The 138,101-nt window shown below is 39.1% G+C and overlaps 3 protein-coding genes across 5 annotated transcripts in view; 2 read left to right on the top strand and 1 right to left on the bottom strand.

Annotated features, from left to right (window-relative positions):
* The first annotated feature begins 37,298 nt into the window (after positions 1 to 37,298).
* Nurf-38 (Inorganic pyrophosphatase Nurf-38) lies at positions 37,299 to 57,673 on the top strand. Of its 2 annotated transcripts, XR_011700556.1 has the most exons (10): positions 37,299 to 37,471; positions 37,554 to 37,669; positions 37,745 to 37,864; positions 39,845 to 39,931; positions 41,100 to 41,163; positions 41,245 to 41,307; positions 42,268 to 42,481; positions 44,753 to 44,862; positions 48,566 to 48,724; positions 57,441 to 57,673. XR_011700556.1 is itself a non-coding variant. In XM_071583770.1 (9 exons), exons 1-9 carry the CDS (start codon positions 37,300 to 37,302, stop codon positions 57,470 to 57,472), a joined length of 978 nt encoding a protein of 325 aa, XP_071439871.1. In that variant the 5' UTR covers position 37,299; the 3' UTR covers positions 57,473 to 57,673. The 2 variants fall into 2 exon arrangements, 1 of the variants encoding a protein (XP_071439871.1); XM_071583770.1 differs by lacking the exon at positions 48,566 to 48,724.
* Positions 57,674 to 57,714: 41 nt separating this feature from the next.
* Positions 57,715 to 69,331, bottom strand: LOC139686739 (uncharacterized). The gene is made up of 5 exons (XM_071583769.1): positions 69,250 to 69,331; positions 68,200 to 69,127; positions 67,310 to 67,533; positions 63,671 to 63,808; positions 57,715 to 59,798 (listed from the first exon to the last, which is right to left on the bottom strand). The coding sequence occupies exons 1-5, from the start codon at positions 69,253 to 69,255 to the stop codon at positions 58,050 to 58,052; spliced, it is 3,045 nt and encodes a 1,014-aa protein (XP_071439870.1). The 5' UTR covers positions 69,256 to 69,331; the 3' UTR covers positions 57,715 to 58,049.
* Positions 69,332 to 86,243: 16,912 nt separating this feature from the next.
* Cow (Proteoglycan Cow) overlaps positions 86,244 to 138,101 on the top strand; it is a 316,076-nt gene continuing 264,218 nt past the window's right edge. The window contains exon 1 of one of the 2 annotated variants that reach the window (XM_071583767.1): positions 86,244 to 86,973. In XM_071583767.1, coding sequence (XP_071439868.1) covers positions 86,872 to 86,973 — 102 coding nt within the window. In that variant the 5' untranslated portion in view covers positions 86,244 to 86,871. The remainder of the gene's footprint in view (positions 86,974 to 138,101) is intronic. The other variant, XM_071583768.1, reaches the window with a different exon arrangement.

Raw genomic sequence — 138,101 nt, 5'->3', positions numbered from 1 at the left:
TGTAATCGCGGCGCCGATAAATATGGAAGATGGGGGGAAGAGGGTTCAGTTCTTACGGAACCTCACAAAAAGGGGGAGGGGTAAAAGAAAGGCGGAAAAGGGCCTTACGTAATTTAAGGATGGCCCGCTTCCTTTTTAGTGCCGATCAGAGGTAGATCACACTTTTTTTCTCTTTGGGCGGACATAGTCGTTCATTTCATGTTCATGTCATTTCAGTTCATTCGGTAGTGCAGTGTACAGTAATCTTGGATTGCTTGTGTATTCCGCCGTCTAGCTTTTTATCTTCCCGTGGGTCGTAACAGTATTCCCTTATCTTTGATGAATATTTATCTTTTGATATAACCGTTCGCTCAGTCTTTCACTCTCCTCCTCGAGTTTCCTTCTCTGGAGTCTCTTTTGCTCCAGTGCAAAAATCGATGGAGGAGTTCTCGGAAATTCCAAGCACACACGCGCTTCTTTTTTCTTTACTAGTTTCCATATTTATTTCCATCGGAAAAAAGGAAAGGAATCGAGCTCTTCTTGGCCCACTCACTTGGCCAATAACATTCAAGATTCCTTTCTTTTGTCCGGTGTTCTTTTCACGGAAAATCAATACGTCGACGTAGTTAATATCTGATGCGTGTGATATCACGTCCTTCATTGGCTCAAGTGATAATCTTCAGGCGTTTTTATCACGCCTGACAATGTTCAGGTGAGAGAAAATTATTTTTGCGCAATTACTATGGCTTTTTCGAGATTTCTTGCGGTGCATCTGAAGTTTATTGATATGTTCACTTTTTTCCTGGAAGTGTGAGATACGCTCCTGGACTTACGCCGACCGCAAAGAATTAACTTTTACAGACAAAAGGGATTACTAGTCTCTGTAAAATTCAATTCTTTGTGACCGGTGTATTTAAGTCCAGCAACTTATCTCACAATTAAGATGGAACGTAAAATTGCTGGTAAATTTTAGATGTATCGAAGTAGATTTCGAATCATCACAGAAACTTGGGGTGGAAACATGGAAAATGTATAGACTGAGAAAACTTTGCAAACAATCTCTCGAATCATTAAATAACACTTTGATAAAAATGTCTTACAACTTTATTTCGCTGGTCCTATCGTTCCAATTGTACGTATTAAAAAACTCAACTCTATGACAGAAGCCATCATTTTTTAAAGTGTACAATAGTGATTTTCACATTTCCATGCTTAAGTTTTAATGGTAACATTTTATTTATAATACTTTTAGTACTGAATTTCTGTTATTTTAATGCTGCGTCAGTGTCGGTGTAGATAAAAGTTTTCCTGAACTCACTGGAGAATGATAATTACTTTTTATTCATTTGCCCGGTTTTGTCCATTAATACAAATTCCATGCATGCATAGAGCATATTGACACGGTAGTCAGTGCACTACGATACAGATGATATTAAAATCTACAGATTGACAATTCGTCTGCATTCACAATTTAATTTCCCAAAATCCCCGCTGACATCAACTACCTATATTTTTTCTCTCAAGTGAATGCAATTTCCCGCGAAGAACTCCAATTTTGGCTCGCCCTTTCGAAATGGATTGTGCCTAATTCATGTGCCTTTCAAGACTATTCGTTTCATCCCTTTTCTGGCAGGTTAAAGCACTATTGATCACCAGTATACAAACTTTGTAAAAAAAATAATTACTCATGGATTGGCGAAAATCCATCCATCAAAATATTCTATCATTGTAATTATACTAATGGGCCTCCGTGGCGCAATCGGCTTGCGCGTTCGGCGTTAACCGAAAGGTTGGTGGTTCGAGCCCACCCGGGGGCGAAATTTTTGCCGACCCCGGTGGCGGCGGGGTAACGTCTGCCATTCCAAGGGTTCGGGTTCGATTCCTGCCTGGGTGAGTTTCCCTCCATCTAGGGCTTGGGTGTTTGGAAATGTGACCATTGTTATCGTTGTTAATAGTTCGATGTATAGGCCAAAATGTGCTGTTTTCGGACTAATGCTGAATAAATAAATAACCCAGCCCGTTCGTTACTAAGTCGTCCATTTTGTTATTTAACGGAGCGAGGAACCGGTCGTAACAAGTAAAATAATCTAAATGAAATTTTAAATTTAAAATAAATAATGGAAATTTTAAAAATATTGAAATTCCTATGAATCCCATTCGCCAAATCTCTTGTAGGGCGGAGATATTTGCCATCCCATTTTGACATTCCACCTTCTTTCCACTTTCATTTCTCAATTTATCTCTAATTTTTTAACAAAAGTTTTCATTATAACCCCTTTCACACATTTCATTAACATATGACGCATAGGCAGCGGTCTGGTGGTCCATATATTATGGTATATTTGAGATATTATTATGAGGAACTCCTCAAAGTCGGGTTGCTGGAGAGTGCAGTCCAAAGTCGGTAAAAACTCAACCAAAGACTAAATTCGGCCACGAGACCGATAGCGAGCAAGTAGCGTGAGGGAAAGTTGAAAAGCACTTTAAAGAGAGAGTTACAGAGTAGTTGTAACCGTTTGGGAGTAAACGGATGGTATCCGAAATTTTTGTAAGCATAAGTAAGTATAAGCGTACATTGGGCCATAAGATCAGTTGTTCATCACTGTATGTACAGTAGCGCTTCCTACGGTGGAAACAGAGGAAATAAACCTGACCAGCAAAGTCTCGAACATTATAAAAATATTTTTTCAAGTTGATGCACGTATCGAATCCATCACTTTTATTTATATGCGGAGGAAATTTCAAAAATGCTATTCATGAATAGGGTAAATACGAAAGAAGTTTTTTGACGCAAGAGACTTCTTTCGCGAAATTTTGTCTCGAAATGATAGGGCTAATAGTACACTTTTATTAGTAATAGTAATAAGAGGTAAAGAAAATGTTGTTTAATTTTGGCCATAGTGGACGTATTGGTAACAACCACTACAAATCCTCGATGGCTTTGGCGTCCTGGACATAAAACATATGGCCATAATTGATTACCTTTGGCTTTCCGCGATATTAATTTTCTTCACTTATGGGCCTTTTTACTGAGTTTGATTATCTCCCACAGTATTTTCTTCCACAGTAAAAGTGGAAACTTTTGCTTGTCTTAAAGTAACATTCCCTTCTTATGCTGAATTTTGAAATGCATTATGGGAACCGCCGACGTTTATTTCCCATTTTTTCGTTGCTCAGATCTAATTTAAATAATTACCTCTTCGGTATGGTATTATGGCTTAGAAAGTGCTTTAAGTTTCGCGACACATCCACCAAAATTATTATTTCTTGCCTATTTTAGGTTACTGGGTATTTCATTGTAGTCACTTTGCCCACCTCTCTCATTTCATTCACTTATCTCAACTTTAGGCTGCTTATCGTATCCCCGCTGGTTTCGCGTAAGCAGTCTTACCTTCGATTGCTTAAAACTGGAATACGTGCATGATTCTCAATTGTTACTCAGACATTTTTCCCTGTCTTTCCATTCCATCTGCAGTATAAGCATGATCGGAGAACGAACGTCACATTGTGTTTATTCATTTTAATAACTCTTCCCATTCCCGGATATATTTATTTTCCGTGCACTACTCCTTTCCAAAATATCGACCGGTTTTACGGAGCTGTATTCCTATTTCCATTTTTACCTCAAGTTACATCATCATTTGCTACTATTGATTAAGAGCGTCTTCGTTTTTGCCTTCAGGCTGTTTGTGTCTTAATTCTAAAAATGAATGGTTTGACTTCGAGGAGTCCAATGCATTTGGAGCACTGTCAACTTTTCTAGAATAATTATCGGTTAGTGGTTAATTTGCTAGAATGATTATTCTTTATTGAATTTTTGGAATTAATCAGGTGGGCGTAGCTGAAATGTCTTCATGTTTTCCCCATAAACCTTTTTGCCAATTCAAATGTATTTTTAACTTCCACAGGTTTTAATTTGATTTATTGTAATTTACTCATTATAATTTTAACTATTTTCCCAATCATTAATCAGTTGTCATTCATTATATTTACTTCCTACTCGTATTTAATTTTTTTGATTAATCCAGAGAGCCAACATTCAATTATTGAATGTTGACAGAGTTTCGCCGTGTTAGAAAAAACCTTGCCAACGTATGGAATTTCACATCTGTTACTTCTCAAAACTTCAATTGTCTGTCAATGCTGCATTAGTAAATAAAGTTAAAACTCAGCGTAATAATTTACAAAAATACAGAAATAATTCCGGTATTGTGTTGAAAATACAACCCGTTTAAACTACGAGTACTCGTATGCATTCGATACTCGTATGTACTAGAGAATGTGAGCAATTCAGATAAAAATTAAGTTAACGTCAACACATAACGGTCAAAAAGGTGAAATGGTCGCCCAGTGAACCGGAGTTTAACCAATACTGACAGGGATCTACCGTATTCAAATTATATGTGATGCGCTTGGATACTTCGGCCTAAAATTCGAAAGGTTCGATAATTTGGGAACAGGAACCTCGTGGAAAACCGGGTGCTATTACAGATTAGGGGCTCCCTATACCTCATGTCTGGATTCCCTAGGGTTTAGCACATCAACTCACCAACCTTCGAGTTGATTACTGTGTTTGGAATACGGTTAGGCAATGTGTAAATGGAGTAAAATATTTTATTTATTTATTCACCGACTTTATTGGGGCCAGGTCACAGTAGTCCAGGGGTAGAGCTTTGGACTACTGACCGGAGGGCCCGGGTTCGATTCCCGGGCTCTCTGGTCAGTAGCCTCTCCGATCAAAGCCTCTCTGGGAACCCTCAGCTCCACCAAAGCTTTGCAATTTTTCGTGTAGCAAATCTTCCTGGGAAACCATAACCGACGCAGGGAAAGGAACTGGCTCCCCTACCATGATTTGTAAATTTCACAAGCCGTCGGGCTTAGTACTGGGTGAACTCATCATCCCGTCATCCCCCATCACATCTCATCATGTTCCCTTCATCATCATGGGGTCCAAAATAAGAAGTCTAGAAGGAAAATTTACTTATTTAAAGAAGGGGACTGGGATCACTTCCTTTAGATCACGCGCTCAGCAGTTAGGAAGTTCATTCCCAGTAAATTTTGAAAAGATAACGCGGAACCTAGATGTTACTACGCGGTTGTTAAAAAGGCGTTACGACGTCAAAAGCTATGTCACGCCAAAATGAAAAATATTAGGGATGATGTGTCTAACGACAAAAAGAATGAGATCACTTTTGATCATAGGATATCTAGGGCGAATGCCAAGAATGAATTGAGGAAAGCGTTGAGTTAAGAGGAATAGGTTAGCGTGTATTTGGAAGGAGAAATCAAAAGCATTTATTAGTAAATCAGAAAAGTTCAGGGAAACGAGTCAACTATCAATTCACCCAAAAATGATAAATACGAAAGAGTAACCAGCATTTTGGAAAAGGCTAACTTATTAAATTCCTTCATTCAAAGCGTCTTCCCTAATACGTCACAGAAAACCCCCGATACCTTATCAAATCGTGCCGGTCAACCGATGCCCAAAATTGGAATATCATATAATGGAATAGAGCGTTTGCTGAAAAATATTAAGCCTAATATATCCACTAGGCCCGATCAAACGCCAGCTCGTATATTTAAGGATATAGCTTCGAAAATTGCGCCTTATCTAGATATAATATTTAAGAAGTCGCTGGTAGATCAAAAGGCTCCCAAAGATTGTAAAACGGCTAACGTAACACCAATATTTGAAAACGGAGACAAGGAGGAACTGAGTAATTAAAGACCTATTTCCCCTCACATCCATTTCATACAAGGCTACGGTAAATATAGTTGCTAGTTTGATCGTGAGGCACCTCGAAAATCAGAAATCATTAATTAAAATCAGTATGGTTTCCGAAAAGGTAGATTCTGCGAGACACAACTTGCGCTTTTTGTTGATATTCTCATGGCGGGAGAGAGCAATGTTCCAGTGGACGCGATTTTTCTAGATATGGCACAGAGAAAACTATCCGGGGTTGGATTAAAGACTTAATGAATGGTTTGGTTCAAAGTGAGTACGCCGTCCGTCGGATTGGACGTTTAACTGCGGACTCCTTGGCGCCTTTCGTTAAGAGTTGGCTAATGCCGACGCCCTGTTTCTCTCCACCATTCATCCTTTCCTGTCCATCCCTAATGGCGCACATAACCTCAGCTATCGGTCGCCTCCCGTAAAACTATCACTACTACTCTTTTCTTTTCCTCTGAAAACATGCGTATGAGGGCACAAATTAACACACAAGTCAGTTAAGTCAGGCTTATACATCATTTCTGTTGGAGAAGTCACTTTCCAAACCACCTTTTAATCTAAAAATATGCAATTTCATCTCTCCAGCCATTCTCCTTTTCCAACTATCTCTAACGGTGCAAATGACCTCAGCTGTCGGTCGCCTCCCGTAAATCTACTGCTTGAAAGAGTAGTTAAAGAGGGGTTAGAAGGTTAAAAATTTTTTGCTGCTGGGAAGATGTCAATTAGCTAATTTTTATCGTTCAAGACGATAATCTTGTTCCAAAAAATCAGCCAGCAGATTAGTAACCACTGAACGGCGTATTATATAAACAAAAAGATGCACACGGATGAACACAATCCACGCAATCGCTGCCGAAATTATTGCGCGCGTCACAGTCGGAGATATAGCTCAGGAAGTGTCCACAATATTGCCCTTGCATCCTTACGAATCGAAGGGGAGAACTTCGTTAATCGTTTTTCTTATCACTGGAAAAAGTGAGAAGGTGAGTAACGCCACACTCGTCCATAATCAGCCCGAAAGGTGCAGGGATTAATGCTGGGGTTGGGAACGTACCCACCACTGTGGGTATATCTCGAGAAATATCCATATGATAAATGTGGAATTCGTTCACATCGATATCGTCCAGATAATATCTGCCGTCCAAAGGGCGGCACACATTTACATACCTGCAACGTTCAGATGACTTTTATTTACCTAATTGTATCACAATACCAACATTAATCGACAGTTTGCGGTATTCAAAATACACTGCGTTTAGATGCCAAAAGTATAATATCGCAGAATACATTTTAGGACCTAGCCCGAAAGAACTTTTTCGAAAGAACGGAGTTTGCCTCATCCGACGTCCGAATTCCCCCCCTCCTTTCTCTCCCTCCACCCAAATAATTCCCTCGCTTCTTTAAGCATTTCGATGTACCTTCAAAGATATTCGAAAGAGATGTTTCTTAATTCAATAAGGAACCAATGGAACTCTTTCTTCGATTATTTCCGTCGGAGCGCATCGGCTTGTTGCAGATTATGGCAATCTCTCTTCGGCCATGATACCGCTGGACATTTCTGATAATTACTCATCAGAGAGAGAGAGAGAGGAAATTTCCTTCACAAGTACTTAATCAAATGCTTATGATGACACGCAAAAGATTTACGATGTGCTATCAGCTGATTTGCTTTTTGATCTTACCAGAGGTGATAATAGGTGAGTGGGATAATAGGTGATCAAGTCAGCAGCTTGGCGGATGACCATGCTTCACTTGCGGTTGACTAGTCGGCCAAGGGATTATAAACACTTTGAGCGCATTGCAGATCCAGTGTGGTAGGTACGACATGAGGAGTAATCTCTAGAATACGAAGGTAATGAGGGGATCGAGATGGTGCGGGGGCTAACGTACTGGCTTCCCACCCTGAGGGCGCGGGTTCAAATCCCGGCGGTGTTGAATATTTTTCAGAGGTATCTCGATCCCTACTTGAGGTGCTTTGTGGAGGGCACTTTGAGTGAGTACGCCGTCCGTCGGATGGGACGTTAAGCCGCGGACCCCTTGGCGCCTTTCGTAAAGAGTAGGCTAATGCCGACGCCGGGTTTCTCTCCACCCTTCATCCTTTCCTGTCCTTCCCCTATGGCGCAAATGACCTTAGCTGTCGGTCGCCTCCCCTCAAAACTACTACTACTACGAAGGTAATGAGGCTGAAAGAGAATGGGAAGGCTAAATAAAACATTAAAGTTGAAGGGAATACACTATAGCAGGTAGAAAATTTCACGTATTTTGGAAGCCCTTCTGACGAAAATGTGCTCTGAAGTAAAGATAATAATGGAGGAATTGCATTTGGTATGTAACTGTTTGCCAAGAGTAGTGAGTAGATGAAAATGATCTCCATCAAAGATATAAATAAAGATTGTAGTTAGGTTCCGAAACTTGGCCGTTATTGGTAGACGATAAGCGTTCGTTGATGACTTTCAGGATATAGGTTTGAAGAACAACCGAAAAAAGAAAACAGGTAGTAGATGCTGTAGTTCGAAAATATAGGTTGCTGGGAAAAGTCAAAAATGGTAGGGAAGGGGATGCAGGAAATAATGAGTGGCAGAGAGGGTAGGGTGTTGGGTAAGGGAGACAGATGTTAGAAAAGTTCGGTCATGTTTGACGGAATGAAGTTGGAAGTATGTGAAGTTAAAAATTGCTTTATTGTAATGTAAGTGCAAAAATACATAATTCCATGGGTCCACCATAAAACGGACTTCACCGTTACATTACTATTACTTATAATTATGCATCAGGAGGCAACAAAAACACTTTCCCAGGGTATCAGAAAGCTCTCTATAAGTAATCATGTAAAAGTAGTTGTTTTCCGTGGTGAGTACCTTAAAAAGAGAGGGTGTAACACTCTGTCCCAACAAAAAAGTAAATGAATAGTTTGATATTACTATTAGTGGTTTTATTTTACATTTTAATTTAAAGGTACTCTATCTAAACGTATTTAAAGGTCGGTTACGGATGATCTCTGACGACCATTCACTCCTAACAATAATTATTGCGTTAACTTCCTCTTTCTTCGTTTCATCCTGACTGCCCCTGCCTTCATACGGTCTAAAAAGCCTAATTTCTTCCTTCCTCTACCTCACTTACCCAAAAGTCTCCCTTTTATCTCGACCTTCAACGCCCTTCAACCTTTCAATATTTCCTTCACCCACATGCTCTGCCTTTTTCGGATTACTCCCGGGACATCCTCTCCTCTTCGCTCATCTTATTTAAAACTTCGGCGTTTATATTCCTCTCTGTGCAACTTATTGTTTCCATTTTCCGTCCCATCTGCATCTCCAAAAGTCTCCGTTCATCCTTTTGCCTCAAAGATCAGATCTCATATCCATTAAGTACTTCGTTTCATATTATAAGTCTATAAGTTAAGTCTAATAAGTCTATAATAACATCATCCTTTTCTCATCTGTACTCGGTGTACCTGTCGTCAAATTTCTTCTTGTAAATGCTTCTTTCGCTGACGGATTTATTCTCCCTATTATGCCCACTACTAGGTCCCCTTTCCTCTAAAGCACTGGTTAAGTACATGACCTGCTTTAGCCCCTCCTAATTTAATGTTTAACTTAGCTTTTCTACTTCTCGAGAGTATCATTACTTTTTCTTTCTTGTGACCAATCCTCATTTTCATTATTCCTTATCGGGTGGTTACTCCTCATTCCTTTGCAGTTAATCCTAAGTTTACATTACTTAATATAAAATCTATAAATAATAAAATCTTTCTCAAAGCATGTATCTCCTCTCACGGAAAGTCACGTGAAAAATGAGAGCAATATCGATTGTGATGGCGGTTTACGCGTGTGTCAGACGTCACGTAGATACGCAATCAGGAAAACTATACGGTGATTTTAATACGTTCTTATCGCGTGTATCCCCCTTTGATCTGATTAATTAATATTTTAGCATGGGAAAAAACCGAATTTTTACCTTTCTTCAATTTCCACTCTATACTATTTCTGCTGATCAATTTAATCGTTGTTAACGTTGCGTCAGTATCCTTCTTGGATTACATTCATTAAATATTGCTCGTTTATGTGCCATTGGCGAAAGGTTGATTTTAATAATAAACTTAGTGGGCTCTCTATTTCATCACGTCTACTTTTCTGATTCTCTTCCCTGAGTCACCTTTCTCTTCTTCATATGGCAGGTTCGTTTCCACAAATAAGTACTCATTTGAGTGTAAGATGAAGAAATACCATATATGGAATATTTTGTATCGGTGTGCTGAGTATTCTGGGACTATACTACCTTGATCAAAAATTTCCCGGAATTTATTCAGAAAATTAAAAATACAAGTTTATTCATCTAAATCTATATTGTCCCCTTCAAAGTAATCCCCATCGACTGCAACACACTTATGCCAGCGCTTGATCCAATCCTCGAAACATTTTTTATATTCGGTTTTCGGTATGTCCATCAGTGCTTCCTGCGATTTTTCCATTACTTCCTCTCGGCTGCTAAAACGCGTTCCCCGTAATGGTTTTTTAACTCGATTGAACAGAAAGAAGTCACAGGGAGCCAAATCAGGTGAATTCGGTGGCTGTTGGATGGTATTTGTTGCATTTTTCGTCAAAAAATTACGAATAATGATAGCACTGTGCGACGGTGCGTTATCATGGTGCAAAATCCACGAGTTTTCTGCCCACATTTCTGGTCTCTTTCGGCGAATTGCTTCACGCAAACGTCTCATAACGCCCAAATAATACTCTTTGTTTACTGTCTGGCCTTCTGGCAAAAATTTATGATGCACTACACCGTTGTAATCCATGAAAACCGTCAGCATTGCCTTCTTTTTTGACTGAAAACGACGTGGTTTTTTTGGTCTCGGCTCATTTGGTGAACGCCATTCACTTGCCTGATGTCTGGATTGCGTGTCGTACTCATAAACCCACGTCTCGTCTCCAGTAATGATCCTTTTGATGAATGTGGGATCGGATTCAGCCTCGCAAATCATGTCTTTTGCGACGTCAACACGGTCTCTTTTTTGCATGAAATTGAGGTCTTTTGGCACCAACTTTGCTGCTACACGACGGAAACCCAAATCATTAACCACAATGTCTTGGGCGGATCCATAGGCAATGTTCAAGTCCTCCGCTATTTCTCTGATGGTTAATTTGCGGTTATTGACCAACATTTCTTTTACTTTATCAATTTTTTCACCGACTTTCGATGTCGATGGTCTGCCACTGCGTTCATCATCTTCGATTGACTCACGACCACTTCTGAACCGCTCGTGCCACTGGTAAACGACCGTTTTTTTTAGAGAATCGTTGCCGAAACACTTTTCCAACATTTCCAACGTCCGTGCGCCACTAAATCCGTTTTTTACGCAAAATTTAATACAAGTTCGTTGTTGCAAATTTAAATCCATTTCTGAAATTGTAAAAAATCGCCAACACACACAGAGATAGATGTACTCTTGGCTACGTAACTTTTGCAAATGTCAAGTTATGACACTAAGATTTAAAGGGAATATCAACAACAGATGTACCAATTTAACAAAAAAAACAGAACTCAAATCGGAACGATGGGAGCGCCACACGGTGGTTATTCCGGGAACTTTTTGATCAAGGTAGTATTCAAGCTTTCGATTTCTTTGATCAGGGAAATAATTTGTGGAAAAGACTGATGGACTGATTTAAAGTGGGAAATAAAGGTATTTGATAGTTTGATCACATTTTTTTCTAAAAGGAGGGATGAGAATCAATTGGAGAATGGAAGCGATTAAATATTGTTACCATAAATATGACTCTACGAGGAGAACAAGTCGGTGGTACTTAAACTTAAAAAGTATTTATGATATTCTCAATAACGGTTAAGAGGTACAATTGTGGGACCTTGCATTTGAACTGTCTCCAAAATGTGTGAATTTGTTAATTCATTACCAATTTTTTTCTTGCTTTGTTAAAATATGTATATTTCGTGAGATCCACGAAGATAAACACGTACCTAGTATCAAAACTGAGTACATTTCTGCCATTATTGTAGCCTATGGCGAAGATTATTTCGTACCGAAAGAACATATTGGTGAATGTACTTGCAAACACACATTTTTCATGTGAAAAATTGGCTTAAAAGCGGTGGAGGAAACCTAAAAATGTACATGAGTTCAATTTAATTACAGGTGCTCTGATATCGAACTATTGATTCTAGTGGCTCCGGCAATAATTATACATGAACGAATATTAATTCATAGTATATAAAGATAATTAGTTGTATACGACGAAACTTCTTCATTCCAAATTTGTCACTGATGGCAATTTTTAATTGATTAAAAAAGGAAATATATTTAAGCTGCACATATAAGGAAATTTTAAGTTCATAAACGGTTAATCATTGTTCGCATTTCAATCTTTCTGGCCACAGATGAGAAAGAAATTCATTATTTTAAATTTTAAAGTTTTGCATTTAAGCGATAACGAGACTTATATAATAACTGTAACACTACAAAAATTTTCAAATTAAAATTTTGCTGTATCCTTCTTAAAAAAATCCCACTTGAATGTATTACCTGCCTCGTGCAGAGGCGCACTCTTCCATGTTGTGTTTCATTGTTATCCCCTAGCGTACTATAATGAAAGAATCCCTACATTGAACTTTTCTTTGGAATGAGTTAGTGACTATGATTTTTTATTTATTTTTAAAATGTATGTATATACCCTGCAAGCCACCGCTAGCTGTGTGGCAGGGGGTGAATACACCCCAGAATATTTTTACCCCAACATGACCCTACCGCAGTCGAACAATGTTATAATGATCCCCTATCGTTCGTAGAAAAAATGAAATCTTAAATCTATCTGTTCTACATTTATTCTCTCTAATTTTATTGACATTAGCTCTCCTACCGTAATATAATGGAGGTGATAATACATTTTCAACATCACTACTAAAGACACCTCCTTCCAATTTATGCAACAGATTTAATTTGGAACATGACCTTCGCTCCGTGAGTGATTACCAGCCTAGCTGCTCTATTATTTTGTACAGGTACCTGTATATGCCGCTAAGTTTATCATAGACGCTTTTTAGAAATCTAGCTCCTCTACGCTGCACGCGATCCAATTCGGCAATTAATCCAACTTCATGAGGATCACATATACTTACAGCATATACTAAATGAGGCCTAACCAACGACAGATAACATTTCTCTTTGACCTTTTCATCACATTTCCCAAGTACTCTTCTAATAAATCCTAATTTTTTGTTAGCTTGTCCGCATATTCCCCGTATGTAATTCATTGAGGAGTGATGGTGAGTGAGGGTAACGCCTAGATATTCGTCGACGTGCGCATATTGAGTAGAAATCTTAACGCGCTCACTGATAAAATAGTAGTCATTAGTTGAATTGAATATTTGCTTATTAAATTGTTACTACATTTTTTGTGATCATAGTGAAATTTTATCAAATTTAGTGCAAAATATATTTAAATTGTGCCTTCTCTCTGGAAATTAAAGCTTAGTTAAGGTCAACTCATTTCTTTCATCCATAATTAAAAATCTTAAGAGAAGATTTAATGAAGAGAGAGATTCTGTCTAAAGGGAGATAAGGGGCAAATGGGCAGACCAATTAGGAAGGGTGAGAGAAAAAAGGGCCTTGAAATAGACTGGGAAGGCTGTTGAAACCTGGATCAATGAATTAATAATTTTCTGTGAGGTCTAAAAAGTGTTAGGCCATTCAAAGATGACAAAAGTAATTGAAAATACATCCGATATTGATATGTTAATATATGTGTATCGGTCGAGAAGTTTCGTGCTTCTTTTCGACTTGCATAGAGTAGCGTGGCAAATTAAGCGGACTAAGCAGTCATTCAATATAAGGTTTTTGGTCTAAGCCTTTCTAGAAAATCGCGGTATCTTTGTTTTATTAATATTGATTCTCATCCCATATCTATCGCACTGAGTTTCCAATTCAGGCAGCAATGCTTGCAATCCCTTGGCTGATTGACAGACTAGAACTTGGTCATCAGCAAACCTAACTGATTTTACGAATTCCCCTCCGACTTTCATTCCTTCCTTCAGTTCTTCCCATGCCTCTTTAATCATTTCCTCCACATATACGTTGAACACCACCGGTGATAGCAGGCAACTCTGTATTACTCCTCTTCCTAACACTGCCCATCCGGACTCTCCATTCCCAACTCGCACCTGAGCAGTCTGAGACATGTACAGGTTGCGGATTAGCCTCCTTTCCCTCCAATCTATTCCTATTTTCTTCAATATACTCATTAGTTTTCCCCAATTCACTCTATCAAACGCTTTTTCGAAATCTACGAAACAGGCAAATACCTCCTGCTTGTGTTCTATATTCCTCTCGATTAATAATCTCATTGCTGCAATGGCATCACGCGTACCTCTCCCCTTCCTAAACCCAAACTGACCATCCCCTAAGCAATCATTTGCCCTACTCTCTATCCTTTTGTTTATGATCCTGAGAACAACTTTAGCTGCGTGGGATATCAAACGTGTTGTCCTGTAGTCGTCACATGATGTAGCCTTTACCTTTTTCAGAATAGGAACTAAAACTGATCTCGCAAAGTCTTCCGGCCAGATTCCTTCCTCATAGATACTACGAACCAGGCCATATAACCTCTTCCCAACACATTTTCCTAAATCTTTTACTAGTTCCGCAGGAATGTTGCCTAACCCCTCGGCCTTATTTGATTCCATCTCCCTTAATGCCCTTTCTATCTCATATTCTAGTTTGCCTGGACCTAAGCTATCTTCCTCTACCTCATGTACCTTTTCTATATCTAACCTCGTTGGCCTAAGTTCTTTACCATACAGTTCTTCTATATATTCCTTCCATCTCTCTTGGATCTTTTCAGTTTCAACTGTTATTTTACCCGACTTATCTCTAACTGTTAGCACAGATCTTCCCTTCTTACTTCCCGATAGTGATTTAACCTTGCTGTATGGTACCCTAATTTCACCCCTCCTCTGCCAACTTTCCATATCCTTGCACTTTGTCTTCCACCATGCTTCTTTTGCTTTATTTGCTGCCCATCTCAATTTAATATTTCACTCTTTGTACTTCCTTTTGCCTAACACTGTGTTTACATTCTTCCAGTTTCTTCTCTCGTTTATCTTTCAAATCATCTCAACCGTGATTCGTGGTTTCCTTGTCCTTTTCCCATTAACAGTTCCTAGAGTTTCTTTTGCGGCTTTCGATATGCCGTTCTTGATACATTCCCATTTTTCTTCGATAGTGCTCAGCTCTTTACCACCATCCATGATTTTGAAGCCTGCTGATACTCCTTCCTTGTCAATCCATTTAATGCTTCTACATTCCATTTCCTAACTCGCCGCCTTACCTTTTTGAAACGGACGTTACACTTCATAACAACTAAATTCTGGTCAGAGTCCGCATCCGTTCCCGGGAAGCTTTGCGAATTAATCACACTCTTCCTAAATATGTGACTAACCAGATATAATCCAGCTGATACCTTTCTGAGTCAACTGGCATTTTCCATGTATACCTACGTCTTTCGTGGTGTCTAAACCAAGTGTTGATGATGACTAACCCCGGTCTCCTACAGAACTCAAATTCTTTCTCCCCGCGGCCATTCCTCGTATGTAGACCGCAGTCCCCCACCTCATCACCATCTATCTCTTCCTTCGCCAACCAACCGTCACATTCCACTCCCCACATGACTATCAAATGTTTCCCTGCAGGAACACACGTGATTATATCCTCTAACTGATTGTATATCGTATCCACTTCTTCCTCCTTATGATTACTTGGTGGCATGTATACCAGAACAATGACCAAGTTCGTCGGCTCTACTTTTATCTCTACTATTAATATTTTATCCGTTGCTTGTTCTATGTTTGCTGCGCTTCTTGTTGCCTATTTATTTCATACTATGACAACCCCTGGTTGGCACTCGTCGCCGCCGCTATATATTATTCTATAATTATCAATCCAGTAATCCCCGCTATCCTTCCATCTCACCTCGTAATAACCTAAAATATCTACATTTCCTCTTTTCATGTCTAGCTTTATATTTTCTAATTTCCCTGTCCTCATCATTGTCCTAACATTCCACGTTCCTATTCTAACTAATTCGGTCTTCTTCTTCTACGTCTTCTGTCCTGCTACTGTCGGTTTTCCTTTGCTAGGTTTTCGTGAGATGCCAACCGCGGAAGCCTTGCCTCCCCCGCTTCCGGGCAAAACACACGGCCGATTGGGCCGAGTCTCGTAGTTGCCAGGACTCATACAATGCTCTATACTGTCCATAATTATATTCTTGGGAATGATAATTGAGGTGGTTTCCCGTTACCTTCCTCAATAGTGTTTTTAACGTGACACTATCATCCAATGGCCACCCCACTGGAGTCAGACACCTTTGTAGCCGTCTCACTGAGGAACAGACGCTGCGTGGACTACCTTTCGTCTGACTCCTAACCTTCAACCTATCTGGCATGGGTGACCATACCAGGAGCAAATATCATTGCTCTTGCCAGCACAGATCTAGGGGTCATCGGAACGGGCAAGCCCTACCACTACGTCTAGGTTGTAGTCCATGGGAGGGATATATATGTATGTGTATATATATATATATATATATATATATATATATATATATATATATATATATATATATATATATATATATATATATATATATATAATATATTATATATATGTATATGTATACACACACACGCGGATGATCAAGCCTTGCTTAGCCAATCAGCTAAGGGGTTACAAGCATTGCTGAGCTCACTGAAAAGCCAGTGCGATAGGGATGTATTAGAATCCATATAAACAAATCAAAGAGTATGCAGTTTGCATGAAGGAGAAAAGATAGGCTAAAATATTAGGTTATGTTATGAATACGACTTCATAGTTAGAGGAAATGGAACAGTTTGCCTATCTCTAAAATGTTTTGAACCAAAATGGTTGAAGTAGTATGGGTATAGGAAGAGGGATTGCGTTGGTCAAAGAAGTTTACACAATGAGGAGGGAATTGATGACATGGATGCCGAGTAAGGATTACCTGTATATAAGTGATAACGTTATGGGTATGGTTATGGTAAAGTAAGCTTTGGATAATATGAATATATGAAGGGTAATAGAGGGGAGTACGATAGCCAAGCAAGGAAGGGGAAGGAACAGGGTAGGTGTCTTGGAGGAAATGAAGGGAGGTGGAAATATGCGGAATTGAAGAAAGGCTTATTTTAGTGTCGGGTGTTAGCTTTTGTTTTGTTTGAAGAGGAAATGTATATTTGTACCGTTGTATAGTCTGTGTCCATCCAAAATCTGCGTTAACAGGTAGAGTACCAATAATAAAAATATATATCCACGGTTGGCACATGTAGCGCTCGAGTCCTCAGAGAAGACGCACGTATGTAGTTCGTGAGGTCATTCAGACTGATTATGAGTTGAAAAGAAGATTCAATGACGGATATTCTCAGCCGTTGATTCCGGGAATGTTCCCGTTAATGTGTCCGCGTTGACCTGCAATCGATTCCCTCCTCGCAAGCCGAATGTCGTACCGCAGCTTGTCGACCCCTCCCTATATTTTATGACCGTCGAAATGGCAGGTCACGAGCTCAATTCCCACCTTTCCTGGTTTCCTCAATGGTGTCTTATTGTCCAACACGAGACGCCGATCCCCTTATTACTAAAACGTGCGTCCGTCGTCAATTCAGGAGATCATGTTACCCACCTAGTTCGTACCAACGCTAAAGGTGTCACGAGATCAGAAGCGACTTGCTGCAATTCATTGAAAATGTACCCTTCACTTGCAAGATTGTGTTTTTACTAGTTAAATTTTAGTTTTATGTAGAACATAGAGTGATATCTTTATCTCAAGACAATATTTTACTGTTGAATATCATTTTGGGGTGTTGGTTTTGTTTTGCAATGTACATGAAACAAAATTCTCGTGTATATATATTGGCAAGTATTAATTTTTCTTGGCATTGCGGCGGTACTGAATTATGAATTAACTGAGAACAACATCAACCACTGACTAGACTAAATTCTTGGAAGATAATGCCAATAATAAACACCAAAAATAGTTTTGATTACATTTTGAAAGAATATGATTTGGGGTAAAATCAAAAAATCGGTCAAAACTTTATGATATCCTGGGGTAGCAATAAAAATAATCATTAATTGTAAATTCTAAAACAGTATTAGAAGGCAAAATAAAAATATTTAAAATCCAACACTTAATATGCCCCATGATTGTTAAAACATTTTTTTCATGCTTTCCGAGTCTCTTGAACTGAACTAGTCTAAGGAATTTCAGCCAAGTGTCAAAAATAAACTAGTAGTTGTAAATTTTTTATGCGTTAATTGCAGTCTGCCGTTTAAGAGGTGGAATGGATAGTAAATTGAATTGTAGACTGGATGTTGATGGAGGCTTTTTCGTTTGTTGTCTGAGTAATGGACAAATTTTCAGATGTACATTATTTTCTTTCCATGAGTGTGGTAATATAGTGATTAGAGCGTTTGGCTGCTGACCCGAGGGGTCCTGAGATCGATTTTCCGGGGATTTTAGATCGACCCCAGGTTTATTCAAGCTGTGTGGTTTTTCCGGTACCAGATTCTCTTGGCCAAGGAACTCCCCCCTCCTTTACCTCTAATAGTGAATTTCACGCGCTCCATGGCTTAGTACGAAGTTAAGTCTACCCTACCTACCTATCAGGCCAATCTCCACGTTGACTGCTGTGGTTGGTTATTATCCTCACGCTAAAAACAATAAAATCGCTGGGTTATAAAAATTATCCGCATATTCATTTAGTTCTATCCCATCACAGTCATAGACTGTGTTAAACTGATTTTTGCTTGCTCCTTCGAAACAAGACATAACAATATTATTATATGCCATTATGTAAAAAAACTTCACAGTATGCTAAAATCCCTTGGAATGGATTGTAACGGCAGAAGAATAATCCATCGCTTCTGAAATAATCAGGTAACAAACATTCAAATGAAAAACGAAAGGAAAATAAAAGCCAAAATAAAGAAATGAGATAAAGAAGGATGCAACCTGTCGCGGGTACTATTCAGCGTATATCTGGGACAATAGAAGTACAATAATTGTACATCAAAGGGATCAAGTTAATGGAGAAGAAATTAATATGCTTCGGTTCGCAGATGACATATCAGTAGTACACGCAGCAGAAACGCGGGAGGACCTGCGAGCAACTCTAAACGCTATGAACCAAACACTATATATATTTTGAGCATCAATAAGAAGGAATCTAAAATCCTTGCGTGTGGATAGGACGAGCCAAAAGCAGATATCATAAATCGTGGAGTGACACTAGAGCAAGTGAAATCCTTCATCTACCTGGGAAGCAGTATAACTTGGGACGGAAGAAGATGGGACGACATCAAGCGAAGAGTTGCTCAGCTAAGGTGTTCACGAGGAAGAGATCATTTGCGTTCAAAGAACCTGAAGTTGCTACCAGTTCATAAAAATGTTCGTATAGAGCAGGACAATTTACAAATCAGAGACATGGACATTTAGAAAAGTAGAGCAGCGGAGGGGGGAATAGAAGCCTTTGAAACAATAATGCTGAAGATTAAGTGGACAGACAAGTAAGGAATGAGGAAGTTTTTAGAAGTGCCGAAGAGGAAAGGACCACATCGAGAACTCCAATAGCTAGATGGATCAGACACGCCTTGAGTCAGACGGATTAGTTGGGAATTTAAAAATAGGGAGCATTGGAGGGAAGATGCCATGAGGAAAACTGAGAGACAAGTGCGTAGAACATATTAAGGAGGTGAAAGATAAATTCATCACGAGGTAAGGGGGAATCAACCCTGAATAAAGAAGAATGGGCTGCGGCACACCAATCTTCGGCCAATCTTCACCAATCAATTGAAATACAGGGTCGCACCCAAAAGTGGTAGGACTGATTTTCTCTGGCGCGAACGGAGCGGTGGAGGGGGCTCTGTCTGGCAGGGTAAGGTGGAGGGGGCTCTTAGCAACAGACCGACACCAATCTCAGTCGCCTGCGGGCTGTCGTTGAGTGAGGACACCGTTTTTAGTGAAGCAAGTTTTTTATCCGCGTCGAAAAACAAAATAAATCTGAATTTAGAGCAACGTTATTCCGTGAAGTTTTGTGCAAAACTCGGGAAGACGGCAACTGAGACCCTCGATATGATCAAGCAGGCTTATGGGGACACTGCCTTAAGCCGTTCCACAGTATTTGAGTGGCACAAGTTGTTTAAAGAGGGTAGGGAGCTCGTGTAAGACGACCATCGCTCCGGACGGCCGTCGACGGCAAGAACCGACACGAATGTGGACAGAGTGAGGGCACTGCTGAACACAGACCGACGCTTAACCAGTGAAGAAATTGCAGACCAGTTGGGTCTGTCTGCATCCAACGTCCAACGCATTATTTCACAGGATTTGGCCATGCGCAAGGTGTGCGCCAAGATGGTGCCGAAAATTCTGAGTGTCGACCGACAGCTCGTGGCCAAATACGGCTTTGCCACGTTGCCGCACCCGCCCTATTCTCCCGATCTGGCACCACCGGACTTCTTCTTCTTCCCCCTGATGAAAAGACAGCTCAAGGGACGACGTTTTGACTCGATAAAGGCCGTTCAAGAGGCTTCGACGAGGGTCATCAACGGCACTCCCAAAGAAAATTTCCAGCGGGCGTACGGGGAATGGGAGCAACGTTATACTAAGTGTGTAGCAGCTCAAGGAGCATACTTTGAAAATTATTAAGTCGATGTAAGTATATCGTAAATAAAATTCTTGTAAAAAAATCAGTCCTTTCACTTTTGGGTGCGACCCTGTACGACTAATGATGATGATTACAGGATTGCCTAAAAAAACTGCCTACTGTAAGCAGGTGCATCAAGATTAAAATGCATATCATTAGATGGTGCATAGAATCGAAGGCACGAGTAAAAAAATCTTAGGATTTAAATACTGATAATAATGGCAATTCTTTGCCTATGTACTTAAGTGTCAATGGTTAGCGGAAGGATGTCTCAAGGGTACTGAAGATGATGTGTCATGACTCCGTGATGGGAACACCTAGTGCGTTTACGGGTGTTCATTTTGCACAGTCTATTATCCTCTTTTGCGGCCGAATAAGATTTCTCATTGTTGGCATAGTTTTAATCGCCAAAGCCTTTTCGTGTGACCATATGCAATGAACTGCGAGTGAAAGTGTCGCCGATTTGTGAAACAATTCGAGTGAAAATTTCTTCTTTTTCTGCTCATATTGACAAATATTCTCTCGGGATGGTGATTCGTCAAAATTTCATCGATTAATAAATATCAATGATTATGATAATATTAATATGTGTCGGAGTATGTAAATTCGAAAATTTTATATCCAGCTGGAATTTTTTTCTCGGCACTATACTTAAACAACATAGATGATGAATGATCTAGTCACTGTATCTAGGGTACCCAGAAGAACTTAACGGAAGCGGAACATTTCAACTAAAGCAACATTTTTTTCTGAGGAAAATTCGCTGAAAATGAAAAGTCACCTGCTTTTGTTTAAAATTGGGATTCCTGCTGAACGAATACTAGTGCTAGTGTTTTCTAATTTTATTGGAAAGTTGGTATGTATCCTAATTAAAACATTTGTTTAAACAGTATGAAAAACCTGAAACGTTTTGTCATTATACAAGGACATAATGACATTGTATAAAGAATAAACACAACGCCTAGCATTGTGATTATTTTGAAGGTCATGCCGTAGGTTGTGATTTTTCGTTATACTTCTTGATGGCTCATCGACCATGATCGGGTATGTGATATTTCAAGGCACTTCCTAAGTTTTTAATTGATATAATTTCCGCAAAGAATTAGAAAAGTTCAAATTAATCGCACGATTGGAGATTGATGGTCGACTATATGAGGTAGAGGGCCAATTTTAAGTAGAGCAATTCGTGCCGCGCCTCAACTGCGTCATTCTATGTCCTACCGAGGTACGCGAGGCCCGCCTTAGAAATCGTTTGTACGTGTATGTGTGTATATATGGATATGTATGTGTATATGGAAACATTGACACATTTTTAAAACACAGAAACACAAAGTAAGGACACTAACATACGTAGTTTTGACGTTTCGATGGCTTTTATTTATGACGACGTATATATATATATGTATATATATGTATATATATATATATATATGTATATATATATATATATATATGTATATATATATATATATATGTATATATATATATATACATATATATATATATATATATATATATATATATATATATATATATATATATATATATATATATACACATTCAAACACGAAATCCCGCCAAACGGCGAATAAATACTCATATATACAGAAACAGATATAAGGAAAAGGGATAGGAACACATATAAAGGACGAACACAATAAAGGTGGGGAAGGCGGAATCGAACGGATCACAAGAGTAAAAATATTTCCTCAACCGGGACTCGAACACCGGATCTTTCCACTTGCCGGGCGGATGCTCTTAACCACTTGAGCTATCGAGGATAGTCAATTTACCCTGAGATCCGTGGGTCTAATATGTCGCCAAGCGCCCCGATTCTTTCAGCCAAGAGATGGCGTCAGGGGGCTGTTTCACCCACCAAAGGAGAAATAGACAATACACAAGGAAAGGAAAGGACAGTGGGTTAGAATTCATACAACATCATACAGGAAAGGAACAGTGCACAAAAGAATCTGTTTCTGTATATATGAGTATTTATTCGCCGTTTGGCGGGATTTCGTGTTTGAATGTGTATTTGGCCAATGTGGCTCATCTCTTTCTTCTGGCTATGCGTGCCACGAAACGCACTGTTCCTTTCCTGTATGATGTTGTATGAATTCTAACCCACTGTCCTTTCCTTTCCTTGTGTATTGTCTATTTCTCCTTTGGTGGGTGAAACAGCCCCCTGACGCCATCTCTTGGCTGAAAGAATCGGGGCGCTTGGCGACATATTAGACCCACGGATCTCAGGGTAAATTGACTATCCTCGTACTCTTGTGATCCGTTCGATTCCGCCTTCCCCACCTTTATTGTGTTCGTCCTTTATATGTGTTCCTATCCCTTTTCCTTATATCTGTTTCTATATATATATATAAATATATATATATATATATATATATATATATATATATATATATATATATATATATATATATATATATATATATATATACATTCAAACACGAAATCCCGTGTGTTCGTCCTTTATACTACCTTGATCAAAAAGTTCCCGGAATAACCACCGTGTGGCGCTCCCATCGTTCCGATTTGAGTTCTGTTTTTTTGTTAAATTGGTACATCTGTTGTTGATATTCCCTTTAAATCTTAGTGTCATAACTTGACATTTGCAAAAGTTACGTAGCCAAGAGTACATCTATCTCTGTGTGTGTTGGCGATTTTTTACAATTTCAGAAATGGATTTAAATTTGCAACAACGAACTTGTATTAAATTTTGCGTAAAAAACGGATTTAGTGGCGCACGGACGTTGGAAATGTTGGAAAAGTGTTTCGGCAACGATTCTCTAAAAAAAACGGTCGTTTACCAGTGGCACGAGCGGTTCAGAAGTGGTCGTGAGTCAATCGAAGATGATGAACGCAGTGGCAGACCATCGACATCGAAAGTCGGTGAAAAAATTGATAAAGTAAAAGAAATGTTGGTCAATAACCGCAAATTAACCATCAGAGAAATAGCGGAGGACTTGAACATTGCCTATGGATCCGCCCAAGACATTGTGGTTAATGATTTGGGTTTCCGTCGTGTAGCAGCAAAGTTGGTGCCAAAAGACCTCAATTTCATGCAAAAAAGAGACCGTGTTGACGTCGCAAAAGACATGATTTGCGAGGCTGAATCCGATCCCACATTCATCAAAAGGATCATTACTGGAGACGAGACGTGGGTTTATGAGTACGACACGCAATCCAGACATCAGGCAAGTGAATGGCGTTCACCAAATGAGCCGAGACCAAAAAAACCACGTCGTTTTCAGTCAAAAAAGAAGGCAATGCTGACGGTTTTCATGGATTACAACGGTGTAGTGCATCATAAATTTTTGCCAGAAGGCCAGACAGTAAACAAAGAGTATTATTTGGGCGTTATGAGACGTTTGCGTGAAGCAATTCGCCGAAAGAGACCAGAAATGTGGGCAGAAAACTCGTGGATTTTGCACCATGATAACGCACCGTCGCACAGTGCTATCATTATTCGTAATTTTTTGACGAAAAATGCAACAAATACCATCCAACAGCCACCGAATTCACCTGATTTGGCTCCCTGTGACTTCTTTCTGTTCAATCGAGTTAAAAAACCATTACGGGGAACGCGTTTTAGCAGCCGAGAGGAAGTAATGGAAAAATCGCAGGAAGCACTGATGGACATACCGAAAACCGAATATAAAAAATGTTTCGAGGATTGGATCAAGCGCTGGCATAAGTGTGTTGCAGTCGATGGGGATTACTTTGAAGGGGACAATATAGATTTAGATGAATAAACTTGTATTTTTAATTTTCTGAATAAATTCCGGGAAATTTTTGATCAAGGTAGTATGTGTTCCTATCCCTTTTCATTATATCTGTTTCTGTATGTATGAGTATATATATATATATATATATACAAAAAATGTCCGTCAGTGTAAATTACGTTTCCTGGATAGCTCAAGTGGTTAAGAGCATCCTCCCGGCAAGGGGAAAGATCCGGAGTTCAAGTCCCGGTCTAGGAAATATTTTTACACTCTTGATCTGCCTGATTCCGCCTTCCCCACATCTACTGTGTTCGTCCTTTATATGTGTTCCTATCCCTTTTCCTTGGATCTATTTCTATGAGAATGAGTATTTGTTCGCCGTTTGGCGGGATTTCGTGTTTGAATGTATGTGTATGTGTATGTATATATACATAGATTCATGCATAGATGAAATAAATACATATATACACAATCACACACAAACACACACACACACATGGGCAGTTCGATGGAACTTCAAAAGCGATTGAGACCTGAGGACCTGCCTTATTGCGATCTCTCAAGACCCTCGAACGTTAAGAGAAGGAGCGTAATAAGGATCAATATCCCTCCTTAATGCTCTTCAGGGCTGAAATAGCCGCGGATCGGTTTCGAGTGAGGATGCGATGCTTGGAGGATGCTTTTCGTCACCGCTTCTCGGGTTTCTGCTTCAAGCCATACGCCTGTGTAACTATGCGTACAAGCGAATTGAGTCAACCGCCTACTCTCCCCGGAGCTTTCTCCTGCAAACCTACCCTTCTCCAACTGTAGGTGGAGTCTCTTTTTTCCCTCCCTTGTGTATCCGAATCAATTCTTATTCTACAGTCTATCTCTCTAATCTTCAATGAAGGATCATGTCTTCCATAGGGATTCGGTATTTATGCTCATTTTTAATTTGATGTATATGTAGAACATGTCGCTTAGAAATTCGTATCCCTTAAACTAACCGATCACACTTGTTCGGTTGTATATTTATCCGTTCAGTAATTATATATGTATATGTATATATATGTATATATATATGTATATGTATGTGTGTGTATATATATATATATATATATATATATATATATATATTTATATTTATATAAAGCGTGCGCATGCCCATATTCGGGAGCAACTATTATGGAAAAATGAAAGTCATTTTATTACAAAAGTTATATCAATCATATAAATGTCGTATTTGTGTTTCCTGTCGTTAGCTAGCTGACCCCCCAGCACCGAATTTCGTTGTAATGAGAATAAATGTAGATTTTCCATCCATGTTCAGCGGTAACATTCAAGGCGACAGCAGGGCTGGGAGTAACTATTCATTCTATAAGTAATATTGTAACATATCGCTACGCAGGGGTTGTTTGATTGAAAATTGTGTCAGATAAAATAAATTACAAATCAAAAAATACGAAAACATTCTAAACGTTTGGACGCTGTAAGGAAAAAAGGCAGGTTCGTCAATCCCAAGTAACGCGCAATGTCAAGATGGTCCCGGGATAACCAATGCCAAACTTTTTCCGTATATCTTACTCTTTTCTTTAAATCTAAGAACCATTTTAATGTCTCTCTATTGTACACGCAAATTTAAGCTTGATATAAGTACATTTTAAACGTAGCCTTGCGAATAAGTGAACGTAACCGAGAAAGTGACAGGTAAAAAATTACCTATCATGAAATTACCAGTCGTGTGAATACAAGTGAGTATGTGATAGTTAGCGAATCAGAATGCAGCTAACGAGTCTTTTAAAATAAATTTCAATAGACAATGCTTTCGACGATTAAAACAGCAATAGCAATGAGAAATCAGAGCCTTCTCCACAAATCCGAATCTCAAATATTTCAGAGAGAATTGGTAAATTGTTGAATACGTTTGGTATATGGCATGAATTTTCTCTAGGACAAAATATGGCAAGGGAAACCACATCCAGTATTAGCCAAATAAAAACGCAAATAATTAACTTAATTCGTCGATTTAGATCCGTTACAGTTCCTAAAATTGAACGAAAAAGACCTCAACTAAAAATATTTTCTTTGATCGTGGAACTATAGGCTTGAAACACTTTTCTTTCTTCATTTTTCCTAAATTCAGCTTTATCTTTATGACTCACTGCCCTTCTGACCTCAGTCTATCACATTCGTCATATTTTTTCAGCGCACTTCTCGGTCCACGAAGTTTTCGGTGCCCGGGTAAGCAACACTTCTGCCATCGCATGCTGGAAAAATTACTTTTACATAGAGGTGGAGTTGATGATAGGAACCTTAAGTATAAATGTTAAGAACATTAAGTAAAAATTTGATATAGATCGTCAGTTTATTATATACCCGATATTTGGTCGTTGAGGAAAGAGGATAAGTGTAGATTGTAATATTTTTTGAGAAGTGCATAGTTCTGGAGGACGGTAAAAGTGAGATGAATGGAACGCAAGTGGACATAGCAGATACTGAGAGGTAATATTATTATTTGATAGTCTACGTCTCGTACGGTTTGAGAGAAGTTTAGGAAGTACATAAATGTAACACCCTTACATTTTTAGCCTCGACATAAATGACATAAACTGACACCCCACCGTATAATAAAGTTTCAATTACGCGTAGATTCTATCTGCTTTCATTTATCCAACATGCCTCTCATAACCTCCCCTTCCTCGCTTGCCTAACGTCCATCCCTCCATCACAGTCTTTAGTATTCCATCCCAAATCAAAATGCTCAGCATCCATCTTTCTTGCCTCCTTTGGATTTCTCCCTACAACGCTCTCTCCTCCTCCACCATGCCTAGTATTTCCTCGTTAATTGTGAGGCCATATATGTAGTATTAAAACTAATAGAGACGTTTATGTTAGATAAACAAGGTAGGGGAAAGTCAAAATAGTTATCTTGGACGAATGAAGATAGAAATATAAAAAATAAACACAGTGATCAACCGTAAGGTTGGTTTGGTAGGTGATGGTAGAGTTCACTAAGTACTAAGCCCTGTGCCGGCTATGGTTTTCCAGAAATGGTACCCGAAAAATCACAAAGCTTGGGTGGAGCTGAGGGTGCCCCGAGAGGCTTGCGAGAACCCGGGCCCTCCGGTCAGCAGTCCAACGCTCTACCCCTGAACTACCTTGGCCCCCGTAAAAATACGAGAAAAACTGGTTAATGGTAATGTTGGTTGTTACGGTGTGCGTATTATTTAGTTCCGTGTTAGCGAAGCTTGGAAGTGTAGCAGTCCTTTGTCTTCAAATTTAAAACCTTGCATAGACCGACAGACACTAACAACAATAAAGCCATGGCTGAGATAATTTAATGATATTTTGCTCTGTATTTTTTGGAGTAACACCAAGGGTTTATTCGGAACCAACCCAGAACGCGTCTGGCACTTCGGCTCTTCGCCTGGCACTGCTACCTCCATGTCTTTTTTTATGAAAGGACAATTGTCCTCATCTCATTCTCATTAGATAATCAGACTGTAGACTCTTGGGAATATGAGCCTATCGTTTCTTAAGCGTCGCCTTGAACTCATTAAAATGTAAATGGTTCATTGCTTTCACACGTAGAAAACAATGATTGCCGAGGGAATCACAATTATTTTGCCGTTATCTTTCGTGACAAATAAGTTATGGATATGACAGCTGGGGAAGCTTTCACTGTAATTAGTCATGGGGAAATTTGAAGAGGCGGGACAGGGTACTTAGCAGGTGAAGGCAAGCAAGATATCAAGGGATTTGGGCTCATGGTGTGTGCGGGACGAAATAATTTTCGGGACTCGTTGCCCTGATTATTTTAGATTCAATAGTAAATAATTGTATTCCATTAGAATTTTCAACTTGCTCACTAGCTTAACTACAAACATTGTAATCCACTACTTCCCCTATCTAAACGGTACTGACCAGTGGCTCAAATGTTCTGAAGTTGTCTTGGAGTACGTGTATAAGGAACAGAGGACTTACAAATACGCGATTAATTGAAATGAAATTAAATTATTGACTTTGAAATTCCACGCACTTTATTTAAAAACACGATCGAGGTTTCGACGCTGAACGTCATCACCACCTGATGTTGACGTTGGAAGTCGAAACCCGGTACGTTTTTTTAAATAAATTGTGAAATTACCAAGTCAATAATTTCATTTCAATATTGTATGCAAATTCCATAAAGTTACGCTGGAGGCAACACATCGAATACGTGATTATCGTTAAAAACCTTTGTAAGGAAAATAAAAAGCTTAATAAAAAAGTTCAAACTCGAGGGACTTCATGAAAAATAAAGTTTTTCGGTTATATTGCATTTATTTCATCGCGAAAAAGTGAAGTAAAAGTTATATTTTCCATATTTTTCGACTATTCGTCATGTCCTCCGTTGTTCTCCGCCTGTGCATTGGCGGGTTTATTGTAATAACACACAGCTCTACTGTCTGAACATCTCATATATTCAAAGCACACAGAATCGAGCTAAAACACCGAAATTCAACATGAGCAAGGTCAAAATCGAATGAAAAAGCAAAATTTCGAAGCCCTGTTTTATGAGATCATATTAATTTTGGATCCCTTTCCATTTGAACTCAATTTCACAAGAGTTGTGTAGAATTTACTGCCGACGTTGACTTTTTTGACTCACTTCAAAACTGAAATTGAATTATAACTCAGGTCTCTCGCCAAAACTTGCTCAAATATTTTAAGTGGTACTTTACTGCTGATAACCTATCGTAATGTTTAAATTGATTTCTTCTATTCAAGAATAAAAATAGTTCTTTACCATTTACTATTTATGAATCTAAATTTTGCTCATTTTCTCATCGATGTGTATCTGTAGCCCGTGCCTTATTTGAGTTCATGCTTCAGGGAAGTCTAAATGTATATTATAGTATAAAAAGTTGATTGCATGTACTATTTCTTTTGTTTGCAAGCAACTAGAATCGGAGTAGGTCAATATAATTACACAGTGGAAGCAATAACCGGGTTTCAAACGTGCAAACTCTGAAATAAGATTGCGTTTGGCGGGATGAAATGTGTCTTACCTATTTGAGAGACATCATTTCTAGAGATTTCAACAATTTAACACTGTCAACAATGTCAAAATTTCTAAGATTAAATGAATTTCAGATACCATTAAGATTTTTTATGTGATTGCATTTTTTCTTCAACATAGGTAACCCGCTTCAACCGTGTTCCAAATTCTTGCATCGATTTGGCGTTGCGCACGTCACATAGTTTCTAATGAACGTATGCTCTTTTTACGGAATTCACGCTGCGAAATTTGCATAAGGGACCTCTCTCGGAGTTTGGTAACAACTATGAGATTGGAAAATCATCAAATCGAAGAGGAAACGTGCAAAATGGGGAATTTTCGACGAAAATCTGTGAAGGAAGAGGCAATGTGGCAGTAAAGAGTGTCAGAGAAAAGGCTCTATGGATCCAATAATGGGAGGAAACAGGAACTAAGTTTGTCGTTCCGTAGAATTACCTGATTTATAGCATGGTTAGAAATTTTTTACTGCTGTACTAATTGGTTCCATAAAGTTTTCATTCAAATTATTATCTAGCTATATTTTAGAAATATTACTGGGCCATTGGTTTACGAATTCATGAAGTCCGTAATGACACTGGGAGAAGTTTCTAAAAGCCAAATAAATATGTAATGCGAATGACGAGATAATGCACTTCAAATTACGAAATTAGTTGTTGAATAAGTATTTTATTACTAAAATACTATGACGACCACATGTGATTTTAATAGTTAATACTATTGCTAGGCATTTCTCCTTTAAGTTTTCGTGGCGCAGGGAAGTTAAGTTAAATATTAATGAGAGAGAATAAACTAGCGGAGGTGGAGCAGTTCATGTGTATAGACAGTATTTTAGAGGAAAAGCAGCCTTGTAATTAGGGCATTGGGAGAAGAATTGCGTTACGAGAGAGGCATTTGCAAATGAAGAGAGAATTGAAGACGGGAACATTGGGTAAAAATGTGAAGAAAAGGATATTGAAGACTTAAATATTGAGCGTAGTGCTTTATGGATATGAGACGTAGTCTTTGAGGCAATGAGATGAGGGTAAATAAAGTGGCTTTTGAGTTGTGGGTGTGGCGGTTATTGGAGAAGAAAATGAGGACGAATCGGGAAATTCAGACAAAAACTGAAGTTTTAAACAGCGAGGGCGAAGATAAGTTACTAGGGGAAATCAGGAAAATAAGAATGGAGGAAATATTGAAAGGTAGTGATGTGTTGAAGGGAACTCTGGGAAAGTGGAGTAGAAGACGGGAATGGAAATGTTTAGACAACTTGAAAGTAGGTAGAAGTTACGAAGAAAGGAAGAGGAAGTATTTGCAATGCTCATTGTTAGAAAATAATAGTCTTTTAAGAACCGTCCAAAACGTACCTTTAAGAAGGCAAAAAAACTTGGTTGATTGATTTCACCTTTGGTATTCCTGAATGCCTTACTTCTGTTTCCTTCCTTTACTCTCCTCACGGGACATGGCTATTGAAGCAGGATGATAGGCTTTGATAGGATTGGAGACTTTTGTGATGTGAATGTGGAAAGGATGGAAAAGATAAAGTGGACTGAAAAGAAAATAAACGGGGAAGTGCTAGACTAGCTAGTGAGAAAGGAGAGAGGGTTGTTAGGAGAAACCAAAAAGAGGTAGGAAAGATGGATGGTGTGATTGTAATTTGATTAGCAATGAGATGTTGAAGACTGTAAATGAGGGGAGAGTGTAAAAGACTTTAAAAGAGGGCAAACGAGGAAGGGGTAGAAATGGGATAGGGTTGTTGGACGGAATGACGGAAGGAAGTTTGCTGAATTGAAGAAAGGCTTGCTGTATTGTTGGATTTGGGTTGTGTTTTATTGGGAGACAAGAAAGTTGTCACTGTACCATTTGATAGCTTGGTTAGTTGTGTCCGTCCAAAGCCTGCCTTAACCAGTAGATTATCGATAATATTGATACACTCTTAGCACGTTTTTTATGCCTCGTTGTGAGTCTAGCCTATGCTTTCTCTTTAACGTAGCGTGTTTCCTATCGCCTTATCGTCAATTACTCTACTGCCTTCTGTCTCAACCCTCGTTTTACTATCACATTGGTTTTATTAAGACAACTGCTACACCGTTTAGAAGGCTTCCAGCGATATTGGATCAACTCTCTCAAATGTCCACGCTTCTGATTCTTGAACTGTATAAAGTTTATTATTTTCCTGCGATCAGACGATTTATTTGATACCGTTGATGATATCTCCATCACAAAAGTCTTCTTTAAGTAGGCTATTCTGCAATTGATGTTCTCTGTGCTTCTCCTATTCCTCGTGATATCTTATATAAGGTAAGCGAAGGAAATCACCAATTCCAGCGTTTTCCTCTTATATCAGTACAACACCTTCATGTTCGTAGCTTCCATTAATTCCCGCTGAACTTCATTTGCATATTCATTTAGTTTGTAGAAATTCCTTCGACAAAACGGAGAATTCTTCACCTTTAAGCATATTTTGAATTCCAGTGAATTAAATTATTACCGGTTCTCTCCTTATTGGAATTTTATTGTCAGGACCAGAGCAGATATGCCTCTTTACGATCTAATAAACGTTGTTACTGGGATCTCGGTAAGACTCGGCACACATTCGGGTTTCCGACAGACGCAAACGACTGATGCTTATCTCGAAATGGCGACGAGCCAGAATTACTTGATTGACATTTATTTATTTTTTTGATCATACATTCCCATATTGTGGACACTTTTGGCTGGCGATTGCAGTTTATCGAGCTGAAACTCCTTTTATAGGGAAGAAAATTTGAAACTCAGGGTCCGTGAAACTAACCCTTATTTTCGAAGCCTCCGAACCGATTTTATTGCATCCTAAGTGTCCCCATTCTGTCGTGCTTCTTTAAGGAAAGAGTATATAAATATTTATTACGAAAGCATTTTGCTACGGAAAAATTTTGCAGCGCTTCGTATATTATTATGATGTTGCGGTGGATTAGCGTCAATGTTATGTTATTAGTCCGTATGCTATTGGGTACATTTTAGAATTATGATTTTATTTTCACGAGTGCAATAAAATATTCTTTATGCCACCGTCTTGATTGAATAAGAATATCATTCTCTTTTCAGTATGCTGACTGGAGATTATTTTAAATTACGTGGTCCTTCGCCCTTATAAAAGTTGCATCAACATAGAACCTCGAAGGTAAACATCGAACACGATTATTCCAACATTTAGCATTTCATTGATTTATTCATACTAACATGTACGTATACTACGTTTTTCATACAAACGTTGCAGCGTTGGCGTTCCTATGGCGACATGTTTTATTCATCATGAGGTCATTCTAAATGGTAAGGTAAGCGAGCTCCTTGCCGTGTTCTGTCGTTGGCAAACATTTTCACGACCTGTCGTCTTCTCCCTCCCTTTTTACTCTCCCCCTCTGATACTGTGAATTCCTGGGGCAGGTATGAAGATTCGAAAATATTTCTTACACCCTTCTTGTTTTAATTATTATGTATGAGATATCTTGAAAAATTTGTAAAATACTTTCGCCACTCCCACTACCCCCAACGGATGTTATATAGTATATTCCCGGGATAGGTATACAGAAGACTAGAAGTAAGGTTTCTTACAAAGTTATCCTTTTAATTGTGAAAATTTAAAGTGTGTCGCGCTGAATCATTAAAAAAAAACAAGGGATATAATACTATACTGTTTAATATGATTATCAAATACTTCAACGAAGTGAATCTTGAAACCGTAGTGAGTATACATATATTGTTTTGTACTTTACACCTTCAGACTTCACTTCGTGGATTTGTTCGATGTGGAAAATTACAAACTCTTTTAATATGGATATATTGTTTTACTCATTAACTCCATTATCCATTAGGAGTAGTAAAGGAATACCTTTACGTGATGTGAAGGCCTATGGAGTGCGGTGATTTGGTTGGATCTAGCAAGAGACGGCCCCGGCGCTGTTCTATACTCGTGTAAATTCGAAAGTTTGGACGTGCTCGGGGAGGCAAGAGGGAGTCGCGCCCGAGGGTCACCTCATCATTGGCACCTTCTATGCAGTTCCACCTCTCCGCCACCCTTTAGACATGATCCATCCTCTCCTGTGCATAATCCCGTCGCGAAATAGCCCCGAACTCCGTCCATTTTCTCCTTGGACAGTTCTCGTCGTACGTACGACGCCTGTTGCGTAACCCTTTTCTCTCTTTTTTTCCATTATTCCCTCCCTCATAACCCCCTCTCTCATCCCCCCCTCTAACTTCCCCTCCTCTGCCAGATTCCCATACCCCTCCCCATCTTCCCCATGAATGTCGAGATCAATGTTGGGCGCGATGGTTGCGCAACCACTTCCTCTAATCATTGTTTCTCCCTCCCCCCCCCCGCCCCGATTCCCCCCTCTCCTTCGGCCGATTTTATATGGACTTTGTCCGTTTTTTTACGTTAAGTGGAGGGAAGGATACATTGGCCGTGAAATAAGGAAGGGTGGGGACGTTTGGGTTAGGTAACCCCAATCACTTAAAAAGGGAGCGGAGATATGCCTAAGAGGAACGGCTGTCGGACGTACAGATTTGACGGGACGGAAAATAAATATTATATGTACGTGGAGGAGCGGGTAATAAATAAATTTTCGACGTCTTCGGTGTCAGCCCGTTAGAGTGTTTTCCGACGAGAGTGTCTGCTCGTCCTCCGGGGGGAATTGAAGAGCTTATTGGTCCTCTCATTCCAGCAATTCCGTCGGGACATCATTAGGTACGGCGACCGGAATTCCAAGAGAAGTCTCGGTGATGAAGATGTGTCGTGGCTCGGTGATTTCTTCCCTATGCTTGAATTCACATATGTGGGGAGCTCCACAAGAATGTGTGTGCCAGCATTGCTTTTCGATGTAAATTTGCGCACGGCGCAGTGTATAATGGTTTAGTTAAGGTTGGAAAACTCACATTGAAAATATCTATTTTCAAACTACAAATATGCTTTAACTGATTCATAAGCTACAACAAGGGTAAATGAACGAGCCCTCATACCCTAATTTTGGAATATTTCCACTACGTTGTGCTTAAAGATAATTTTTGCCCTCGTATATCAAACCAATCATTGGATTGATTACTATGGTGGTATTCAACCCAAATAAGCCGTGATTTATAGAAGATAAAATGCATTGAAAATCGCATTGCATTATTTTGCCTGAGTCAACTATTTCACTTTTTTATACTTGAATGCAGATAGAATGTAATTTACGCCTGAAACAATAGAAAACATGACGTATGACAATTCGAGTTTGTCGGAAATAAAATGCTGCTTAATGCTGAATTCCGTCGAAATTTTCGACTAGTGTCATTTTGTAACTCGGCAATTATTCAATCATTTACAAATCGGTTCACTCGTGTACATAGCTGAAACTTTCTCGGACTATTGGGGGCGCATGCATTGTTACGGGAATACTTTTCATACCAGCATGACGCTATATCTTACAGCGGAAAAAACCATGACATGTTCAAACTAATTTTCATGTAAGCTAGCTTTCATATTCGAAGCTAAGGACCCTCGCATTAAGGTGAAGATCAGAGTGTTAGCATTCTGCACGTGCAGCCAAAGGTGCGTCTTGAAGATTTATCAGATAGCAAACTTATTTACGACCTTATAGACTACATAATAAAGAATTACCCCCGCTCCCGTCTCATTGCATGTGATTTCACAAGCTTCTACTAGCGAGGCCAGCTTTTATTCGCTACATTGCAATTTTCAAAAGTTTAATGACAAATATTGTTAGCTAACCTTCTGGTGGCTGATGTGTGTGATTTGAATGTACACTATTTAAAGAGGAAATTTCTGATATCAATTATTTTTTGAAACAGTGCAAGACTGTGTACATGTAATCAAACAGTTGTATTCTAGTTGTTCGTATTTCGTCAAATATGATTTTCGAATAGAGACGTTTATTTCGAAGGTTTTCTCTGCCTTTATGATAAGGGATGGATGGCTTAAAGGAATATGCTACGACATGTGGTAAAGTACCAAACAAAATGACTAAAAATGGTAAATGTGATGCTATAAATGCTTTTTGATTGTGATTCTAATTGACATCACAGTTGCGAGTTGGCATTCTTATCAGCAAGTAAAACAACTTGATAGAATTGTTTCAACACTTTATTCTGAGTACGTGTAATTCCCGTGAAATTTTGTTGGTGAATCATGCTGCTCGTGAATCTTCTTCATGTGTCACTAGTCTTAAAACAACTGATTACGAATTCTCTAGCGAAAATAATAAGTTTTGAAACCGTTGATGTCTAATTCTTTCAGGGGAAATTTATCGTTGAACCGTACTCGTAATCACGTTGATAAAGTCGAAAGAGGCGTTACTACGCTCACAATTAATGCTTATTTTAGAAATACAAATGATGAGATTTTTCATTGGGTGGGATGGGATATCTGTTACATAATTATAATTCACATGTAACATTGTAGCATAGAAATGGAACTTTATCCATTTTTTAACGACAGTAAAAACGGTAGTTATCTTTGAACGCGGGTTGATTTTTTTAGAACAAATCTGCTTGCAAGCGGCACGAGCAATGTTCCTAAATATTGCGTCATACCAATGAACGGCAGAGTTAGCATTGTGTGTGCGTAATCTGTCATGGTGAAGGGTGGGGTTAAACGTAGTGTGGCGCCTAATAGACAACGCCCGAATGTTCAACAACAGAAGAGCCCTGCGTGGGTGTCCACTATATTATCCACATGTACTCAGTATGTCCCCATAACCGCGGAATTCTCACTGTATAAACGTCCACGGGTGTAACAGAAAGCATATGACACTTTGCCAAACTACATACGCGTAAATGACCTTAGCTGTCGATCGAACCTTCTTTTAACTACTACTACAATATTTAATTCCTCTCTTGAAGCAACGCCATTGATTTTTATAACCATTATTATCAACGTGAAGGTTGGTTTGATAGGTAAGAGTTTGGTTTAGCTAGAGGACCCAGTGCGATACTAAATCCAACGGCATGTGAAATTCACACATCAGGGTAGGGGCCGTCCATAGTTTCCCAGGAAGAACTGGCACCCGACAATTCACACAGCTTGGAATAAGCTGAGGGTGTTCAGAGGCGTCCCCGGGAATCCAAACCAAACTCTGTTTAGTAATCCAATTATCTATCCACGTCCCTCTCATTTCCATAATAATGACAGTACCGTTTGGTAGCTTGTATCCCTTCAAAACCTACCTTAACCGGTAAATTACGTATAGCAATAATTTTTTAACAAAAAAGTAACCGCTAAATTTCATTCGAACTTATCAACGGAGTGAAAAATAATCTTAGTGTACGAAGATTCTAAATAAGTTTTCATTTATTCAAAGATTTCAACTATTAAAAGGCTTGTAAATGTTTCCTTTTCGTAGTCAGATTATTCATGTTCCAAATAGTTTTCTTAAAATTTAAATGAACTAAAAATGCATAAAAAGTAGTGAATCATAATGGCTAAAGTTCCACTATTTATCAGGTTCTCGGAAATTGGAAAATGACTTGTGAAGCATTAAAGAATATTTATGAAAAAAATTCTTTAACTTCAGCATGTAAATATGTAGAAACAGACAACATCAATAAACGTGAAAGTGAAGCAAGAGTTCGGGATCTCTTTCGTGCCGACGGGCGGGGGAAAATCGAAAATCACTTTAATATTCACGCAACTTGCCTCAGCTGTGACAGTATTGGACTCGATTGATGCCGAAGCTATCCTCTTGGTGTCGGAAGAAGTAAGTAGAATAACAATATCTATATTTGCATTTGTATTTTATGCCGATAGTTATTTGCACACATTTTGTGCTTATTTATAAACGCAATAATTTTCCCTCTTTGAAAATTTGCTGCCGACTCAAAATGACACTGAGGACCAGTGAAATTCAAATAAAATTAAAAATTAAATGTGAAAAGGATTCTTATCAAGTTTGAAGTAAAAATATTGCTTGTAAATAATTACTTAGTTTAATTATGTTTTATTCATAAATGAACCTGATTTCACAGAGTGAGAGATCGCGAAGATCAAGAAGTCTAGTGTTTATCAAGATTTCATAATTTAAAAGATTTCTAATATGCGCTCCGCGAGACGCATTTGTTCTACAGCTGCAGATGGCGACATGATCGCTTGTGTTCCACGCTCTCTTCTCGTCTCGCGTTCGCTCAAACTCTATCGCGAGCATATCAAGCGGCCTTATTTACAATTTTGTAGTTCACTCTTGAGGTCATCAAAAATGTTTTCAACCGTCGAGCGAGGCGCACCTAACTCCACTGACTACCGGCTATATTTTAGTAAGCAACGTCCTTAGGATCTTTTAATACTTGAATTTATAAGTCTTTCTGTGCGTGACAACTGCGGTTTTTTTCTTTTTAGGGAATGAAACTGGTCCAATATCGCCCCTTCATGACATTCCGTTGTGGAATGATCTTTCTAAAGGTATATTGAACATGGTTGTAGAAGTTCCGCGATGGACTAATGCGAAGATGGAGGTAACTGTCTAAATTATAATATGTCATGAATTGTAACATATGTTTGTTGCTACATTTGTTTCTTTCGACTTGTAGATCAGCTTAACGGAAACCCTGAATCCGATCAAACAAGACGTCAAAAAAGGTAAACTTCGCTTTGTTGCAAATTGCTTTCCTCACCATGGATATATCTGGAATTACGGTGCATTTCCGCAGGTATGTACTTTTTATGATATCTCATTTTAAATTGTTGCATATTTTTTGCGGTAAATGTTGACATGAAGTTAGGAGATTAAATTTTCCGTGTTGCGCGGTTTCTAAGTACTTATGCTACCTTGGTGACGGTAATAATCGATTTTACTGTTAAGGACTCATTTAACAGCTGTTGCTTTTCCCACATTGGCGATCGTACGGGAATATATTCTTTTTGTTTCCAAAACTTTCTCTCGTGCTACTTTACATTTTATTCTGACAATCGTTGTGTTTTCCTGTTTTGCAGTCTTGACTTTCTTGAATGTTGTATGAGGAATCTAATAGTTTCAGACGTAAGGATGCGCGAGGCTTGTAATTTGGGCACCCCGTCCAGTATCTCTGATTTCATTTTCGGAGGTAGGCGGAATTTTTGTTTAGTCCTGGAATACCACGTTGACAATTTGTGGCACTCATGATCAGTGCTTCTCAGACTTAGTCGTTTGAATTGCGAAAAAGTGACAGCGGTGAGCTTCCAGATAAGTTACTTCGAGAATTCTATTGACATACGAGATTTCCACCTGCACTACTATGTCATCCCGGACTGACTATTATTAAATGGATTATGAAATTTTCTGCCATTCATTCCGTTAGTTTTTCCATCAAAATAGGTGATGTCAAGACTGCAGGGGAACAAAATTAAAATCTTATACATTTTTCTTCACTTAGTTCTTTAAGATAAGTTTGTATGCATGAAAACTCTTCATACAATGTTTAGAAACCGTGATATGGTCATCTATCCAATTCCTTATTCATGCATCAAAATTTGCATACAAGCTTTGAACAAGATAGCTAATTAGTACTCTACCTCTTCAACCGTTCTTTTTAGTAGAATATTTTGAAATCCTCAGAGCAACAGAAGTAGTCCCACTCCGTATTCCTTGTTATTGAAGTTCTCATTTCAACTGTGCCATCTTCTCCAGCATTATGTGGCTAATTTTCGTTTTACCCTTGTTTGATTTTTAGTATGGGATTAAAATGTACCATAAAAATCTTTCGATATAATTGCTTCCCCATAAATTTCAATGCTACGGCCCACAAAACTGTGCCTTCCTCTGTAATTTTAACCCTTTCTGTTGTAATATTATCTATTCCACTGCTTTTTTCACCTCCGTATTGGTGGATTTTACGGATTGCTCCTTCTAATTCTTTATGAATACTCATTATAAAATCCCTTTGTAATAAGTGTATAAAAATATTTCAGGATTAAAGTTTATATGGAGCAGGAAAATATATATTAAATGCGACAGCTTTCCAGCCTTAAGGGAGGTGGATGAAGCAAGTTATGCTCTGTGAGTTAGATTTGTGACTAGAGCAAATATAGTAAATATAAAGAGAAGAGTATTATTTGGGAGAGGATTTGAGTGAAGAAATTAGTAACCTGTTTAGTGTTTGGAATGAAATAGGATGGAGATGTGGACCCTTAAGAAATGAGTAAGAAAATAAATATATGTAATTTGAAACAAGGGCATGTAAGAGAATGAGAGGGACTACATGAGTATAAAGAGTGAAGAATGAGGACCTACAGAATAATCTTGGTGAATGAGGAAGCATACTAAAGTTGATGTAGCTCACTTGCTATCATTAAATAACAAGCAGATTTTCCTTTCAGAAAAGGTATATTCTGAGAAACTATTTAATGTAGGTATTTTTCACTTGGCTTAACGAAAGCAGTATAAACTGCATGAATTTACTTATTATTCTGTATGTCTTGGATGAATACACAATGGAACATATAGGTGCATATCAGTTTTCATTGTTATGATATGTGTAATATGTCGTGAAAATATAATTTACTTCCACCTATAACTGAACTGGTTAATGATTTGGAAGCCCTTATCTATTTCTGCATACATATGGATGGGATTAAAAGAGCATTGTGTTAATAATCTGAAATAATTATGTGTGTGCATAGTTTGGTAAATATAATTTTGAATTCCATTTCAGACTTGGGAAAATCCAGATGTAACAGATGAGTCAACCAACTGCAAAGGAGATAATGACCCGATTGATGTATTGGAAATTGGCTATCGTGTAAGTGTCATTGACTTTTGAAAATATGGTGCCTGAAAACAACCCTTGATTCTAGGAGAAGGCTCTGGATTGAGTACTCCTAGATAAGTAGGCTGTAACAATTTGGAAGCCAATAGGATTCAGTTTAAATACAATAGGCTTAGAGTATGCTTGCGTTAATTGATTTTTGTTTAGGAAGTAAGCAGTTGGTAGATATTATAAAATTGTATAGGTAAACAGAAGGTTTGTCCTCATTATTGCTCTATTCCATACCCAATAATTGGCTGTGAACAAGTTGACAACAGAACATCCTCTTACTGGCTAAATGGTTGAGCAACTCACCAGTATTTTGATTCTTAATAATGGAGTTAATTTTGAAAAGAGTAATGGAGTTATTTTAAAGTGTTTTACAAAGAAATCCTACAAAGGTGAATAAAAACTGACTAGAATTTATTAATATGGATTTTGCATGGGATAAAAGTGATTTTACAGTTCAATGGAATCATAATGGAAGAGTAAAAGCTTAATATCCTATCTGACGGACTGCGTTCTCACTCTAAGTGCCCTCCACAAAGCACATCCAGTAGGGATTGAGATACCACTGAAAAGTATTCGATGCCGCCAGGATTCAGGCCCTCTGGGTGGGAATCCAGTACAATGGCCACTGCACTTTCTCAATCCCCTAGGTAGTCCAAGGGTAGAGCTTTCGACTAATGACTGGAGGACCTGGCTTTGATTCCCGGGCAAGTCCCTCTGGGCACCCTCAGCTTCATCCAAGCTATGTGATTAATTTTTCGGGTACCAGATCTTTCTGGGAAACCATAACCAGCAACAGGGAAAGGCCCTCCTACCCTGATGTCTAAATTTCACATGCCATCAGGCTTAGAGCTGGGTGAACTCTACCATGAAATACCAAACGGACCTTCAGGTTGATTACTGTGTTAATGGTTTTTTAAATAATAATTCATAGGTTAAAATTCCATAATATTTAATGATGAATGAATTTGAAAACTGGTATTTTTCACAATGTACAAGCTTTGTAAATAGTTATACTTAGTGCATCATATTTATTCATTGTTATTGATAGTTATTGGATTTGATATGTGATACCTGGTAGTGTTATCATCAAATTCATATGCACTAGGTGCAACTCTGCTTTATTTTGACTATTTCTCTTTTGATTTTCTAGGTTGCCAATAGAGGTGATGTAGTGCAAGTAAAAGTACTCGGAGCCTTAGCTCTCATTGATGAAGGTGATTTATGGTGTCTTTATCTTTTGTGGTTAGTAATTTAGATTTGTTTTTTATTCTGCTTACCTATTTCCAACTTTCTAGGTGAGACTGACTGGAAGATAATTACAATTGATGTGAATGATCCCTTGGCAGAATATTTAAATGGTATGTTTTTCCATATTTTTTAAATGAGTAAATCTTTTTCTGATTTTGTTGGCTTGCATATTTTTCCTGTTACTTTAAAACTTACAACAGTATTACGCTAATTTTAACGGGCCACGGGGAGTTTAGATCATACCTCAAGAAAATAGGGAAAAAAAAGGAGGGGACGTGTGAATGCATGATGGAGGAGGACACGGCAATACACAGAGTCCTTTATTGCCCAATTTATGCCGAGGAAAGACGCGAACTGGAAGCTATCCTTGGATATTTGCATAACGTCCAACAAATTGGGCAATACCTACATGAGGAACCGATTAGGAAAATATTGGAAAGATTTATCAACAAAAGATAAAGTAAGAACGGGGAGAGTAACGGAAAGGAATGGCATGTAACTCATATTTTGTATTTTGTAAAATTAACGAAATTGTATTGGGGGTTTAAACATAAGGCACCCCAAAAAAAACTGAAATTGAAACAATAAATTGCCCGATCCTGCTCGAACGGGGGGAAAAAAAAAGTTACAACCTATATCAACATGGCCTTATTTATAAAGTTATTATTGATGAAGGCTGAAAGATATTTGCTACTTATTTATGACTTCTCATATTCATTGAAGGTTGTTCAGTTATAGACGGTCAAAATTGATGGTCATTCAATTTAGTTTCAGGTAAATGCTATGTATACCAATTAGGATTTCAGTGTTTCATTTGTTTTAGTTATTCCCATAATGAAACAACTCAAGTTTTCATTTATAGTATGAAAGTGTATATGCATCAGATGCCAAGAATTATACCGTCTACATTAATCTCTGAATTCATATGTTACCCAATATATTAATTTTACTTAGTAATTTTTATAAGGAAGATGAATTTATGAAACAAATTCAAAAGGAGAAAAAAGTATGTTAATTTTTCCTAAGAAATTATTGTAAATATCTTTTATAATTTCTGTTTTAATTTCCAGATGTTGAGGATATTGAGAAGAAGCTTCCTGGTCTCCTTAAAGCAACTGTGGAGTGGTTTAAAATCTACAAAGTTCCAGATGGGAAGCCTGAGAACCAGTTTGCTTTCAATGGAGAAGCTAAAGGAAAGAAATTTGCTTTAAATATAATTGAAGAAGTTCATAAACACTGGGTTTCCCTTGTCAAAAATGAAGTAAATACTCATGAAATATCATGGTGAGTTCAATTTTTCAATTGTGAGAAATGGGAGAAAAAAATAAACTGTGGTTACAAGGGTCGAAAGTATAAAATAACCATGGTTTTGGCACTGTGCCGTATCATAAGTTGAAAAAAGTTACAAGCAGCACAATATATACATATGATAGTGGGGAAGGAGTGGAAGGGATGGTGAGGGTATTCTAAATAGATATATAGAGGTCCTTATTTGGGTAAAATCTAGGGGAGGGAATGTATGAAAGAATTGTTGTTTTGGCCGGTGTAACTCCCATACGGGGTTAAGTTTAGACAAAAATAGAAGATGGCTGGAAAGGAATGTGGGAGAGGAGAGGTAGTGTATGCATGGGGGAGAAGAAGAGGTGTAGTCATCTGTGAAGCAGAACTGCATGGGGGATTTTTAAGTTTGGAAGGAGAATTGGGTGAGGGGAACATCAGAGTATTTGGGAGGTGCAAAAGGGGGAGCGGGTGACTCCAACATTAATTTAAAAGATGACGCTATCAAGAATCCACACAGCATAATATTTTGAGCTCTTCTAATGAGTCTAGCCATCATCCTTTTTCCTTCATATGTAAGATTTTGGAACATATGTTTTTTTTGTTTTCTTTTAAATGTCATACAAATTTAGATGTTTGTTTTTACGAGACAATTGTGATGCTCCTTTATTTTGGTGTTGAAAGTTCTCCCAGTCAGCCCAATGTAGATGACATTGCAATCATTGCTGCAGGGTCATAAACCCTACTTTGCTCCACTATTCCTATTTTGTCTTGGCTAAACCCCATTATAGTTTTTCACCACATGGGTCTTTTTTTCTCCTGTATTGTAGCCATGTACTTTTCTTGCTATCTGTGCTGTCTTCCTCCTGTGTATGGTATCAATTAATTTTTTGTGACCACTCAATTTTTGCTGCTTTTTCATTTTATTGAATTCTTTGTGTTGAAACTGGAATGGGTAATCTTCCATATTTTCTGTAAGTTGGTGAAAAGGTTGTCCATAGGCTGGGATAGAGAATTCTTTTGAAGCCCTCATTTTCGTGAACAAAGAAGTAGAATGAGGAATTTCCATTCCTTTCAGTTGCATCCATTAGGAATTTGCTGCCGATTGTGACATTTTCCTTCGGTCTGTAGTGAATATTTCAAAGGAGGGTGATGAAGTGGCCAGGGAGTTGTAAAGTACTTCAGTTATTTTCTCAATTATATGACACATAATTTGTCTTTCATATATTTTAATAATAAAAATTTTATTAAAAACTTGGGTTCATGCGGTAGCTTTCTTATTCCTGTGGATAGATGGGACATGCAAATTTTGCTCATCATTTAGTATTATCATTAATCAAAACTGCAGAAACTAAGCTCCATTTCATAGGTATAAGAGCAGATGTGTGGATGAGAGGAAACTTGCCTCTTTTCTTTTTTTGTTTACTCTTTCTCCTTGGCATTACTGTTCAAATGTACTCTGAGTAAGCATTACCCTCCTATATCATCCAATATGGGCTTGACCCACCTAAAATGCAGACTACCCTGTGTCAGTCAAGCTAGTGCAATTAGACTGTACCAGTAAACATTGCTGAGCATGAGTGGTACTCCTTCCTGTATCATGAATTAATATGTGCTATTTTCTGCCATTGGAGGACTTAAATACCTAGTTTGAGGAGGACATTTCCTAGTGTGTGTAGGTGATTGAATGGTTATTTTTCTGCCACTTAATGCCACTTAAATAATACTGTCTAACTCTAATGTTGGTGTTTATTCAATCATTGTGTACGTGAATTAGTGTACGAGGTGGTCTGAATAGTGTCAGACCTCAAAAATTTGAGAAAAAATGTCTTGTATCTTTGTTAGGTCAAGAACTTTTCAGACCACCCATGTATTTTCACTAAACTGTTGTCATGATCTCAGAGAAAATTATGCTTACATTTGCTCCTATATTTTATAAAAGTATATGGGGAAGCCATTCATACTTAAGTGAATGATTTCATTAAGATTAGGTCATAACTCTGGTTACAGAATGCTATTACAGAATCTATGGGTGAATCTTCTGTTATGGAATGGATAGATTAGTATAAAATATGATCTTGATCAATATTATTGGCCCAATTTGGAAAACAGCAATGAAAAATCATTTAGGTTCAAGGGGTAGGACAAAAAAAGATAATGCTTGGTGTCCAAATTGACAAATGAAAAAAAATTGGGCTTGTTTAATTACTGCCATTAAAGATAAGCCATTGCTACCTGTGGGTGTAGTTTTATGGAAAAAACTCCCTTTTCTTTCAGTGCCAATGTTAGTGTGGATGATAGTGCTTTCAAAATAAGTGTGAGGGATGCTGAGGAAGTTATCAATAAGGCCCCTCCCCCTGCCGATGCTGAACCATTGGACCCAACTGGTAAGAAATATTTTTCTGCAATAGAACATTTATTTCTAAACAGCCAGTTCTGGCCAATTTCAGGAAGAACTTTATATTTTACAGTTTCTTATTAATCTTCCATAAAGTACTGTTAAAACTGTGCACCTCATTACTTCAAAATTAAACAAACTTACCTAGTAATGCCTGATACATTTTTAAATACCAAAAATTTCTTGGCACAATTATTTATTTTAAACAGCTCATTTTTTAAATGTCTTAATGCAAAGTTAATTGTAATATATTTCAGTTAGAATGAACTGTAAAGAGTTTGACATAAGTCGAGGATTGGAACCTGAAAATTTAATCTAACTTAGTAGTAGTAGTATTTAGGGAAAGTGACTGATAGCTAAGGTTATTTGCGCCATTAGGGATGAACAGGAAAGGTTGAAGGGTGGAGAGAAACCCGACGTTGGCATTAGCCTACCCTTAACAAAAGGTGCCAAGGCAGCTTAACGTCCCATCCAATGAATGGCTACTCTGGATGGGAAGTCAGTACCACCACACCATCTCGATCCCCCCTTACTTAGTGTCTGATAAAGAGCTAAGGAGTGAAAATAAGAAGGCTGTGATGGATATCTTGATTTGAGGAAACCCTCAAAATAAGGAAGTGAATTTACAGAATAATTTCCATTCTAAATAGCACTACACAGCTGTACTACAATCTCTCTGTACATACATTTATTATTAAGCAATGGGCCCATTATGAAAGTAATGCTCATGATTTGATTTATTTCTCCTAGAAAAAAAGATTTATTCATCGTACTTGGACAAATGCTTAAAATTCTTCAAAATAATCTCCCTCTGCATCAGTACACTTGTGGAGACATGTCTGCCATGCCTGGAAGGCACCCTGTTACTCCTGGACAGGAATGTCTTTCAGGAATGTTGTAAAATGCTTTTGGATGTTTTCCACGGTCTCTCAATGCTTTTCTTTCAGCTCTCTCCTCAGTCGGGGAAACAAAAAAAATCACATGGAGCCAAGTCAGGACTGTAAGGGGGCTGGGGGATTCATGGGGTGCTCCGGGCCTTGAAGTTGGTAATGATGAAGGACGTATGGAAGCACTTAAGGCACAAGCTTCGAGCAGACCTTGCGCATTTCCAGATCCTTGGTCATTATCCCATGTACTGCAGATGTGGTCTTGTGTGGGGTGTCAGCCATTTGCTAGATGCTCAATCGATGGTCGAAGCACAAAACTTTGTGAACTAGATTCACATTTTCGTTGGTTCTGGCTGCTTTTGGGCATCTAGAATGGGGTTCGTTGGCGACCTATTCCTGGCCCTCATCGTATGCCTTGTACCATCTCCCAGACTGTGGCCTTGAAATGCAGTCACCCTTGAAGGACTCTTGAAGCATATGGAATGTTTTGGTTGCATTCTTCTCCAAGTTGCTTGCAAAACTTGATGGTGTATCACTGCTCAAGCGAGCACACCATCGCATCGTGTTATAAAGTTGAAAAATACACTTCACCTGGTGGCACGTCTTTTTGCTCAGACTATTCGGAGCAAACTGGCAACTGGCTGCATTGGAAGGAGAGACCCCCCACCACATTTCCCAACCGGTTTTACCACACTGCTATGGATAGTTGCGACACTATAAACTCATGAGCATTACTTTCATAATGGTCCATGTACATTATCACATCAAGTTGCTCTTTCAGTCTCCAGAATAAATATGTAAAAACTATTTTTCAATCTCAAATCAAGATGGTTTGGCTAGTAATTTCAAGGATTTAGGTAATTTTATTTCCAAAACACAGGTTTTTAACTGTTTTATTCCTGAATTTTATTAGAAATGGAGCATGTACATAAGAATAACTTCCAGATTTATGTAAGATACTACTTGGCATACAGTATAAATCTTTCAGTTACGTTTAGAAAAACTTTCAAGGAGTTCAGGCATAATAACTTCATGAAGATAAACTGCTAGAACTTACTCTTGACTATCATAATAAGTTGGGAGTTCCTGCAAAATTAAGCATGTGATACCAGACAGGCACATAAATCTAAATAAAAGCAGTAGGCAAATAGTCATTGATGACAGTAAAAATCAATCATCCTCATAAATATAATTGCACATGGTTCAAATTTTTGTACATAATATAAGAAGTTATGAAATTGTAGTCATATTATGAGCACAATATTGATCATTTCATGCTTTAGTTTTCAAATTCAATGCCTTTCAAAAAAGATCAAATAAAAGTTGACAATATTTTGGGTGTGTGTGAGATGGATAGCCATGGCAAATAACTGGAGTGGTGATAACTAGTAATTTGAAGCAGGCAGGAGGTGGTCAATATCTTTTAGCCGTGGTATTGAGTAATTAAGTGGGTAGAAGTGTAGTGGATGGTAAGTGGGTGAATGATAGATTTTGGTGGTAGAAGTCTGATCAGACCCAATAAATGTAGTGATGATCTAAATGTACATGCCTCCAGGAGGAAGTAGTAAACTGTGTATAACCAATTAGAAGGAATTATTGGGAACATGCCAGGAAGGTAACGTCTGCTAGTGATGAGGGATCAGAACACTTGTGATTGACCAAGGAAGAGGTAGGTAGGAGGTAGCTGTCTAGAAATAACAAGTGACAGCCATGAGTGTTTTGTAGGAGAAATAGCTTGATAATAACTGAAATCAAGTTCAAACAACATCTCAAGCAAGTAAGCATGAAAAATACTGGGAGAAACAGATAGGTTTCATTGGAATAGTGATTAGATATAGATTTAGAAATATTGTCATTAATTTACACAGCTTCCTAATATTGGATATAGATTTGAGCATAAATTAAGGTGTTGTGAAATGCAATTTATAATTCAAAAGGTGTAGGAGAGTGCAAAAGTAAAATTTTGAAACTTTCAAATTAATAAAAATGAAGGAATACCTAGGAACATGCAGTAAAAATCTTAGAATAAAGGGATGGGCATGATTACAGGTATGATGTGGCTACAGAGGGAATGCACATGGTCATTGGTTATCCACCCAAAGATTGGTTTTTAGCAGAGCTCAAGTCCCTTGTAACTCCTTGCACTGAAATCTTTCATCATTTGCTTGTCATAATTTGTCCTTTGCCTTTAAATTTAATTTTTTCCTTCTTTTTTACCTTAAATTATGTTCTGCTGTAAACTAGCTCATTCAGGATGTGTTAAATAAGTTTCTCTCTCCTCCTCTTTTAAGTTTCATTAATAGGTTAATTAAAAATAGTAATTTTCCTCAAAAATAAAGTTTAATGTGACCGGTTTCAATGTTACTACATCATCATCAGGTGACAGTTCATTCAGGTGATGTAGTAACATTGAAACCGGTCGCATTTAACTTTATTTTTGTGGAAAATTGCTATATTTAATTAATCATGATATTCCACCATATCACGCCTGAAACGTGATTAATAGATAATAGATGTCTCTCTTGACCCATTCACCCAAATACTTTATTTGCCACTCAGTCTATTTTATTTTCATTGTTAGAATCTTATTATTGCAAATATGTATTGTTCTCATTGCTGTTAATGTTGAATGCTAGTGTAATTATGTGCAATTGTACCATAATCCTTCCTTATTTTAACTTAATTTCTGCTTTCAACATGCTTAATTACTAACTGTGTGAAGAAGTATTTTGCGTAAAACACTGATGTTTCTGCATTTTTACACTAAAGGCTAATATTTATAATATTTTATGTACTTGCCTTCAGGTAAAATTAGAATGCTTGCAGCAAAAATATGAGAATTAGGGTGAAGAATTAATGGAATGTGAAAGACTGGATTGAAGCAATTTAAATAGACAAGTATGAAATGTGCATTGCTGGTTTGATCATGTTGAGAAAATGGATGAGAGGCAAATCATCAAACAGGTACACTCCCAAATTTTCTGGAATTATTTGTTCTGGGACTGTGCCAGATTGTTTCAATAAAGTAACTGAGATCGTGTAATAATAATTCAGTAATGCATACATGAGCAAACTATTATAGAGCTCTAATATCTCTAAAGCTTAATAGATTTTTAGAGATATAAACAATTAGTAATAGCATATTAAATTCAATGATTCATACCCTGAAATCCATTCCTAGATCCAAGTTGGTAGGTTATGGAAATTCAAAATGTTCACTAAGTGTGTCCAAATTAAAATGTGCCAGACTATAAGCTACCAGAAAATTCAGTGGTGTATCTGTATACTAGACAACCATTCAGTTGCAAACATTGGGAAATACTCACTACCTTGAAAAATTTGGGAAAACATGGTAGCCCCTCATTTCTAAATTATGATTCCTGATTATTATGCCATATTTTTCTCCAGTGCTTGGAACTGATTTAGTATTTTGTCATTTGCAATATCCTTAATTCCTCCTAATGTCTTTGGTATCAACGAAATATGTCCTACTATAGTATTGGTTTGTGCCATGACCAGCAGTCACTTTGGACTTCAGCAAACTCGAATATTTTGCAACCAAAAGGGGGATTGTTACAAGCTGGGAATTGCCCAGTGCTTTGTCATATTCTCATTTTGAATATCAAATAACTGACTGCAAATTAATTGGCTCTTTTTTCCACGCATTCCCAATTATTTTAAGAGATTGAACTGGTCCATACTTTTCCCAGCTGAGTGGCCATCATGGCAAAGGGCTGAATTTTTTTAAGTTAAAAATGTAAAATTATATTCGTGGATGTCTCCATTTTCCGGGTTCCCGCCGCGTTGGTTGTCATGGTTGACGACAGTTTCGCCTGGATTCCACCAGGCGTCTTCAGGTCGAAGTGCCGATATCATTTTGGCTGCGCTTATATAGCCCTCGCTCTCTCGCTGCTGCGTTGTGATTGGTTGGTTTCTGGAACACTCTCTTCCAGGCGTTCGTCAGGTGGTAACCGTCTTCCCGGTTGAAATTTCTCGGCGTTTTTGTGATCTCAATTGATTCTCTAATCAGCCGAGGATAGTATCTTTTTTCCTTGGTGATTATCTCGGCTTCGTCAAATTTGATGTCGTGTCCGGGTTCGCTCCAGGCATGCTCGGCGACTGCTGATAGGCTGAATTTCTTATTCTTCGTTGCCCTCTTGTGTTCTTGCAGGCGGGTCTTCATGGACCTGCATGTCTCGCCGATATACGATTTGCCGCAAGAGCAAGGCACGCGGTACACACCTTCGAGAAGACCTTTCGGGATCTTGTCCTTGGGCCTTGGAATTATCTGGCTTATTTTGGACACGCAGTTAAATCTTGTGACAATGTCTTTCTTCTTCAGGACCCTCGAGATCTTTTCGCTTGTGCCGGCGACGTAGGGGATGATGGCATAGGTTCCTGGCTTGTCAGTTTGATGTTTCTCCTTGTCGGGTGTCTGGTGGCGTTTTTCCACTTTAGCGGTCCTTTTCAGGACCAATTCTTCTTTGTATCCATTTATCTTCAGTGCCGTCATCAAATGTTCCTTTTCCTTGGCCAATGATTCTGCATCCGAAAGTTTGTATGCGCGATGCAGGAGTGTTGCCACGAGTGATGCCTTCTGGGACGGGTGATGATGTGAGTGGGCGTTCAGGTAGCGGTCAGTATGGGTGGCCTTCCTGTATACTGAGTGGCCGATACTCCCGTTGGTCCTCCTCTTCACCATTATGTCCAAAAACGGGATTTGGTTGTCTTTTTCGGTCTCCATAGTGAATTGTATTGCCGGATGCTGAGAGTTGAGGTGCTCCAGGAATCTCTGCAGTTCTTCAGGTCCATGTGGCCAAATTACGAACGTGTCATCCACGTATCTTAGCCATAACTTTGGTTTTTTATCATGGGATTTGATCGCCGTTTGTTCGAATTTTTCCATATAGATGTCTGCTATCACCGGGGATAGGGGTGAGCCCATTGCCGCTCCTTCGCGTTGTTCGAAGAAACTCCCGCTCCAAAGGAAGTAGGAGTTCCGTAGGCAGTACTCTATCAGCTGCGGATGATCCTCTGGAATGCCGGATTTTGTGAGCTCTTTGATGATGTCCACCGATTCTTGAATTGGGACGTTTGTGAAGAGTGATGCAACGTCGAAGCTGACTAAGATGTCGTTGGGGCTGATAGTAATCTTCTTCAATATTTCGATGAAATGAGTGGAGTCTCTCACGAAAGATGAGGTTTGTCCGACGTAAGGTTGAAGTGACTGTGCTAAGTATTTGGACAGTCTATAGGTTGGTCCGTCTATTTGGCTGACTATTGGCCTGAGGGGCACCCCTTCTTTGTGGACTTTGGGTAATCCATATAGTCTTGGTGGCTTGGCCGCAGATGGGAACAGACGTGTTTGATGTTCCCGTGGAATGGTAGAATTCTTTATCAGCGCCCTGGTGTCTCGCTCCGCTTTTGCAGTGGGATCCGAACGAAGTTTTCTGTAAGTGGAGTCTTCCAGCATACGGGAAATCTTCATTTCGTAGTCACCTCTCTTCATGAGGACCGTGGAGTTTCCCTTGTCCGCTGGGAGTATGAGAATGTTTTCGTTCCCGCGGAGATCGGATAAGGCTCGTCGTTCGGCTCCCGTGATGTTCATTTTGGGTGGTCTTGCGTTCCGGAGAATGCGGGCAACATCTTCTCTAATTTCATCGGCGTCTCCCTTCGGAAGCTTCCGGATGGCATATTCCACTTCTGTGACGATTTCTTCCTTTGGTATTTTCGTTGGAGCAATAGCGAAATTCAGTCCTTTCGATAAAATCGAGATGTGAGCATTGGTCAGTTGGTAGTCCGTAAAGTTGATGACTGAACGGTCCTTTTCGGGGCCATGACCCAAACTGCTGGGATGTTGTCGGTCGGATAGTTTTTCGAATTTCCTGATCTGCGTCTCCCGCACTGCAGTTTCAGTATTCCGGGATGAGTCGTGGGTTATTGTCTCTATTGTGTCCCAATCAGTGGCGTTGAGTTTGGCGCCCAATTCCAGATGAATTCGTAGAAGTTCTTCCGAGCACAGGTGGAGGGAGTGGCGTGTGTGCCGTACCCGTTCCCTGAGTAGTGCCTCGCTGGTCCGGCGGAGAATTCTTCTGGCGGCCTTGGTGTTGAGGTGATGCTTTACTTCCACACAGCACGGTAGAGTGTTGGTGTCTTGGCAGCGTTGGAAAGGACCGCTAAAGTGGAAAAACGCCACCAGACACCCGACAAGGAGAAACATCAAACTGACAAGCCAGGAACCTATGCCATCATCCCCTACGTCGCCGGCACAAGCGAAAAGATCTCGAGGGTCCTGAAGAAGAAAGACATTGTCACAAGATTTAACTGCGTGTCCAAAATAAGCCAGATAATTCCAAGGCCCAAGGACAAGATCCCGAAAGGTCTTCTCGAAGGTGTGTACCGCGTGCCTTGCTCTTGCGGCAAATCGTATATCGGCGAGACATGCAGGTCCATGAAGACCCGCCTGCAAGAACACAAGAGGGCAACGAAGAATAAGAAATTCAGCCTATCAGCAGTCGCCGAGCATGCCTGGAGCGAACCCGGACACGACATCAAATTTGACGAAGCCGAGATAATCACCAAGGAAAAAAGATACTATCCTCGGCTGATTAGAGAATCAATTGAGATCACAAAAACGCCGAGAAATTTCAACCGGGAAGACGGTTACCACCTGACGAACGCCTGGAAGAGAGTGTTCCAGAAACCAACCAATCACAACGCAGCAGCGAGAGAGCGAGGGCTATATAAGCGCAGCCAAAATGATATCGGCACTTCGACCTGAAGACGCCTGGTGGAATCCAGGCGAAACTGTCGTCAACCATGACAACCAACGCGGCGGGAACCCGGAAAATGGAGACATCCACGAATCCTGAACGCCACGGAAGACTACGATCCAACATGTAAAATTATAATTTTAAATTAAGATGATCTTCTTATTAGTAGTTTGTGTGTGGTGTAGGCTTAACTGTTTGCAGGTTCTAGCAATTAACAAAAATAGTGGAAACAATGTCAGTATGTGACTGAGGGGAGAATGTTAGGCAAACGAGGAAAGGGAAGGAACAGGATAAGGATATTGGATGGGATGAAGGGAGGAAGAAAGTACTCAGAGATGAAGAGGGACCTGATATAGAGTAGGATGATGGATTTTGCTGGGGGTCACAAATTGTTGAATTAGTAATTTTGTCCATCCAAAAACCTACCTTAGCTGGTAGATTACCTAATCATTGTCATCAATACCATTGGAATGCATGTTAGGTTTATAATCAGATTCCGGACAAATCAGGCAAAAGATGTTATGCTTGTCACGAAAATTTCGATTAGGGATTTAGAAAACGAGTGCTGTGCATACGAAATGATTAACAGTTTAAAAGGCATGGCAGAGAAAATCATGAGTGAGTGCGGTCGAAGAGACTCTAAAAGATGATGAATGCTGTCTCCGGGACTATGTAAATTTAGAAATAATGTGCAAATGTGACAGATGAAAGATGTAGGCAAGGATAGGGCAGTATGAAGTTAATTAGTAAAAAGGTAGTAAGAAAAGGAAATGTGAAGAGTATGTTTTTTTTATCAGTTGTAATTTTGTCCATTTTTATGAAAACTCAACTATCATCATGGATTGGCATCAATAGTCTTAATGTAAACCTAGTTCCTGCGGTTTTAAAATAATTCCTTTATGCTACTAGGAAATGATTTTTAAACAACTTAGAATATTTTTCCTAGGTCCATGATAAATGTCATTAATGCCCCAAAGCATGTTCTGTTATTATGGAAGAGGAAGGCAATAGAATGTCCTTGGGAGAAGTATTGCTTTGAGCATTTCATTCCTGAAAGTGAGTAGCTGGTCTGTATTGGGTGTAGCATAGGGAGCCAAACCTAATAATACATTAAAGAAAAGTAAAACATTTTTTAAAATTTGCCCTCACGTTGTACTTCTGAAACTAGTCTATGTTGGGTTATATATGGGATGATACACTGAGTAGGTAGTATTAAATGCTCACATCTTAATTTGTTCAAAGAAAGGAGGCATAGTACTAATTATTTTATCCATTGCAAACTACAGTAACCACTGATTATCCATTCTAATGGATGAATGTTGAAGCATGGATAGTTGAAAAAGACTGATACCAAAATGTGTAGATATTATGGCCGTGATATAAGTGGATATGTACAGGAGTATGTCTCCTGTATGGAGACTCTCCATTTTCATTGCATATGGTTAATTTTCACTTTTAGCAATGGAAAGTATTTTTTTCCCTTTTTCAGCCATTTTACAAGGATGGAATTTTAGTTTTACGAGGACTCATAAGTATCACAAAGTGAATAGCAGAATGTATAATTCTCAGAAAGTTAAACTCATCTCGTAGCCAGGAAGTAAACAAATTACTAGCAAAGCATAAATTTCAGAAAAGGATCATTAGTATGGTGATATAATACTGATTAAAATAATGCAGCATAGATAGTTAATCCCTTATTTGTTGTATAGTAAGATTGTATTTCCTTGTCTTAAAAGAGAATATGGAATTCTCAGGGTTAATCAATGTGAGGGATATGGTAATGGAAAAGTATGGATAGTATAAAAATGTTAAATTAAAACATTTAACACTATTGGTAACCTTTTATTTTGTGAAATTAAAACTAATAATAAAGCCCAGGTATTTCAAACTAGTATTTTTTTTTTTAATTTTCAAAGCATTTTATTATTTTTACAATTGTAATTTTACTAAATTTGAGTGAGTAGCACAGGGAATTGAGAGTTAATTTTAAATATTTTTTAACCACAAGTGCATGCATACGAAAAGCAAGATAGAAGACCCTTTGCGAATATTAGTTCATTGAATTGCATATTTTTGTTTGCGTGTCATATTCTAGACTTATTTGTTAGTGTACTTATGTACCATGGGGATGTGTGTTTAAGCTTTGTTTGATTGAAGAAAAGGGCTATCTTGGTCAATTTCTAGTCAAGAATATTTAGCTCTCTTGAAATATCTATGTACCATACTTGCCTATTTCACCATGGCAGTACTTTTTTGTATTTCTAGCCCTTTTCAATAGGATTTATTAGTTTAGCAGCCAAATTATATACTACATAAGGTCGTATTGGCATCACATGTAATTACAGTGAAATGAGAAGATATGCATTCATGCATATATTGCTTAGGTCTGGATTGTGATAAAAATACCAAGCAATGGATAGGATTGAATTGATATGTTTCTAATTTGTTCACATTAGTCTGTTAGTTCAGTGGTTCTTTTCCATAACCTATGTAATGGTCATCACATTAGCAATGTAAAGAGTAGGCAGAATTTTTGCTGGTACTAGAATTCATAAGTATGGCATTACCTGTTGCAAAATGAGTTTTGCATGTGTAATCACTAAGTTTAAAATTTTTGCATTAATGAATTACATTAACAACCTTTGCAAATCATAATGCATACTTTTAGAAAACCATGTGCTATGTTTGTGGTATCAAACAATCAAATTTGAATGCAATCATTAAAATTTTTATGAAATTAAAATGATGTATAGGAATAAAAATGCATGAAATTGATTATTAATAGTTTGCCAGAATGTGATGTGAAATACCCCAGTAACCACTGCTTTATCCTGAAGTCATAGGAATTAGCTACAGTGGAACTTCACATAATTTGCAAAAATATTTTTACCAAATATGACTTGCATTACGAGTGACTTTTCACATTGTTAGTGATGAGAAGAGGGAGATTCCTAGAAGTATTGCACACCTGCTGCTCCAGTTTGTGCTATGCACTTATTCTGCTAGCATTTAAGTGTTGCTAGTAATTGCACATTTTTTCAAACTTGTCACCAAACACATCATTTGTGATTTTTTTTGCTAAGTTTAATATTTTTTGTGTAGTTAAAAAAATGTTCCAAAGAAAAGCCACAAGTAGGCAGCCATAAGAAAATAAATATAATCCTAGAAATGGAAAGTAAAAGCAATGAAAACAAGGTGTGAGCATGGCTGATATATCATGCGTATATAATTGGTCTCCATCAACGATTTGCAATATCTTTAAGAACAAGAACAAAATTAAGGAGATAGATGCTTTAAAGGTGACTATTATATGTATGAAACGGTTATGTATTCTTAGCAAATTTTGAAATGTTGCTTCTCATTTGGATAAATGTAAAGCAATTAGATATTAAATATTAATGAGAACATAATTAGTGAGAAAGCAAAAGTGATTTCCGCTGACTTTGTTAAAAAGACCCAAGGATCATCAATGGCCAAAGAAATATGCTAGGGAAGTGGGTGGTTTGAGAAGTTTAAGAGAAGAATTCAGAGTTGTGAGGCATGGTGAAGGAGTGAGCTCAGACGCTAAAGCAGCAGAGGACTAGGAAAAGGTGCAAAAGCAAATCTCTTTAATAGCAGAGGAGAATTCATGGCATGCTCACAAGCCAATTAAAGGCCATGTCACACTTCTATTTTGTGCCAATGCAAGTGATGATTTGAAAAGTAAACCCCTGCTTGTTTATCAATCAGAACCTCCATGAGCTTTCAAGAAGTATGAAGTTCTGAAGAGCAGGCTAAATGCAATGTAAAGGTCATGGAGCATGGGAAACTGCGGCATTATATATACATCGAGAAGGATCACCTTAATAAGTAATAAGGTAGTGGATATGCACACTACAAATTTATTTAATGAATATGCTGTGCCACAGTTTTACAAATTTTGTCTCTAGATAGCTTTCTAGGAAAAAGGCATTTGCATTACATTATAAATAATAAACATTATTTCAATTCTTTTTTTTACAAATCAAATTTGCATTCTAAGTTGGTTAATTCTTTAAAAAAAGAATAAATGAAGATGATTCAAGATCCTTAACATTTTTATAATTTTATTTGAGTTGAACTTTTATATAATTGATTTTGATGGCTTTTAATGCATTATCTTATTTTAAATTGATTTATTTGGGAAAAAAATTTGTTTAACTAGCGTTTCACTTTACATGGAGGATGCTGGAACAAATTATGATCATCACAAGGTTCCACTATATAAGTTAATATGAAATTGCCATCATTAAGAATAACTCTGTATATTATGATTGATAATTTATATATTGTGTGCTCATTATATTGAGAATCCACAGAACGTCCTTAAAAATTTCATGTTAAAGTGGGATAAGAACTCATTTTTGAAACTTTGCATAGCCGGCATAAAACTTAAGAGAAAGCACCGAAAAGTTTGTTTAGTCAGTTGGGCCATAACATTTAAGAAAAAAGTATCAATACATGTAGCAGTGAAAAGGGCATTCCTTAAGGTAGAAACTTACCTGCATAAAGTGCTCAATACTTTTGAGCAGTTTTATACAGCCTTCAAGTGACATCTCTTCCATTGAGCATATCCTAAGGAATTCCACTATTTGGAAAGTAATTTGTAGTGTCTGTTCATTAAAAACCTGAGGTAAAATGCATTAGCTTAAATTGTAACTTATTCATCTGTAGTGGATTGCGATTAATCTCTGACAAAATACCTTGGTCAGCGGATCTTTAAAGACATTTTCATGTTTAAAGAGCTAATAAAATGTGGCCATTAATTTATAATTATATTAACGTCATTTCAATTCTTATGCATTATATATAACTTTGGCAATGAATAATATCAAATGATGAATAACTTGCAAAAATTTCTAATTCATGTCATTAATTTTACTTTTCAGTGAACAAGTGGCACCATATCGTGCTGAAGTGAATGTGAAAGCTGTCAGCATTTATGAAAATCTATGAGAAATGGGATGCACATATGTTAATAAGTTTAACCAATACTCAGTTATGTTCCCATGGAATATATATAAAAAGTTCCAATGGAATAAGTAAAGGAAATGTGAAGAATTTAAACAGCGTTAAGGCATAAAAACTATCTGGTTCAACTGTAAACATCCCTTGTCCAAAATTTGTCTTGAAAGGAAATAAATGCATAAGTATATGAAAAATTTTCCACATGAGAAGTTTTAATTTAAAAAAAAAATAGGAATTGCTAACAACTGCATGGACATATCTAACAGTTAATGAACAACATTCATTTTCATCTATATATAACAAATGGGCACATATAACCTTTCCCCAAACTTGCTCCCTAAACAAATGTGCAGCTTCATTGCAGGTGAAGATACCCTGCTAAAACACAAGTGAGTTGCTCATCCCTAAGGATTTGGGTAACAATTTCATAGTTTTACATCCTTGTAATAAAATCTTGCTTCCCAGGCAAACTGAAGAAAACAGCCTTAAAAATTTAAGTGCATTACAATACACACTATAATGTTCCTGCACTATGAAACCTTTGGGAAAAATTCCTTGCTTGTCGATTCCGGGGTTCGTAAATGTCTTGTACTGAAACCATTATTTGAACACTGTTGATTCTTAGAAATCCTGGAATGGTCATAGTTGCTTTCACCCACCAAAGTAACTTTTCTGCTTTGACCAATTTCTACAGTGATGAGCCCCAGCTTATCCAGCCCACTGGCTATATTTTTCTTAAGTTTCTTAGGCTGTTTGCCAATTTGCTGCAGTCCATTTTTTCTCCCCTCTGTCCTACAAAACCTTAATTTATCCTTGGTCATTTCTTTATATCCCTTGTTATTCCTCTTATGGTAGCCATTTTTGTTACCATTAAACGGAACCAGTGAATGTCCAATTTTTGGGACAGCAGTTCCAAAGTGGGTCACTTCTTCCTTCATTTTTTGGTTGTTTTGAAAGATTTCACTGTTGCCCTTTAATTTACTTGATGTACTCATTTCACCAAAGGACCAATATTTGGATTCATTTGAATGATTAACAACTGGGTCACAATTTGGGTTGTATCTATCATTACCTAGAGTACTTTCTCTATATTGTTGTTCTCCCTTATAATTCAATTTATTTCCTTTTCCATTTTTAAAAGAATTTTTCTGGCTATTAACCACATCTATTTTCTTTTTGACTTTAGTCCTATTACCTTTAACCTTCATCTGGAGATTTCCTGACTTTCTGACTGCAACATTGGTTTGGTCCTGTGATCTCATTTCAAGTTGGTTATTTTGGTAAGCTTCATTTTGGAATTTCTTCTTTAGATTTTTTGATCTAACTGCCACAGCGTGTTTTCTCTTATTTACTTTTTTCACCCTAATGTCATTACTAGTTAGGTTTACGGGCTGTTTCAGCTGGCCCAACTCACATTTGTTATTCAACAAATCAAAAAGATTAGACTTGAAATGATCAATGTTTCCGGACCCATTTAGCCTTAAAACACCTGATGGACCACTGATTACTTTTGCTGTCACTCCTTTGACTTGGTCTGTTATACATTTGAGGATCTGTTTGCCCTCCTCAGACTGAATTCGTTTGAGGTGCTCGGGGGATAATATTATTACTCGCTCTGTGGGATCAGTTTGTGGATTGATGGTTTTGGTTTTTTTTCCCTTTATTCCATTTTCTGTGGCAGGGCCCTTCATATTAGGAGTGCCCTTGTGCTCATTGTCTTTTTCCAACTCTGAATTCTGATTTTGGTGCTTTCCATCATCAACAGACAGACTTTTGTCTTGTTTCCGTAAACTTTTAGCTGTCTTCAAACCTTTTTTGATTTTAAAGCCGATTGGTTTTTTTGTTTCTTCACTGTTTACTGACTTGACTTGTTTCTTACTACTCTTCTGTGGAACTGCCTTGTTGCTCGCAGACGTCAGTGAAGTATGATCACTCAACTTCCTACGTTTTGAATTCTGTTGATTAGCTGTACTTTTATAACGCTTAGTCCCTCTTTCCATGCTGCTAGGCTTTACTCTATCTCCATTCTGGTACATGGGTGCAATACAACCAGCATTTTCCCAGTTCGTTGGAGTACGGCTGCATGTATTTTGGAACTTAAGCAGGTCCTCAGGGTCTACGTAACTAGCTACTTTAGGATTCATTGGGGGGTAATCACTGAAGTTATCCTTCTTGCACTGGAACACATGATGGCCTCGAGATGCACAATTACAGCAATATGTATTTTTTGGATCTTTATATGAAACTTTCTGCGGTGTAACAATTTCCCCAGGAGCAATCTGTAAGATCAAACAGATAAACATCATATGTTAGCTAAATTTACTACTTTTATGCATTTTCAAGGATAGAAATGTAATGGGGACAATTAATGTGCTCTTGGTAAACAGAGGGGGCTTAGAGATGCTCTCAAGCTCTGGTGGAGGATAAAGCCATCATATTACTTCCTTTCCCCTTCCCCAGTAAAAAAGAAGAAATAGTAGCAGTAGTTTACGATGGGAGGCGACCGACAGCTAAGGTCATTTGCGCCATAGGGGATGGACAGAAAAGGATGAAGGGTGGAGAGAAACCCGGCGTCGGCATTAGCCTACTCTTTACGAAAGGCGCCAAGGGGTCCACAGTTTAACATCCCATCCAACGGACGGCGTACTCACTCAAAGTGCCCTCCACAAAGCACCTCAAGTAGGAATCGAGATACCTCTGAAAAATATTCAACACCACCGGGATTCGAACCTGCGCCCTCAGGGTGGGAAGCCAGTAGGTTAGCCCCCGCACCATCTTGATCCCCAAAAGAAGAAATAATACTAATATTTTCACAAATGGCAGTTTAACAGATTGGAAATGAAAAATAGTAACTTGGTGATTCCACCGAAAAATTTTTTATTATGAGACGACCTGGGTTTCGATGTTCAACGTCATCTTCAGATGTTGACGTTGAACGTCGAAACCCGGGTCGTCTCGTGATAAAACATTTTTCAGTGGAATCGCAAAATTACTATTTTTCATTTCCAATATGAATCGATTCCATAAAGTTATGCCGGAAACCATCAATTATAGCAGTTTAACCGAATCAAAGTTATCACAATATAACCCAAATAAAAAAAGAATGTACTTATGAATCATATGATAAAAAAAGGTTACCCTGAATGTTATAATCTTGGTTGGCATAATTGAAGGGGAAATAAAATATTGTTACAAAAAAAATTTAACTGAAAATTATCACGAGGAAAAAATAACTTAATGCAGAACATAAGTTCAAACACACAAGGGCTTGTGACTCTCAGGTGTAACACACATCCACTTGGGATTTTAATACCACAGCAGGGGTCCATCAATCACACCACAATGGAAAAGCAAGCAAGTACGTACAGGCCCTTTTCCACTAGGATTTGTGCTTATTTTAGTACAACCTTGTTAAAGTTAAAGAGATCAAAACTATTATCACTAAAACATAAGTGCAAAATTAATGCATTTTTATATTCAATCACACTCCCATTTTTCAATGGTGAAAAAATTATGGCATCTTAATCATATATCAGTCTTAAGTCTAAAAAATGTTCACTTTGTGCCACAAAATTTTATCATCACAAGAGTATGGTTTAAGAGAAAAAAAACTTCACAGAAAAAATAATACTGCTTCAGTTAATGCCACTGAATTTTTATTTTCATGACCTAAGTTTTGCTGCTGTGTCATCTTCAGATGCCTGAAGTTGACACTTAGGCCTTCAGGGAACTGAAGATAACACTGTGTGTCAAAATCAAGGCCCTGAGAATAAAATCCAGTTGAACTAGCCAAAGCTGTATTATTTCTTGGGGGACAGATAGCTTCCCCAAGTGCAACCTGAAACAGTTTCATCAGAAAAAAAATATTTTCGAGGTTCAAAAGTGCTTTTTAAATGATTTCATGAGATATGCATGGGCACAAGGGCACTATGAAATGTCGGGAGACCTACCACAGTTATGTGAAGCCATGGATCCATCTGAATTCTCTATATTAAGTGGCAGCCATCAACACAGAAATTGCACTAGCCTAATCGCTGAATTATGGAGAATAAAACACTAAATTAAATGAAGTAGTAATAAAGTGTACCAGAATTCATTGCACATTTCCAGTGTGCTTGCTGTTTCACACACATTCAAGTAAATAATTCTGATGTTTTAAATCAATTTTACATTCAGGGTGTACTTTCTCTTGTGCACATAATAAATATTGATTCTGATATTATAACTTAATCCTCAAGAGATGATGCAGCATTGAAAAAATACAAATATTGTACAAGCAGAATAACTAGTATACTTAGAGGAAGTGACCAACAGCTGAGGTCATTTGCACCATTAGGGAAGGATGGAGAGAAATCCGGTGTCAGCATTAGCCTACTCTTAATGAAAGGCACCTAGGGGTTGGCAGCTTGATGTCCCATCTGATGGATGGCATACTCACTTAAAGAGCTCAAAACAAAGCACCTTAAGGAAGGCTTGGGATACCACTGAAAAAGATCTGCTGACTCCAGGATTTGAACCTGGGCCCTGTAATACTGGTCTCAGCAGACCAAAATCGTCATGGTTTTGACAGGAGAAACTTTTTTGCTTGGAGCTTCCTTAGTGATTGTGAGTCCAGTTTTACAATATGCTACAAATTGGATTATTCCAGTTAAGGTAGGTTTTGGATGGACACAAATACTGAATAAATATCTTGTCTCTCCAAACAAAACATAATCCAATATCCTACTCTACAAGAAGCCCATCTTTATCTCCATATACCACCTCCCTACCTTACGCAATGCCCTCTCATCCCCCACCATACCTAACACCACCTCATTTGTTTTCCTTTCTGCCCATTTGACCACCTCCATCCTTCTCCACACCCACCTTCCACATGCCTCCAATTTAAGCCTATCATCCTATTTCAAAGGCCATGTTTCCCCATCCCACAACTACCTTCCATATAAAAGTTTTAAAAAGCCTTTTCTTAACATCCACAATAAATGTCCCTGTCATCACTGTGAAAGCTTCTATGCCCAATGCAATTCTTCTCCTTATGTCTCAACTACTTTGACCATTTCGGTCTTAACACTTCAGAAATTGTAAACTGTTCCACCTGCTCTAGTTTTTGCCCTCCTATTTTAATGTTTAATTTACCTTTCTTCTTTCTGGAGAACCAGATTACCTTAGTTTAATTTATATCGATTCTCATTCCATATCTATTGCACTGAATTACCAATTCAATCAGCAATGCTCAAAACTACTTGGCTGACTGTCAAACTTAAGCTTGGTCATCAGCAAACCTAACTGATTTTAAAAATTTCCCTCTGACCTTCATTCCTACCTCCAGTTCTTCCCATGCCTCTTTAATCATTTCCTCCACATATATACGTTGAACAGCGGCAGCAATACTGGACAACCATGCCTTACACCTCTTCCTAACACTGTCCATCCGGATTATCTGTCCCCCAGTTACACCTGAGCAGTTGAGTAATGAACAGGTTGCAGATTAGCCTCCTGTCCCTCCAATCTATTCCTATTTTCTGCAATATTTTCATTACTTTTTCTCAATTCACTCCATTAAATGCCTTTTGGAAATCTACGAAACAGGCAAATATGTCCTGAATATAATCTATATCCCTCTCACTTACTGATCTGACTGCTGCAATGGCATCATGTGTACCTCTCCCCTTCCTGAACCCAAACTGCGTATCTCCTAAGCAGACATTTGCCCTGCTCTCCATCCTTTCGTTGATGACAATAAGAACCACTTACTATTGTGCGAAATCATTTGATTATACATATTTTGAAACTATACTTTCCTGGCTATAAGTATCATATCATTATAAGTATACTACAGATCTTTAAGTAATGATAACTCAATTTAGTTTTGATTTGCACCATGTCAGTGAAAATATTTGTACCACTACATCTTTATGCAGTCAAGCCCTTAACCACCTACAAGAAACCTCATCATGCTAATTCATAGTCTTATTCTAGTCACCAAGAGCACATTAATAGAATAACATTGAATGCATTAACAAATACACAATATATAGCACGGTCAATTAAATTGAAGGCCCATTGTCCTCTCTGATCAGAGTTTTGGCCATATCTGAGTGATTATATCAGTATGTAAAACAAAAAATCAGGTAATATTAGAGACACATACTGTTGCATGAAATCTTCTCCATAAATCAGGACAGCAACCAGGGGGATGACCAGGCTGTTGGCAAATGTGACATTTCTTCCCGTAACATTGACGACACTGCTGACAGGCAACAACCAGGGCAGGACGATCTCTTCCACACTATTTTAATGAAGAGAAATATGAACTTGAATGAAAGGAAGTAAAATATCACAGTTTTTAAACAGAGCTGGAATAGCATATTCATTAAAAACTAAAATAAATAAATGCAAAGATTAATTTCTCACTAGTGCCAATTTTGACAAAAAAACGATTTTGAATTTGGCATGGATTCATTGTGCATGTATTACATGTTATAATGCATAAAGCAGAGTCAGGCTGATACTTCAATCACTTTTGCATTCAGAGCAAATCTCTCCATTTTGATACTGACTTCCCAGAGGAAGAGGTTAGAATGTTGTGTGGGTATAAATTTAAATGGGAAAGTTCAGCATAAGGGTGAGGCTTTGAAGATTCTGCTGGCTAACCCAGAAAGGGATAAACGGTAGTATCATCATGGTATATCTCTAGAATTGAAAAAAATCATACTCTAAATTGCCATTTCATCTGCTGATCTTTGCTCACTTCTGTTGCTATGGGTAGAGTGGATTGGTTTGTTTCTCTACCTGAGACCCTCCTTGATCATTGCTGAAAGTAGTGGACCATGTGCTGGACTCAGCATATATGTATATATACTCATATATATATACGCATATAGCCAAACACTTGAATTCATAGAAGTAACTTTACCCTTTGCCTTTTAGATTTAAAGCTCGATCACTTAATTTTTAAACTTTTTAAGTACATACGTAAGTATATTTAAAAGCACATTGCCCCTGAAGGATATAAAGTAAGAGTCTTTAGTGAGGATTTCTATGTAGATAACTATTCAGCATAGGTAAATATTTCCTTTAAGGTTTTCTGTTATACAGGTTGCTACTCCCTATGGACTACAAACTTGACGTGGTGGAAGAGCTTATGTGTTCTGATGATCCCAAGAGATGTACAATGATGACTGCTCCAGAGAGCAGTGATAACAGCTTCAGGTAAAGTCACCAATGCCAGATAGATGGAAAGGTAGGAACTGGATGAACGAGATCTAACGAGAATATGGTGACCATTCTAGGGATGGTGTGACATTAAAAGCAATACTGAGTAAGGTAATGGGAAACTACCTCAATTATTTATCCCAGGCGATCATGATGGGTAAATACACAAAGAATTAAATCTGGCAACTACTTCACTTGGCCCATTGAGCAGGGTGTTGTCCCCAGCAATGAGGGAAAAAAGGCTTCTGTGGTCATCATTACATGAAATCCTTGCTAAATGGAAAAATACAGTAGCAGCACTTAAAAGTAGATGCAGAAGAGAACTGAATAGAAATAAAAGCAGGCTAGCTCAATTTAGAGGTCATTCAGGTGTACTTATAACAAGAAATTATAGGCAGGAAGAAGTAGATAGCATACGTATATATGGTCAAATAAAGAAAATAATTATGGGTTCTTTGGGAAGGAAACATTTGATAGTGACATGGGACTGGAATGCATAGGTGGGCATAAGTAGAAATGATGGTGAAGTAGGCCGGTACGGTCTAAGAACAATGAATGACTGTGGGAGGAAAACAATACTTTAGCAGAAGATGTGGTTAAACCATAACTAAAACTTGTTAGACCTTTACTAAGTTCTTGTAGTCTAGCCAAAATTAATTTTACAACTTTTGGTTCAATGTTTTTCTTAGCCATTTAATCTTTTGTTACATACAAATAACAATAAATGTTTTGCATTTTGAGATTTTTCATTTCTTAGTGCCATTTGAAGCAGTTGCCAACATGTGATCCCAGTTTTCTTTTACATTTTCCATACGTGGTTTTCCTTCTTCCTCCTGGTGCATTTAGTTTTGAAAAAATATGGCAATTTTTGTTTTCCCTCTGGATGTGAATAATTTGCCATTTTTTTTAAGTAGTTTGCCATTTGGTCTTTCACAGTGGTCAAGGAGCAAGTACCGATTCATATCAAATTTGGTGCTGATGAAATGGGTAAGATTTAAGAAGATAAAACACAGAAGGATGAAGAAATAGAATGCAGAAGCATTGACGAGGACAAAGAGGAAGGAATAGAGGGGCCAATTGAAATTTTTGAGCCAGGATAGGGAATGGTATAGGATAAGGATGGAGAGGTACAGGATAAGAAAAATGGGAAAATATCAAGAAAGAGATATCAAAAGCAGTCAATGAAGACTGAAGCAGTCAATGAAGACTGAAACAGTCAATAAAAAAGAATAAGGAAACCATGGAGTAGAGATGATTAATACGAAGAGAAATATGAAAAGTAAATGGAACACGGTATATACAGAATTAGAAAGAAAAAGTGGAAAAAACAGATGGATGAAAACAGATGAAAAATTGAATATGCTGGACATGCTAGGGAAACCACAGTCAGGAAGTAAGGAGGATAAAATCTATGCACATTATTAGTCAACCCAGGAAAGAATATACAGAGAAGTCAAATGGAAAAGACATTTTGCCAGCTAGTTTAGACATATAAAGAGAACTTATTGTGCATAGCTAATGTCCAGGCATACAAGGATGGTCCCAGAAGTACCCGACCCAACAAAGAAAACGGAAAATTATTGGAAAAAATATATTTATTTTTCAACATAATCTCCTTTCAGCTCTATACACTTTTCCCAGCGATGTTCAATAAGTTTGATACCCTTGTTATAATAAGAACTATCTTGCTCCTCAAAATTGACATTAACCACCTACATCACTTCTTCGTGGTTGGAAAATCTTTGACCAGCGAGCCATTTTTTCAAGTTTGCAAACAAAAAATAATCCGAGGGCGCTTAATCTGGCGAATAGCGTACATGAGGCAGCAATTCAAACAAATTCGTGAATTTTGCCCATTGCAGTAATGAGTTTGTGAGCTGATGCATTGTCTTGATGAAACAACAGTTTCTTCTGAGCCAAATGCAGCCACTTTTGCTTGATTCCTTCATTAAAACGTGGCAATAAGTTCGCATAAAACTCGCCATCGATAATTAATTCTTCTTTCAAGATAGTCAATGAAAATTATCCCACGCATCCCAAAAGAGCGTGAAATAGGGGAGACTATTAGAAAAGCGATGGAAGGGTAAGAAGGGCATAGGCATATTCAAAGGAATAACAGATGGTAAAAAGTATGCAGATTTGAAAGGAGTCTAGATAGTTTGTGATTGAATACTGTAGTGCAGGCAGATTGCCTTGTTATTTGAGACTAATAAAAGCAGTGGTAGTTAAGTCAGCATCCATCCATTCAAGGTCCACTACATCCGATTGATAAGTTATATCATGACTATCATCTCCTAAATATTTAGCCCTCTGAAGAGGCAAAGTAATGTTCCAAAGCTAATCATAGAATAATGGAGTACATTCATTTGGTGGTCAAACAAATTACAGATGTATCCAAGCTTACTGCAGTAAGTGCCTGGTGTCCTGTTTCCAGAAAGCTTTCAAATGGTACTATGGGTTACCATTGGACTTACATATGTTAAGGTAATAAGCTTGATTTACGGACAAAATGTTATCTCCCCACTAAAAAGTAATGCTCATAAGAAGAAATATTGATAACAGAAACCAAACTTACTGTAAGACAAATCTTCTGGTTGCAAGAATACTCTTGATGCCTTGATGATCCACACCTATAGCATCTTGGTGGACTAATTTTCTCAGTGCACTCATTTCTGTAATGACCTTTAGTGCTGCATTTTGTACACCATGCTTTGGACTTGACACCAAAATAACGGCGATTTTGAAACTTCGAAGTCAGGGAGTAGAATTCATCAGACATATCAACCTTCCAGCCATCATCTGGTCATGTAAAAGATAAAAAAATTGGATGACTTAATGAAGGCCGAGATAAATTCAATGAGTAAAAGCAAACTGGTATAAAAAACTCGCCCTCTTATTTATATTGCCAACATTCAAAAATCAAGAATATTTTATACATTTTTTGACCCATAAATAGCAACCAATATGTGCTCTATTTCCTATATTTATCATGTTCCGAGGTTCAGCTAAACCACTGGAAAATGTGAATTGCATTTATCCATATAAAAAATGGATCGCACAAAATGAGTTAAGGCTACACTAGAACCAAAAGGTGATGATATTAGAGAATGTAAATAAAAATATCCTCCTCATATGTTAGATACTAGTTCCAACACCAACAGAAATGAATACCATCAAAAGACAAAATGGGCGAGAGTAAACATTATAACACATCACTAACATACAAGTATCAGCGAATTAAAGCCCCTTATGAAATTCAACCAAAATGAACCTTGTGGGCAGTGAAAACAGAGATAAAGATAGACACGTAGGCGCACAAACGTTAAAATTATTGCCTGAATTCAACATACGATTATAACTTTTAAAACCCTTTGTAATATATGCATCGAATGATTAATTTCAAGTTTCCTTCTAATGCGGAGATATTAACAGCTGTAACAAAAACAATGTCCTTTGCATATTTACCTGACATAGTTCTCTGAAGTTCACTTATATTGATGCACTCTCCACCCCACGGCTCATCATAGAATTGAACCATCTGTGGAGTCCAGCTCTTACATAAGGGTTCCACATTTAGTGAATCTTCATAACTTTGACCACAATGAAGAGAATCGACGTTTTCTTTCTCTGAAAATGTGAATTCTTCATCCAAATCTAAGGTTACTAATTCGGAGCTAATTCGCGTATTCAATCTTATATCTGTTTTTATCTCTGATTTCTTTCTTTTCTTCTTCTTTTTCGACTTGACTTTTACCCTTTCAAATTCAATTTGGACTTCTTCATCGGAATCATCGATTACCACAAACTCTTTGACCAACCCTTTTGGGGTAGAAGCTACGGGCATTCTGTACTTTGAAGCATTTTTCTCAGAGGGATCAAGTTCATCTGATGAACTTATTTCCAAAACAGATGGTGAACTATCCCGATTCTTTCGGAACATTGCATCAGTAGAATTCGCCTTCTTGTCTGATGACTGAATAGCAGCAACATCACCAGAAGATTGAACAGAACAGCTGCTGCTATCATTCTGGCTGCGTGTCACTAAACAAGCTGAATCAACAAATTCCCCTTGCTGATTAACTTCGCTGCTTTCCGAATGGTTCTCTTTACCTTCTAATGATTTCAAATCTGCATATGTATTATTCAATGAATTCTGCCCAACATTTACATTCTCAAATAAAATTTCCATTTGTTGACATACTCCAGTTTCCTCTTGATGACAAACTCCTTCCAAACTTGACACGTTGAACCCCATCGAATGCTCTTCCGTGAAGTTAGAATTTCTTTCATGGTGCACATAGCTGTAGAGGTTAGCTTCCAATTCATCTAAATCACTAATAACAGACGATCTGCAACTCTCATATTCATCAACTTCTTCCAATGTCTCCATCTTCTGCAATAGCCCAAACAGTTTCAAATTGTTTGATAAGTAACAACAAGAATAACTTAAATAATATGAGCAACAACGATAGCGGGTTGACTTCGTGTGCTTGAGAATAAAAATTAAATGCATACCTTCATGGGGAACTTTCATATCGATTTCTTTTGCTTACAAGCATCATTCCACGTGCTATTGTCAGAGTCATTTCGATAATCGAGGTCAATTGATGCATTATCGTTATTCTTTTCCTCCTCAAGTATTTTATTTAATTTTTACCGATTGAATTTTTAACGCCTAATTTTAGGCATACTCTGAGTTTGTAATATCTTAAGATTAATTATAATTATTGCTTATGGAAACTCTTTAAGTATACTTTTTCTAATGTTGTGTCTATCTCGCGTAGTATTTGGAGGCCTTTGAATTCTGTAATTGGTCAACCAATCCTAACCGAAGCATCTTTTTTAACATACTCTGGTTTGCGCCGCTTCCGAACATTTACCATAATATAAAAATAACTTTAGGAAAAGGTTACCCTTAGTCCTGATACTTTTTCCTCCATTAGGAGATGCTAGGATTCTGAGCTTGACCGAGTTAAATAATGGAGAATCTGACGTAAATTCAAGATTAAGGAGGAAATAACTTGGTAAGAACATTTTCGCATTTAATGTAATCATCAATAGTAACATGAGGTTGCAAAGCTTATCATTTTCATCCCTCTTTCAAGCTATTGTTGACCAGGCTGAGATTTTTTAACTTTTGTTGCCCAAGAGGAAGGACCCACAAAGCCTGTGTGGGTAGCTAAAAACTGAGCACCTAATTTTCACATCTTAGCAGTAACTTCCTCAATGGGGTAGTCGCTATTGAAATTCATGCTTAAAAAAATAACGAGTTTTGTTCGTGTCAAGTTTAATATAGGATAACGTGTAAGAAGTACTTGTGAAAATGCATCTTTACTTTTCGCCGTAAGTGTTGCGTTTGATTTTGTGTTTATTGTTTTCATTGGTGAAGTCAAAATGTTTTTAAATTTTCATCATTTTGAATCAAATTATAGTACTCATGAAATCATTGAATGATTATTAGAAAGATAGTTGAGAGAAGGAAATGGAAGAATGCAAATAGAGTTAGGTTGAAGGGAGTACAAAAAGTTAAGAGACTCGTAAAAAATAGAGCAAAAGAATCATGGTGGAAGATAAAGTGTGAGGATATGGAAAATTTGCTGAGGAAGGGTGGAATAGGTGCGCTATACAAGAAAGTTAAGACATCAGGGATTAAGAAGGGAAATCTGTGATAAAAATTAGAGATAAGTTGGGGAAAATACTATTTAAACCATAAAATATCCATGAGAGATGGAATGAATATATAAAAGAACTGTATGGCAAAGAATTTGGAGAAGAATTGCATCAGGCAAAGAAGCTTTCACAATGAGGGGAGCATTGATGACGGGTACATTTAGTTAGGGTGTTCAGAAAAGATTTCTTAAAACTTTGATATGGAGGGTAGTTGTGGAACGTGGAAACATGGTTATTGAAATAGGATGATAGGTATAGATTGGAGGCTTTTGAAAGGTAGGCGTGGAGAAGAATGGAGAAGGTTAAATGGACAGAAAGGAAAACAAATGACTTGGTGCTAGGTATGGTAGGTGAGGAGAGTGAATCATTGAAAGAAATCATAAGGAGATAGGTAAAATTGATGCAAAGTATATTGATTGGGGATGGGATGCTGAAGACTGTGGTAGAGGGGAGAATATTGGGCAAATGAGGAAAGAGCAGGAATAGGATGGTGATGTTGGATGGTTTGAAGGGAGGAAGAAAGTATATAGGGATAAAGAGGGGGTTATTGTTACATAGGGTGTTTGATTTTGTTTTGTTAGGAGAGGAGAAATATTTTGTACCTGTGTCCATCGAAAACCTACCTTAATGGATGGATTACCTGTAATGATAATTTAACAATTGGACTGGTTCCACCTATGAATGCTCATCTCTCTTCTGCCTTTGAGATGGGCAGAATATCCAATTATGAATGTGTTGTAAACCCTGAGCATGCGAGTAAGTGTGAGTCATAAAATTCAAACAAACCTGAGTAATTGAGTGACTGAGCGTGAATGTGTTTCCATTCTTTTTCTTATTTTTGTATTTTCTGTGTAAGTGATGGGTCAATGGCATACAAGAAATCCTCATAAATCCCAAAAAAATCGAGCAAGTGTGATTCACAAAGGTCACTTTTTTCTGAACACACCCATGTGATTGAGTAACTGCCGGGGTGAACTTGTGTCCTTTCTTTTTGAATTTTTGATGCCTGTGTGAGATTTGAGGGTCTCTGGGATAGGGGAATTCCTTGCAAACCCTGAGTGTGTGTGAATGCGATTCAATGAGATCACTGTTATTCCTTAACACATCCTAGTGATCGAGTGGTTGTGTGTCTGTTTCCAGTTGTTCATTTTTGAATTGTTTGCATATGATTGAGGCACATGAGAGTCACTGTTTCCTAAGCCTACCCAAGTGATCGAGTGAGTGATTTTCGATTTTCCTCTTACTTGTCACCTTGTTTTAATTTACCCCCTAAAACAAACCCAGTGTCAATCAAGTTTGTTTTGGCTATTTTTTTCTCATTGTTTCCTGGCAATAGGTATGTTTGTTTTATGTCCAAAGCAGAAGAAATTCAAGCAAGATAGAAATGATAGAAAAGCTACATATATTGTAAAGTTATTGGGCCAGTAAATTTAGTGTTAGAAAGAGAATATTGTGCTAATATGGGTAACTTGACCCCAGACTTACTCAATCGATCGAATATAGAAGTTAAAATTAGTTGATAATTTTAAAATATAACAAGCAACGCTGTGGAGATATATCACATCCCTGGAGAACTACTTCAGGCTTAAGAAAGAGACGAAAAGTTTGAATGGATTTATTTCTAGCATTTATAAGAGAAATTTTGCATGTTTATGGGAGAAAGTTTGCCTAGATAACTTAATTTGATCAATATTAATTTCCATCCTAAGAAAGGCAAAAGCAGGTCAGAAATAGAACCTAGAGCATGTTTGAAAGATGAGTTGTATTTTGTATTTTGCAAAGCTATTACTTAGGATTACCGGGAAAAGGATTGCAAAGAGTTAATGAATATCAATTTTGGTTGAGAAAGGTTTAGGGTTAAGCGTGATGCCATTAAAGTAGCCAGTTCACTGGAGTGTCCACCATCACTTGGAAGTTGCACATAATCAAGCTTCAGTTTACCAGTCTGAAATGGTACCCTATTGTAATTATTGTTGATCACATCACAGAGTCAGTGTCATAGGGTTGAGAATCAATATCAATAAAATGAAGGTCATGAGGCTCTCATGGAAGAGAAAGGGTTGGGTAAACATTAAAGATTGAAAGTGTGAACTGGAACCAGTAGAGAATATCACCTATTTATGCAGTGTTTTTTATGAAGGTTGGCAGAGTAGTTTAAACATCGAAAGAATACTTCCAATCAATAAGAATTTTTTATGAAGAGCAAGGAGTTGATGACAGCATATTCAGCAAAGATATTAAGAATAGGATTGTGAATATTTTGACGCGAAGATGGTTTTGTATGGCTTGGTCCTTGAGGTTATAGTAGAAAAGATTAAAATGTATGATTTGGAGATGTGAGTATAGAGAAAAACATAGCAAAAGTGAAATGGATGGTGAGGAAAACAAAGAAACGTAGGGCATGTTAGGGGAAGAGATAAGGTTGTTGTGAGGAAGGGCAGGAAAGGAAGGGAAAATGGATTCATTAAGGGACAATAGAATGCTGAAAACTGTGCTAGGGGATAGACTGCTGGGTGAGCGAGGAAGATAATAAGAATGTTGGATGGAATGAAGGGGGTCAGAGAGTGAACCGTACAATATTGAATGATGTGTGTTTAATGATTAGTTACTATGTTTTAAGATGCTAATTTAGATTAAATGTTTATTTGACCATGTTGAATCTGACAGTAATATTGAATCTGTGACCAAGAAAGTAGGCTGGCTTCTTTACCTTCAGGTTTATGCAGTTATATTTTTACTCAATAGTTCTAATCCCTCTGTGTGTAAGGGAATCATCTGGCATCTTAATTATTTCTAATATACATAGGAATACCCTTGTGGTTGAGCTTAAAGCCATTCCTTGTGTCCCATGGGTTTCTGTTGGTGGGTCTACTTCCAGATGCAGTTTTACCCTGGCTTTTACTTGATGCCCTCCCTATGAGTCACCCATCCCAGGGATTACAACCCTGATGAGATAGAAAAGCTTGTGATTCCTGATAACCCCATGATTGTGCTGGTGGGGGCAATGATAATTTCCCCTGATAGGGTCATCCACGCCAGATAGGGGAATGTGTAGGAATCAGACAAAAGGTAATATTTCAATCGACATCAGTCTCTCAGTAAGGTGCCCACCAAGGTATCTTTCCTCAGGAGGGGCCATTTTAGTGATGATGTCATGTTTAAAAGATTATTGGGGCAGGCAATGAAATACCTTAATTTTTTATCCCACAAAAAATAATGGACACATATTTGATTATGATTCCTAGAAACTACCGGACTCTGCCTACCGGGGTGGATGTCAATCCCTGTCAAGAATGGTGAGGGGGGCAAGACTGCTGTGGTCATTATCATATGATATACATATTTTAACATTAAAATTGAAAGCAGCAGTAGGAAGGAAGGCATAGAGGGGAACTAAAATTGTTAGAATAGGGACTTGGAAATGTGGAATTGAAGAAGGGTTTAATGTAGTGTATCTCATTTTATCATGTTATATGAGGATTAGATATTTATCGGGGGTTAGTCTGTGTGCCCATGCAAAACGTATCTCAATATGTACCATTAATAATGGTGACTTATTTACTCAATACCACCCTTTAAATACATTCTCTATGTGCAGCTGAAAACCTGGCAATACAAAAATTACTGCATTAAGGTCTCATTACTGAGAAATTGTTGGCATGAAACCACTCGGAGATGTACAAAAACTGTCCCTCTGGAAGACTTCCAAAAGAATATCTATTGAGATTTTCAGTTAACCAAGTTTTTCTACTGTTAGAATGTGACATGCTGATCTCTTCCATCTTATTAAGGCAGATTAAAAGTTGTGGCATCCAATTTTGACATCCAATTGTGACGATCCATGTTGAGGGCCCAAATATTATGCTGTTCTCAATGAGATTTTAAGATATTTGGTGTCAGGAATTGATAAAAAACCATTCCTTGACACAAAGAAAAAAATAAGGATTCTAAATTTCACACAAACTCATGCTTTGACTTTTTGGAAATAGACCTCATGCATGATTGAATCTGTGATGTAAAAGTTTGAATTAATGTTGAAAGACAATATCAAATGATATCTCTCCCATTGGGAGAGGATATAGACTCCTGAACTTGGAAAAATGCCCCTTTCCCGTCCCATCTCCTCAACCTGCCTTCTTTGCTCTCATGTTGTCCTTAAATTGAAAAAAAAATTATTTCTGAGGTCCATAATGGCATCTCTCTGAAAATTGTACATAAATGGTGTTACTAAAAGTCTAGTTGGTAGCTCTTCAGAAAGCTACTCAAAGTTTCAGCATTTAAGTATGATCTGGAAATCACCTGCAACCATCAATTTTATAGTTTGGATTAGTATACTCAACTGCAAAGCTGAATTTTGGAGCCATTGTTTATACTATAGAAACACTGTTTCATGAGTTCCAGAAACCTGGATCTATAGGTGCATAATAATATTAATTTTATTGATACAAAAGTCTTTTTCAAGAGAAGCTGTTTATTTAAATTCATGTGTTGATACTATATGCAACGTTGAGAGAGGAAATTTTCTAATTATCAAAATATTTTGATTAATTATGTGTTAAAAACGGAGAGGATTGGATAGGGGGTCAAGTGTGTGCAGTAGCTTGATTCAGACCTTAGGGGTTAGGTTTGATTCTGAGTGATGCCTCTGGGCATCCTCATCTTCAGCCAAATTGTTTGACTTTGGGTAATAAATCTTCATGAAAAACCACAGGTGGCACTGGGAAAGGAACCCCCCCCCCCATTCTGATGTGTGAATTTCACTTGCCCTACTGATAGGGCTTAGTATTAGGTGGGCTCTAAACTCACCAATCAAACCAACACTTATATTATTGGTATTCTCTTGGATAAGGTAGGTTTTGGACGGACACAGTCTATGCAGTTAAACAAAAATACATAAAACTGCCTCTGCTAACAAAAAACAGCCCAAGATTGGACACAACAGTAAGGCGACCGCTGACCCCGGTGGTGGCGGGGTAACATCCTCGTCTGCCATTCCAAGGGTCGCGGGTTCGATTCCCGCCTGGGTGAGTTTTCCTCCACCTAGGGCTTGGGTGTTTGTAAATGTGACCATTGTTTTCTGACTAAAACTGAATAAATAAATAATTAAAGTCCCTCTTCAATTCTGTACACTGCTTTCCTCCCTTCATTCTCTCCAACATGACTATAATATTCCTTTCCCTTCCTTGTTTGCCTAGTATTCTCCCCTCTTTCACCGTCTCCAATATCTCATTGCCAATCAAAATGCTCTGCATCCATCTTTATTGATTCCTATGGATTTCTCCCAACAATCCTCTCTCCTCTCCCACCATTCCTAGCTCATCCGCATTTGTTTTCTTTTTGTCCATGTCATCATTTCCATCCTCTAAACCCACATTTCAAAAGCCTCCAAGTGTATACCTGTAAAAATTTTTAGGTGCCTGTAAAATTACGCACGTTCAGGTCAGCCGTAAATGTTTCCTTTTTTTTAAAAAACATAGGACCTTTGTGGGCGACGAGAGCTCGAGTATGATAGCTTCAGAATAAGCATCTGAATATCACTAGAAAATATCGAATGAAAGAAGTACATTGAGCAGCGTGACGGACTGTTCTAAGTATTTCTGCTCGGACAATTAATACTATCGAGTCAGCATAGCCCAGGAGCCTTTTCGCCTCAGTTTCTTGACACATCTGGCTTCCCCGAATTCTCGCCAGCCCTCGAGGATATACGTAGTCCAATGGGCCTTTAATTTATGTCTGCCCATGTTACGGCTTAATGACTACACGTACCCAAGACTTCATGGGAATTGATTCCAAAATTGATTTCGGAATATAATAATTATACAAATTAGATTAATATTATTGTAAACTTTTACAAAACCCCAATAATACACAAATAAGTCACGTGTCGGGTTACAGTGAGTTTGCGTTATTGTTATTTCGTCATGAACTGTCATGAATTGTTTGGTATCGTCAAATGGATTATGGTTTTTAAACTTTGCAGTATTGAAAATCTGAAATGGAACATCACCAAGTTCGTGAACACTAGCTTCTGGCACTTATAGTATGATGCATATTACTCTAAGCGGGGTCCATGCGCTTATTCCTGCGATGCACCTTTGAACATATAGTATTTACCCGCAGGAGATTTCGGACGGGGCTTTTTTGATGGTTCCATTAACTTTAAATTCAATCGAATGAGAGAACCAGGTTCGTTGATGATTACGATAGGGGTTATTTAGAGTAGGGGTTATACGGGATAGAAATAACGCGCCTTTGAATTATTTGTTCCTTATTGTTTGGTGATTCATCAATCATTACTAATAAATAAATTTTACGAGTTTATTTTTTCTTTTTATTTCAGATATTCTATTTTTTTCGTAAGCGGACACTTCTCCTTGGGTTACGGGATTTCCCAGGACGTCTCTCGAAATCGATTCATTTCGAAATAGGTTGTTGGCGTCGCAAGATAGACTAGGAAGGCTGCAAAACTCAGGGTAAATAGACTTAAGTTTTCCTGCAATGAAAGACAGAATCTTTATGAAAAGAATTGCAAATGTACCAGAATGAAAGGGTAATAGTTAGTAATTCCACTGTAAATGTATTAAAACACGTACCGGGTATCGAAGCTCCACGTCGGAATTACTGTTTTTCATTCTATAATGAATCAATGTTATAAAGGTATGCCAAAAAATATGAAGTGAATATGCCAGATTTGATCAATTTATTGCTACGCATACCTTACCAAGGAGTATGTACCTGTGTGGGCTCTATTTTAAGGTCCATCACATGGCAGAAGACTTTTTAAGATACTCAAGCATGCTGCAATTGTTGTTTCGGGTGCTTTATTTTTCATAGAAATAAGGTGTGTTTTCCTCAAATGGTCTGAACTAATCGCTGGGTCAATCATGGAAATTTGATCCCAATTTTGCGTCGGTTATTTTCTTATTTAGCTTCTCATCTTTTAAGCAGCTAAAGATATCGAATATGATTTTCTAGAAATGTATCTCACGTTAGTTTGAATAATTTTCCGCATGTTTTGAGAATAGGAAGTAAGCGGGACGGCCTTAATATGATCGGAGGGCGTGGCGGCTTTGTGTGCCATTTCCGCTTCGTGTGGAGTCGGATTTACAATTGAACTCAATGAGTTGCTGCTTAAGACTTCAAAATATCAGGGGTATTATTTCCCCCAATCTAGAAAGCGCCTTGTAAAACTTAAAACAGTTCAGGATCTCCGAATGTTTAATTTATCCTTGGCTTTGAATCGGGTTAACATTGTTTAATTAAGCCCTGCCGTAGGATCTATCTCTAAAGAATATAATGCAATAGGAAATTCTCTTCGATGAAGACATCGACTCCCTTCATATGTATCGTAAAGATGAAATATATGACGGGAGTACGGGATTCAAGCGGCTCGGGGTATCGAGGCCAGTGCCTAGTTCTCAGAGGTCAGTGCACTCGGTGACGTATCTAGAATATTTTTTCGGGGGAGGTATATTTCCATCCTTACCACGACCCACCTGATGCCGGAGAACCGTATGGAGCCGTTTTCTCGGAAGATGACTGTTGCCGAGCGTATGTTCGGGGGTGGTACTCATCAGGCTCTTGAGCCGGTCAAACGTAGAAGTGCGATGTGATTAGAGGGGAAGGGAATAGGCGAATATCGAGGAAAGAAAGAGGAAGTGGGTTGAATAATACGGGGAAAAATTTGCTTGGTTTTACGTCGGCATGGCATTCCTTAACCACAGAGATGACAATTTCTATTTTGAGGGGTATTGTTTGTCAAATGCTGCTGTTTGAAATTGATAGCCAACGATAGGAATGAACTGAACCGATATTACTGCCGAAGTTTTTCAGTTATAGAATGGAACGGAATTTATTTGAAGAAAGGTACCAACAAAGGAAATATAAGTAACAGATTAATCGGAACTAAGACAATCCCGAGTACAGAATTCCATGATACTGATGAGAATGGCTGTGGAAACTTATACCTAAGTGAAAACAGTTTCCTATAAGAATTCCCAGTAATATTGGGATGCCTCACTTTTGGTTGCCTCGTGCTCCGGTAAGATAATAACGCCATTCTCATGCTACTGATTTTGCCTTGCTTTATTTACGTGATGAAGGAGTTATTGAGAGAGCGGAATACTGAAGGCATTGAATGGAAGGGTAGAGCGGTAGGAGGAGGAAAAGAATGGGTATTTTGAACAGCACGAAGGGGGTGGGAACAATGCGGAGTTGAATAAAGGAATAGGATTGGAGTGAAAGTGTGTATATTTTTCAGAAAATTTCGAGGTTCAGAAATGTATGAAGTATTTTTCAGTGAATGTAAAAATCTTAACTATTCACGGTAGACTCTCTGTAATAATGTGTGCCCGCTAACACTTCATCTATGGATGTCCACGAACTGACTCCTATTCTTTGATGGTCCTGTGTTCTTAGTTCTATTATTTCCCATCAGCTCGTCGAAGATTTTGTGTTGGCGGTAGAGATTCAGTGACATGAGGGAGAGATTGGAAGTGGGAGCTTTAGCTTGAGAGTCAATGGAGGCAGATCTCAACCCTTAGCGTTAACAATACCTAAACGCTGTCTCTCCCGGGAAAGAGACTCGGGTGTCAAAATTTATGGACCTTAATGCTCCCTACAGCATTTCTGTGCGGTGGCTCTTCATTTAAGGTTGCCGAACCCGTTTCTCCGAGGATAAAAAAAATCTTTTGGTGGACCGTGGACTCTCATGGCCACCTCGAATCCCTGTATTTCTGGCCTGGACTTCCATTTATCTCCGTAAATCACTTATCTGTCGGATGAATTGGGCTGGATCAAAAGGTGCTTTCATCATAACTGTATGGAATTTGCTTCGAACTTCACCTTGGGTGTCTGCTTTCGGGATTGGATGGTGGAGAAGTTGGATGGTGGATATTGGTGGGATTGGATGGTGGAGAATACCACACCATTGGGTGTGATCTGCGGGAGCATAGCGCTCCCGAAGACCACAACGGATGTGTTGTGAGAATTTGGAACCAGCAAAAAATATTATGCATGCATAATTACTTATATCATTTAATAACTTGAACACATTAAAGATAAAAGCTCTCTGGTACGTGAAAAGCTGATTCGGCAGAGTGAGAAATCTTCACACAATTGCCATGTGTGGGAGAAGATGATTGAAAGCTAGATTTCAACCTATTACAAAGGTTGACTTATTATATAACCTGTTATTATCTAACGTGAAACTATAATTGATAAACCGAGGAAATAGTCTAATTTCTGCACTGCATTCACAAGTCAGACAATGGTAACTAAATTACAGAGATAATTGTCGAATAGATGTATTCAAGGTTTCATTTTCCCTCGCAGAGTTTACGATCAACGCACAGAAGGAGGAAAACACTAGCATAGTAAAACATAGTTCCTATTAAGAGGCCTCTTCATCGTACGGTATCTTCATGGCGTTTGTTTGGTTCTAATACCTTCTGCCACATGCCCTTGCAGCGACTTGCTGGCTACCTATTGTGCAAATGCATTTGTGATACGTGAGCGCTGAATGATGAGCTAAGTAAGTTGATTCTTGCTACCTAATGATGAGTAAAAAATGAGATTGCATCAAATATCCAATCCCTCATTTCTTCACAGGCTCAAGGAAAACGCACGCGATTTCCTGCTAAGGGTTGCACCATTACGATAGGAGGTGATTCTCGTCCGTCCTGTAATCTGGGTTAAATGGTTTCCAGTATAATGTAATGGAACATGGGACTTGATTTTGATGTATAATGACTGAATTTGAAGCTATTTTGATTCGATATATAAAATATCAAACCTAATAAATCTTACGGCCCGATCAAATACCCGCTCGTATATTTAAGGATCTAGCTTCGGAAATTGCAGGGTATCTCGAAATCACATTTAAGAAATCGCTAGGAATTAACATGATTGGAACACGGCTAATGTCACGCCTATATTTAAAATATAGACAATGAGGAACCGAGCAATTACAGTCCTATTTCCCTCAAATCTTTATCATGCAAGGTCATTGAACATATAGTTGCTAGTTCGATCTTGAGACATCTGGATACTAGGGAGCTGTTGGGGAAAAGTCAGCAAGGTTTCTGTGAGGGTGAAACCTAAAAGAGACAACTTGCGCTTTTTTTCATGATATCCATAGTTTGGGAGAGAGCAATGTTCCAGTGGATCCGATTTTCTTGTTCGATAAAGCTTTCGATGACACCTCACAATACCTTGAAATACCGCATAATAAACTACACGGAAAGCTAGATGCTATGGCATAGATACAAATATCCTGGGCTGGATTAAAGATTTTTTGAATCTTCGGGCACAAAGAGTAGTGATAGATGGAGTTAGCTCAAATGCAGTAGAAGTTACTTCATTTGTTCCCCAGAGAAGTGATATCGGACCTCTTCTAATCCTACTTTACGTTAACGACAGTGACTCTGTAGTAACTTGTAAGGTACGTTTATTTGGCGACGATGCGGATGTTTACAGAGATATCCGTAATCTTGAGGGCAAAGCAGCTTTAGAAGATGACCGTAATGCTATACAACACTGGTGCGACACTTTGCAATAAGAATTAAACTAAAAAAAGTGCGTAGTGATGGATTTTTAGAAAAAGAGCAATTCCTTCTCGAACGCCTATTGCATCAGGAACACCGAAATGGAAAGTGTAGACTTGATTAAATACTTAGGCGTTTCCTTCACTCAAGACCTCTCCTGGGGGAAACATATATGGGGAATATGTGGACAAGCTAAGAATATATTAGGATTTATTAGACGAGTATTGGGTAAATGTAATGAAATGGTTAAAGAGAAATGTTATTCTTCGCTGGTTAGGCCTCATTATGAATGTGCTGCTAGTACAAGGGGAAGTCAAATGAAAACCGAACATCCGCCATAGTACACAGTGCACTAAAATCAAGAAGTTAGCTTTTTACGTATCGATACTGCCATCGTCGTGCTAGAAGAACTGCGTAGTGACAACTCACTGGCGCACGCGGTTGTTGGGTCATGTTCTTGTTGGTGCGCGGGCTGGTTGTTGTAGTGGTTGTTCAGTTTTCATTTGACTACCCCTCATACATGGGCTCCTCGTGAAGTTACATTGATTACAGATTAAATCTCTTTCATGAATTGGAAGAATGTCTCTTTAGCAATGATGTGGAAAATGTATTATTAGCCCTATCTTACTACTGTAGGCGAGATCGTATATATAAAATTAGAGAGATTAAGTGTACAACAGATAGATTTAAGATGTCATTTTTCCCACGAACGATGAGGGATCAGAATAATGTTTCCAACCGCGATAGAGGTAAAACTTTTCGTGTCAGAATTAGTCGAGTGCGTGTTCGCCCACCGCCATGCACCCTAGCGGTGGCTTGCAGAGTATTAATTTTATTTTCTTTTTTCCCTTGAAATGGTGAATTGCTGTATATTTTCAATTAAATCAGCAACCAGCCTATTTGATACCATCCAACATTAAAGTGATGCGTTTGAATATCTCCAGTTATGAAGGATTTTTATTGCCATTTGGAATCAGGGTTGGCTAAGAGTTGCATTTATCTCAAACCTTCAGGAAAGTTTCCGCCTCTTTCGAATTATTGTTAATAGAGCAGCTTCGGTCATGAATCTGATACTATCAAACAATATTATGCGAAAAATGTTTTGGAATATGTTGTTATTGCTTTTCACATTATAATGATAATCCGCAAACTGTACACGTCTCAGACTGCACAGGTGCGAGTGGGGAACGGGGAGTCCGAATGGGCAGTGTTAGGAAGAGGTGTAGGGCAGGGTTGTCCAGTATTGCCGCCACTGTTCAATGTATATGTGGAGGAAATGATTAAAGAGACATGGGAAAAACTGAAGGTAGGAATGAAAGTTGGAGGGGAATCCGTAAAATCAGTTATTTTCGCTGATTAGCAAGCTTTGGTTTGTCAGTCAGCCAAGGGGCTGCAAGCATTGCTTAGTGACTTGGAAATTCAGTGCGACAGGTATGGGATGAGAATCAATATTAATAAAACAAAGGTTATGCGATTCTCTAGAAAGAAAAAGGCTAAGCTAAACATTAAAATAGGGGGGCAAAAACTAGAACAGGTAGAACAATTTACGTATCTCGGTAGTGTTTTGGACCAACACGGTCAAAGTAGGAGGGACGTAAGGAGAAGAATTGCACTGGGCAAAGAAGCTTTCACAAAGAGGAGGGAGTTGATGACAGGGACGTTTAGTAAGTAAGTTAAGAAAAGACTCGTAAAAACTTTGATATGGAGCGTAGCTATGTACGGCGCGGAAACGTGGTCATTGAAGCAGGATGATAGACGTAGACTGGAGGCTTTTGAAATGTGGGTGTGGAGAAGAATGGAGAATGTGAAATGGACAGAGAAGAAAACAAATGAGGAAGTACTTGGTATGGTGGGCGAAGAGAGGGGTTTGTTGGGAGCAATCCTATGGAGGCAGGAAAAGTGGATGAAGGGGGTGTTGACCGGCAGTGGGATGTTGAAGACTGTGATAGAGGGTAGAATGTTGGGCAAAAGAGGAAAGGGAAGGAACAGGATAGGGATGTTGGACGAGATGAAGGGAGGAAGAAAGTACTCAGAGATGAAGAGGGACCTGATATAGAGTAGGATGATGGATTTTGTGTTTTTTTAGGAGTAATAAAATATTTATATGATAGTCGTGTCCATCCAAAAACCTACCTTAACCGGTAATGACTTTTAAAAATGACGAGTGATTTGGGCTGTAGTGCCTACGGAAGTAGTTAGAAAAATGCTAATCAAGTAGAACGCATGGCTTTTGAAACTTCTGCTGCGGCTTTATTGTTGATGATTCATATATTATAAATTAGTAGGGAAAATAAAATAGATTTATAATGTAGGATTTACAAAAATATGAGAAAAGTATTGGTGGAAATAGGGTTAAAACCCTTGTTATTATTAAGCTCCACCGTCCAGAAAAACTATAACTAGACACTATTCGATGTTCCAATGCTAATATCTTCTTCCGGCTTCTCAAGTCGAAGGAACAAAAATCCATTTTAAAACTCCATTTGACAAGCAACACTCATTCAATCGCCGATTGCCTGTAATTGAATGGATAAATTAATTAAGATAGATGGGAGATTTCCTTCTTATTAGGCTGTGATGTGCATAGGTCGCAAATGTCGCAGAGGTGGAAATATAATATCGCAAAACAAGATTTTCTGCATTCATTGTCATCTCCTAGTCGTCTATTGTTGCGTTGTTTTGCATTACTACGTGTGTTAAGTGTGATTACCTCATTCACATTTTTAATTACCTCATCATTTTTTTAACGAACGATAAGGGATCAGCATAACGTTGTCCGACGTTGGGAGGGGAAAAATATTCGGGTCAAAATTAGTCTGGTGTGTATTCACCCCCTGCCACATACCCTAGCGGGAGATGGGAGATTTCCTTCTTATTAGGCTGTGATGTGCATAGGTCGCAAATGTCGCAGAGGTGGAAATATAATATCGCAAAACAAGATTTTCTGCATTCATTGTCATCTCCTAGTCGTCTATTGTTGCGTTGTTTTGCATTACTACGTGTGTTAAGTGTGATTACCTCATTCACATTTTTAATTACCTCATCATTTTTTTAACGAACGATAAGGGATCAGCATAACGTTGTCCGACGTTGGGAGGGGAAAAATATTCGGGTCAAAATTAGTCTGGTGTGTATTCACCCCCTGCCACATACCCTAGCGGTGGCTTGCAGGATATTTATAATACTAATACGTGCTCCGAGAGCCGAGTCCATACCGCACCAAAACTTCTCCTGGATACAAGGAAAGTCACCAAGTTGATGCAAAATTTATATTCTTAAATCGAAACTCAGTCTCATAGAGTATATGTTTAGATCACTACTTCAAATAAATCTTTCTTTCTGGGGCCTAAACTGCATTGAACTCCACCCGCCACACGCTCTCGAGATGGCTCGAAGTATGTAACTTCATGTAGATGTTCTGACACTCGTTTTTTGGCTTTCTCTTGCGCTCTAGGTATATTCATTTCCATAGTCCCTGTAGTCGTTATTAGTGGAGGTGACCGTTAGATGAAGTCATTTTGGGGAGATGGGTGGGCAATTTGGAAGAGGTAGGATTTTTCAGAGAATAAAGAAATGGGGGATAGAAACCCGGTGTCAGTATTAGACAACTCTCAATGAACGAATCCACTTGAAGTGCTCTCAATACATCCGCAAGCAGGGATTGGGGACACCGCTGAAAACGTTCTGCAACCGCTGGCATACGAATCGCTGGGGACAAGTACAAAGCTGTGTTCGCACGGTCAGGTATTAGCTAAAGTTGTAAGGAAGGACCAACCATAACCTGAAATTGAATTTGATTATGCGACACTATCAATTTTCATACTTGAGAAAATACCATTCAAGTGTGATATATCCACAGTATGAAACTAGTTCTTGAAACTAGTAGTTCAATGAAATTTTGATGATAATAGTATTTGACAATTAACCTCTTGTCCACATGAACGGAGAGTAAATAAAATATCGGCAGGTAGCTGACAATTTGATTCTGTAAGAATTAATTTTTAGGTAAAACTTCTACGGAGAATTTATGGACAAGTTACAAAAAATTGGGATTTATCAGAAGAGTGTTGGGTATATGTGACGAGAAGGTTAAGGAGCGATGTTATCTTTCGCTAATTGGGCCTCATTCAGAATATGCTGCCAGTGGATGGGACCCTCATGAAGTTGGATCGAATGCCGCATTAGATCACGTAAAGCGTAAAGAAGATATAGTTGTAAAACGTTATGATAAACTGAGTAGCGTGTCAACATTATGAGAGGAGCTAGGTTGGGAATCACTAACGGAGCGAAGGTTAAATTACAGATTGAAGATCTTGTATAAATTGGAAGTAGGTCTCTTTAGCAGTGATGCCGAAAATGTATTATTACTCTTATCGCACTTCGACAGGAGAGATCATGTCAATAAAATTAGACATATTAAGTGTTTAACTGGTGGATTTAAGATGTCATTTTTCCCACAAACGATGATGGATCATAATAACGTTATCCGACTGCGCTCGGGGAGAAAAGTTTTTTTGTCTGATGTGTATTCACCCCCAGCCACACACCCTAGGGGTAACTTGCAGGGTACCATGTATGCATTATATTTTTCATTTCGACCCAGACACGCCGATATAATCACGTGTTGGAAGATCTTCGGTTTACAAGTCACAACAAGTAAACGTATTTGGAGCGGCATTTTTCGGAGAGTGAAGTGTGGAGAAAAAAAATATGGTATCTTCTCTACCCCACCCCACTCGCCTCGCGGGATTTAAAATCCCAGTGCGTTGTCAATCAGTATCAGTCAATCAGTTGCCCCCTGTGGATAGGGGGCGAGGAGTGAACTCACGTTCACGAGGGTGACAACCTCGGAAGCAATGCCAGACACCTGATCCTTTCAGCCAGGTAATTTCCTCCGAAATTTCACTCTCATTTGCTCCGATTTGACTACTCTGAAAATAAGAAAATAAGACACGCTCCCCATTATTTACGCGGTCTATCGCACTTCTTACCTTCGGGTCCAGTACACGGTGGAGAAGGAACTTGGAGAAGAGGGAGGAGGAAGGAAAAATAAAAAAAATCATCGAATTCCCCCTCTCTCGGGGACCTAGGCCATGCTGCTGCCAGCGGTCGATTCCCGAACTATCTGGACCATGCCGGCGAGCTTTGCGCGAAGGGGGGAAGGGGGAGAGGAGGAGATGGATGTGGTTTTGGAGGGGTGTGGAAGGAGAGAGGGAGGGAGAGAGAGAGAGAAAGAGAGAAGCTTGCGCAGTGGATCCGTTCCCAACCGCGTGTGCGCATGTTAACGTCCGTCAGCTGCCACTATCGAGCTCTTTTTCAATCCGCCGAGTAGCAGCGCTAGCACAGTTTAAAAGGCGCCTTCCCCTAGGTGGCAGCAGGATTGAATCCTCCTCGACTCCCTCCGAAGACGAAGTTTCTTTCCCCTTGTCACACTGACGTTGTACCCTGATTCATTTTCTCGGGACCCTAAGCTGAAGATCCAGCACCCAAAAACCCCTTTCTCTCCCGAAGAGACCTTTTCGGGGCAAGGGTGAGAGAGAAAGAGAACCTTTCTCTCCCGACGAACGAACACCTCCCCTCTCCCCTTTCTCTTCACTACCCACCCGCCCGTTCCCTTCTCCTCTTCCCTCAAACCACCACCGTACCCCACTCCCCCACCGAAATCCACCCCCGTGCAACCCTTTTTCAGAAGGGAGAGAGACTGTACACATCCTCCTCGCCTTTTCCTCTTCTCGCGGCGAGGAAAAGATCGTAGAGGTAGAGAGGCGGGAGAGAGAGAGAGGACAAGAGAAGGAGGAGAGGTGGCAAGCGTCTCGAAGAAAATTCCGACCTCTCCTCGGATCCGCAGCAGCAGTACCACCTACCCTGCGGGCCCGTTCGGAACCCCAGTCTTCCGTTCGAGCGGCCCACAACCGACTCGCCCATGAAGGGCATTTGGATTATCCTACTCGTGGGCCTCTTGGCGGCCGCGGGCGAAGCCAAGAGGAAGAGGAAATTCGACGGAGATTTCGAGTTCGCTGAGGAGGTGAGTCCGAAGTTGTGTGTGTGCGAGAGCGTGCATGCGTGCTTGTCCTGCGTGCGAGCGTTATGTTTGTTTGTTTTTTTCGTTCGGTGAGAGTGGTTGTCGTGTGCGTTTCGAGAGAGTTGAGGAGAGCTTGTAGGTTAGAAGAGGCGGACTGCCGTACCAGAGTCTCTCGCGTATATATATGTGTGTGTGTATGTCAGAGGAGCCAACGGTCGAAAGGGTGAGGGAAGGGGGGAGGAAAAGGGAAGGGCGACGAGGAGGGTGGGTGTAGGAGGGCGGGTTGGGGAAGGTGTATGGGGGAGGGGGAGGTTGGGGAGAAAGGCCCAGGTCACGACTTTCACGCGAACGGCGACGATACACACCTTGTGACGATGGCATGGCGTTTTCCCATATTATTCCCCATCTTCCCGTCCTGTTTGTTGTTTCTTTTCTTCCTCTCCGGCCGTGCCCAGTCCGCATACCTCTTCGAGTGTCTCCTCCCTCTCTCTCTTTCTCTCCCACCTCCTTACCTTCTTCGGGAGGCCACCTTCCTCCTCCTCTCTCTCCTTGCCGTCTTTCCCGAAACCTTCAACGTCTCTCCCTATCGATGATGGAGAGTGGCTTCCCGTGTTTGGCATACAATCCTCCCAGAATGCGCTTTCGGTTCGCTCCTCTCGAATGCAAGCATGCAATACTTCCCTCTCCTCCTCCTCCCAACCCCCTTCCATCCAAACCCCACCCCGTTCGTTTTATACTTCTTCATCTCCGCAACCTCCTCCTGCCCCCCTCCCACTTCCTCTCCTTCCACTTCCCCGTCTCTTCTCTCTCCTCTCTCGCCCCGCAAACCACCCAGCTTCCCAGTCCGCCACCTCTTCTAACCCAAGTCTCCATCACCATTAACCGCTTCGTAGAAGTGTGCCTGTGAGGAGAGGGAAGGGAGATGGCTTAAAGCCTTGTATTTAATCCAATGGTTTATGCCTGCTCTGTGTGTGTGTGTGTGTGTGTGTGTGTCTATCTTTGAATGTGTGCGTGTGTGTGTGTTCGGTGGGTGTGTCTCTTGGTGCTTCCCACGTAATGCCCTCCATTTCTTTGTATCCCGTGCTGTGGGTTTAGTGGCATCGACGCAATATATTCAAAGGACTTGCGCCCATTATTCAGAAAGGGTCAAGCGTTAAAGGCAAGGAGGGGGGGACGAGTCATACGGGGGAACGTCGTGTGTTTTTGGATGAGAAATGTGTTTTGTGGGTCATTTTTTTCTCTGGTAGAGAGTCGCTCGAAAAGAGTGCTGATGATCATCCCAGAGTCTCACGACCAGGACACTAAATGGTCTTAATTAAAAATATCCGTGACCTCGTGAATGCCAACCCTCGCGTAGTCTTGAGAATTTATGAAAGAAGTCAGGTGATATTTGTTTTTGCCATGCCGTAAGATTTTTTGTTCATTTCGCCGTCCATGGTGGCATGAGGATTTGAATAGATTCGTGGGCGATGCCTTTGTAGTTCCTTTTTGTAAAAAGCCTTCATCTTTTTTTGTATTTAATCCGTGAATTTTGTCCTCCAATCAACGTTCAAATTATATTCCTTTGAGTATCTACATTGCTAGTAGTGGAATGGAGCCTTGGTATAAATTTTCTGAAACGTAACGGTGACCTTTCTTGTAATTCCTCTCAATATAACAAGCCTCATAGTCTCCTGTATGGCGTGTAGGTTTGATGTTAGGTGCGTTTTGGGTTATTGCTGTTTGCGGCTCTTTAGTGACTTTTTTCATCTTGACTCCAATTGTGTCCTTTGCTCATTAAGCTCCGTGGTGTGTTGAGGATTGGAATATATTCATCGAATTATTTATATTTTTTCAGGACAATCGTATTAAATTGAATAGTGATCATTATTAAGTTGGAAGCAAATATAATGATAAACGCCGAACGTACGTGTATTTTTAATGGATATTTGAAGTGGAGCTTTGGCATTGATTTGCAGTTCATATTTTCTTTAAAAGGTTTTTAAATTATATCGAATGCTATTTTTTGAGTCAAATGTTTTTTTTTATTCTCTCGCACATGATTTTGTAAACTTTCCCATTTACAGACGATAATATTTGGGCCGCAGTTCCCTTTTATATCCATTTGACAATCAAAGTCATCGGTTATTATAAACCCATGGATTTAATTTGAGAAATTTTAAATTCTGCCAGTATTTTAGATGCATTTCCGTCAGGAAACGCTCGCTGCACTTTCAGCTCTTAATTAGCATCGTAGCCATTTTCGTATTTAAAGCCCATTAGCCGTAACATGATGCAATTTTTATTTCTCACACGCAGGTAAAAATTAGGCAAATTGCTTGCCGAAGACTAACTACTTCTGCTTATGCACATCCGTCTTTGAATTTCACTGCCTTTCTGTATCGAGGAAATATTTCATAGGAAGTGACAATAGCACGTGTTCCGTGGTAGGTAGGCGTCGAGCAGAATGTGTTACTACGTCTCAGGGACGGGAATTTCATTGTCTCGGCTCGAGCTTATCTAGATCGGTGGATACTGTGCGCAAAAAGTAGATAATGTGTAACATTTGCGTGTATCCATTCGGGTATTTATGTACGGTAAAGTATCGGCTATCGACAAAAGAGTTGGCGAATTATTATGGGGATTTCACCCGTTTGCTGCACATGCGCACCGTGCCCGAATGCCGTGTTCCTCGAAGAGGACTCATGAACGCTTTCAGGCCTTTTTACCAAACCGAGAAGACGATGGTGTTTGAAATAAACGCGGCAGAGAAACGTAATTTTCAATTCGCCGCGATAATACCGGGACTTATTTTTCCCTCGAACAATGTGCCACGTTCAGGTCGACAGACAGGCCAGACGGCTTAATCTTTCCTACGGCTGGTTTAATTTCCGAGCGTTGGGCCGATTTAGAGTAGACAATGTCATACTCGGTGGTGACGATAAAGGAGCAGGTCAATAATTGACTGTAAACATACGTCGACGCCTCTTTCGGGAGTTCACTCCAGGGAGGAGGACTGCCGGAACACCCTCGACATCGGGGGAAATTAAGATTTGCAAAATCTCCTCTCTTACTTGGGATTGAGGCCTCAAGTCATTCGATTTGTTTCCTCCAAAATTGTGCTAGGACTGTGCGCAAGTGAGCGGAAGAAATAGAAGATATTGTATCCTTACCGAGCCGACGCCGACGTAGGCAATGGCCCCGCGTTCAAATTTATTCGGGGGATTATACATTTTCAGGATTCGGGATTCAATTGATTTTAGCTCGACCTTTAACATTTCCGTTGTTTGTCATTTCTCGGAAGTCGTCGCGTTCATCGACACATCAATGCAATGGTAATGAAAGGGAAAATAAGCGTTGGCTGGAAATAAATTTACGGGTTGTCGATAGTTATCAGGATTAATTCGGATACGGGTAGACGTAAAATTCTTTTATCAGATTTGTGCCGAAGTTAATACCTTATTACATGCCTACGTGCGTGAGTACGATCGGCAAAGGCTTCCTGATTGTTCGGGATAGGGCGGCGTGCGCTTGAAGGTTATATGAGCGTAATATTGTTAAAATGTAAATCGTATTCATTTGAATTCAAGCAATGATACCTTCTAACGGAAGGATGGTCGAAAAATGAAATGATTTCATTTTACTTTTATCATGAACGAGATTGACTTATGAAAGAAGTAATTTTAAGGGATGCCATTCAGGCCTTTGCCATTGTAAGATTTAATTAGTTCATTTAGTACCCGTGTCAATCGTGTAGGAAGCCCCTGAGCAGTTCTGGGGTTCACTACACGTCTGACGCCGCAAAGTGTGTAGTGGGTAGGATATTCGAGCAATGTAGAGCTTTTTTAGATTAAAGTGTAGGTCAGCGTGTTGGTCAATTAGTGGATATCTTAAGTCTTCTTTGCCAAATTATGTAGCTTTAAATGAAACGAGGTTCAGTGCTAGCAATAGTTCATTTAACACGAATCATATAGCATCGGACGGAAAATTTTATAAGGGATTCAATATTAATAAGAAGACGATCCTAGTTAAAACATTCAAAAAAACCGTACTTTCAAGGAAACATTATCTGTATTGGTAGTAAATTGCCAAAGTTTAAAAACAAAATCGCAGATTATCATCACTTTATTCAAAGCACAGGCGCAGATATAATTATTGGGACAGAAAGCTGGTTAACCACTGATATTGCCAACGGCGAAATTTTTCCAAAATCCTTTTCCATTTACCAAAATGGCAGAACAAATAGAATCGGGGGCGGTGTCTTTATTGCAGTCAAAAAATCTTGCGTCAGCAGGACTTTAGGCAATTTCGGGTAATGATTTGGAAAGCTTTTGATGCTCAATTAAAAGTCCTCAATCCAAAAGAATTTAAATATGCGCATTTTGCAGACAGCCAGACGATAGAGACAATTCAATACTAGAATTAGATCAGCAAATCAAAGGTTTCTTATCCCAACACAATGATTGCGACGTTATAATCGGGGGAGATTCCAATGTCCCATCTATTGACTGGAAAACATATAGTTTTAAAACGGGGTGTAAAGGCAAAGATATCTGCGAATCGCTATTGAATTCTTTTACGTTGACCTCATTGAATTAACTTGTCTCTTCATCTACTAGATGCGATAATATTCTTGACTTGTTAGCCAAGAATATTCCCGAAAAAGTCTAAACTATGGAAACTATGAAAGGAATTAGTGACCACTGGGCAGTAAATGTCAAGTTTTCGCTACATGGGGTCAATTCTTTCAAAGCGTCTTCACTAATATCTCAGAGAATACGTCCAATAGCTTACCAAATCGTGTCGGTCAACCGATGCTCAAAATTGGAATCTCATTCATATAATGGAATAGAACGTTTGCTGAAAAATATTAAGGCTAATAAATCCTCTGGGCCCGATGAAATACCCGCTCGTATATTTAAGGATCTAGCTTCGGAAATTGCGCCGTATCTAGAAATAATATTTATGAAGTCGCAGGTAGATCACAAGGTTCCTAGAGATTGGAAAACGGCTAACATAACACCAATATTTAAAAACGGAGACAAGGAGGAACCGAGTAATTATAGGCCTATTTCCCGTACATCCATTTCGTGCAAGGTTATAGAACGTATAGTTTCTTGTTCGATCGTGAGGCACCTTGATAATCATAAATTATTGATTAAAAATCAGCACGTTTCCGAAAAGGTAGATCATGCGAGCCTAAACTTGCGCTTATTGTTCATCATATTCTTATTTCGGGAGAGAGCAATGTTCCAGTGGACGCGATTTTTCTAGATTTCAAGAGAGCCTTCGTTTCAAGAGTACCTCATAGTAAACCACTCGCAAAGCTAGAAGCATATGGCATAGATAAAAATATTCGGGGATGGGTTAAAGGCTTTTTGAATGGTCGGGTACAAAGAGTAGTGATATGTGGAGTTAGCTCAAATGCAGTGGAAGTTACTTCAGGTGTTCCCCAGGGAAGTATCATCGGACCGCTTTTATTCCTACTAATAACTTAACGTTAACGAAATAAACTCCGTAGTCACTAGTAATATTCGTTCACGTGCCGACGATGCAGTGGTTTACCGTGATATCCGTGATCCTATGGACACAGAAGCTTAATCTGATGACTTCAAAGCTATACAACGCTGGTGTGACACTTGACAATTAGAATTAAACTTACAAACGTGTGTAGTCATGCATTTTTGGAAAAAGAGGAGCTCTTTAGCAGTGATGTTGAAAATATATTATTACCCCTATTCAACTACGGTAGGAGAGATCATGCTAATAAAATTAGAGAGATTAGGTGGAGACTTGATAGATTTATGATGTCATTTTTTCCACGAACGATGAGGGATCAGAATAACATGTTCGACCGCGGTAGGGTCATCTTTGGATAAAATTATCCTGGTGTGGCTCTTACCATACACCCTAGCGGTGGTTTGCAGGGTGCTAAAATATCAATATCAAGTATCAATATCAAATATGATAATCTTTTGTGTCTCGGCAGAATCTTCGGCCGCATTCACTCGTGATATTATTAGTCTTACCTTTCCTCCAGAAACCTTTTTACTTCTCTCAAATACCTGCACTACGAGTATTCCAACGGCTTTTCGATAATTAATGCATATTTAGATAATTTTAGGGTTCTAAGGAAATCGTTTCCGAGATTACGTTTTATAGTTTCTTTTGGAACTAGAAATAATTGCGGCCATTTTTATCGACCTATATTTAATGACGTAATGCATGTTTCCAATATAAAAATGGAGTCTTTGTTGACGAGGTTGCATCGAAATATCAAGTACATGTCATTTTCATAAAATATTCTATATTTTTATTGTTAAGTGCACTCTATCAAATGACAATGATAAAAGAGGATCTTCTCTTGCTAGTTTTAATGAAAATTGACGTTGAAAATCAAAATTTAATTCATGGTCGAATGGCAGTGGGGCACTACCTCAGAAGAATCGTAGATTAATGGTGCTGAAATACATGTCATTCTCCCGAGACAAATGATATCCCGTGGGCCATTATGTAAGTTCCATTTGTGTTAATATAATAGAACGTACCCGCACATATTTACCTGATATTAATGAATAAGTGTTGAAAATCAGATATTGCTTCAATAAAAACAATTGGGGCTTGAGAACTAGCTCAAAGTAAGTTTTAGAGCAAGTTTCAGAAATTAATAAGAACTTATGAGGGCTTAAAAACTGTATATTCACTTCATACTACTGACCGGAGGGTCCGGGTTCAATTCCCGGGCAAGCCGCTCTGGGCACCTGCAGCTTCACCCAAGCTATGCGATTTTTCGGTTATCATATAAGGAGGCAAAGGATACATTTCTTATCAATGCAATTTCAAAAGACAACGCAACGAAATTTTGTAGATACATGAGAACAAGGAAAGATAACAGGGAACGCGTGACTATATTAAAAACTAAGGAAAATGGTATTGTAACAGACACTGTAGAAATAGCAAATATGTTCAACTCCTGCTTTACGGATGTTTTTCGGGGAATAGGAAACAAAAAGGAAAATAAGGCTTGCCTAAATTGCTCAGAAACGACAGAGAACTTCATCAGCATAACAGCACCAAATAGCCTACTGCCCTCGACAAACGGTATTATCTTGGAGGACTTATATTTTGTGAAAAAAATAAGGAGGATGAGGAAAAATAAGTCAGTGGGACCGGATAATATCTCAATTGACATTCTAAAACTGGGTGATACCGCAATAGCTTTGTACCTGAGTCATCTATTCAAAGTAACTTTAAATAATGATGCCTTGCCCAACGACTGGAAAAAAGCAAATATTACACCAATTTTCAAGAAAGGGGATAAAACAATAGCCAACAATTATAGACCAGTAAGCATAACCTCAGTTGTTTGCAAAATAATGGAAAAAAGAATCGCTGACTACATTCGGGAATGGTGGGCAAGAGATAGATGGCTATTCAAACACCAACATGGGTTTAGAACGGGATACTCGTGTGAAACGCAGCTTTTGGGATTAAGTCAATACATCGGCGACGCAATAGACGAAGGAAAGGAAGTGGATGCAGTAATTGTTGATTTTTCGGCAGCTTTTGACCGAGTGCCTCACGATAAACTATTGTTAAAGTTGGATTCGTTACCATTGGACTTGAGGGTAAAACAATGGATAAAAAATTTTCTCAGAGGCAGAACTCAAAAAGTAAAATTAGGGGATACATTTTCAAATGAGGCGAGCGTATTAGCAGGAGTTCCACAAGGTAGTGTTCTTGGGCCATTACTCTTCCTAATTTACGTAAACGATCTACCAAACAATTTACATTCCCAAATAAGACTCTTTGCTGATGACTGCATTATATACAGACGGATAGAACATGTAAATGACCACGTAATATTACAAAATGATATCGATCGCCTTGGTGACTGGGTTACAAATAATAATATGGGCATTAATATAAGTAAAAGTAAGCATATTAAATTTTCAAATAAAAAGAATGCAGAAAAGGAAATTTACACTCTTTGGAGAAAGAATCCCATGTACTAGTCAATGCAAATATTTAGGCATTTATTTAACTAGGGATCTTGGGTGGGGAGCCCAAGTAGATAATTTGACACGGAAGGCATTTAAAGTATTGCATTGGGTGATGAGAAATTTAAAAGTAAGTAGCGTAGCCACAAAAGAAAAAGCATATAAGGCACTGGTTATCCCTATCCTAGAATACTCCTCCATAGTATGGGATCCATATGAGGTGGGACATACTACCTTGATCAAAAAGTTCCCGGAATAACCACCGTGTGGCGCTCCCATCGTTCCCATTTGAGTTCTGTTTTTTTTGTTAAATTGGTACATCTGTTGTTGATATTCCCTTTAAATCTTAGTGTCATAACTTGACATTTGCAAAAGTTACGTAGCCAAGAGTACATCTATCTCTGTGTGTGTTGGCGATTTTTTACAATTGCAGAAATGGATTTAAATTTGCAACAACGAACTTGTATTAAATTTTGCGTAAAAAACGGATTTAGTGGCGCACGGACGTTGGAAATGTTGGAAAAGTGTTTCGGCAACGATTCTCTAAAAAAACGGTCGTTTACCAGTGGCACGAGCGGTTCAGAAGTGGTCGTGAGTCAATCGAAGATGATGAACGCAGTGGCAGACCATCGACATCGAAAGTCGGTGAAAAAATTGATAAAGTAAAAGAAATGTTGGTCAATAACCGCAAATTAACCATCAGAGAAATAGCGGAGGACTTGAACATTGCCTATGGATCCGCCCAAGACATTGTGGTTAATGATTTGGGTTTCCGTCGTGTAGCAGCAAAGTTGGTTCCAAAAGACCTCAATTTCATGCAAAAAAGAGACCGTGTTGACGTCGCAAAAGACATGATTTGCGAGGCTGAATCCGATCCCACATTCATCAAAAGGATCATTACTGGAGACGAGACGTGGGTTTATGAGTACGACACGCAATCCAGACATCAGGCAAGTGAATGGCGTTCACCAAATGAGCCGAGACCAAAAAAACCACGTCGTTTTCAGTCAAAAAAGAAGGCAATGCTGACGGTTTTCATGGATTACAACGGTGTAGTGCATCATGAATTTTTGCCAGAAGGCCAGACAGTAAACAAAGAGTATTATTTGGGCGTTATGAGACGTTTGCGTGAAGCAATTCGCCGAAAGAGACCAGAAATGTGGGCAGAAAACTCGTGGATTTTGCACCATGATAACGCACCGTCGCACAGTGCTATCATTATTCGTAATTTTTTGACGAAAAATGCAACAAATACCATCCAACAGCCACCGAATTCACCTGATTTGGCTCCCTGTGACTTCTTTCTGTTCAATCGAGTTAAAAAACCATTACGGGGAACGAGTTTTAGCAGCCGAGAGGAAGTAATGGAAAAATCGCAGGAAGCACTGATAGACATACCGAAAACCGAATATAAAAAATGTTTCGAGGATTGGATCAAGCGCTGGCATAAGTGTGTTGCAGTCGATGGGGATTACTTTGAAGGGGACAATATAGATTTAGATGAATAAACTTGTATTTTTAATTTTCTGAATAAATTCCGGGAAATTTTTGATCAAGGTAGTATTAAAAAGATAGAAAAAGTTCAAAGAAAGGCAGCAAGATATGTACTCGGAAGGTACAAAAGAACAGATAGTGTCACGGATATGTTAGATGTACTGAAATGGGAGAGTTTGAAAAATAGAAGAAAAAGGAGTAGGTTAGGCGCGATGCATAGAATTGTTAAAAAGGACGAAGCGTGGGAAGATTTATGGCAAGGGATAGAAAAGCCTAACTTTAAGGGAAAAAACGACCATAGCCACAAAATAAAAATAAGGACTCAAAAAACCAATAAGAAAAAATACTCTTTTTTAAATAGAACCATTATTGATTGGAACCAGCTGCCTGGAGGTTTGTTTGAGCCCTTTCCGTCCAATTTTATAAGTTTTAAGTTGAAATGTAAAGTAGCCACTGGGTAATAAACTTCACTGTAGTTTTGAAAATATTGTTTGTATGTAATGTGGACAGCATTTTGTATGTGATGTGGAAGTTTGTTTGTATGTGATGTGGAAGTGTCATTATGTAAAAATATTTTGTCTCTTATCAGTTTTTATGTGTTCGTATGTAATTTTCGTTGTTAGTAGTTATCTTTGACCTAACCTGACCGTTGCCACCAGGAAATTTGCCTAATTGCAACGTAATTGTGTTAAATAAATAAATAAATATCTTCCTGGGAAACCATATCCGGGACAGGGAAAGAAACTGACACCCCTACCCTGATGCGTGAATTTCACGCGCCGTCGGGCTTAGTACTGGGTGAACTCTTTAACATCACCTACCAAACCGATCTTCGGGCTGATTACTGTGTTTTTATCCGTTAACGGTCAAAGTATAATAGATGTTATATTATTTGTCATTAGTGGTCTTAATGCATAAAACTAAGGTGACATTGACTCGTGCTGCCACGATCCAACTTCCTTAACAAATCCCTAGATTTAGTCACAGCCAATTTAAGTGTTTAGAAATTTGAATTATTTTATTATTTATTTATTTTTATTTTAAAACATTGTTCACATACAGCAGTAGCGCCATTTTACAGTGAAAAATATAACAAACATGAAAGAGGACAAAAGTCAAAAGACAGCATAACAATAACAACGAGAACCAAGCATTGACCGGGGATAATTTTAATTTACTGAAAGGTGGGATAAAGTTTGGGTGGTGAAGTTGTTGCATGATAAGTTAAAGGGGTCGACAGTATGAGGGAGTGAATTTAGAAGGGAGGAGAGGCGAAATAACAGTGAGCGCTTGGTGAGAGATTCTAGGAATAGGCAGATGGAGTAGGGAGTGGGTGCGGGTGGATCGGGTTGGTAACCTGAAGTTGAAGAAAGATCAGGGCAATCAATAGCCGAGTTTAGGGAGTTGTAGAGGAGATTTAAATCAGCTTTAAGTCTGCAGCTTTGGGGGCTAGAAATGGATAGGGAAGACAGAACAGCATTTGAGGACATATTGCGGTAATGTGGGACTTGGTGTTTGACTATTTTGGCAAAGAAGTGAGAGATGCAATCAAGGGATTTAAGGTTATTTGATTTACTTTTTAATATTTTTACTCCCATAGTAGCCTGGATTGTGAAAAACTTTTATAAATGTGTAATGATAAAATTTTTCTGTTCCCTTGTTCAGTCAAATGTCAGTTGTTTATTTAAATCAGTGCCGCCTTAAGATTGGACATTCAGTCTAAAATTGTCCGAAATACAGCCCAGGGCAGCCAGAGGGTAATCATCGAATCTGGCGGAGGATGGGTTCGTAAAACGAAGTATGCAAATAGCGGATTTTTTCCGTAGCCTACCGTAAAAGCGAGAATTTTATTTGCGAGGGCCGTTGGGAAATTTTCTTCCTCGTTAGGCTTCTCCCACTGGGAATAAGTTTTTGGGGTTAATGGTTTTTAGGCTTACCGAGAGGCCAAAGATCGTTCATTCCCTCCTTTCCACTGCCATTAAATGAGCCTTTTTTTCCTTTGGTCAATTAGTGGGGCAGGTTAGGGAGGATACCTCACTCTATACTGCTTTTTGCGGTATTCCATCGGGTCCGTTTGCACTTGTCGAATTTCTCTATGGATGCAAGATTTGGGATTGAGTAATCCCAAGGAGCTATGGATTTTTTAATGTCTGCATCAATTTAAGTGGCCGGGCACATTCGTTGCGTTTATTCGAATCTAGCGACGAGAGAACAATTTCGAGTTAGTGTTTAGTGAATGTTTTACTCCGTTGACTCTCATTCCGTCGTCATTCTCTTAATTGCCAAGGGCGGTTACCATTTCTGAGCGCACACGCATGTCTTAAGATCAGTGTTTTCAACTCTTCTTGCCCTTTAAATAGCAATGATGTCCATCGTATTATTTCCCAGGGGAGACCTGGTTAAAAGATAGTTGCTTGGTTTTTTGAGAATATTTTACCTAATCCTGTTCATAAATCTTTTTCCATTAATTCTGAAATTATGGGGAAGCCCTTCTTGTAGCCACCTGCCAATGTCCTTATTGAAGCAACCTGCCAAAGTATATTAAACAAGTAGTAATTTTACGATTTCACCCTGATGCAATAATTATGGACTTAAATCACATTCTTACCAAGTTTCTTTATGAAATAAGACAGCCTCAGCCTCTGTGGAAGTCTTTCGTACTGGGAAAGTTTGATTACCTACCAACACTGATTTTCCCACTTTTAACTTCATTGTTCACGACCATTGTGTCGTTACAATGAGGTATCTTGACCTGGATATGTTGTTTTGCAACGAAATGGTCATGGATAATACATGTATATGTGCAAATGGCAGTGTTGATAATTTTTTACTTTATCTCTATAGAGAAAAAATCGTTTACGAATTATCTATTATTATTCATTGTTTCGGATTTGATATGCTTGAAATAGATCATTTCAATTAGTTTAATTGACAATAATGTTTAGGCGAGTCATGGTGATATGAGGATCATGATTTCTTGATTGGAACTCTCCGACAGTTACGGTATTAATTTCTTTAAGTAGAATAGTTACTTGTGCCGAATATTTCTGTTTGAGATAAGGGGCTACTGTTCTCAAATTCAAAGGCTGCTTTACCATATTTAAGTGTAGACAACAGAAGAACGTTAGCTATGCAACAGCAATAATCAAAGAGAGAGGAGACGAAAATGTTCATCATTTGCCATCTACACAAAGAGCCCCGCGGACCGCCCTAAGTGCCACTCATTTCACATACCGGAATTTTGTGCTAAAAATTCCGAATACGAGAAAACGTGTGAGACTTTTCCTGGGCAGTTTGTTACCTCTAGAGCCTGTAATTTTTCGAAGAAAATTCCAAGCGTAAATGGACGTTTTACTTTGAAGTAAGCCTGGGGAGAGTTCTACGGTGATGGAAATTTCGTTTTTGTTTAAATCTGTGCACTTTGACAGTATATTATTACATAATACCCCGCAAAGTACAACCAGAGTGTGTAGTAGGGTGTGATTACACACCAGACCACTTTTGACCCAAAATACTTCTCCCCCCCCAGCGTGGTCGGACAACGTTATTCCGCTCCCATATCATTAATCTGTCTGTTCTACACTTGATCTCTCTTATTTTACTAGATAAATACACTTGTATTTACGTGATCTATCCAAAATTAGTACGATGGAGCTAGTAATACACTGCCAGCATCATCGCTAAAAATACATCCTTCCAATTCATTCAAGAGATTTAATTGTATTTTAACTTTCGCTCCGTGAGTGATTCCCTACCCTATAATAGCAGTTGCTCAATTGTTTAAACTCAAGGTTGAATCCGAAAAACTTCAATGGCCGGTTGCATTCGTCGCGAAGTTCGAGACGACAACGTTTGGTGTTCTACTTCCTTTCTTGGAAATTTAGGCAAATGTTTTCGAAGCACCCCAAATGACGCGCAATCGAAATTTAATTTCTTAAAACGTATTAATTTTTTTTCGGAGGGCAGCGGTCGTGCAGCGGAGGGCAGTGGGCCCCATTGGCGGTCGAGTTTTCTTTTTCTGAGTGTCACTTTTCGCAAGCATGCAGTTCCCGTCGACCTTCCACTCCATCGTATTGCCCTCCAAGGAGAAAAAGTAGAGGGGGCAGCCGCACTGACCGCCAAAGGTAGCCTTTGCTGACCGTAGCGCCTTTTATCTTCCTCTTTCGTTCTGACTAGGCCCTGGTGTGCCTGTGCATATATGCTCCGACACGCAGTTCCCTCTTCGGCTAGGGCACAGTGAGGAATGCATGGTTTTTTGGTGTTACCAGAAGGCAAACTCGCCTAATTTCTTTTACCTTAGCCTTGAGTACTTCTTTCTCTCCATTCCCAATTCATAAATTCTTTCATTTTGCGAGTCTCGTCGGCCACACGCACACGTGACTTTCTGGGTTTATCCGTCCCTCGTTTTTACTCGTTTTTTGTATGTCTCTTTGGTTATTCGTACCTCGTACGTTCTCCAAAAACGACAAATCGAGCGCAGAATTCTTTCATACTTGTCTTTTACCATTCCAACCAATCCACGTTATTTCATAATCTATTCAATACCTCACCCTTATCTCTTGAGTATCTGTGTAGATTGATGATTTTGAAAGGAGTATCTGTGCACCGATGATTTAAACAATGCGTGCGAACAAGAGCGAATGAGGTTATAATATATTCAAATAATTTGTTAATTTATATGATACCAGGTAGAATACAATCGAATACCGTTGCCGTCGAAGAATACCTTCTTACTTAGCAATAATTAATTAGAAATGGGAGGAGGCCTCTTTTTTTAGATTCCATAGTACCCTGCAGGTCACCGCAAGGGTGTGTGGCTGGAAATGATGGCGCACCAGGATACTTTTGACACAAAATACTTTTCACCTCTTTAGCGATGATGTGGAAAATGTATTTTAGCCCCATCGAACTGTGGTAGAAAAGATCATGTAAATAAAATTAGATAGATTAATTGGAGAACAGATGGATTTAAGATGTCAATTTTCTCACCGACAAAAAGGGATCAGGACAACTCGGACCGAATGCGCTAGAAGGGAAAAGTATTTTGTGGCGAAAGTTGTCTGACGCGTAATCACCCCCTGCCACACACCATAGCGGTGGTTTGCAGGGTACCATGTATAGTAAAAGTAAAAGTATGTTATTTATACAAATTATTAATACGCCTACCTTTATAATTATGCTAATAGTTCCAATTATTGACAAACTCGCTCCATATAAGGACAATACATCACCATCGATTTCAAACGGCCGGGATAGTCTCGTGGGTATCGTTCCTTTATGTTAACCCAAAGGTCGAGGGTTCAAGTTTCGTCCAGTGTGCTAAGTAAACCTCGATTGTGCGGCATCAAGGGAAACCCAATGACAAGATCTATCTGCATTATCGAAGTATGTAAAGGATATGAGGTCCAAAATATTCCAAAAAATAAATTTAGAGCAGATTTTTCTCTCCAATATATCACGTCGAAGTAAATTTTTAACAACAAACAGGAAAGTGATATTCGCTAAATCCACCCCAAACTCCGCCGTTCACGAAATATTTTCCACGAGTTCTCCGTTTACATGTCTTTGTATATCCCGTAAAATTTATTTTTTGAATTAGTCAAATGTATCCCAGGTTGTTAAACGCTGTTCTCATCGGTATTTCTTTGTGTAGGAAAGATTGAAAAGGAAACTTATCATTTTCGTGCTCATTTCATATTCTTCTTAAAAAAAGGACCTATTTTATTCCTAGCTTACATTTACGACATTGACTGGTAAAAAACTGACTGGTAAAAAACGTTTATTTGCCGACGATGTAGTGTTTTGTCGTGATACACGTGTTCCGGAGGACACAGCAGCTTTATCTGATGATCTAAATGCTATAAAACGCTGGTGCGACACTTGGCGATTTGTATTAAACTTAAAAAAGTGCGTTGTCATACATTTTTGGAAAAAGAGCAATTCCCTCCCTAACGCCTACTTCATTGGGAACACCAAAATTGAATGTGTAGACTCAATTAAATACCTAGGCGTTACCCTCATTCACAATCTCTCCAGGGTGAAACACATGCGGGGAATACGTGGACAAGCTAACAAAAAATTAGTATTTATTAGAAGAGTCCGAGGTAAATGTGATGAAAAGGTCCAAGAGAAATGTAATCTGTCGTTGGTTAGGCCTCATTTAGAATTTGCTCGAAGCATATGGAATCCTCAAAAGTTGGATAATTGCGGAAATGGATCGTGTGCAGCGTAAAGGAGTTAGATTTGTCTGAACGCTGTCATGGTAAACTTAGTAGCCTATCCAAACTATTATATAGCACCTAGGCTCGGAATCACTCACGGAGCGAAGGTTAAATTACAGATTGAAGCCCTTGCATATATTGGAAGGACGTTTCTTTAGCAGTGATGTTGAAAATGTATTATTACCCCCATCGCAATACGGTAGGAGATATCATGCTGATAAAATTAGAGAGATTGTATAGAACAGATAGATTTAAGATGTCATTTTTTCCACGAACGATGAGGGATCAGAATAACATTGTCCGACTGCGATAGGGTCATATTCGGGTAAAAATAAGTCTGGTGTGTATTCACCCCTTGCCACATACAATAGCGGAGGCTTGCATGGCACTAAAATATCTAATAGCGTGCAAGTTGCCGCTAGAGTGTTTGGCAGAGGGTGAATACACACCAAACTAATAATGAATATCACTACTAAAAAGACCCTTCCAATTTGTGCAAGGGTTCTAAAATATACGAAAAGAATGTATTTCTAAAGGGCGTGGTTATGTGCTCGTCCATTGAAGTTTGACTTCGTTCGGGGGGTGGGGCTGCTGCTGTATTTGACTCGCACGATACGTCAGGCCGAAAAAAAGAGAAGGATATACGTGCATTCTATCATTCAGGACAAATCGACATGCGGAAGCCCGTTTTCCCTCTCAAAAACCCCATCAAATCCCGACGATCCACAAACTGAATCACATGACCCCTTACTTATTCGGTGGACCTCTTCTCCGGAAATCGGAGCGTGTAACTTATTTAGAGGTAAAATCGACTCTTCGATCCTAGTTACGCATTTACCACCGCGTTGATATTGATGGGGCAGATGATGGAATTCAACGAACTCGATATAGGGAATTTTTACGACCTGAAGTCCCCCTTCTCAAGCCGGGACGGATTCCTTCCACACGCTCCGGAGTCTCTTCGCTTTGAAAGCGTCGGCTAATGTCGGCAGCTCTCCTTCCGAAATGTCAGCCGGGCTCGCTTTGCACAAGTCTCACCCCCTGTAGACGCAACCTGGCGCTCCAATTTGATTTGTCGTCGAGGCATGCCACTTTGGGAAAAATGGATTCCGACTGTCTCGCCTCATAAATTGAAGTGGTGGTGAAGTTCACTGAATGCGAAGGAAAAATACGCGAAGACGCCATGTTATCGAGCGTATTCATAGATGTGAAAATTTGACCGAAGTGTTTGATTTTTCAGCCCAGTTGAAGCGTGTGGAAGATGACACTGTATACGGTGGCCAGGTAGCTTCCCTCGTAGATGGCTCCGTTTCGATTCCCATTGGTGGTGGCCTTTTTTTTAGCGATGCTCTTTACTTGGTGTCGTGTTTGGCCAATTTATAGTACAATGGTATCTCCGTAGTAGCGAACATGTGAACTGTGAGTATTTTTTCGTTTACGTATTAGTTCACTGATAAATTTTTCGACAATGGGTTTCGGTGCATAGATATTTGTATTTTGTATTTTTAATGTTCTGCAAGCCACCGCTAGGGTGTGTTGCTCTTTCAATCAGCTCCGTGAAATTATAGCTAGTCACAAATGACCCACGTACTCTTAATATCGCGAGTGACCTCACCTGTCGGTTTTACCTTCATTTAACGTACTACCTACTCCATCAGTAAAAGTAGTGCAGAGTTAAATGAGAATTCTCAGCGTACCTCCGTAGCTTCAGGTGTTGTTTCTTCGCATTCCTAAAGTTTTGAACTTAAGAATTTCTCCCTTGTACAAATGGTGGAGATTATTCCATTCGAGGCCATTGTTTTCCTAAAACAACACCTTTTATTTCCATGACAAATGGCGAGGATATTTTTCTTTTATCTGCTCATTTGCTAAAATTACTTTTTTTTGCCTACGTTTCACAAGCCTTGAATTTTTGCTTAATCCGTGTGTGCGTACACCAGTGTTTCCCTTTAAATTTAATTTTGAAAGTTTTAATTCCCGTCGTATATTGGGTCGGACAACTTTTTCTTGCGAGCACAATCTGGACGGATATTTTATTACCACCAGGTCGGATAATCCAACATTTTTTTGTTGCGTTCCAGCGTGGATCGGTTTGCGGATAAGCAGTCCTCGGACGAGGGTCTTGTGCGAACGCGGAGGGCCGTATCCATGTGTGGAACTGCCTGATGCGAGATGATCCCCATTAATAAACTGTCCGGTGATAAACGGTCCATGGAATGGCGAGGTTTTTTTGGGTGTGTCCACGGTCACCCGACTTAAGAGTTTTAGAGAGGAAAACTGACATCATCAGCAGTTTTAAGATTAATCACGAGGGGTTTTTAAGATCGATTTGCCGCAACTCTCTATTTTAATCCTATCTGTTTCCCCCTCTTTTAATTTATGTATGCGCCCGTTCTTAATATCGCATTTTTCAGAGATCGTTTCGCGTACGTCGCGCACACGACGGAATAAAACTTTTTTTTTCGTTTTCCACCGTAGTGTCACTGCAGAGAGAGAGAGAGAGAGAGAGAGAGAGAGAGAGAGAGAGAGAGAGAGAGAGAGAGAGAGAGAGAGAGAGAGAGAGAGAGTAGCTAAGACAGTTCATATATAATGAAACGCGGTCGTTTTTGGGTTTTTAGAAAGAATTTCACCGTTGTTGACACTTATTTCGCTTGCATAGTCGATTTTTAATATGCCATGTGATTACCCGAGGGGGCGTGATTACATTAAAACTTTCCATACGAATATCTTTACGGTTCTGTTTCGATGACTGCCGTTTCTTCGTCTCATAAATACAATTTCACTGAAATCCTAAATCGGCAATGCTAGCATTCATGCCTGAGTTATGATCCATAAAATGGAAGGCACACTGCCTGCACATGTCTGTTCTCAGCGCTCGGCTCTGTTATCGTCTTTGGGCTACAATGGGTTTTTGGGTGAAAGGAAAAAATATGTTTTACACGGCGAAAAAGAAATTTTCTGCAGTTCTTGTCGGAGCCCATATATCACTCCTCTCTGCCGTTTGGCTGTGTCACTTAAAATTAAGTTTATGTGGTGTTATTTTCCTTCCGGACAGAGGTTTATCGTGTTGGGTTTTAAACGTTAAAAATGTGAGTGCTGGGATCCGGGAGCGAAGCACACGCTCTCGTCCGTTTAATGCGAGGGAGAATATTGCTCGCCGAGACATTCTCAGCACTAGATCCTTTCCGGACAACTAAAAATACAGTGTACGTCCGGAGATTTAAATTACTGCTGCGTCGTGAACGGGGAAATGAGTAAATGCATTCATCGCGTAATGGAATGAGCGAAAGAAACTCGGGCATGTCTCGCATGCGAGTACGTAAATTCTCAGATTTGCGCATTTAGCTGTCGGGGGCGCGTAACAAGGCGGCATCTGGCACACAAGTAGTTCGTCATAATCAATAACATTTTAACTTAGCAGCAGGGTCAATTGTTTCTCGTGCTTCGCGGTGGCTGGGGTTAACTTAGAATACGAAGCACGCAATGTATTTATGTTATCCCTCAGACTCAAATGTAAGATCGGATCCACGGGTTCATTGGTGAATGGCACCAGATTTACTCAATCATCCGAACATTTTTAATCGGGTGAAATATTCATCTTAACGATGATAGTGGCATTTTTCTCGACTAAGACCTCCTGCGAATTATGTAAGATTTCTCTTCCGCTGACTGTTAGAGCGTTCGGTCACGGACTTAATGGCTCGGGTTCAAGCCCGGATGAGACCCATGGGCACCCCCAAGATTTCAAACTGTGCCATTTTTCGTTTACGAGATATTTATCGGGATCTGAAGGCGGCACGGGGAAAGGGACTGGCTCTCCGTTCCATGATGCGTAAATTTCACACTCCAAAGGGCTTATTACGAGGTGGAGTGCCACCCTCATCTATCACAGCACCCTTCGGATTGAGATTACTGTATTGGTAATTCTTCCAGTGCCATCGCCCTGAAATTTAACAAAATGAGTTTGTCTGCAGAGATAAATAATGATCTGCTGTTAAGAAATATTAATGTTTCCTTTAACCAACGACAGTTTTCAACCCAAAGGTCGGTTTTTTGATGGGTAAGGGTAGAGCTTACCCAGTGCTAAGCCGAACGGCGTGTGAAATTTCACGCATCAGGGTAGGAGAATTTCTTTCCGTGTGCCGCCTGTGGTTTCCCAGAAAGATCTGGTACTCGAAAAAAAACACAACTCGGCCGAAGCTGAAGGTGCACAAAGTTGGAAACGAACCCAGGTCCTCCGGCTAGTAGTCCAACATCGGCAACGTCTCTAATGTTTCATTTATCTTATCCAAAACATCGAGCTTACGCGAAATGGATAAATGCAGATTATATGAAGCTGTGATTAAGGAATTGAATCTAAAAGGTCGCACTCGCATTCGTACCTATTGGTATATCTGTATCTGGAGAATACATCTGTATGTTCTGTGGACAGTAATGTTGAGACTGACGATTAAGGTAATAACTGCCTCATAAACATTTATTTCACCCGGTGGATTTCCAGAATGTTGTTTAAGGGACAGTTGAAAGATGAATTATGTTACTATCGGGAAACGTGATTTAGATTTTGGACTTATCTCGTCACCATGGGTGGATATTTAAGTAAGTTACATTATCTTGACAGTTATTCTTGCTCATACTAATTAAAACTTACAAACGATTTAAAATAGTACATTTGAACTTGTACTGCTTAAAAAGTCAGGTTATTTGTAGCTAACAACTAGATCCATTAGTCATTCTGATTCTGTGGCTACTATTGAAAGCCTTTTGGAGTATCTTTAAAGAAAAGTCCTTGCTTCAATCAACAGCTGTCATTTGTTAATAAATCAGCGATATAATTTCAGTAGATATTCATATTTTAACTACGACATTATCTATTCTCATCGCCTTAATTAAACTGCGTTATAATCTCGTTTTGATGATGGTGGCTAATTTACTCAGGGAAAGTTAAGTCATTGAGTTTGTTAGTTCGGTGTAATGATTGAAGGATTTTAGAAAGAAAATTTTGCTCTTACGAATATCGACAAAATATTGGCTCCCGAGCATTTTATTGACCCATGCGGAGGCATCACGGTGCGGGCCTTAGTAGAAACCATATTTTCCCAAGGTTTCCATTTTTTTTCCCTCGGCATACCCTGATATGAGAACCGCTTAATCGTAAACCGCAGGGTTAGTCTAACTCCTCCGCATCGGAACAAATATTATATTGAATAGTTTGCGGTGGAATAAGAAGAGCCTTTCACTATGACGGATCGCTGAAGTGGAAATAACACAAAATTTTTTTTCGAATATGCCTGAGGCGAATGCCGAGCATATTTATTTTATTTCACATTTGTCTTCATTCCCATGCCTGCTTACTTGCATTTTCGAATGGCTTCGCAATTTCCGCGAAAACCATTCTTGAGATACAAGCAGCAACTAAAAATTTGCTCTGTTCAAGCTATCCCATGGCATTCTCTGGAATTTCAACACAGCGTCTGATACTCTTGCTCAGTCAGTGGTAATACCTCCTGTCTTCAGAGGTTGAGTTTTCAGAAATGTAATGGTGTATGCTTTCTTATTGTAATTCTGTAGAGGTCATATGAGATTCGGCATAAACAGTGGTTTTTGTCAAGACAATATATATATTTTATTTACTTAGGTAATGTCCAAAACGTGGATTCTCTCGATTTCTCAGGCTATTTTCTGCAAATTTTATGACAGTATCATGGACTAAAAATCTCTTTAATCTAAAAAGAAAGCTTCTTTTGTTGTCGTTAATACAACTCTCATTTTCTCCGGTGATTATGGCAGTAGAGATCAGAAATGCAGTTGAATAATTGTATCGATGTGTTCCTGCAACTAAAAGGGGATGTTTTTTACCTGAACTGTATGGACCTCGTCAATTAAACTAGCCTGAAATGCTATACAATCTTCGCCCCAGAGTTAAATACGTGATTAGTCTATAATTGTGACTTACTGTGGGCCAAAACTTAAAAGTTTTTAACAAATTCAATCTCAACTCTGTAAAATATTTCCTTATTTTTTCATTTCTGCTATTGCAGTTTTTGGTATTAAAAATAGTGATTTAAATAGTAATTGCGTGTTTTAATATGCGCTGCGGAACTTTTTTCATGCCTTAGCTTGCGTGATACTTTGGAGGTCGTTCAGAACTGATGTTTAACCGGTTCCACCTGCATTGGTAAATTTAAGTCTCACATTATTGGTATGATTGAATCTTTTATTTTTAATATTCTTGAATTTGCTTTGCAATCATTGAAAAAAAATCATTCAAGAGGAATGATCTCTCTCGAAAACTGATGTCATTTGATAAGTAGGAGTGACTCTTTCTTTGAATACACTCAGTTTTTGATTTACATTTCTCATTTATTTCACCTTGGCTTCTGTCTTTGGGAGCTCGTTTCAAGGAGCAAATTCCTTCATATCTCATCTTTCCCCTAAAAGACTTCCAACATCTTTCACCTAAGATAAAAAGACTTCCAAGAACACCGCAATTTTTTTTACGTTTTATGAATCCATATCGCGTAAAATCTGCTGACATAATGTATTTCTCTTTGATCGTAGTAGCTTTTCTTCGTGGTGTGGTCGCTGCTACGATTCAGGCCGAACGCCTTAATTTGAATTTCATTGGACTTCTACAAGTCAATGTTGGCAGAATCCCTTTCAAGGACTAGAGCAGATAAAAGGATGTAAAATTTTACATCCAGGCGAAATTTAGCACATAAGGTTAATTCTTATTGCATTCACAATACTGTATGTAGTGAGTGCCTAGAACCGTAGTGCTTACGAGGAAAAGACTTTGACTTTCATGAAAAATAATCGACTTCTCAAGTTCAGCGAAAATACATTCTTCCTGTTGCCCTGACCAAGTCCTGGGCATTTTCTCACCGAGAATTACGTAGTGTTAGCGTGAAAATTGGTTTTGGTTGTACCTAAATATGTTATTGAGATTTGCGATAGACCGCTTCGCTTCAATGCAGAGAGAGTATTTCTGTCGTGAATTTTAATTCACCTCCTTAAAAGCTTCATTAAAAACACTATCAATTCAGGATACTTTTTTTGGTCTATCAGTTGGTACGTAAGTCTACTGGGTGGTCACTGATGGTAACTTAACGTCCATGTACAACTTCTTTACCGCGATAGCAGACAATGGCGTCCACCACTCGTGGCGTTTAGGGAAGCGTCATGCCTTTCGGCACCCTTTCCAATTCGTAAAATACTATATAAGAGGATAACGACGTCACCTGCGCCGAAGGATAACTATCAACGAACTTCAGTCTCCACGATCTGAGTACATATACTCTCAATGTAGCGTGTGCTCTTATGCTTAAATGATCGCATTAGAGCGGAATAAATCCGGTAGCGAAGGGTTTGAAAAATTCCCATATTACTTTATCACCAGTGCGAGAGTAGCGTATTCTCCATTTTTGTAATACCAGCCATTACGCTTCTGTTATATTTTACGTAGTAAAATTGGTTTTTCTGGTCCCGGTGGAGGTGGTGTAACGGCCTCCCCCGATAACCTAGATTTCACGGGTTCGGTCACCTCTCGGGTGTATTTTTCTCCACCTTCGGCTTTGATGTGGCTCATTGTAATTGTCGTTGCTTGATTTTAAGAATCCGAAGTGAAATACCAAATTATTGTGTCCATCATATTTTATTGTGATAAATAATAAAATTTGTTTCTCGTTGCCTTCATCAATAGTATTTTTAACGTAGGGCAGGAGAGGAAGGGGTCGGAAAAGGATAGGCATGTTGGACGAATTGAAGGGAGGAAGCAAGTATGCAGAATTAAGAAGTGTGTACTGCAATGTCGGGTGTAATGTTGTGTTTTGTTAGCAGAGGCAAAGTCCAGTCTTGCATCCATTCAAAACCTACCGTAAAAGTTAATCTAACTATTAATTATTAAAAAGGCCTACACTTTGTTGTTTTTCAGATTAGTTATTAATAAAAAAAATGTTTTGAAGTTTGCCCAATTATTATAAACGCTTGAGTTAAAAATTCAGTTTAATATTTTGACTCATCAACATACACACTTCTCCTAAGGTGTTAATGCCCAAGTTTTAATTCCTATTTCACTTGCTTGTTCAGATTTTCATTCATTCAAGAGTAGTGGCTTCATTTGCGTGGGAAACTGGAAATTCGATAGCCAAAGAGCAGCTATATGGGGCCAATTCATAGATGCCGTGCGCCAGCGTTCTTGAATAATGACCTGACCTGTATAATGTACGAACGTATGCTTATTTCTCTCTTTCCCTTGACCCAGTTCGCTGAATACGAGTGCACCATTATGACTCTGGGACTTAGGGTTGCATACGACAGCTTGAATGCTCACTACTGAAAAAAACATGGTAAACCCGCCCGTTAAACCAAAGCCCCACGCTGGTGAATAGGCTAAGGCCTGTGGAAACACTCCAATTTCCGATTCTCCCCCTCCCCCTTAACGGATAGGCACTCATTCTAGAGTTTTCAGTGTTACGCGTCCGTAATGATGACTGCGGGATATTTCGCTACCGGAAAAAAATATTCCTTTTTCGGTAAAAATGAAGAATTAGAAGAGAATGAGAAGGGTTTGCTAAATGTTGCGACGTAATGAATAGGAAGCTCCTCATTAAAGATGCATTTGAACGGCATATAGTACACTTGCCAATTATTCATCGAATTTTGTCACTTGAATTGAAATTTTATCTCGCAATTTTTACCCTGTAAGTCACACTAAATACAACGTTGTGTAATATTTTCGTAAGTAGTACAATTGAGTGAGTGAGCTAGAAAAGGGACAGAGAGACTATTGTGCATTATTTGGTTGAGAGAAAAGCTTCGTTCAGGCTAAAAATCCGCTGCCACCAGTGAAGAGTAGGCTTTTAGATAATGATGTAAAAGTAATATCAGATGGCTTGTTGAAATTTTATTCGCGGACCATTGATTTTGTACCGTTTGCAGTTTAAACTTTGGCAACGTTAAAACTTGTAACCTGTTAACGTTTCTGTCATAGGGATTAATGTAACACTTGTTATGCAGGCGGACTGAGAATTTTGGCCTGCATGTTCGTCACGTATATGAACAATTTTGTAAAATAATTTGGTTTCAAATGTATTTTTCGCTTTTTGGACGTTCATTAACGGTTACGTACAATCCTTTACATATGTCAGTGCATGACTGATGGTATCGAATTACTCAATGTTTCGGACCGGTCTAATAATAAATTTAGCCGTAAATGAGGACACAAATCGATCAGTTTTCACGCTTGTAATGGTGAAATTGTAATCGGTGCGGATAGCTTGCAGCTGAACGAAATTAAATGAGTTTTCCCTGAGCCCTTCTCGGCGTTTCGCATATGAAGGGAATACAGACGAAATAATTTTCCTAATTCGCAGGATAAAAACCGTTACCTTTCTTTAACCCCTCGAGGAAATGTTAATCTTGAGATCCACGTCGGACTCATTTATCATCGGAAAGAGCAAGATTCCCAATAGAAAACCGGAGTGAAAGAGGCGTGCCCTACCATAACTTCAGGCAGACTAGATGACAAGGTCGACTTTCGTAAGATTCATCACTGGCTAGAATTGTGTCCAGAAATTCGAAAAGTAATGTGGCAAACGATTCTGTGGCATTATTGTGTGGGTTGCTCGGAAAAAGTTTCTCAATTTTCTTGGCAGGTAATTGCTCCTGGGAAAGAATGGCAAGATCTTCCTTTCCACGACTCCAATATTGTCGCTTTTTATTGCGTTTTAGGAATGGTCCCGGACCCTTTTTTCTTTTAAAAATGCCAATTTGATTTGCTGGAATCCAAAATAGGTCTCGGAAAGAAACGTAATATCAAGATTTCTACGCGGTGGTCCCGGTTATTTTCCATTATGCCGGCACAGGTGTTCCGGATGCGTTTTTGGATTCCAATGGCGGCATAAATCCCATTCTATGCCATTCCGTGAGACTAATATATATCCGTGTGTGTGTATGCATGTGTTTGTGGATATCAATTGATCGATTCCCAATTGAGATAATTGCTCCGCCGATGGATTTAGGCAAATTGGTAATCGCCGGTATGAAGGAAGAGAGACCTGATTCCAAATGAATGGCGAAAAGTAATTGAAGTTTTCATGGAGCGGAAATTTTCTTGCTCAATCCGCGAGTAATTTGTCCGCGTGAAGATTCAAAAGGGCGGATGGCTCATTAGTGTATAAGTTGAGGCTTTTTTCTGCAGATTGCCAACTTAATTAATCGGTAACAATAATTTATTTCGGCGGACCAATATGTTTAAGATCTTTGGTGTAATTCGATTTATTCTAACTAGCGAAAGCAAAATCAGTTCAGTATTTACCATATAGATCAAGTGCTTCTTCGAATGCTTGGCCATTAAAAATACTGGTTTCGTGGAAAGAAGGAAAAATTATAATGGCTTTATGGTTCAAATGGCCATGGTAAAACGGGGTAGGTATGGTAGCAGAACACCCTAACCATACCGGTAAGATTGATGCCTAAAACTGAGCCAAATCAAATAAAAAGCTTAAAAAATTATTTCCCCATCCTCAAGTAAGGAAACCTATTATAGCCATCTGAACAACGTGATATTTGATAGGATATTAAAATATTCTCTCATTTATTTTCTTTTAAATTATCCCAACCTCCAGTGAAATTGCGTCCGTGGAAAACCTGGCGTATTTTTCTGCCTGATGTCAAAGATTTAAAACCATACACACATCATGTCTTGACTGATTGAGCGCTTAATGTTAACTATTCTTTTTATTGTCTCATCTCGAATTAGGTACATGAACCTTAGTCATCTCCATGCCAATATTTTTAATGAATGAACTCAACCATTTGAATTTTAGTCACTCTATCTTGTTCATCCTAAATTACAATAGTTAATTGGTTTTTTTGTGGTGATTGCGTTCTGTATAAATTTAGAATTGTGCCTATGTGATGATGATGTTGAAGATGTCTTTAGTAGTTTTTATGTTAGAGCCAGATCCCTCCCCCCTCTTAAAAGCTCATTTTTGGTGATTCGTTGCAATAAATGTCTTGAGGCCTGATTTCTTTAAGAACCTCGTTTAAGGAAATCTGCCCTTTAAAAAGAGTTACGAAATCTTTGCTATCTTTACTCTTATCGGATTCCCCATTTCTCATCATTTTATCTTCACTAAGCGTCGATGAATCACTTGCCACTGCTCACATACCACATTTTTTTTATCTGCTCCGGGGTGACACAGTTACGCCTTGTTTTCTGGCCAATACAAATGTTTCCGTGGCAATCCGGACGGGCTATAAGTCATTTTTACCCCCGCCGCTGCTGACCACCCGTTGCCGTACGCACGGCCAGTCCCAGCCGGCCGCACCGCTGTATCGTTCCACCGCTCTTCGGCCACCCGTCTCTCGCCGCCAATTAGCGCCTAAGACGATTTAAACCGTCTTTTAGCCTCCCTCCGCACCAGTCCTCTCCCTCCCCGCCCACCGCGGGAGTCTCCGTTCTCTCACTTCACCTGGGACTTAATTTTAAAGAGATTTTCCTCCGTGGAGCGTTAACCAAATATCCCAATTAAGGGTTTCCGGGGTGACTCCATAATTTTTGTCCCCATGCGACCCAGACGTCCCTCTTGCTTCCCTCTCCCCACCCCGTTGCCTCCCTAAAATGTGGCCACCTGGGGAACCCCAACGGTGGCCGGGGGGGGGGGGGAGGGAGGAGGGATGGGTGGTTGAATCGTAGTCGGGGTACGAGGGAAAATGGTTTTGAGGATACGAGCTGAGGAGAGGTGGGGTTACAGGGGAAGGGAGGCGTTGATCGCACAACACGTCCCCTCGTTAGCGACGCGGGTAATAGCTTCGCGGAGAGCAAGGCCGTGGGAAGGAATTAAAATCGTGAAGAATGGCGATCCGATTGAGGAGTGAGAATGCAGGAAGGTTAAATATGCCCACCTTTAATGAGGAGCTTATAATCGATCGGTTTTCGATAATTTTTCAACATGTTTTCCAATTATTAGGGATATTGCTTGTTGGTCGATTTTAAAGCATTGTTTGCTTAATCGAGCTAGCGATTAAGTTGGGTTTTTTCAGTATTTTTGAGGATCATTAATTGCGATATATATTGCAAATATATACTTGACCATTACGATCGATCGTCATGGGACCACAACTGGTGGGCAAAGATCCTTATCGGGAATCATTTTTCCCCGAACCTCTTTGCCAATTTCCTCTTCACGTTAGAGCAATCAGTAGTGTATAAAATCTAAATATGCCGTAGAAAGAGCGATTGATTCAGTTAGGGAGATAAATTGAAGATATTACTTTAACAATCGGAAGTTCCTTCTAATACCACCCGGACGGGTGTCACCCTGTGCAAGTGATAGGAACGGGGAAAATAATTGCGCTTTTAGGAGCCTGTACAAATAAATACTTGACTCACCGCAGTCATAATGGAAAATTCTTTAGTACCTGAGAGTATTGAAAAGGTTCAAACAAAGGTAATTATATCGACACTTCGATGTATCACGTAGTTCGCCGCAACTAAAGTGAGAAATCATTACATTAATGCTTAATTAATTAATTATGTGTGTTCATTTTCAGATGCCAGCGTGGTTTCCAGTGTGTATTTAACTTCATATCTGCGTGCGAACGCATTATTGCCTGATTCATAAATATAAAATTGATGTAGCCACATAAAAAGGAATGTGATCGTTCAGAGATATTTATAATTGTTTTGAAACGCATTGAAATTCATTATTATGTACCGGAGAAGGGTTTCCAGTATTGCCGCAGGGCTGGGAAATAATTTTTACTCTTCATTCATCCAACTACGACCGTAACTGTTGGTTTAGTAATTTTTTATATTAGACCTTCATGTTAAAAATGCTTTCCTTTTTTCGTTCGTTGTTCTGAGCGTCATTCCCTTGAGTTTATTATTTGATTTTAGGATACTCTGTTGCGTCAGGTTGGGCTTCCCGCAAATATGGACGTATATATCAGTATACCTCGAGCAAGGAAATTCTATTTAGCATATAATTCGATTACATGGTCCCACTGATTAGAGTCGCTGTGGTGAAGGGTGAAAGCAATAACATTCTAATCCTGGGATAACTGATTTCCACCTGATGGTGTTATTTATACTGCTTCATGGAGAGGAAGACAATTGATATCCGTAATTTTGGTGTATAACTATCCAGAAAACGATACTGATGATAACCCTCGGTGAAACGTAGCAAAGCGATTTTATTTAGGCCATCAGATGTTGCTTTGTGTGCGTACATTAAAATATCGGTTACTCAGAGGAATAAAATGTGAGGGGATGGAAGATTTGAAAATAAATTCTTTAGCGTTGGCAATTTTGATAAGTCTCGCCATACGCGCTGAGGAGAACACATCGATATCGCCGAGCTGTCTGCAACGAAAAGTCATGAACTGGAATGAGAAACCAATCAACCATTCCATCCATATGGTTTCTGTTTCTGCTACTTTCTCTCCTCCGTGGCAGGTAAATGAGATGAGAAACGTTTCAGCATCCGAAGCCATTCGTGTTCATAAATATTTCACACCAAGAATGAGACGAAAAAGATCAAGAATCCGATATATTGGTTTTCTACTCCGGAGCACAATCGAACGCTGAAGATTTCAATTCGCTCCAACGTGAAACTGAAACGAAAGATTGATTTCTGTTCAATGTACCACCATTGTGTAGAATTGGGATTGGGAAGGATTTGGCAACCGATGAGGCCTCAGAAATGTTCTGCGTATCGTTGAGGTGAGGTGAATCCCTTGTTCGTGCCATCTGTCAAAAAGGTGAAGTGAGATTGGCTTCTTTACTTGCGGTTAGGTACGTACCACTGATGCGAGTATGTTTAGGGAAATCAATGATTTGATCATGGAGCATAATGAGTATATAGTTCTGGCTTGGTTTTCAAATGGTTGTATTAGTTATCAGGGGAGGCTACCGACAGCTGAGGTCAATTGCATAATTTGTGCCAAGAGGGAGGCCCTTTTGGCACAAAGCAGTAATATTGCTGTGATCACTTAAAAGAGCTCCAAGGTCAGATTTATTTTAGTTATGTCTGGGAAAATGTGAGTAATGAAATATCAATTGCGTAAATAGTCCTAAACCAGGTATGGAGTCCGGAATGTTATTAGAATGAGAAGTAGGTATACGAGGTCTATTCAAGTTCTACGGCTTAATTTTCCTTGCAAACCACGTAAACCAGAAATTTGAACCTCTTATTACTTTTCAACATAATCTCCCTCCAGCCATGCCCTTTACAAAATCGGGCGCCATGATTATATGGCCTTCGAGAACGCATCTGCAGGGGTCCATTTTACCCCGGGAAAAACCGGCTCGTTCATGGCGAAGGCTTCTAAGACTCGTTGTTATTCAACGCTCAGTCCAAATGTTCATTGACTGCCCAAACGGGCAAGTATAAGCCGTCCCGGCGAGTGAAGTCCCACCTTTACCGGTCACTGTACATAAGAAACGCATGACATAGAAGAAAGAAACATGGCTGAGGTGTGAGGCTCATTTTTCACATCCATAAGACCGTCAACGCATGTATCACTCAATTTACGATAAATTTCGATAGCTGTTGAATTACGGAAGTGTAGAGTATGGATGATTGCACGCTGCTCTTGTACACGGAGAATAGAAGGATTTTCTGTTATGAAATGTGCTTGTACGCTAAATTACTTAATTTTAGGTATTATAAACGCTTCTTACTCTAGCGGCAGGTAAACGAACCCTGGGAACTGTATAGTGCAGTCATTTATGTTTTGTATTCATAAATAGTGCCCACATAGTATAAGATAATCCTAGTCCCGAGAAAAAAAATGGCTGACGTTAGAACTTGAATGCACTTCGTACTACTTACTGTAATTATTATATCCACTATGAAATGATATACTCATACATTTTTACAGTGAAGCATAGTTTCCATTCTAAATGTTGTGCATCCTCCTACTGTATTTCCATAGCCTTGGAAGCTTAATGTTAATATCAATTTTTGGAAAATAAATATTTCGTAATTTTTCACACAATTTTTTTTCTACTCCATTGTCCTAGTAAATTTTCAACGGTTGCCTGAAAACAATGCTTTATATTTTGCTTTGGAAGGAAGGGTATTTCTGTAATTTCACCTGGAAAAGGTCGCTGTGACGTCAAAATTGACCAGAGAAATATAAACCGAGTGGAAAATTACGAAATGTTAAATTACCAACAATGGATTCCACGCTTTAGCACAATGTTAATCCCAAGGGAATTATTTACATTTCATTATTGTTGATGGTTAGATCACACTCCTCGTTCCACCTGGAGTTAATTGCTCCCAGACTGATAAGTAGCCATTGTCTGTTAGGAAATGTACTCACCGACTTTTCCGAAGATTGGCGGTTTCGAGCAAAGGAATGAATGTTGGTTCGTACTTTTTGTGGCCTAGTCATTTTACTCGAATTATTAGCACTGCGTCAAGTCTCTTTGCCTCGATTGCTTTATTTTCTTTGCCCAGTTTTTAGTTACAATGTGCAATAATGCGATCAATTAAGCATGTTTTACGGAGTTGCGAAATATCCTCATGTATATCGAAGCCTTTTGAAAAAATAACCGGCTTTAAACTTTTATCTTTCCGTAGTCGGAAATAACTGAGAGGACTTCCCGATGATTTGAAAGAAGGAGAATGGAGATATGGCTCATTTCGCATAGAGGAGTATTTTCTGTGTGAATGGCTCACTTTGAGGCGGAGTTTAATGTCCTCGGGCATCACGATAAATGGGAATAGCACCCATTGTAACTGGATTTGCGAAAGAAGCTTTGTGGGAAGAGTGGGGGAAGCAAGTTAATACCTCTTGTTTTCTCTGCCGATGCCAGGCTCGTGGAGATGTTTCTCGATCGGTAATGGATAACAGCCGGGGAAAGAGTAAATCAATATTTTTTGTTGGAAGGAGTGTGCGTAAGAAAATATGCCATTGGGATTATTCACGTAATTAAACATCAGTTGCTGTTCTCTCATTTCATACTCCTTCATGAAATTAATTTATACATGCCATTCACTAATTGAAAACAAATTTTTGTTTAAAATTTATAATTTATGTATAATTTTTCCTTTTAGTTTATTCAGATATGGATCGTTAATTGAAGGGAACGCTTTGTTGGAACTGCAGTTTTCAGTGTAATGCTCAGAAAGTTCAGATTCTGAAAGTTATTCGACGAATTTAACATTAAATGCTAGCTGTTTGTTGTTCAAACTATGATAAATATTTCGTGTAAAATGAGCCTTTTACTAATGATGACGAGGATCCTGTTCGTATTCGAGCCTCATGATGTTGTATTTAAATTCCCAAAATATAATTTTTGTACTTTTCTTGTACTTAGGTTTTAAAGGTCAGGATTTATGGCAATGTTTGATGAGTAACGTTTGACCTTCTACGTCTGATTTTGAATACGACAGTGTTGGGGTTCTTTACCAGTCTTTGATTGGTTTAAGCGTACATGAGAAATTCTTTCAAGACTGCCCTCTAACTTTGGGTCAAATGAGTACGCTATATTTTTTGTAGAATTTCTGTGAGAAAAAGAAGAATACCAAATATTTTTTTAAAATTAGGTATTCTATGCACCACTATTTTATGTCATTCAGAGTTACCGAACATTATCTGTGATATGAACTAAGAGAATGCAAGTTTTTTTAAAACTACGAAAGCGGGGTATAAAATGAAATGCTGCCTTTAGTAGCGTATTACCAACTTGCGTTTGTGCTGGCATTCCTGGGTATAAGACCCTCGGATACAATGGGATTTAAATAGCAGCGCCGTGGGAATCCGACGGTTCACCTTTGTGCGCGGCCCCGTGGTACTTCCCTTCGTATTAGAATTGATTTTAACCACCCCCTCTACTTCATGATGGTAGGCTTCGCGGCCTCTTAAGTAAATTTTGCTGTTCACGCCTTTGACCATTTTCTTGGGCCAGAGGGTCAAAAGGTCAGCCCGTTTTGGGGGTCACAGCAAAAACAGGTTGCGCCACCACCGATCTGCTTTGACCCATGTCCTTAACGAGGAAAGAACGAAGGGGTCGTTTGAATGAAACCCCCTTCTTGGGAGTGCGTAATTCACTTCAAGGTTTCCATGGAAGAGGTTGGTTGGGAAATTTGAGTGGTTCCAGGAAAGGAGTTATCTGTCGGGAATTGAACAGGGGCCTCTCGGAATACTCAGCTATGAAAATGATTTATTTCGTACTCATAACTTAACTTTGGCTGCTTTCTAGTCTTTATTTATCACCTCATGTGCCATTACATACCCGAAGTCCGCCGGTTTTCTTGGATCAAATAAAATGGATGGTTCCTTGAACAATTACAATCACTCCACCACGACCGCAATTAACAATTAAAAGTCTCCTGCACCAAACAAACAGAGGCAGCAGTCTTTATTTCCTGCAATTAATTGTCAGCATCCGATGCTCATTAAGTCCTTGGCAGAATTGGGGGTATATCTTTTCGATCGCTTCTTAGAAAAATCGTTTCTTCCTCTAATTTGAAGTGCTCCGTAATGAATCTTTTCATCCTTCACAAGAAAATATTGGAACTGAAGAATAAGAACTGGGCCGTGCAACGGAGAGTTCATTTCATTGGTAAATTTACTCGGAAATATTTAAATAAAGCTGCTCGGGTAACTGCAAATGAAATGTATATTTTATGTTAATGTTTGTAGTGCATTAACAGTCTTTCAGAGAGTGTAAAAGCTTACTGAAGTGCGGAATTCCTCCTGAAACACTAACCTCATGTTGGTATTCCCTTGTCACCATGGCATTTATAACCGAGGCTTGTAATGGTACGACCACCAGTATAATCAACCCGAAGGCTGATTTTGATATGTGAAGACCGAAGTTAATCCGGGACCACTGTTTTCAATTACTCTCAATTCTAATTTTAGACAAAAAATCTAATAGAATAGAATATCGCCATCATAGATTTCCCATGTTTTTTGAGCGACTTCTCAACACAAGTTAGTCGTTTATGGCTAAATATCATGGTATTTTTCTTTCAAGTTATTCAAATCATAATAAGTTATCCATTGAGATGATCTCACATTGTAAGCGAATCATTTGTAACACCTAGGGGTCAATTCTCTCTCGTGTCCACCTTTTAACTCTTTTATTCCTTTCACCATTCCGCAATATCTCCGGGCGCGCGTTTGAAAGCGTGAATCCACTAGAAGTTGGCATCGTTTCACAGTGCAGGTCAGCACGCCGTCGACGCCGAGTGCACGATGCTTGATAATGTACCGATGCATATTTGTATTTATCAACGATTTGCCTTGCCGTGCGCTCCCCTTTCACCGAACTTGGGTTGCAACACGTCCGGCGCGGCGCATCGTCCGCCCCCTATCAATGCGGTCGCCACGGCAGTTGCCAACTTGACGCTCAGCCGAGTACAATGTAAATGCGGACATTTGATAATCCGCCTACGCCTCAGGCGCTGTATTGACTTTTGAACTGTTGATGGGACTCCTGGGAGCATTGCAACGCACAGGCAAGCGCCACTCCGCCGAGACCCCTCCCCCTCCCCAACATTTCCCCCTTGCCCTCTCTCTCTCCTACACAACCCCCACTCCCCTACCCCCTCTCAACCCCCGTCTCCTCAAAAGACTCGAAATTTGCGCGTGATCGCTTACAAGGAGCCGAGAGCGCCACCTTTTATCGTGTCTGATTTTCCTAGTAGAAATGGAGGGACGCGTCTTTGACCGAATATCGATTAGTTGGCCCTGGGAGTAGGGCAATCAGGGGCGTCTCCTCCTCCCTGCCTCCTTCCCCCCCTTTCCACCAACTCCGCCCTCCCTTCTGCCTAACCCCCCCTACTTCCCCCCCCCACGAGTTTCCAGTCTCTATTCCCCTCCCTCGCAACCCTCCTCGTCCTTACGCTCCCTTCCGAAGCCGCCGCCCCTCCCCCCTTATCCCTGCACACCTCCCGCCTCCCCCGTTCTTCGCAGCGGTCGGCGTCGCAGACTCAACTCGCCGCCCCCCCCCCCATTCCTTCCTCTGCTCAATCCTCGTCGCGGGCAGACCGTATCACGCGAGCAGCCGTAATTCACCCTCGTCGGTCGTCTCCTGGTGGTGAAGGAGAGGGGAAACATATTGACTTCACGTCAACCTGACAGTCGGCCTTCGGCCCGCGATGGAGGGTCTCGGCGTGGACGCCACGCCGACAGGCTGTTGATGTATTTTTTTTTTTTGGCTGTATGTGTGAGCAAAAAAAAGATGGAGGGAGGAAGGGTTGTAGAGGGTGTGTGTGGGAGCGGATTCGAACCGATATTTTATTTGGAATTACTTTGTTTTCTTCTCCCTATTTTTTCTCTTCCTTCCAACCGGGGATACTTGAGCGGCGTCTCGATGCGGTGTGCGAGCGTGGGTATTTTGTCAAGAGGCAAGCGCGCCTTGCGTATCTGTATGCGAAGAATTTAAAGCGTTCGTGCAACGTGCAGGACTTTAAGCAACGCGGTCGGGTGGTGCATCCGAGGGTAAAAATGTATGATTCCCTTTTGGATCCGCTACCATCGCCAAAAATAAAGATACTCTCAAATACAAGTCGAGTCTTTCGGAAGGATCACCTTGTTTAGGGGGTAGCAAAACTTTGGTTTTTGAGCTTGCTACGTACCCGTCGATCGCCAGACTCGAATCAGTAAAAAAATAGCGATTGTGTGACATGGTGAAGCACCATTTACTTCCAAGAAAGGATTCAAACCCTGATTAAATATTAGTCGGGACGCGTTGCGCACCAGGCTGACCAAGTTGGTTTTCATCCATCACTACATGCAATTTCTCTCTTTTGGTCGTGAATTCCGTTTTTATTTCATTTCACCCATTCCAGTTATCATGAAATTTTGGCTGCCAGTAACATTCCACAGCTCTATACTCATTTCAGTAGTTGTTAAACCCCGTCCTCTTGGGTGCAACAAATCGTGTCAAATGGCGCATTTTCCACGGAATGGACTGTTAAGTCTATTTCGTACATAACTGGATCCGATGCGTGCGGGCTGTGTGTCCATTTTGAATATCGTAATCCGTCTCATTTTAACGTTCCCGCGTGGATTATCCTCACGGGAATACGTGCAATATTTTAATCTCACTCCCGAGTTTTCCACTTGGCGATGAAAGTATTTGATTGCATTGGCTCTCTTCTCATTTTTTTGTTATTGATTCATCCGCTCTGGGATTATTTGGACGGAGTTTTAATGCTGACGGAGCACCCTATTTTCCAGCAAAAAAATATATACATCCCATAAAGAAAATTCTGCAATAATCTCTAACCTTTTTCCTTGTCATCATTGATTTTTCGCACAACCTTGTTATTCAGTGTATTTAACTTTAGTAGTATGCAATTTTCTTTTAAGGCAAAGTAAGTTTTATTCTTTGACGTTACAGTAGTACGTTGAGGATCCGAAGGAATCCCTTTGGCAAAATTAATAAGAATAGGAAGGTTTGAACAAATACAGTTATTTTGTGGTATGAGGTACTCTTATACATGTCAATTAAATTGCTGTGGATCCCTGATTGTTTTTCATCTCGATATCACTCGTGGACCGCTTCGATAGTAGGCTGGCTGCTAAAGGAAATCGTGATTCAAATACGATTGCCGACGATTTTGACAGTCTCCAACTGTGAGCCGTTTTTCATCGAAAGGAAAAAAAATCAATAAGTTAGTAAGTATATCTTAACTCCATTTCGAATCGAGCTCTAGATATTTCATTTTTAATCACGAAGAGAACTTCGTGTGGTAACTTTCAGAGTCAATATTCCAGCCAACGTCCATCCGAATGATATACTCTCTTGCAAATCATCGCAAGTAATGTGTGACAAAAGATTAGATTTAAAGCATTCCTTTAAGGCGGAATGGAGGCTTTTCGTTGAGTAAGGCATTTCATATACATTTATTCATTGAGGGTAATAATTTATTTCGTGGTTGTAATTAATGATGTCTTTGATTCTTGGCGATAATATCGAGGTTAACGTGTTTTAGCCTGAATTTATTTCCTCATAGTGATAAATTTTCAATCCTACGATTGATTTTGGCCGTTCTCCGAACTACCACATCCTCTGCCAATGTCCCCTTTCCTTCTCCATAGTTTATCTCGTTCCTGCGTCAATAGTTCGTCGTAATTTATCCGTTGTCTTCCTCTATAGCTCTTCTTACCATGGCTTCTTCCATTACAGTTTTTAGTGAACTTATCGTGTCTCAGAATGTGTCAATTAATATTTCTTGTTGGTGCATTCCTTAGTGATTTTTCTTCAACCCCTCCTTGAAGGAGTTCTTCAACATCCATTTGCTCTGTATGTTTGTGCTCAACATTCGCTTGCAGTACTACATCGCAAAAGTACCTCTGATCAGTCTTCTTTGCAGTAGCTATTGTTCACCTATCCATTTCTTAAAAAATTGACATTACATTTGTAACTTTTTACTTAAGACATCATGATTGACACAGTATTGTTTCAAAGATCTAGTGCCCATCAAAAGATGAGCCATTACAAAAACTGTCAAACATTTTAGAATTTAGAATTTAATACAAGTATGTTCCCGGTGCGCTAAAGATTCTTTTCAACGCAAAGGAAATCTCTCGCCGTGCTCCCCTTAGTAGGTATGATTGTCGCCTGGGCGTCGCAGGATTATAATTTGAGGGAGGATAATGACTGCGATGGCGATATCGTCCTTCGGAATCAGCGGTAATGCTTAGTTGGAAATTATGGAGATGTGGAATAAGTCGAGGAAACGCGTTACTTTCTTCGGATTGACCACAATTTGTATATTCCAGGGATTTTGGGATCCATATGAGTAAAACGTTATTCGGGAAATGAAAAAAAACACTCAGAAATGCCGGTCTTGGTCGTAAGAGAACTGCATGGCCCTGTTTGGATATGCTTGCCTCTCCTGCCCAAGGTGGCTGGTCCTGTTCCAAGCGAAGTTAATATTTTTTGAATTATTTTTCTTCACGTTTGAATAATTATTTCCTTCAAATAATTTATTAAATGTGTTGTACACTTTGTAACTACTTTGTAATAATTTGTACATAGATATACATAGTATTAATGAAGCTTATTGTGGGAGAGGGGCGAAATGACCGAGTGGTTGAGGTACGGTCTTAAATTTGAAAACGATTATACCAACTGCATGTGTGTTTCCTCCTTCTGCCTGTGGCTTGTGCCCTAACATTAACTTCATCTCCCTCGTTGTGGCTAGAGAGGTGTTGTGTTTAATTATCGAGCGGTAAATGAAAACAGTTATGACTTCTGAAGCTTCCTTTTCCCAATCAAAATTCTCAAAGTTGAGGAAATATTACTGATTAAGTAGACTAGTGGCATGGCTAAAGTTTGCGTTCTGATAAACCTATTCAAGTAGGCGACCTCTTAGCACTTAAAGCTTAGAGAGTACTACCTTGATCAAAAATTTCCCGGAATAACCACCGTGTGGCGCTCCCATCGTTCCGATTTGAGTTCTGTTTTTTTTTGTTAAATTGGTACATCTGTTGTTGATATTCCCTTTAAATCTTAGTGTCATAACTTGACATTTGCAAAAGTTACGTAGCCAAGAGTACATCTATCTCTGTGTGTGTTGGCGATTTTTTACAATTGCAGAAATGGATTTAAATTTGCAACAACGAACTTGTATTAAATTTTGCGTAAAAAACGGATTTAGTGGCGCACGGACGTTGGAAATGTTGGAAAAGTGTTTCGGCAACGATTCTCTAAAAAAAACGGTCGTTTACCAGTGGCACGAGCGGTTCAGAAGTGGTCGTGAGTCAATCGAAGATGATGAACGCAGTGGCAGACCATCGACATCGAAAGTCGGTGAAAAAATTGATAAAGTAAAAGAAATGTTGGTCAATAACCGCAAATTAACCATCAGAGAAATAGCGGAGGACTTGAACATTGCCTATGGATCCGCCCAAGACATTGTGGTTAATGATTTGGGTTTCCGTCGTGTAGCAGCAAAGTTGGTGCCAAAAGACCTCAATTTCATGCAAAAAAGAGACCGTGTTGACGTCGCAAAAGACATGATTTGCGAGGCTGAATCCGATCCCACATTCATCAAAAGGATCATTACTGGAGACGAGACGTGGGTTTATGAGTACGACACGCAATCCAGACATCAGGCAAGTGAATGGCGTTCACCAAATGAGCCGAGACCAAAAAAACCACGTCGTTTTCAGTCAAAAAAGAAGGCAATGCTGACGGTTTTCATGGATTACAACGGTGTAGTGCATCATGAATTTTTGCCAGAAGGCCAGACAGTAAACAAAGAGTATTATTTGGGCGTTATGAGACGTTTGCGTGAAGCAATTCGCCGAAAGAGACCAGAAATGTGGGCAGAAAACTCGTGGATTTTGCACCATGATAACGCACCGTCGCACAGTGCTATCATTATTCGTAATTTTTTGACGAAAAATGCAACAAATACCATCCAACAGCCACCGAATTCACCTGATTTGGCTCCCTGTGACTTCTTTCTGTTCAATCGAGTTAAAAAACCATTACGGGGAATGCGTTTTAGCAGCCGAGAGGAAGTAATGGAAAAATCGCAGGAAGCACTGATGGACATACCGAAAACCGAATATAAAAAATGTTTCGAGGATTGGATCAAGCGCTGGCATAAGTGTGTTGCAGTCGATGGGGATTACTTTGAAGGGGACAATATAGATTTAGATGAATAAACTTGTATTTTTAATTTTCTGAATAAATTCCGGGAAATTTTTGATCAAGGTAGTACAACACTAATAAAGAGTACAATACTCGTTATGTGTAACATTTTCCCTGGCAGACATGCCCAATCCTACCATCTCAAAGAGCAAATCCGAAAGCCAAAGTCAATTATTATGTCCCTGATTCGCGCACTAAATTCATAGGCTAGACCAGTGAAAGTGAAAACTATTTAATTATTGCATTAGAGGTATTCAAGACAGTATTTTTCAAAATAACTGAGTTGCCGAAAACGTCTTGCAAAGCAAAGATGGTATTCCTGCAATAATAAAATGGCGTCCATATTTGACCTCCCAAAATAGTATTGTTTTGCGCCGTATCTGGGTGAATGTATAAATAATTTCATCGAGAGAAAGTTGTGATTGCCATAAATTTAATTGGTAATTGCGTAAATGTTCATCGATTAAGTAATAACTTAGGACACAGTTGAGTAGTTTAAAGCCTCCATTATTTGAGTGACACCAAACGTTTGTCATTCGTTGGCACTTGAACGCGCGCCGATTCTCCTCTTCGTTAGAATGCGAGGATGAAATATTTCGCCACGCCCACAATGGAAAAAAAAGATTGAGCAAATTCACTTGCTCTCGTCCTTGACGGGCATAACGATGTTCGTCACATGAGCGATGCTCTCGCAATGACGACGACGACGTGTGAATGGGGTTATTTTCGTTATTTCTAACGCCGCAATTAATTTCATGGTGGTTATCTTGATGTAGAGGCACTAAAATAATGGGTTGGAGAAAGGTGTGAGATGGTGAAGGAAACTCGGGTTAGGCAGGTGAGGTGGTGGGGTGTTGAAGGCCGTGGATGTAGAAGGGAGAATGTTACATAAGCGAGGAAGAGAATTGGCATATTGGACCACGTGAAGGGGATTGAAACCGTGAGGATCTTAAGTTGAATAAGCGTTTTTCTTTTGTACACATTTTTTGGACGCCTACAAATTTGGGAACTCTGATAGCCCGGTTTCGCCGAATGCAAAGCCACGGAATTCAACCCGAGGGTTGGTTTCATATGTCAGAATAAAACTCACATAGTACTTATTAAGCCCTATACGGCGTGTGAAATTCACGCATCAGAATGAGGCAGGGAGGGGAAGGGGGATTTCCTTCCTCTTTGCCGCCTGTGGTTAACCGGTAGAATAGATATTCGAAAAGTCACGCAGATGAAGCCGAGGGTGGTCAGAGGCGTCCCCCGGGCTCGGACCCGGGCCCTCTAGTCAATAACCCGGCGCACTACCCGCTGAAATACCATATATTTTTCTCGTATTAATAATAATTTGTTCAAAACTACCTAATTCCTCACACTCGAACATACTTTTTTTATATATTATGACGTTGATGCGGTGCGGTGGTCCCTGAAGTGGGATATGCATATTCCGGAGTTACACGAGACGGTATATTATGGGTATGCAAACTGACAGAAAAAGTAAATTAAAATACCGAAGAACAAACATGAACTTGCGATTTTAAATTGCATGGCCAAGAACCTAAAATAGTGGATAAATTGACAGCGCGATCTCATCGTGTACTCTTGGACGAGGCAGACAGCCAATCTCTGTCGCTTAAGTGTAGAGAGACTACTCATGACTGTGTTAGCGAGTGAACCATTCAAGTTAATATGCATTTGAACTGTTTATTGAGCAATTAATGTATGGTGAAATATCGATAATGAATATATCTATTTTGTTCAAGGCTGTCATTCCATTAAAGTTTTACGAACATTTGTGTGTGTGTGAGTGAGTACTCAGGGGTCCTCACTGTAACATTGTTTGTCGCAGGGGCAGGCGATCATAAACGTTTGGAGACCACTTTTGCAGAATTGAAGCGACCTTAAAACACCTCCCAGAACCCAGGTTGAGCAACTATGCAGTCATCCTGCCATTAGCTGGCGTCGTTGGGTTCGCAACTTGGATGATGTTCCCGTCGCTGCGACTTTGAATTCGCCAGCGTGCCAGTTAAAAAATATTAAATAAAATAGATTCCTCTCCCACTCACGCTGGTCTATGGATTCAAGAGTAAAAAGAATTAATGGAACGATTCCTGGCGAGAGTAAACCCCACTCCTACATGTTCACTCGCTCTGAGGACGATCGTGGGCAAATCGTTTGTTCATATATATGTGTGTGTGTGTTTATATAGCGTCTGCTCGCCCCCTATTCATTTTGTGGGAGAGAGAGAGAGAGACCTGTCTATCGGAAGTAATTTTTTCCCTCTGACGGTTTTCCGTTCAAGTTTCAGGTGGGGGGGGGAGGTGGAGAGATCTGACCGAATTTGCCGCAGTGGGTAAATATGAGGGGGAGGCAAAGGGGGGGGGGAGGAGTCCCGTCGATTTGTTTTCCAGTTGCGGGGAAATATCTCGGTCGCGGGAGGCGAGCCATCATACAGAGAGGCCTTCCGCATCGATATATTTGGATTGTTTCGCTGAATAATGTCCAAACCCTCTTCTCCCCCCCCCCAACCCCACGATTGTGGGATTCATCCGTGCGCAAAGCTCTCTTTGAAGAGAGAACTGGAGCCGGGAAAGTAGCACACCGCACACTCTCGTTTACATATTCCTGCGATCGTGGAGGAGTCAATTTCCTAATTAAGATATATATTATTTCCTATCATGAAATGTAAATCATTGAATACGAATTTCATTGTTATTTTTGCTCTCATCCTCAATTCATATGGGGATGATCTCGTACACTGTTTATTTTCTTTTTTATTATTATTATTATCATCATCCAATGCCCCTCTTTTATCACCGGGAATTAAAAGGCTTGTATCAGTGTTTCTTGTAAAATAGGAGCTCTTGGGAACTCTTTTTTTTCAATGAATGTACCAGATATATCTCTTTCACTCATAATAAGAAAACTTCAAGTTCCCCAATTTTACTTGGGATAGGAAGAAATATATATAAAATATATATATATATATATATATATATATATATATATATATATATATATATATTTCAGCGGTCAATGCGAGTATTGTTGACCTCTCTCTCTCTCCAAATGTAGTGGACAGATTTCTCTCATTATCCGTATACTGCACGAGAGGGTGTTACGACCGGTGACCATGCTGTGCATAGCTGAAGAATCAATTTTCTGTGATGGCACAAACATGGTGTTTTGAAAAATATTGTTCAGGTCTAGGGTTCTCCTCAAAGGGAAGATCTGTTGCCAAAAGATGATATTGTTTTTTCCCTAGGGTATCTCTTCGTTCAATTTCTGCGTATCCCCGACGAAAATCTACAAATCCGTTATCTCTCTGAAGCGACGTGGTCATTTCAGCACACGTTGGCGAAATATAAAGTCAAAAGGATTGAAAGACTTGAGGCTGACTAAAGGGTTTTGGAATTATGACTTGACAAATATTGAAAAAAAAAAAACTAAAATATTAGTATGATCAGCGATTCTGCTGAGTCCCCTTGAGCTCGTTTCCTCGCGCACGAGCATGATAAACTCTGTTTTAATGGCGGAGAGAAAACCCTAACGATTAAGTTTTTCTAGATTAATTCTCGAGGACTTAATTTAAATTCATGGGGACATAATTACATAAATGAATCATTATTCCGGGAAACACTCTATTCATTCCCGTGGCTACCGTTAAACTACATTTCTTTACTACTCATGTACTGAACATAGTTCCGTTTTATGAAATTAGCTTATGAACAGTTTGCGCGTCCGCATTTGTAAGACTAACTTACCTGAAAAATTCATATACCCATTCTTCAATTCGTTATAAGTAGCGCCCTATTTGTCATATTTTGGATATTCAGATGTATGATTAAAGTATCAGTGGAAGATGGATTTTTAAAATTATATGTGAATGACGGTATTCCAGGGGTAGAGCGTTGGACTACTGACCGGAGGTCCCTGGTTCGATTCCCGGGAAAGCCTCTCTGGGCACCTGCAGCTCCACCCAAGCTGAAGTGATTTTTCGGGAACCAGATCTTCCTGGGAAACCATAACCGGCTCAGGGAAAGGAACTGGCCCCCCTACGCTGATGTGTGGATTTCACTCGCCGTATAGGGCTTAGTACTGGGTGAACATCATCAGCTACCAAACCGACCTTAGGGTTGATTACTGTGTTTATGGTTATTTGAATGGACGAAGGGACCTTCTTTCAAAAATCGGCATTCCCCCCTTTAGTTATTCATCGTGAAAAAGGCGTCTGTCTAATTTCCATGGTATAATATCGAGGATATTTGTATAAATTAGAAATACCCGTGGAGTAAAGAAATTTGGAATGGTTTTGATGATGGACGTTAAAGGCTGTTGAATATTGTATAGATTTCCAAGAGGGACGCGCTATCACAGTTTATTTCTGATATTGTCTTCAAGGATACACTTCTGAAATCTGCAAGTCAGATGCATCCCCTGTAGGATTGTTTAAAAGGAGCCTTCTGATGACGATGTCTTTTATAACGCTTAGGAGGTGTGGTTTCCAATGCAATATATTTACGATTGTCCTTAGGGGGCATGTATGTTGACTTGTAACTTTGAGATACGGGTCCCAGATATCTCCCAGAGTCTGTTCAACTTCCCAGTTGAACCACTAATGCGTTGTAGGGTTTAATTGGTGTGCCTTTATGCTCTCTGATTGCGACACAGAGGAATTCATCTCTTTCGAAGTATTCTCGTTGTCGTTAAACCTTGCATGGGCTGCAATATCGCGTTGGATCTCGTTAACTTTCGTTGTTTTAACATCACTTCCCTGAAGAATTTTGGAGTCGTGATCCTGCGAACTGCGTTTTCTCTATCTGATTACGAAGATTTTATCGTTAGAATCAATTTCGAAACATTGATGTGTCATTTGATATCTTCACTCCGCCCTTCTTTCTGTTCTAGCTTCCATGAAGAGGCAATAGATAAGATATTTCAATGGATTATATAATATTTAAATGAAGGCATGCATTTTGTTTTAGAAATTACCCTCTGGATGAGCGGCTGTTCGGTAGCTAGTCATCTTATTTCTATAGTAAAGTCATTAAAAATGGTTATTAAACTTTTTAAGGGCACAGTTAATTGAGCCGATCGTATCTTTGAGGAAGCTTTAATATCATTACGAGCATTAAGGTGCTGTTATTTCTGCTCCCATAAATTTTATTGTAGAAACCGGTTTCATTCGTGATACGGCTTTGGTAGGTACCATGGCCACTGGTGGAACCGTATCACGTGCTAAACCGGTTGCAATCTCTATATTTTACGGTGGTCGTAGTATTTCAGCGTTCATAATTCTCTTAATAGCATATACGTGTATTCATAATTATGAGTAATAATTAAGAGCAATGTGGATAACATAAATTTTTATTGCTCATTTACCTTGAAAAAATAAATAAGCATTGATGTACATGGCAATATCCCTCTGATGAGCAGTTTTTTTCATTGACGGAATATTTGAACTCCTTGATTGACAATGAATTGATGAGTGGTATTTGCAGGCATGGGTTTTGTTAAACGTATCAAACAATTCCTGTGTAATCTATCTAATAATTCGTACGCGGGAAGCTGCATAGTGTTAGCAATTGTGGTATTCGTCTTACTCCGACGGTGAGGGTGATGTCACAAAGCAAATTCAATCGATGACGATCGATCACGTGATAGTGTGATTTGCATGACCTAGGCCCGCTTCGAACCAAGAAACTGCGAGTTAGCCGGCTAGCTTTCAGGCACTCCGAGCTAACCGGTATGATATAAACGTGACGTTCAACTTGAAGCATTTGAAACAAGGGTAGTAGTTTCAGAAAAATGATTCGAATCAGTGGGAGAGCATCAGTAGGCCAGATTAAACGGAATGTTAAATTATATCGAATTTTACTTCAGAGAAAGTTCCTTGGTAGCCATATGTTTAAAGAAATATAGAAATACGAGGTTCGTGGAAGAAATATTGCAGGCAAAAGGCGAGAGTAAGAGTAATGGCGGATGCTTCGCCTCGCGATTATAAATGGAGTATGATTGCCAACCCGTGAGCTGGCAGAACATAATTTTTTTTCTGATTTGTCTTTCCGAATAACTCTCGACTACAGTTTGCCGCGTGTTTCCAAGAAATTCTCGTGTTGCTACGCACACTTTTCTGTCAGGGTTAAAGACCCCTGGAAATCTTCGGTCTCCCACTCGTCTCTTGTTTCCGGTGGAGTCAAGCGCGTTAGTTCCGTGGCATCTCTCGACACTTCGTCGCATGCTCATGTCACCCGCTGTCACAAAGCACACCTCTTTTTTAAATGGAGGAATAGGGTGAGAGGGAGCTCTCCTGGATAAACTTGTGTGCTTCCGTTGACGTTCGCAGGTGCCAGGTTTAGAACCACCGGTGCTGGTTTGAGCACCGCCGTGATGCGGTACCCATTATGCCGAGTCGGAGGGAGAGAGAGTCCCCCACCGCCTGAGTTTATATGAGTTGCTCCAACTACAGCCGTCGTCACTTTAATCGTTGCGAGGGATATGTACTGCAGCATGAGAGTTTCGACTTGCGTCGGTGATTTGCGGGAGGGGGGGGGGAAACGTGAGTACAGACTTAACAAAAGTGACGCCTCCTGCTGATTACGAGGGTCTACTACATCTTCATCTGATGCGATTCCTTGTCGCGTTCATTGAATAGCTTTTGTGATGCATCTTAATTTGTTTTTCGTTTTAATTCTTTTACCTGCGCAATCACTCAAGAATTGCTGCTTGAAATTCGTAAATTTCGAATGTGCTTTATGACTTGGGAGTTTAGCATATAGATGGTTGGGACAAATTAGTTGGATAGAGAATGGGTCTTAAGAAATGTTGGATGGGTGCAGTAGTAAACAATGATCTAACAGAAAGAACTTAACGACAAGTTGGTGGGAGCAATTCGAAATGGCTTAATTTGGTTTGGAGGAAGCGGTATTTCAAGGCTGTCATGGAATGTAGACTGTTGGTAAAAATAAGGAAGAGGGAGGAAGAGAATAAGCAATTTTGAGGGACATGAATTGGGTAGAAACTAAAACATGCTGAAGACAGGAAATGTGCAGGGAAAAAATTTGCATAACTCTAATAATTCTGCAAAGAAAGTTCACAAGAATGTTTAATAGTTGTCAGAAATTTTTGGAAACCTGCTTCAACATTGTTTTTTTCCAGTATTAGCAATACACTAAGGCGTGACTTTACCAAAAATATTCCTAGGGGTGAAATTCTTTCACTTTCGCAAAATTATTTCCGTCAATTCACCCAAGTTCAGACGGCTATAGGTAACTTCATTGTCTAAAGGGTCGACCTTCGTATAGATTATTAGGTTTAGCTTCCGGGAATCCGGGAAATGAATCATTTGTACCTCTCTGTCATCTCTGTCATTCTTTAGCCATTACAGGTGCCCAGCTTAAATGTGAATATCCGTAATGAAATTAGCATCTCGAGGAGAATGATTAGATGATAAATTGGATGGGAGATTATTTCGCGGATGAAGATGCAAAAAATTTGACTTGAGATTTCAAATATTGCCGTTGATGTGACAGCTCTATTTAAAAAACTATTTCGCCATCTCAAATTAACTTATGCCAATGATCAACATTGTGGACGGAAATTTCATTTCAGAATCTCATAAGTGTTGAGGAATATTGATATTGTGACTATATTCCGAACTATTGACTTCAGCAGACTATGTATCCAGGAAAAATTTTTGGCGTTACAAAACTGAATGGTTATCATGGTTGCTCACCCATTAGGACTTCCGCCTTTAGCCCAGAAATTAACTATCAAGTTGCTATGATTCATGAAGCTTAGAAAATTTCATACGTAATTTATTACTTGCGGAATTTGTAGTTCATTGAATGTTCTTCCTGGGTTTTGTACACATTTAACTATACTAACATGGATAATTTCAAACCATGAACACAGTAATCAACCCGAAGGTCGGTTTGGTAGATGATCGTAGAGTTCACGGGGCATTGCTAAGCCCGACGGCGTGTGAAATTCACACATCAGGGTAGGGGGGCCAGTTCCTACCCCTGTGCCGGTTATGGTTTCCCAGGAAGATCTAGTACCCGGAAAATCACATAGCTTTGGTGGAGCTGCAGCCGTCTAGAGAGTCCAACCCTCTAACCCTGGACTACCGCGACCCACGGAAAAATGATAGAAAACAATAAAATAAAGAAATTTGGAGTTTATTCTGAATATTTTCCACACATATAAGAATGAAAACTACTGCAAAATAGAACTGTTCGAGTGTACTGTAAGACATAGGAAGTTATGTCGGTATTTTGAACACCAATTGGATTGCATAATATTTGATGACAGGCATTTCAAAATATTGCTTCGTGTAGGTAGTATGAAAGAATATTTCGCAGTTAGCTTACACTCGAATGAAATCTGGCACAAATAATCTTACGGATTAATAAAATTTAAAATTGAACTGTCATGAAGAACATTGCATCTTCAAAAAAAGCTAAGTTATAAAATGAAAATGAATCACTATTCGCATAAGGGGTGCCTCAATGGTTTGGTCGACAGATGTCTCATTTCGCTGTCTAATACTCCATTTACTGATTTAAATTTTTAAAGCACCTAATAAAAAATCTGAAATGAGGTACGAAAAATACCCTTTAGCCAGTATTTCTGAACAAATTCTCCTCTCCACGCTCTCTCCTAATGGAGTAAATGTTGAATATGCCCTTAATTAGTAGTTGGAGGGCTTGATGTAGACAATATGTCAGTAATGACGCGACGACAAGCTAGAGGCGTGACATTCGTGTACATACGGAAAATTTGACCGAGTTTCGAACTACGAAAGCGAAAATACGCATTACTCTTTTCGTGTAATTTGAGCAAATATGAAAAAAATTCTTGTTCCTCATATTTGACATGTATTTACGATATATAGCTCGGTTATATCAATGATCAATAATAAATACTCCTAAATCTAATTATGATACCCCAGCAAAAAATTTTTGTTCTGGTCACTCTAGATACAGTCATTATTAATTTAAGGCGGCCGTTGAGATAAAATTGTCAGAATTGTGCTCCACTTACCATGTAAATCTATTGTCACCTGTCTTCAGGGTGTCCGCTTCAATACTACGCGCCGCGTCGTTGTAGTGGAATGATAAGTTTGTTCGGTACGATCCCTTTATGAAAGGGCCAAACCAGGAAACAGTGCAGATTCATGTCGAATATCTTGCGAATATTTCCTTGTAAAAGTCCCAGATCATGCCACGACCTCATTTTGCACTACCACATAGTTTGCGAACGAATGTTTTCAGATCCCCTCGGAAGTTTGCCCGTGAACGATGCTCCTCTAGTGAGATGGGTTTTCCCGAAAGTGCGTCTTGACTCAATGAAGTTGGGAATTGTCTCCTATTTGTCTTGAGTTTGGTCCTCTGCCAAGGGCGATTCCATACTATTCTGAGGTACTCATCTCTTCAGAACTCTGCTCCTCACCCTGGAGGGACACGCCCGTGGTTAAAGTTGCATTTAATTGGTCGATAATATAGTTTCACTCGAAGAATGGGCCCCTTGCACGCTCGCCACTTCTTACTCCTCCCGAGTTTTTACGCGTCGAAGTACGCAGCTCTGTTCCCTGATTCATATCTTAATATCCCCCGGGTTCCTGGAAGGGCAGTACTTCGTCTGAGCGTGCGGAATGCCTGTCTCTCCAATCTGTGTAGCTGATGTGAGCTTGGGTGATAATATGAAGCTCGGACCGAGGTTAAGAAATGTCGTATGTGATTCGCGATCAAGAAATTACCAAATAGGCGTGTCGCAGTCATCCAGTTCACGTTATTTTGTTTTATTTTGGTGAGTCACTGTTGGTGACGCATTCGGAAAGTTTTCTTGGGAGGGGAGGCAAGGGTTCGGCGCAAGTCAAGGCACGGTATATTGTGACGTAATCTTTAGTAGCCGCATTGCTCCTGGTGGTTGGAATTCCCTGAATTGGAGACATATCATACGCTTGGTGCTTTTGGACTAACGCAAGAATAATCCATAGTATAGGCTACATATAATTTGACTCGAATATGAGGGGATTTAAGTGATACAGTTTCATTGGAAATTATAATTCGGGTAGATAAATAAGCGTAAAGATACCAAGGAAAAAATAAATACTGCAGAAGTATACTTTCTAATTAACTCCTCAAATTCCGCGCGCTACAGAATTCTTGAAGATATTTTTGACGGATATTCAACGAACTTTGATTATATGTACGTACCTCTTATTACTCTTATGTTTAAATTTTGTTTCTGAATTTGAATCGTTTTCGTGAATAGTGTTTCGGACGGATCACTAAATGGATTACAACCATAGCATTAAAAGTGAAAGTTAGTGATATGTTTGAAGGATGGATTAAGAATATTTTTGAGTTACCATAAGGTTATTCAAGGACCATTATGTCTTTTTGCTAATGCCTTGGTATTATCTATGACATATCTGTATACCTGTAGATAGATATATGTCTTTATTTTGAGGCGAGATTGGGACAATGGAGTCTCTTCTACCACCTAACCCCGCGTCACATATTTACAAGATTTAAGTTATAGATAAATTTCACAAAGTATATATAAGTTGCCATAAAATTAGTGTATTATTATAGATAATTTACCGGTTAAGGTAGGTTTTTGATGGACACAACAACCAAATATTCCTCTTATCTCTCCTAACGAAACACAACCCAAAATCCTACTCTACAATAGTCCCTATCCATCTCCGTATACTTCCTTCCTCCCTTCTTAAAATATCTTAACACTAACAATCTGCTGCAAAATACATTAGTTGCCTATTTCAATCACTAGCTATTACACAATGCATAGAGCGTTTTCCCTGGAGATGATAGTCTAATAATTTTTCGGAGATAATTCGGCCCCAGAAGTACGCTGTTGCTATTTCTAAACTCCAGCTAACGAGCCTACTTACTGCCCCTGAAACTGTGTGGAATCCATAAATATTTCCTAAACTTGAAAATTTTATTAATTCTCTATTAATGTTTGCAGGTCTCTGACCTGAGCTTTGGTGTAATAAATTTGGCTTTTATTTATCATTTATGGTTATTTTCAGCGCTAAATTTACCGGTCTAATATTTTTCAGCGTCTTATACGTAATATGAATCCATTAAGTGTAGACTTTTGGAATTGAGCCTTTGGGACAGGCTTTCAACGTTTAATCTTTTATTTTTGGTCTTTTGATCTTTTTTTTTTGACCTTTCCTCTTTCATCACCCATCTTTCTTCGCAGACTAAAAATTCATGAACATGCTCCAAGGTGCTTCGCACCACCTTTTTCATTTTATTCTGTTTCAAAGAACCCACTACACGGCTTACGCAGAGTCAACTCTTAAGAGCGAGCATTCAAGTGTAATATAAAAGATTAATTAACCGAAAACTGTTTTCAGAAATATTTGTTTCGTGTTTCTTAATTTTCATAAAACGTTTCTCAACTGTCTCGATCTTCCTGGAATTCGTGAAATCTTGGCATTTTCTTTTTCTTGAGTTGCCATTATTTATGCAGCTTTTGTTATTTACATACTACGTTTAATTTCGATAGTCGTCTTGGATTGTTTATTTCTTGAAAACCTAATTTTATAAAGAAATGACTCTCAAGAATATGGAATTTCATGTGAATAAATATTCGAATACAATTGAATAAATAGTATAATTTTTCTTATTTTTTTTTAAGGTAGTCTACCGGTTAAGGTAGGTTTTTCGATGGACACAACTACCAAACAAATATTTTGTGACTACTAACAAAACACAACCCTAAATTCTACTCTACACCAGGTCCCTCTTCATCTCTGAGTACTTTCTT

The sequence above is a fragment of the Hetaerina americana genome, unplaced genomic scaffold (assembly GCF_022747635.1).
Source record: "Hetaerina americana unplaced genomic scaffold, ioHetAmer1.1.p SCAF_15, whole genome shotgun sequence".
Classification (NCBI taxonomy): Eukaryota; Metazoa; Arthropoda; class Insecta; order Odonata; family Calopterygidae; genus Hetaerina; species Hetaerina americana.
This window is presented reverse-complemented; position numbering and strand designations above follow the sequence as displayed.

Bases quoted from the DNA above. Each gene is read 5' to 3' on its own strand.
- LOC139686739 (XM_071583769.1), bottom strand. The intron at 63,809-67,309 runs GTAAGTTTGGTT...TCATTAAAATAG, and splicing joins ACCAGAAGATTTGTCTTACA to TGTGGAAGAGATCGTCCTGC. The intron at 59,799-63,670 runs GTATGTGTCTCT...TTGATCTTACAG, and splicing joins GGAGAAGATTTCATGCAACA to ATTGCTCCTGGGGAAATTGT.
- Nurf-38 (XM_071583770.1), top strand. From the start codon at position 37,300: ATGATCGCTTGTGTTCCACGCTCTCTTCTCGTCTCGCGTTCGCTCAAA. The intron at 37,472-37,553 runs GTAAGCAACGTC...TTTTCTTTTTAG, and splicing joins TGACTACCGGCTATATTTTA to GGAATGAAACTGGTCCAATA. The intron at 41,164-41,244 runs GTGATTTATGGT...CCAACTTTCTAG, and splicing joins CTTAGCTCTCATTGATGAAG to GTGAGACTGACTGGAAGATA.